The sequence below is a fragment of the Aulonocara stuartgranti genome (assembly GCF_965226115.1).
Source record: "Aulonocara stuartgranti genome assembly, chromosome: 7".
Lineage (NCBI taxonomy): Eukaryota > Metazoa > Chordata > Actinopteri > Cichliformes > Cichlidae > Aulonocara > Aulonocara stuartgranti.
This window is the reverse complement of record NC_138945.1, coordinates 7,501-115,372: the sequence shown is the minus strand read 5'-3', so window position 1 is coordinate 115,372 and position 107,872 is coordinate 7,501. Positions and strand designations below refer to the sequence as shown.

At 41.8% G+C, this 107,872-nt stretch overlaps 2 protein-coding genes and 1 long non-coding RNA gene across 9 annotated transcripts; all 3 read right to left on the bottom strand.

Moving 5' to 3' along the window:
* Nucleotides 1-205: 205 nt before the first annotated feature.
* On the bottom strand, nucleotides 206-71,056 carry lamb4 (laminin, beta 4). 7 transcript variants are annotated; one of them, XM_082541921.1, is made up of 35 exons: nucleotides 70,980-71,056; nucleotides 69,149-69,226; nucleotides 67,615-67,805; nucleotides 66,767-66,902; nucleotides 66,421-66,494; nucleotides 66,089-66,277; nucleotides 65,799-65,862; nucleotides 63,983-64,197; nucleotides 63,285-63,405; nucleotides 59,500-59,688; nucleotides 58,262-58,417; nucleotides 58,018-58,121; nucleotides 56,566-56,645; nucleotides 56,062-56,266; nucleotides 46,270-46,407; nucleotides 41,709-41,900; nucleotides 41,494-41,606; nucleotides 28,297-28,408; nucleotides 27,904-28,084; nucleotides 27,670-27,813; nucleotides 27,345-27,576; nucleotides 26,713-26,870; nucleotides 26,335-26,559; nucleotides 17,564-17,781; nucleotides 17,227-17,323; nucleotides 16,135-16,498; nucleotides 12,369-12,520; nucleotides 11,787-12,013; nucleotides 10,794-10,991; nucleotides 10,221-10,365; nucleotides 7,810-8,017; nucleotides 5,278-5,413; nucleotides 5,023-5,190; nucleotides 4,726-4,879; nucleotides 206-944 (listed from the first exon to the last, which is right to left on the bottom strand). In XM_082541921.1, the coding sequence occupies exons 2-35, from the start codon at nucleotides 69,168-69,170 to the stop codon at nucleotides 811-813; spliced, it is 5,442 nt and encodes a 1,813-aa protein (XP_082398047.1). In that variant the 5' UTR covers nucleotides 69,171-69,226; nucleotides 70,980-71,056; the 3' UTR covers nucleotides 206-810. The 7 variants fall into 7 exon arrangements, with proteins under 7 accessions (XP_082398047.1, XP_082398049.1, XP_082398048.1 ...); XM_082541923.1 differs by having other exon boundaries at nucleotides 11,787-11,986; XM_082541922.1 differs by having other exon boundaries at nucleotides 41,709-41,897.
* LOC309711547 lies at nucleotides 47,969-49,212 on the bottom strand. Its single transcript, XR_014278006.1, has 2 exons — nucleotides 48,993-49,212; nucleotides 47,969-48,383 (listed from the first exon to the last, which is right to left on the bottom strand). It is a non-coding gene; the product is annotated as an uncharacterized lncRNA (long non-coding RNA).
* Nucleotides 71,057-77,704: 6,648 nt separating the features above from the next.
* LOC309710176 (uncharacterized protein) lies at nucleotides 77,705-84,168 on the bottom strand. Its single transcript, XM_082539428.1, has 6 exons — nucleotides 81,586-84,168; nucleotides 80,685-80,800; nucleotides 80,285-80,387; nucleotides 79,437-79,516; nucleotides 78,051-78,139; nucleotides 77,705-77,888 (listed from the first exon to the last, which is right to left on the bottom strand). The coding sequence occupies exons 2-6, from the start codon at nucleotides 80,774-80,776 to the stop codon at nucleotides 77,779-77,781; spliced, it is 474 nt and encodes a 157-aa protein (XP_082395554.1). The 5' UTR covers nucleotides 80,777-80,800; nucleotides 81,586-84,168; the 3' UTR covers nucleotides 77,705-77,778.
* Nucleotides 84,169-107,872: the final 23,704 nt, after the last annotated feature.

Here is a 107,872-nt window from a genome sequence, read left to right as displayed (position 1 = left end):
ACCCTACAGGTTAGAGATGCAGTGTGAGAGGTCCCACCAGTAGAAACAAACCCAGTCTAACAGGAGACACCAGGCAAACCTTTTAGCCCATTATGTAAGTTTTCTTGGTCAATCACACAAAATTCATTTTACTCATTACTGTAGTTAAGTCATTGAGTGCAATTCGAGCAAAGGGAATAAATGACTCACACTACTGAGGACCATCTTTCATGTCAATCGCCTTTTTTCTCAGAATGGTTGAGAAATGTGTTACAGTTATTATCAGAAAGGAACAGCAGGAGGAGTTCAGTGCTCTAAAAAGTTGATCTTACATAGGTGACTACATCAACGAGTAACTGTAGGAGAGGAAAGGTAATGGATTGTTCTCAACTTCCCCAGAGATAATGGAGAGAGACTCCTGCATCACTCAGGCATTTGTGTCTGTCAGATTTACTGATTTAAACCAAATCCAAACATAAATATAACAAGTCTTAATATTTGTTTTGTCCATAAAGTTTTAATTGGACATTTCTGTCATATAAGGCATGAAGCTATTTGATTAAGAGTTTATTACAAAATAATTGAAAAATGTTCATCTGTGTAGTTTCCTGTCGTCATATTTCTAAAGGCATGTCTTCAGTTGTATTGTAACATACTGTATTTAAAAACAACTCAAAACCTCATCAGAAAAACTTTAAAAAGTTTGAAAACTTGAAACAAAGGGAAAAAAAAGGTAAAAAACAGTGAATAAGATTCTGATTAAATTCAGCTACAGCTGATTCTGGGCAGCACTGCTGTTTGCAGTACTCACTGGTATTTATCACAGTATATTTATCCAGTACACTCAGTGTATACTTGAGTGGAGATCTCCTGTCGAATTGACTCAGCCATCTCCAGCAGGTCGGACACTTCAGCAGCTTTCTGGTTTCTTCTGTGAAGCAGCTGCTGGATCTTCTGCTCCATGTCTGCAGAAACACAAAGAAACTCATTTGAATTCATATCTATCTATCTATCTATCTATCTATCTATCTATCTATCTATCTATCTATCTATCTATCTGTGTATGTATCAGGGTGTGGCAACCCTGGGCACGCATGGTGATTTTTCGTTTTTATGGGCCGATGATTTTTTTTTCTTTTTTTTGTAACGGTATAAACAATGAAAGGTGGTGGCCGATGTGTAAAAATAACTCTAAATGTTTGGTGGTGGCTATCGTGGAGCTGCCACAGAGGCCAGCAGGTGGATGAGGGAAAGGTGAGACAGGAGGAGGAGGAGAGACCCGAGGCGGCCGCCGGTCCGAGTGTCAGGTGAACTGAACTTCAGAAGTTATGACCTGCAGTCTATCTGGGTCAGATATAAACCAAGTTTAGGTGGAGTTTATTTTTGTTGTGCTGACTTTTTACAGTCAGTTGCAATAACTCGTACTGCGTACTAGCTAGCATGACGGAGTTTCTATACAGCTGGGTGGGTGCTGTGATGTTACTGATAGTGAACTTTATTTTGTTCAAAAGGTTAGTTAGTAGAGTTGCCAACCGTCCCGTAAAAAGGCGGTCCCGTATTCAGAGAAAATATTACGCGTTTGTATTAAGGTGAAATGGAACAGTTTGTCCCGGACTTCAGCTAGAATGGAAAAAGAGACAAAGCTGGAGTTATTCTTCTTCTCTCATTCTCTCCTCTCCCTCTCCTGTTGCTACTTCAATCATGAAACTGATTAATGATCAGCTGATCAGCTTTTTTCTCTCGTTTGTTTATCTCCCACTTTGCGCCAGAAAGAGGACACCAGTGGATGTCGCGCTAAACATCAGCAGCACGTTTGAGCTTGATCAGCTGTTGTTAGAATGTATTTAATAATATCAGCTTGAGGTTCCAGGTGCAGACACAGACGAAGAGACAGTGCCTTTATTTGGGCTGATTAACGTGGCAAACAACAGAAAGCACTGAGACAAAACTAAACTAGAAGCTGAACTGGGAAAACTAAGAACTGACACTTAACTCAGACAGCAGGGAAGGCTAAGACAGGGTGACAATGATGCACATGACGGAGGCAACTGTGAACAGGTCTCTGTGCTGGAACAACAAGGAACTATGAAACATATATACGTAAGTAACATGGACATGACCAGCACAGAGTCCTGAAACCTGGCGTAACATGGGGGAAGTTGAACAGACGACGCGGCGATGAACAAAGCAAGACTGAGGACTTAAATACACACATGAGGTGATCAGGAGAAGTGGAGACACATGAGAACACAGCTGACTAGAAGGAAACATAATGACAATACAGGGGAGAGTAACACTAACTACAATGAACAAAGAACACCATACTCTTTCAAAATAAAACAGGAAACACAGAGACATAGACATGGAGATAGAACATGAATTTAACCTAACCAGAGACATGAAACATGACAGGTAGACACACGGACCAGGGAGAGATGACAAAAGGGACTAAGAAACCAAGGACTAAACTGCAAACTAGAAAACAACTAGATGCGTTAAACTACACATGTGGATACAAAAATATGCATTAGAACTTAAACCCTGGGCCTCATGGCCTAGTACCATGACACAGCTGATGTTTGCTGGAGCCACAGCTGTAAAGCTGCTGGTCATGATGCCGTTTTGATTATGTGGTGAGAGGGAAACATGAAGATGAAACCAGGAGATGTCCTTACTGAACCATCAGAGCTGTGATGGAGAAACAGGTTTACCTTTTAGGTGACATGAATGAGTTGAAGTTATGAACTGTTTCTGAGAGACAAATAACACCAGGATGCTTTTCTAAGCAGCTGACAGCTGGTAACTGTGCAGGGGCGGGTCTAGTAAAGTGTTGCCAGGGGGCAGGTAGGGCATTAACAGTCTCTCACAGAACAGACTGTGAGAGACTGTTCCAGGGAAAGTAATACAAAAAACACGAGACTAGACAAGGACATAAGAGCTAAGCAGGGAAGATAAGAGAGAGAGGAGAGGAGAAAAGTGCGACCGCCTTCGCCAAGAGCCAAACGAGAAACCATAGTCTTTTGCATGTTTCTTTAACACCGTTGTGTCTGCACTGTCTTGTGCCTGTATCCTTCTGTCTGGTGTTGCACTGTCTTTGTTTTTTTTTTCAATTTTTTACATTTAAATAATATCACTCAGTCTTCCTATTTTCATCTTCATATTATTAACCGCCTTCGTCCCTCACTCACTCCAAACAGTACCGCCATATTTGTCAATGCTCTTGTCACATCTCTTTTAGATTACTGTAATTCTCTTCTCTGTGGTCTACCTCATAAATCCCTCCATGAATTGCACTTAGTTCAAAATTACAGCTGCTCGTATTGTATCCAGAAATAGATGCACTGAACATATAACAGCTGTTTTTAAACAGCTCCATTGGTTTCCAGTTCACCTCTGTGCCAATTTCAAGATCCTGCTTCATACTTTCAAAGTGCTTCATAACCTCGCTCCTCCATATTTATCTGATCTTGTCCTTCAATAGGGCTTTGGAGCAATCTCTTTGCATCCAGACGCAACCTATCTCTATACCGTCCTTTTTCTCTTGAGCTGTTTTTAAAGCATGGTTGGTAGCAATCGTCCTTCCAACACAGTTTGTTTTGATACGTGCCCTTCAAATGTGGCGCCGTGCACCCACAATACATTGTGCCGTTACATCAGTTCCAAAGCCCTATACTCACCCCCTCGTACACTCGGCTCTTTTTCAGCTTCCCTTCTGTCTGTTCCACCTTGCCCGCCTGATGGGACTCAGAGCCTTTGGTAGACTATGGATGTACTTCCACCAGATCTCCAGACCACAAACTGTTTCTTCACTTTTAAATTGTATTTTAAAACCATCTATTCAGAACTGCATTCCCTTCATTATGACTCTGTCTTAGTGCATTTTTACCATTCTTAGCTTTTATACTTTCATGCTTGTTTTTTTTCTCATTTAACTTGTGTTTTTATTTAGTTTTACTATATTTTAATATGTTGTATTGTTGTTACTGTTATTGTACTATTGTAAGGTGACCTAGAGGGCCTTAAAGGCACCTAGAAATAAAATGTATCATTATTATTATTAGCATTACTCTTAATAATTTTTGCACATTGCACCTTATGTAGTCCTGCGCTTATTGTCTGTTATATGTAGCACCATATGGAGGAATTCGTTTCACTGTGTACTGTACCACAGCACAAAGTTGGAATGACAATAAAGCCACTTGATTTAGTTTGAGATTTAGTGGGTGTTAACCATCGGGTGCTTAGTTTATGTAAAATTGTAGTTTGTTGTTTTGGTTAAATTAGCTTAAATTATGTGTGTGTTGTATATGAGTAGACTTGTATACAGTTAAACATGTATGGATTATATAATATCGAAGTCTGAATACTGATTTGTAAATACTGGAATTTGAAATGAGGGGGTAGGTACAGAAAAGGTGCAAACTTTATCCTACTCATTTTCTAGCATACACATTGTGTAGACATAGAGATAATCACGAAACTTGATGTTAAGGTTTTTCTTTTTTCTTGTTATTTCAGTTATATTTACGAAATAAACATTATTGTATTTATGCATCTATATATAGAAGTGGGAGTGGAGATACATGACCGGAAACATACAATAGTTAAACACAGAAGCAAAGCTGTGATGGGGACAGGGATTTTACTTTGTCCAGTGACGACAGAAATGACATTTCAGTGCCTCAGAGTTTATCTGAAGGTCACACCTATCACGCCTCAAACACACCAGCAGGTCAGCGCTCTGACCTTGTATCTGCTGGAGTTTGTCCTCCACTTGTCTCTTCATGTCCTCAGCTTCCATCATGATGTTCTTCAGTCGACCAGCAGCTTGACCCTTGACCTCCTGATTCTGTTGATTTTGCTTTAAAACCTCAAACTGCTTAGTGACATCACTGAGCTCCTGTTGGGCAGAAACAGTGTTCTGATTTTCATCTGAGACTTGAAACTAAAAACAGAGACTCAAAGTTGTGTGCAAAGTTTTACATAGATTTTTCTTATCTTAAAGCCTCAAACACATATAAATGTGTCTGTTGGTGTTTTTACCGTCTCTGCATCAGTGGTCATGTTTAAAGCACTCTCTGCCACCTCTCTGGCTTCTCTCGCTGTCTCTCTGTTCTCTTCAGTTTTGTCCTTCATAGCTTCAATCTCTTTCTGCAGGTCTTTGGTCTGAATCATGAGCCTTGCCTCGATGTTGTCCAGTGTGTCTTCAGCCTGAAACAGAAAACAAACACGAGCACATCAGCATCAGGCTGAACAAACGTCTCAGAGGTCATATGTGAAATATTTTGGATGTTTTACATCTTGGATCCTGTCTTTGGTCTCATCTTTGTTTCTGCTCGCTCTCTCTAAGAGGTTGTTAGCTTTGGCCTGAGCTTTGTCTGCTTCATAAATATCCTGAATGATCTTCTTCACATCAGTGTTCTCCATCTGCTCCCTAAATACAATAAACAAAGACGATTAAGGTTCAGAACACGAAGAGGACAAATATGTGTTCCACCTATAAATCACTAATCAGAAGGACAGGAAGTAAAAACATCAGAGAGCAGTGACACTCAGACTCAGAAAGCTGATTCTGCTCCTGCTGCCGAACATCCGAAGGACCAGTTCAGCACTGAAAGCATCTCACTATGCCTGAGAAAAACATCTAAAACATATGAAGAAAAATAATGTTTCATGCAGTCACAGATCAGCTGTGGATGTGTCCAAAACTCCTCAGTGTTCGTCTGAAAGACTAAAAATGAAAAATGGCCTCTGATACTGTCTGAGGTCATCTTCACAGTCACGGTATTATATTGTTCATGACATCATGAAGCTCCTGTTGGACAGCGTTGTAGTGAGAAGTTGTGTCCTTACCTTTTCCATTTTGAAATGTTATAGAGTCTTTCATTGATGACAAAAATGGGGGAAACACAAATGAGACAGAGCAAATGATCTAAAATCAAAAGAGTAAACATGGACGTATCTGTGGTAAAGTCTTAACTAGGGATGGGTACCAGTATCCGGTGCCATTATGGCACTGACATAAACGGTAGTAACCAGGCCGAAAAGCAGCGCACATTTCGGTGCTTGGTTTCGGTGCTTTTTTTTTTCTTGAGATGTCATACACTTTGGATTCTAGCCAATCATTTTACCTTTCCGAGGATAGTAGGCGGGTCCAGGTGCTTACAGTCTTTTATTGCAGAGCTACAGATTAAAAATGCCCAAGGCGAAGCAGTCAAAAGTCTGGCTGTACTTCACAGCAAAAGATGCAAACTCAACAGTCTGCAACAAGTGCTTTAAGGTGATACTGTGATACTGTGCAAAGGAGGTAACACCTCAAATCTGATGAAACACCTGGCGACGTATAGCATTTTTTTAAAAGCTGAGAAATGCACCGTATTTGATAGCTTGCTGTGAGACCTCACACCGAGCACAACTACTGTGGGTGGGTTGCCTGTTATTGGACCCGGAGTTAGCAACATCCCCCAAGCACCTGAAGAGGAGAGTCCTGCCCCCTAGCCCTGCCAGTGTAGCAGAAATGATGAGGATGATGATGGCAGCAGCAGCCGTTCTTCTCTGCGTGAGGAGCTTAATGTTGTTCGTGTGTAATTTACGTTGAGTAGGCTAACCACGTTATTACATTAATGCACGTAAGGTGAACTAGCAAACACCGTCGTAGTTACATGCGGCTGTCTTCTTGTTTGATAGAGTGATACCATATATGCCCTATAGCTGCAAAAAAGGCTAACCTGGTAATCATTTTGCAGAACAAAAGAGACTGCTAAAAATAATAACATAAGAGATTTTTGGACAAAGTTTGTGTTCTCCATTCTTTAAGCACTGGTTCGAGCACCGTTTAAGCACCGGCACCGTTTCAAAAGTACTGGTTTGGCACCGGTATCGGATAAAACCTAAACGATACCCATCCATGGGGGTGGAAAAAAAACAAAAAAAAACAAAAAAAACAAAAAACAAAAAAACATGGGGATGACTCCCTGCTGGAGCCTCTGCTGGATGTCAGCGGGACTGCAGCTGATGGTGGTTTTAGGGCAGGGGTGGGCAACTCCAGGCCTCAAGGGCTGGTGTCCTGGAGGTTTTAGATAGCACCCGGGGTCAGCACACCTGAATCACATGATTAGTTTATTACCAGGCCTCTGGAGAACTTCAAGACATGTTGAGGAGGTTGTTAGCTCTTAGAAACATATAATCATATATGCTGAGAGGTATATAATCGATTGCATAATGATATAATGCCTGATCCTCAGTAGTCTGCAAAGACTCTATGTGCGTTCCAGAATGCTCTGGCATACCACACGTCCTAAGGTCATGATAGAGGTCTTACCTTCTCTTTCTGATATATAGTATAGGAGGACACCTACTTTATCTGTTTGAGTATAAGAGCCCTTTGTTTAGGCGGACCGCATGCCTGGTTGATATGTTATATGTTAATGAGACTATGCATTTTCATGTAACCACAATAAAGAGCAGACTACAGAGGGGCTGACATATAGTGACTGGCGTTTGAGCGGCAGGAACAGCGCTCGTCCCGGTCACCTCCCTCATGCACGAGATCACACAAATAGCTCTGGTGTCTGGTGTGTTGTTTTTGCCATTGTAGTGGATTGTCTCGGTTGTTGCAGCAATAGGTTTGTGCCTAGTTAAAGCTATCAGAGGTCATTTAGCCATTTAAATCAGCTGACATTTCTAAAACCTGCAGGACACTGGCCATTGAGGCCTGGAGCACCCCCACCTCTGTTTTAGGCTAAAGGTTGCATTTCATTTCTAGTTTCTAGTTTAAAGTTTTTGGTTTGAATTAAGCTTTTATGTCATTTTTATGCTCTCAGCACTGACTTGAGTTCCAAAGCTTCCTGCTGCAGGTCCATGGCTGCCTTGGCTTGCTTGTCCAGGTTCTTTAAGTCCTCCAGGAATCTGGTGGCATTTTTCAGCAAATTATTGACGTTGCTGATCATGGACTGGATGTTAGCAGGTGACTGTGGGAGCTCGATTCTCAAAACTGCTTGTGCCATTTTCTCAGTGTCCTTTGGAGGAACCATGTCATCTGTCAGGGAGGAAATGTGAAGAGCAATGAAAAGGTTTCCTGCAGAGAAACATTACATACTCACATACAGCAGCATCACAACAGCACCAACGTTCTCTGTAAAGCCACGCTCTCTCTCTCTGACTTCAAAGGATCCATCCTGTACTTTGCTACCATCTGGTGGGTACTGCCTCAAAGTGGACATGAAACACTACATGTATAAAGCCTAATTTACACCATTCACAGAGAGTTGGGGAATGGCTGCAATCACAGCATTGTAAGATGGCGACAGATGTACCCTTAGGCCCCTCCTCAATTCAGAGATGGTCTTTCCCTTTTCACGTAAATGTCGGGCCTCCTTGACTCCGCCCTCAAACCAGCGTTCCTCCCTGTCCAGGATGTGTACATCTTCATCCTTGAAAGAGTGTCCACTGGCCTGTAGGTGTAAATAGACTGCAGAGTCCTGGCCTGACGAGGTAGCTCTTCTGTGTTTTGCCATCCGCTTCGCCAAAGGTTGTTTGGTTTCCCCGATGTATAAATCCTGGCAATCCTCCTGGCACTTAACAGCGTACACTATGTTACTCTGTTTGTGTCGGGGGACCCGATCTTTGGGGTGGACCAATTTTTAAAAGCCAAAGAGACGCAGTGTTTAGAAAAAATGCGTCTCAGCTGCTCCGATACTCCTGTCACCTACGGGATCACTACTACAGGTTTTCACTTAGACAGCAGTTGTCCTTCTCTCCTGGATCGGCTGGAGCTTTGTTTAGGTGCCTTCCCAGGTTTGACAAAAGTCCAGCTGGGATAACCACATTTACTCAGGGCCTTCTTCATGTGATGTTCGTCTGCTTCCCTGGCCACTGTGTCAGTGGGGATGGTGTTAGCTCTGTGCTGTAGCGTCCTAATGACACCCAGTTTGTGCTCCAGTGGATGATGAGAGTCAAGCCTTAAATGGCCTGTATTTGTATAGCGCTTTACTAGTTCCTAAGGACTCCAAAGCGCTTTACATATCCAGTCATCCACCCATTCACACACACATTCACACACTGGTGATGGCAGCTACATTGTAGCCACAGCCACCCTGGGGCGCACCGACAGAGGCGAGGCTGCCGGACACTGGCGCCACCGGGCCCTCTGACCAGACTAAATACTTATCCATATGTGTAGGTTTACGGTGCACGTCAGCTTTTAGATGTCCCCCATTACTGATGGAAATCTCACAGTCTAAGAAGGCTAACCTGCAATTATTTCATATCCTCCCTGGTGAATTTGATGTGTCGGTCCACCGAGTTATTGTAATCCGTAAAATGTGGTATGTCCTGAGATTTGATTTTCACCCAGGTGTCATCCACAAATCTGAACCAACGGCTTGATGGTGTTCCAGGGTAGGATAGCAAAGCCCTCTTTGCCACTTCTTCCATGTACAAATTGGCCACAATGGGTGAAACTGGGGAGCCCATGGCACACCCGTGATTGCGGTGCCGTGCAGAGGAGGTGGGCGCACCTGCACGGCATCCGCAATCACGAATTGAATATTGTACTGGGTCCTGTGGTTGGCGTTGTTGTTGTGATAATGTTGAGCGGGCAGCAGTAGAGCTGCAGCTCTGTGAGTATTGTGGACAGCATCCGTCAAAGCATTAATAAAAAGTATTAAAATGCCACTGGGTCTGCCGTGTATGTTTACACATATAGTTAGGGCTGGATCAGGTGAATCTACCCATGACCCTCTTAATGAACAACCCCCACTACAGTTTAAATACATGGGATGATCCATCAATTAATTTTAGACCTGGTGAAGCCTCTTGGATGAAATATGTTCACAAACTTAAAGATGTCCAGTTGTTTTCTTTCCAAACTCCTTAGGCTTCCGTGACCTGACTGAGGACCTACACTGAGACTCATCATTTAGTTCTATTTGTCTGCTATTTATATTTTATTCTGGGACAGTTGGTGTGCAGCACCCACAATTTTGTTGTACAAGTACAACAACAATAAAGGGTTATTCTATTCTATTCTGGCTGTACAGGACCTCCACATCTGTCCTTTTATATGGCTTATAAATGATCTGAATTACTGTCTCTTAAATCTGTTGATTTGATGATGATCTATGTCTCACTGAGGAAAGTGAGATGATCTGATGATCATTGCAGGCTGAGAAAGAACACACTGTACATGATTGCTCTACAACTTTAAACAATAAGTTAATGAATGTGGAGTGAGCACTGACCCATCAGGTAGTCTTTGACTTGCTGAATAAGCTCTCTGATTTTGTTTTTCTCTCTCTCACACGAGTTTGTATTGTTGTTGATCTGGTCCTGCAGATCTCTGGCCCAGTTTTTGGCATCCCAAGTCATCTCATTGGCATTATTGATCTGACAAAAGAAATCACCTTTTAAAAGATTTAGTTTGTGGAGAGGGATGTGAAATATTACACTATGGTAATTGGTCTACACGTAAGTTTATAATGCTACAACACTAGCATCTGCAAAATTAAAAACATCTTTGTGAGGAAGAAAAGAAAGTGTGATTTGAGTCATCAAATTGAAAAAAACATTTCTGTTTGTTCATCCAAAAAAGTAAAACAGGAAGAGCTCTACTGTTCTGTCGATCACACACAAATATCAAAGAAATGTAGATGCAAAACTCACTGGTCTCGTCAAATGACACCACAACACACCACCAACACACTTCCAAACCAACGTGGTGCTTGGTAAGAGGCCTGCAGGTTTAACCTGTGTTTAACCCTCACCCACTCCCATAGAGAGTAGAGCATTCACCAGTGTTTCCAGTATAGACCTGCCTTGTTCTTGGTGTCCTGCAGTCTGGAAGGCAAATTCATGAGCTGGTCTTTCAGCTTCTCTGCAGTCTTAGAAGCATCCTCACTGACATGAACAGCTCCTTTACAGTTTGGACTTCCGCACTTCCTCTTCCCCAGATCACGCCCACAAAGAGCTCCAGTACACCCTGAACAGTCCTCCAAACCTGGATCGCCACAGACCTTTATCGCATCACAACAAATTGCTTAAACAGTATTCACATTTACCCAGCGGTCATTGTTGATTTGATTATATGGAATCAATGATTTTCACAGCAGCATTGAGACAACAGGACAATCAGCTATTCATTTAATCCTGCAGCTACTCATGTGATATATTAGTCATATGACCTTACAGTTCAATGTTTACATTGTAGGGTTTTTGGTTTGTTTGTTTGTTGACAAACTGCATCTGGTTGTTCTAGATTGGTCATTTTCCAACAAAGAACAATTTCCATGTTTACATCATCTTATCTTGACTTAATGAAAGGTAGGTTTGGTGTTGGTGATGTCTTGCCTAACATCATTGGGTCAAACGAAATTCATAGGTTTGTTCTTTGTAGGAAATGTGCCAGTGGTTTTCAGGTGTACCTGTGTGACCTAACGGTACTGGCTAAAACAGGTGTGGTTTGCTCAAAGCAAGGAGACGCTCGACATTTTGTCTAAGTGTTCGGGTTTTCTAATGGAGAGTGCTGTAAACTAAACATGTCTGCTGAGTTTGGCATCAACTCTGATCTGCTGAACTGTGATTGTGATTTAAGCACCTTGAGACAACAGCTTTAAGGGTTGGTGCTATGTAAATAAACCTGAATTGAATTGTGTTTAAATCATTGGCTAAAAAATTATTGATCACCATACCCTCCAGTTTTATAGGAGCTGAGTTGCTCCCAGTCAGTGACCTCACCACAGGTTCAAACTCAAACCTCTTTGGTAAAGATAAAGATATCTTTATCTCTATCTTTTGGTAAAGATAGTCACCTTCTGTTTGAGCTGAACCACACTCAGCTCTGTGACCTTCTTCTTCAGCAGTGCAAGGTCTCCTGTATTGCACATGCTCAGTTTGTGTTTGACTTCCTGTCTGGTGTCCATGGAGTCCTCTACAGCTTTGCTGACATTTCCCACCCTCTCATCCTCCAACATGAAGAATCTGTAAAGCGTCTGGATCTCATCCAACAGCTCTACAACAGGTTCAGATGAGACACGTGCTAAGCAGAGAAAGTGAAATCATGAAACATGAAGTCTGCTCTGTGATGAAAACAAAGGTTTATGTTTAAAAAGATGAATTCATTGCCTGACAAATAGATCTGCTCTGTTTTTAACTGAACCATGAAAGCAGTTTCTGAGAATATTTATGTTTCTTCACTTTCTGTTAGAGATAAGTGAACATTTTTAGGTATTTAGCTTCACATTAAGACCGTGCATGTCCTGATCTTTAATTTAAATGTGGAGTCTTCAAAAACTCAGAAAAGGATCTTGTGTAGTTTATCTGAAGATGTTTAAAATCCTCTGATGTGATGTGATATGATTTTAAAAACAAAACATATAAAAAAAGGAATGTACCTTTCTGTTGGTCATTTACGTTATCAGTTGGCACACTGGTGAGTTTCTTCTTAAGGTTCATGATTTCTAGATGAATGTCGTCAATTTCAGTGTTGAAGAGGGGAGACATGTCAATCAGGATCACATTTGTGTCGATGGCATCTTTCACCTTCCTGTGAGATGAATACACTCTGATTATTTAGCATAAGCTAAATCTTCCTGAGTGCTCTTTGATTGTACAGTATTGTGAAAAAGTCTTGAGTCAACCTCATTTCTTAATATTTTGCTAAGTTAAAGGCAAATATGTGACTATTTATTGAAACATGCAGCCATAAATTGAAATAGATAAAAACAGACTGCACAATTCTAACAAACTTGAACGTCAGTATTTGGCAGAGGTGTGGACTCGAGTCAGACTCGAGTCATTAATTTTATGACTTTAGACTTGACTTGAAAAAATGTTCTAAGACTTGTGACTTGACTTGGACTTTTACACCAATGACCTGGGACTTGAATTGGACTTGAACTGGTTTACTTGAGAAGACTTGATATTTCACCCCAAATATAAAATTTAACATGCATATTATATAGAGATTGAAAATGTGACGTCATTCAGGGGTAAAACCGCAAAGGATTCTGGGAACTCGTGGCAAGCGGTACTAGCACATGCAGGCTTTCAATTGAAATCAGTCACACAGCGATAAAAAGAAACACAAAAATGGCAAGAAGCTGTTGTATTATTAACTGCAATAGCCGGTCGCATGACAGCCACGGGAAGCCGACGGGTAAAGAGATCGGTTGTTATCGGATTATGTCGTTGAAGAGAAATTGTTCGAGCCATGTTTCCAAAGTAACAAAGAGGCGACGGATGGCCTGGATTGCAGCCATTCAAAGACCAAATTTAACATCCCAGAACCCTCCAGCTCACAGGTTAGTCTGCTCCAAGCATTTCCACAAAGGTCAGTCTGCTGTTGTAGTTAATGCGTCATTTTTCTTAACATAATTGGTGATATAGGTTACAAGCAAGTCTGGCGCTGAACAAAAATTGTTGCGCTATGCTCCTTTATTTATTGTGCATAAATAGTGAATTGTCCTGACACAATATTGTGTTTCGCTTCTGTTATTATGGTACATTGACAAAAACATATACTTTTATTCACAGGATAAAACAGTTGTTTTGTATCACTAATTGCCCAGTGCGATTACAACATACAATATTATTGTCACTACTACATTTCTGTAATGAACCAGAAATTATTTCCACTACTAATTAATTACCGTTGAGCTCAAAGGTTATATTAATAAACGGTTAACGAATGTGTATTTATGAAGACGATTTGTGAGACTGGTAAAATTATGATACGTACGATGGTCCTTCGTTCGGTGCATTTCAAGGTCCTGTACCCATCCGTCGGTAAACTGTACCTGGGCTTGTTGCATGACCTGAAGTTACTAAACTTCATGAGTGTGTGCACTCACTCCAAGAACCGTATGATTATAAATATGCATATAAATATGCTACGATGAGATAGCTGACTTCATCTAACTAGCAAATGTTGTCCAGGCTACGTTGGTGATACAGTTCTTTTTAATGTGTATGATATTTTTGTCATGCGATTTTAAAGCCGGTCCTACAAGCGCATCCAAGAATAACATGCAGCTTATCTCAGAACTGTCGGTGAAAATTATTCTTGGAGCTAAGTTTAATTGAGCTGCATTTTAAAGAGGTGCAATTTCACAATTTGTGTATATTTTCTAAGTTCACTATTTTGTCATGTGTTGAGAAAAACACAGATTTAAAAATTACATGGTCTAATATTTACATTTAGCATATAATGGCAACATGCTTTTTTCGGGTTTTTTTAAAGACTCGAAAGGACTTGAAATTCAAAATTTCAGACTTGTGACTTTACTCGGACTTTTACACCAGTGACTTGAGACTCGACTCTGACTTGCCTGACATTACTTGAGACTTGATTTGAGACTTGAGGATAAAGACTTGAGACTTACTTGAGACTTGCAAAACAATGACTTGATCCAACCTCTGGTATTTGGTATGATCACCTTCATTCTTCAGCACAGATTGAGCTCTCTGAGGTAGCTTTCTGTAATTTGTTTTAGTCCACAGAAAGAGTTCTCCACGCTTCTTGAAGGACATCCAAAGTGCTTCTTTGGATGATGATCCCACACTGCTTAACCCTGTGTGGCCCTGGGACCATAAATGGTCCCTTTAGGTTTTCAGTTACAAGCCATTTGCACTGTGTTGAATGGAATATAGCCAAATTCTCTAAAAAAAAGTTTGGCATAATTTCATTTCAAAATTCAAGTCTGACTTCCTTAAATTAGCTTCAGTGGCTAAGCTAACAATACACATCCTCTTAGAGCCCTGGGGACCATTTTTGGTCCCCATTGACTTCCATTATAAACGCTATTTTTCACTGCAGAATTATTACCGTTAATGTCTTGGTGATTACTCATGTCTCCGTCTCGTTTTGGTCTATGAGCCTTAGAGTTGTAATTTTTTTATTTGTCCACCGGGTGGCGCCCTTGCTCCACATTTGATCCCTGCTGGAAAACAGCGGGCTGCTTGGATAGACCTGCGGGAAACGAAGCCTCATTTCCGGCGTGCAGCAGCGGCTTCGCCCGCTGATCGGGCGGGACCATTTTTCGGTCCCTAGGACCGTTAGAGGGTGCTTTTTTTTTTTTAGTCAACAGGAAATGACGTATTTGTTGTCACGTGGTATCGGACGTGTGGGCTGGAAAAAGCAGTCCCCGGTGATCGTGCCCCGGTGATCGTCGCGACTTACCCCGGCAACATGCACTTATTTCGGCCTAGAGGAGGAGCATTTGCCGCCTGGAGACCATTTTCTGGTCCTGAAAAAAAAAAAAAAGGCGATCGAAATGACTGTTCGTGCCAATCTTTAGTCCATCTAAAGGCCTAATTATAATAACAAAGAAATATTACTTCAAATGTTTTTTTTGGAAAATATTTAGTTTTTTGTTTTTTGGGGCTAAAAAACGGCGCTCATGTAATAAAACTGGGATTTAAAGGGTTAAAACAACGAAAATATAATTAAAACTTTATATGAATATTTCAGGGAGAAGTAGTTTTAAAAGACTGACCAATTTAAAGTGGAAAAAAATATGAATATATAATCTTTTTATTGCACTTTTGGGGCGGGACCATTTATGGTCCCCAGGGCTCGGAAGGGGTGCATTTTTAAAGGGCCACACAAGAGTTAAATATTGTTGATGTGCAGGCTATGGGGAAGCAACTCCATGTCTAACAGTATTCTGTTATGTGTTTTGGTATTACATGGTTTTGTATGGTGGATCAAAGCTGATGGTACTTTTCTGCATTCATCAGTTTTATCAAAGATCTTAATTCTGACCACCTCCTTTAAATTTGTCAGTCCGTCAGATTTTAGTTTAATAAATTTTTTGGCATTTCTTAAGGACATGATGTTTTAGACACTGTTCATCTGAAATGTTCAAATTTTTTAGGCCTGGCACTTCAGATACATATCAAATTTCCTTCCTCTGAATCTGGTAAGTTACAAGAACTGGACTGAAAATGAGTAAAAAAGCAGCCTATGTCCAAAGAAAAACTTTGAAAGACCTTCAGAAACTATGCTCAAAAACACTTTACAAAATTACGGGAAAGTCTGGCTCCTTGGAAGAAAAATATAAAGAAATGAGGGATGACTCAAGAGTTTTCCAGTATACTGTATATTTTTACATTTAGCATTAGTGGAGTTCCTTTTAAGTTCATCCTCTCATGCCTTACCTAACCTTCAAAGACATTTTCTCCAGTTTCTCCACGCTTGGTGGGGAGATTACTCTCAGGTTGGCCAGGCTGTCCAGCATAGAGTGCATGTTAATCATCTCCTGCAGGTGCTGGTTATCTGTGGGCTGTACATTGTTATGAGGGATAAGGGTCCTCATTTTCTGGGCAGCTCGCTGGACATCAGTGACAATTTGAGTCCAGAGTGCGTTGCAGGGATGGCACGGTTCACAGGCTGGGAATAATGTATTGAAGCCGGGCGTGCACTCATCACAGAATATACCGCTTACACCCGCCCGACAGATGCACTTGCCAGTCTCAGGGTCACATGATGGTTGTTTGGTTCCCTCCAGATTGCAGTCACAAGCTGAAAACAAGATAAAACATGGTATCTTCGCATGAAAACAAGGGGGATTTAGAAAAGGTTAAAGTGGACCTGCGCTGCTGCTACTTAGAATACACTTTCCCCCAATAAACTGTAAACTCAATAAATCAGTGTGTCTATGCCTTAAAAGTAGAATGGGAGGCGGAGCCTTCAGTTTTCAGGCCCCTCTTCTGTGGAACCAGCTTCCAGTTTGGATTCAGGAGACAGACACTATCTCTACTTTTAAGATTAGGCTTCAAACTTTCCTTTGTTCTAAAGCATATAGATAGGGTTGGATCAGTTGTCTAGGCTGCTGGGGGATTCTCAGGATGCACCAATGTATTTACACACCTGTCTGCATTTAATTATTAGTTAATATTAATGTCTGGTTCTCTTCCACACCCTGTCTTTGACCTGCGTTCTTCCTGGAACAGTGCAAAGTTTCCAAATAAGACAGAAGTGGTAGATGTGGATGTTGTGCTTTGAGTGCAGCTCTTTCAGTGACCATATAAGAATATCCCCATCCTGCGACATCAAGCAGATCAAAGAGTATAAAAAGTGTGATAAAATGAGTCTTCAGAACAGTCTGCACCCTTTTTTTGGTTTTTGGTTCACTGCCCTCAATATTTGAAACTTTGGAACGATTTATATGAATAAACACCACTGGAGACATATGTCAGAAAAGAAAAGAAGAATTGTCCACTTAAAGGAAACATTGAAATATTACTCACAGATACACTGCAGGTCTGGATTCCTAAAATGATTTTCTCTGCATTCATCACAGTGCCTTCCTCCAAACTCAGGATGGCATGGACAATGTCCAGTTACCTGAATATGTCACAGCACATTCATTCAAAGTTTAACCATCAGCATCTACTGCAGGTGATTATTTATAATTTTGTTTTTTATTTGAAATAAAAACAACCTTGAAATGGACACACAAACACACAAGGCTGTTTTTCTGAGGTGAGAGGAGTAGCAGAGTGACAGTCTCACACCCTAAATGATAAATGAAAACTGAACCCTGTGGTCACACGCCGACACTGTCTGTGGCTGTGGAGCTCTTGCCTTGTCACAGATGTTGGAGATAGATTTGATGAGGTCACAGCTGCAGGGCTGACATCCCGAGGCTATGTTCAGATTCCAGTATCTGTCCTCACATTCATCACAGAGTTTACCTATCACACCTGTCCTACAGGGACACTGTCCTGTCCTGGGATCACAGAAACAGGGTCTCCCCAGAGGACACCGAGTCTCCTGAGTCCCCCGTCGATCACAGGAGCATTCTGGAAAATACTTTTATTTTAGTGTTTGTCAGACCATTGTGAAATATAGAAAAGAAATACAGGGTATACAGTATAGATGGAGCAATAAAGAAGAAAATTTATGCAAGAAGATTATTGATGATGGAAGCATTCATCCCTCTTTCAAAACTGCAGTTTAACTTTAAAATGGTTATAGTAAGAATCAGGTTTTAAACAGGATCTTTAGATACTTTGCTACTAGCAGCCTGTCATAAAAATACATAACACATTCCTTAGCATTTTCACAGCTTTAATTGAAAAAAACAACACATTTTGACAGCATGAAATAGTACTTTTGCACCAGCAAGTTTATTCTCGCAGACCTGTTAGCTGAAAAGTTTGCACATTTTGGCATTGTGAGCAGCGTGCCTTTGTAAAAAAAAAAAACTGAGGACAATGGAAAAGTGAAGGCCTAAAGAAGAAGTGTGAGGCCTAAAACGATATCTACAGCAGATAAACAGTACCTGATATCATGAAGTCATGTCCTTAAGAAAAAGGGGAAAAATGCTTTGCCTATCGATCACACTTATCGGTTCTGCTTGCACTTGGACAATCAGCTAATTTCAGTTTGTGTGCAGGAGAAGGAAAATAGTGGCACAGCCTACAGCATGAATATGGATATTTTATGGTAAAGTGGAGACTGCTCCAGAACAGAAACAGCTGCATTATTCTGCTAACACAACTTCAGCTCTTTGCAAGCACCTTCACAGATGGCATGCTAATGCTAAGCTAGCCAAGAAACCAGAGTGATGCTAAAGCTGAGTAAATGCAGACCTCAGCCCAGCAGCCAGAGCCTGAACAACAAGTAAAAAACTTGCTGCAATCAGGCTGCAGCCTCTACCTGTTCATGCTTCTACAGTGGGATCACCATGACGACTGCTTTGAAGTCTCTTTGTGCTGGTCTCCATATTTCAATTCAATTCAATTTTATTTATATAGCGCCAATTCACAACAACAGTCGCCTCAAGGCGTTTACATTGTAAGGTAGACCCTAAAACAATACAATAATCCCTGCAGCAAAAAGTCTAATGTGGCTGAAGCAATCTTATTATGACCAAGGAGAGAAAGCAGGTAGACTTTTGGCATGGAGAATTAAGAAAATGCAGAGTGAAGGAGCAATTAATAGTATAAAGACCTCTTCAGGGTATGTAACAGTAGATCCATTGGAAATTAATGACAGCTTTAGAGAATTGTATGAAAATTTGTATAAATCAGAATGTGCTTATGCCTCAGAAGAACAGGACGTATTCTTAGATCAAAATCAGTTCCAGACACTAATGGAAAACACAAAGCAGGAGTTAGACGGACGTCTATTGAAGAGATATCACAGGCTATCAAAGCATTAACAGTGGTAAGGCACCTGGGCCAGATGGCTTTCTGGTCGAATTTTGTAAAAATTTCCAAGAAAAATGAAGAAGCGTAAATGAAACTCTCCCACCTACTCTGGAACAGGTAATGATTACTTTGCTACTGAAACCTGGTAAGCCCCTGCAGAGAGTTCATCATTTAGACTAATGGTGGTTGACACTAAAATACTTTGTAAAGTTTTAGCAAGACGATTAGACTCCTGTATCGCACATTTAGTTCATGATGATCAAAATGGCTTTGTACTAAAACGTCAAGGGTTTCACAACATAAGAAGGATTTTGATTATAATTCATGAGAAATTTGATGCTAAAGATACAGCATTATTATCACTTGATGCTCGTCAGGCCTTTGACAGAATACAGGAGTCATATTTATTTAATGTTCTTCCAAAATATAGATTTGGAAACACTTTTCTCAAATGGGTTAAACGTTTGTATACAAATCCCAAAGCTAATGTTTTAACAGATAACAAGTTTCTAACCCTATCACATTGGAGCGTTCCACACGCCAGGGGTGCCCGTTATCTCCAATGCTATTTTTCTTAGCTGGCGATGATGTTAGAATGAGAACTGACATATTTGTTTTCCAGTTAGGAGATCAAGAGCATAGATTGGCCCTTTATGCTGATGACCTGATAGATTTTTTTGACTAGGCTCTCCATTAGTATACCAAAATTAATGCAACTAATGGAGTTATTTCTGGCTATAATGATTCAAAATCCTCCATCCTATTTCTGAACAAGGATGAAAGGCTAAATCCTATTATACAAACCTCGCTTATTAATGCAAAAAGGATTTGTGTATCTTGGAGTTAAAATCACCCCAGACATTGACACCATTGTAGCAACAAACTATGACCCTTGATTAGTGAAGTGGAGGAATCTCTAAATAAATGAATGACAATGGCCATATCAGTGAATGGCCATAGAAACATTATAAAAATGAACATATTACCAAAATGTTTATATCTGTTCCAGTCACTTCCTCTGCCTTTTCCAAAAGAATTCTTTGATAAGTTAAACAGTATCTTTGATATATTTATTTGGAATAACAAAAAACCTAAATTAAGACTTCACTTGTTGTAGTTAGTGATATAGATATATTACAATATATATTAGCAATAGTATAGATATGTAAGTATATTACAGAAATGGGTCTATTATGGTATGTTATAATGTACACGGTATGAAGTATGTTGTGAATATTCTATAACTATAAGTATGTACAGGCTGTAGTGAGTACAAGCTATGTACAGGATATGAACAGGATATAAATATGAAAAACTATACAGAATATGAAATAAATAACTTTACAGAATCTGAGATATACAGCTATACAGAAATGGGAACTATGCAAGTTGTAAACAGTTGTAGGATTAAAGATTATTGAATGTACAGAATGATTATTTACACAGAGCTATACAGTAGTGCAGTTAAGATAAGTGAGGGTGTAGATAGTTTCTACAGAGGCTATATAAAGTGCTAGTGGTTGTGAGTGGTGGTTCAGTCCATGTTATTATTGTGTTTGAGGGTACAGTTGTCCATTGTGGGTGTGTGTATGTTCAGTCCATGAGTTTAACGTGGGTCAGATGTCAGGAGGCAGAGTTCAGGAGTCTGACAGCTGTGGGGAAGAAGCTGTTCCGGTACCTGGTGGTCTTAGTCCGGAGGCTCCTGTGGCGCCTCCCAGAGGGCAGGAGGGTGAAGAGTCCATGTGATGGGTGACTGGGGTCTTTGATGATTTTCCTAGCCCTTTTCAGACACCGCTTCCTGTAGATGTCTTTTATGGCAGGAAGTGGTGCTCCGGCGATGCGCTGGGCAGTTTTCACGACCCTCTGCAGTGTCTTGTAAACTGTACGTATGTATAAGATGTTCTCACCTACCTGTGAGTCCAGCGTTTGGGTCCTCCTTTCTTCACCCACACTGCAACCACTGACAGAATGACACGACCCCGCCTTGTGGACCCAGCGGACTCTGAACTTTTCGAGCGGCAGGAGGCAGCGCTCCTTCACTGGACGGAGGAGATTAGGGGAAAACAGCGGCTCTTCGTGGAGAGAGAGCACGTCTTTGCAGGGACTCGTCTGGCTCTGGGCAGGCCTCGGGGACGCCGTGTTCTTCCGCCTGCTGCCTCTCCTGCATCGAAGCATTCACCGCGGAGAGTGGGTGTCACTGGCCAAGCTTCAGCTGCTCACTCCCTCACTGCTCTGCTCCTCGAGGGAGGCAGCCGACGGGCAAGTCGGCTGCTTCACTCACCAGACTCTCCGCCTCGCCACGGCACAGCGGCTCCGTCTCCCACCTCCGCTCAATGGAGGCTCCCGTGCCAGAGGCTCAGCTGTTTACCCTGCCCGCTTCCTCTTCCCGGAGAAAGCGGCGCAAACGCCACCATAAAATGGACTATTTTGAGGAACTCCCGGTGGTGAGTTCCAGTGACTGTTTTCCACACTCGTCATCCGTTTCCTCACTTAAAACAAATAATAGACTTATCTCTGATTCATGGTGAGTTTCCCTCCTGGATGAGGATGTGGATTGGGAAGTTGTTTTCTGCTCTGCTCCCTCTGAGCTGGTATTTATTTAAGACAATAACAGCACTTCAACACCCCCAAAGACTGTTCAGTTAAAGACTGTGAATAGTGGTGGCAGAAGGGCCAGAATAATATTGGATAAATCTGTTGTCACGATTCCTGGGTACGCAAACCCTAGGTCTGCTTATTCTAAGACTGTTTTATCTAAGCCGGCTTCTTCACCTACCTGTCAGCCTGTTCCGGTTTCATCAGCCCAGGCCACTCTTAAAAATATTCATGCACCTAAACCTGCCAGTATCACTCACCCTGTCATTATTTCCACCTCTATCAGTTAGCCAACACCCACACCTGTGCCAGGGCCCAGGCTGAGGGCAGCTGTGACCCAGTCCGCTCCTGCACCTGTTCATGTTCCTCGGGTGGGTGTGACTGATGTCCAACCACCTCCCGTGCCTGTCCCAGCGCCCAGGCTGAGGGCAGCTAGAACCCAGTCTGACCTCCCTAGAGGCTCGGAAGAGCTAGCCTCTCCACCTGTCAGTCTACCACTTCATCCACCTCCTGATCCAGCCTTTCACGCACTAGCACTATCCCTGGTCAGGCTAGCTGATCTGTTTCCGGCTCAAGCACCAGATTTACTAGCCCAGGTTTCTGCACCCGCTGGCCCTGCCTGCCTCCAGCCAGAGGCTCCCACGCTATTGCCTGCAACTGCTCCTCCGCCGGCTCCCACGGTGTCGTCTGCAGCTGCTGCTCCGCCGCAGCCTCCTCATACACGTTGGATTTGGCATCAGCGACCACCTTCCAGGCCGCTGACTGGACCTTGTCACCGGTGTGGCCGGCCTCTGGACCTGCTCAACTGCCGCCACTGCCTTCCATGTGGCCGGCCTCCGGACCTGCTCAGCTGCCACTACTGCCTTCCACGTGTCCGGCCTCCTGACCTACTCAGCTGCCGCCACTGCCTTCCACGTGGCCGGCCTCCAGACCTGCTCAGCTGCCACCACTGCCTTCCACGTGGCCGGCCTCCAGACCTGCTCAGCTGCCACCACTGCCTTCCATGTGGCCGGCCTCCAGACCTGCTCAGCTGCCACCACTGCCTTCCATGTGGCCGGCCTCCAGACCTGCTCAGCTGCCACTACTGCCTTCCACGTGGCCGGCCTCCAGACCTGCTCAGCTGCCACCACTGCCTTCCATGTGGCCGGCCTCCAGACCTGCTCAGCTGCCACCACTGCCTTCCACGTGGCCGGCCTCCGGACCTACTCAGCTGCCACTACTGCCTTCCGCGTGGCCGGCCTCCGGACCTGCTCAGCTGCCACCAATGCCTTCCACGTGGCCGGCCTCCGGACCTGCTCAGCTGCCACCAATGCCTTCCACGTGGTCGGCCTCCGGACCTGCTCATTCGCCTCAGCTGCTGGCCACACAGCCGCCCAGCAGAACTGTTTTGGCTCAGCTGTTGGCCACGTGGCCGCTCACCAAAACTGTGCCTGTTTGGACTCTGTCTGTAGTCCCAGCCTGCTTCAAAATGGCCACCATCATTCTGTGCCCAAATCCTCCACCATCTCATCACTGAACAACTGGCAACCGGTAGCCCTGACCCACATCACTGAATTGAATTGAAATGTAAATCCTTCACCATAGGGAGAGGGCAACCAGTTATCTTTTGGGTCGAGTCAGGGTTACACTCTCAATGGTAGTGCTATAGAAGGACACCATCAGTTTCTGTGTGATATTATTCTTCCTGAGAATTCTCAGGAAGTACAGTTCTGTTTTGGACCTTCTTCAGTAGCTCAGAGGTATTTATACTCCAGGACAAGTTCTCCTCCATGTGGACTCCCAAAAAACGAAAGTCCGTCACCGTCTCCACACAGTCTCCCTTTATAGTTAGGGGTGAAAACTCTGTCTTTTTCTTTCTAAAGTCAATTATAAGTTCTTTGGTTTTTGAAGTACTGAGAACAAGATTGTTGATTTTGCACCAAGACACCAGTTGCATCATCATCATGAGCAAATGTTTCGAGAGGCTGTTCAGGGACTTCATCTGCTCTGCACTATCCAACTGACTGGACCCTCTACAATTCAGATACTGCCACAACAGGTCCATTGATGATGCCATAGCCCTCACACTACATACTGCCCTGTCACACCTGGAGAAGAGAGACACGTATGTGAGAATGCTGTTTGTAGATTACAGCTCAGCATTCAATACCATCGTTCCCTCGAAGCTGGACAGGAAACAGCAGGATCTAGGATTGAACAGCTCCCTCTGCTGCTGTATCCTTCACTTCCTGTCTGAGACGCCAAGTGGTCAGATTGGCAGCTTCACCTCATCCCCCATCATAATGAACTCAGGTGCTCCACAGGGGTGTGTACTGAGCCCTCTCCTGTACTCACTCTACATCTATGACTGCACGGCCACTAGCAACTCCAGCATCATTGTGAAGTTTGCGGATGACACTACAGTGGTGGGTCTTATCACCAAAGGTGCGCTAACCAGTGCCCTGACCCACTGGTGTCGAGACAACCATTTCACCCTCAACGTCGCAAAGACAAAGGAGTTGATAGTGGACTTCCAGAGGTGCAGAGAAGCACACACCCCCACCACCATCAACTGTGGCGAGAGTGAGCAGCTTCCGCTTCCAAGGTGTACACCTGGCAGAGGATCTCACATGGTCAGTACAAAACAGTGAAGAAGGTCCAGCAGCGTCTCTTCTTTCTCAGGAGACTGAAAAGATTCGGCACGAGCCCCCGCATCCTCAGGACCATCTACTGCTGTGCCATTGAGAGCATCCTCACTGGATGCATCACCACCTGGTACGGCAACAGCACCGCTTACAACTGCAAAGCTCTTCAGAGAGCTGTACCAGTACATGTGATGTGACAATAAAAGTGATTTAATTTTGATTTGATTAATTATTTTATCTGAGCTGAGCACTAAATCAGATAAAAAGTCTGAGAAATCAGGTAGACGATAGATGATAACGAACAAGACTGGCCTTTTTACATCTGATGTGGACAAGGATAAGCATCAGGCTTTCAAATGAATTAAAAGTCTGTCTTGGTCTTTCATTAATTAATAGGCTGGTGTGAAAAATTGCTGCCACACCTCCCCCTCGGCCTGTGCTTCGAGATTTCTGGTAGTTAGAATGACTCGGGGGTGTTGATTCATTTAAACTAACATAATCATCCTGCTGCAACCAGGTTTCTGTAAGGCAGAGTAAATCGATTTGTTGATCAATTATTAAGTCATGTACTAACAGAGACTTGGAGGAGAGAGACCTAATATTTAATAATCCACATTTCACTGTTTTACTCTTTGGTTCAGATGTGGATACTGTATTGTTCTTTCTTTGTGATTGTTTATGTTTAAGTTGTTTGTTGCTGGTTTTTAGTTTGTTTTTTGTCTGTTTGGGAGCTGACACAGTCTCTATGGAGATGGGTTTTTGGGGGGGTAGCAGGAGGAGAGAAGCTGCAGAGAGGCGTGTAAGACTGCAACTCTGCTTCCTGGTCCCAACTCTGGATAGTCATATTTTGGGGGGTTTAATAAATTTGTCCATAATTCTAGAAATGAGAGCTGCTCCATCTAAAGTGGGATGGATGCCGTCTCTCCTAACAAGACCAGGTTTCCTCCAGAAGGTTTGCCAATTATCTATGAAGCCCACATCGTTTCTGGGACACCACTCAGACAGCCAGCAATTTAAGGAGAACATGCGGCTAAACATGTCACTCCTGGTCTGATTGGGGAGGGGACCAGAGAAACTTAGATCCAACATATTATTTTTCCAATAGTATATATTTTTTTTTAATACCATTTGTATGTTTATAGTGGTGCAGAACTGGGCTTTTATTTTCCCAAATGTCTGCACTGAGTAGGAGATTGTACATGTGTATAGAAAAAAAAAGGATTCTACTCTATTCTATTAGGGTAGAGATCTGTTTTAGTGTGTGGGGCTGTGGCCTCAGGTTCATATTATTAAATGGTGATTATGAAGCAGTGCATTTCAGATATTTTTACAGAGTAACATGAAAGTAACGTAACAAGTAGACCAACGAATGTCTTTCTTCTGGGTGTAATTAAGTAACATACTGCAATACTTTGAAGAAAATTGCTCTGTGTAATATGTGTAATAATTACTTTGTTGAGTGACGACACCAACACTGATCACAACAGAGGGAAGCACCTCCAACATGCACAAACATGTGACCCGCAGCATGCAGTGAATGTGCATGAGTGTAATTTCTTTGATATGCTGATTATTGATGGTGGTGACTCTCAAAGTGGAGCCAGTGAGAACTGATAAGGGAAGGAATTGAATTGATAAGTGATATCAATAATAGAACTGAAACTGCTAAATTCTTATCAATTCGAATCCCTAGTCAAGATTGAATTTAAAGTTTTCAATTCACTCAGCCTTACAGACACTCAAGAACCAGCGCTCCTTTACACTGAAAGTTAAGGTAGCTCAGGCACCTGATCAAGACATGTTTAAGTTGCCTCTCAGTGGAGGTTTAGTGGGTTGGGTGTCCAGCTGGGTGAAGACTGTGGGTTCCACCAAAAAAGGGACACATTAGAGGACACAGGAATACTTGGTGCCCCGATGAGGTTTTGCATACATGTAAGCGGATGAAAGGATGATAGATGAAGTTTCTATGTTTTGTTGTCACCTTTGCAGTCCTGGGTTAAGGCGTTGCCATGGTAGCCAGGTTTGCAGTGTTGGCAGTGCAGGCCAATTGTGTTGTGAAGGCAGTGTAGACACTCTCCTGTTGTGCTGTTACATGAGTTGGGATCATCAGGGTCGATGTTGTTGTTGCAGGGACACTCTTTACAGACTGCACCTGGCAATGTCAGATCACCATAGAAACCAGGGCTGCAGCTGTCACAGCTTACACCTAAAAGGGAAATGGAGAGTGATATATTTTATGTGTCTTTCCAAAAATCTGCTGATAAACACTGACTCTTAGCATCGCTGCTGTCTGTCTGTCTGGTTGCCTCTTTTATGTAAAGAAGGTAAAAGTAAGTAATGCAAACATACTGGCTCTTACCTGTGTGCCCCTCCTGGCACTTACAGATGAGCCTGAGGGACTGTGGGTCATGCTGACAGGAAGTGGCGAAGAATCGTCCACTGCTCAGAACATCTGGACACAAACATGGCTGACAGGCCTGTCTGGAGATTGGGTCACCATAGTAACCCTCAACACACCTGCATCAAAATAGGTTTATCATGATTACCTGAACAGGTACCGACCCTCAGCAGTAAGTACTGGCACACTTATTTCCTGAGTAAATCTAATTTATATAAATTTACTCAGAGACGTAGCAAAGACATTTTCAGAGGGAAATTTTCAGCTGAAAAAAACCCAGCTGAGTTACAGCAAACAAAGGTTCCTTTTTTGAAATTGCATCTACTTGCAGATAAAAGCTGCATAGCTGAAAACTGAAAACCCAGCCCTTTGTCTAATTCTCTCTGTTCTTCATCATTATGGAGTATAGTATGTACTACATCTCTGAGTCGAGGAGAGGGCCTAAGGGTACATCTGTCACCATCTTACAATGCTGTGATTGCAGCCATTCCCGAACTCTCTGTGAATGGTACTCATGGCCATTGATCATGATAATTTTGCATATTAATGATTAAGGACCTGACCTCACAGTCCATTGTTTGTCAGTGACTAACCTTTCACAGCTGGGTCCAGTAGTGTGCTCCCTGCAGTTCAGACAGTCTCCGGTAAATCCATCACACACCTCTGATAGCCCATTACATTCACACGATCGACATGAAGGGAATCCCCAGAATCCCATCTGACAGCGTTTGCAGCGCTGACCCGTAATCTCTGAACGGCATGCACACTGACCACTGACCTGATCGCACAGCTCTGACACAGAGCCATGGGGGTCACAATTACATCCTACAAAAAGGTGAGAATTCATTGTGAATCAACTGTCAGACGCTCAGAGAGAAAACGAAAGGCAGTGTTTCCCCTCTGGTTTGGGTTTCTTACGTTTGCAGCCTTCAGGTCCAAAGCCAAACGTCATTGGGGCACAGGCATCGCAGCAACGACCAATCACATTGGCCTTACAGTCACAAAACCCACCCAGTTTACTGCAGGATGGTCCAGTAGAGCCAATAACATTACACCTGCAAACTGACCACAGGTAAAACGCAGATATAAACATATGAAACACTCATCTTTTCCATTGTCTCAGTCCTGGATCATCTCAGTCCAACTACTTACGGACAGCTCCATTGTGGATTTGTGCTGAAAGGCTCACGATGAGTCCCTCGCAGACTTCAGGTAGCGACTCCTGAGGGCCAGGCTTGACAGCCAATCCAGTACAGTGAAACTGGTGAAAAGTGTCGAGGTCGCTCTGGGAGCAGAAATTTTGGACTGACCCAATTCTATTAAAAAGACTAATCTGAAAAAAGGGGGGCATGATTAAACATGTAGAAATCACCTCATGTAGACACATCCCATCATTTAATTTTGAAGAGAAAAATTGAAAATTGAAACCATGCAATCTTCCCAAATTTATTTATCTCCTCAGCTATGATTGGACAGTTACTGTTAGTAGGAGGATTTCAGGGAATATGTCAATCACTTTATCTGAATAGATGAAGACCTCCTTACCGAGTCAATTAGGATGTGTGAACTATCAGATCTGGGCTGTTTATAAAAGGTGATATCCACAAAATATTGACCTCCAGCATTTAGACAGAGCAAAGAGTCCAGAATACCTCGTCTGGAAAAACAAAAAGAAAAAACAAACAAAAACTGCTGCTACTGAGACACAATCTCTGACACAAGTACACTATTAAGGCTTCAGAGAACCTTGGAGCTCACATAAGTACAAATGTGTAAGAATGTCTCTGTACGTGGAACCAGGAGTACAAAGGCACAACATTTGGCTCATGTGCGTTAGCTGTAGCTGCTGGCTGTCTGCTGTCGTTTTATAGATGTTCTGTTGAGAGTCCTCTCTCAGTACATCCTGGTATGGTTCACAAGCTGCACTAGGACTGACAACAAAGTGCTGCAAAGTTTATTAAATCATCACACACATGCAGCTACGCCCTGTCACTGATATGCACACAGAGCCTGCTGCCTCAGCCACAAACTTGATGTCACCCACAGGCCACCTGATCATGGCCTCTATTAACAACTCACACAGACACTGTACAATATCCTGTATGTCTGTGAAGGTTCTCAGTCATCCAGGTCATCGTAGTCAAAGGAGCTTGCAAAGAAAGGCATCTGGACTTCTTTAAGTTACTTGAAGACGGATGAGAGGTGAAACGTCTTCAAGTAACTTAAAGAAGTCCAGACGCCTTTCTTTGCAATATCCTGTACAATTTGCTAGTTTCAAAGAACCTGCTTAATTTCACATCTGAATAGTGTTGTGGCAGATTTCTTTTCTCATGTATTAATCACATATTTAATCATATCACATTATTTATAGTAATATCACTGTCACGGTCCTGGGTCCCCTGACCCAGCGTTTTTAGTTCCTTGTGATGTTTGTAATATTGTACTTGTGTGAGTTATTCTATGGTTTCTAGTTTCGATCCCTTGCCCTTCATGTTTCTCTGTGTCCCCTCCCTCTGTTCTGTGTAGTCTGTGTCGGCATGTTTGAGTTCCCCTCTGTCCCTCGGTTCTTAGAGTCCTCTGCCTTATGGTTTATGTCTCTGTTTCTTAGTTGCTGTCACGATCCTGGGTCTTAGGACCCAGTGTTTTGAGTTTTAGTTCATTTTGATGTTTATAGTATGTTTAGCTCATTAGGCCTCCTATGTTGATTTGCTTATTAGTTCCCCCTTGTGTTTCAACCCATGTTAAGTCTCCCCTGCCCTTCATGTCTCTCTGTGCCCCCTCTGTTCTGTTTATGGTGTGTCTTTGCATGTTTGAGTTTCTTGTTTTCTGTCACCCTGCATTGTGCATTATGTTCTCATGGTTGGTCTTTTGTTACTCCCTCTAGTCTAGTCTCTTGTGTTCAAAGCTGAGTATTTCCCTCTGTGTATTTTGGTTCTTAGACCTCTGCCTTATGGTTTGTCTCTGTTTCTTAGTTGCTGTCTCCACTGTGTCTAGTTCGTGTCTCTGTGTGATACTTCCTGTTTTACTTTGAAGGTCCATGCCTCATGTGAGTGTTTCTAGTTTTGCGTCTCTGTCTCGTCCAGTCCTGATTTCTCCCAGCTGTGCCCTCCTTCTGTGTCTCATTCCCTCGTTATCCCTCTGTGTATTTAAGCCCTGTGTTTCTCTTTGTCAGTGTCGTAGTCTCCCTCATAGCTGTGTGATTTTTCCCCGTGCTTTAGTCTCCCCAGTTTAAGTTCAGTACTGTTTTTTGTGTTTCACTTTATGCCAGCATTAAAGCTGTGTTTTTGAGTTTACGTTTCGTCTCCGTGAGTTTGCGTTTGGGTCCTTCTCCTGCCTGCCACACAGCCGAATCATGACAGTTGCTTTCTCCACTGTGCCAAGCTTGCGTCTCTGTATGATACTTCCTGTTTTACTTTGATGGTCCGTGTGTCACGATCCCGGGTCTTATGACCCAGTGTTTTGAGTTCTAGTTCTTTTGATGTTTATAGCGTATGTTTAAGCTTATTAGGTTTCCTATGTTCGTTTGCTTATTAGCTCCCCCTTGTGTTTTCAACCCCTGTGAAGTCTCCCTTGCCCTTCGTGTGTTTCATGTCTGTTGTCTTATGTTGTCATGTGTGCCTCTCATTATGTTTCCTGTTTTATTGTGAAGAGGTCTGGTGTTTCTGGGTTCATCATGTTCAGTTTTACTCTTCCACTGTGACGTCGTTATGTTCATGTGTCAGCTGTTTCCCCATGTGTTGCCACTTTCCTCATTATCCTCCTGTGTCTATTTAGTCCGTGTGCTTTCAGTCATTCTTTGTCATGTCGTCTGCTCATCCATGTCTCATCTCCAGGTATCTCTGTCAGTTCACTATGCTTAAGGTTTTTCATGTTTAGTTTTAGTTCACCCAGTTTAGGTTAGTGTTTAGTGTTCACCTATGCCCTCTTGTTTGTACCCTCGTTGCTAGCCTCAATAAACGGCTTGTTTTTGTTAATCCACGCCACGTTTTTGGTCTGCGTTTGAGTCCTCTTTTGCAACACTTACAGTCTGCCCTAGCCAGACTGTGACAGGACGACCTGACCGTACAATGGACTCAGCAGACCGCGAGCTCTATGAGCGTCGGGAGGCAGCCTTCGCCCAACTGGAGGAAGAGCTCCGTTGGAAGCCGTGGCGTGCCCCCGACTACGAGCGCATTTTCCACGGGACTCGGCTAGCTCTCGGAGGTCCCAAGAGCTGCCGAAAGTCCCCGCCTGTTGCGTTGCCTGCATCCAAGCCTCGCCCGCTTCAGGTGGGAGTCCTCCGTGTGGCTTCAGGCGCTCACACTCCAGCCTCGGTGTCACTGTTCTGTGCACCAGAGGCTCAGTCGCTCGCTCCGCCAGCTTCCTCGGTTCAAAGGAAGCGGCGCACCCGCCGCCATAAACTGGAGATTGCTGAGCAACTCACGGTGGTGAGTGACAATGACTCTTATTCTCACGTCCCGTCTGACATTAACAGTAATAAGCTCACCTCTGATCCGTGGGGAACTTCCCTTATGGATGATGACATGGACTGGGAACAGTTATTTTGCTTTGCTCCCTCTGAGCAGGGAGAGATTACAGACAATACCCGCTCACCTAAGTCTGCACATGCAGTTAAAGGAAAAACTGTGAACACTTCTACCAGGTCTAACACACTCAGTTCAGATCCCGTCTGTTCAGGTTTTGTCAGGTCTGGTTCAGTCATCCCCGAGTCAGCTCACTCTAGAACTGTTAACCCAAGGACTTCGAAGCCTGTTAATACTAAGATTGTGAGACGTGGTGGGAAGGATGGCGGATTCATTTTTGCTAGGTCTATTTTTGTCGACCCAATACATGTTGACCCTGAGCCTGCCGATTCTGAGACTGTTTTTTCTGAGCCTGCTCCTTTTCCTGCTCATGTTCCTCCTCCCGGGGCAGCTCGGGCCCAGCTTACCTCTGCACCCGTACCCTGGGGGAGGCTGAGGCCCAGTTGGTCCCTGCACTGGTTTCCAGGCCGGCTGAGGCTCTGTCCATTTCTGCACCCGTACCAGCTCCTCGGGTGGGAAGGGCAGTTGCCCGGCCGTTGCCGGTGCCTGTCCCGGCTTCCGGGGTGAGGGGGGCTGTGAACCAGTCCACCCCTGCACCCATGCCGGTCCCCAGGGTGAGGTCAGCCAGGATACAGCCCGTCTCCGCACCCGTACCTACTCCTCGGGTGGGAGTGGCTAGTGTCCGGCAGGTGCCTGCACCCGTTCCTGTTTCTACTGAAGGCTCTGTCTGGTGCCAGCCCTTAAGGGGGGGGGGGGGGGGGTACTGTCACGGTCCTGGGTCCCTTGACCCAGCATTTTTAGTTCCTTGTGATGTTTGTAATATTGTACTTGTGTGAGTTATTCTATGGTTTCTAGTTTCGATCCCTTGCCCTTCATGTTTCTCTGTGTCCCCTCTGTTCTGTGTAAGTCTGTGTCGGCATGTTTGAGTTCCCCTCTGTCCCTCGGTTCTTAGAGTCCTCTGCCTTATGGTTTATGTCTCTGTTTCTTAGTTGCTTTCTCCACTGTGCCAAGCTTGCGTCTCTGTATGATACTTCCTGTTTTACTTTGATGGTCCGTGTCTTATGTGAATGTGTCCTGCTTTGCTCGTCTCGTCCAGCCTGATTACTCCCAGCTGTGCTCTCCTACTGTGTCTCATTCCCTCGTTATCCCTCTGTGTATTTAAGCCCTGTGTTTCTCTTTGTCAGTGTCGTAAATTCCCTCATGCTGTGTGTGATGCTCTCCGTGTTTCCTGGTATACTTTATGATTAGCTTTCCCAGTTTAGTTTTGTATTGCCTGTGTTCTATTTTTCCAGCAATTAAAGCTGTGCTTTTGAGTTCAAGTTCTGTCCCCGTGAGTTTGCGTTTGGGTCCTCTCCTGCCTGCCACACAGCCGAAACATGACAATCACTTTCTCACTTTACTATAGTAAGAGCACTCCTGTCCATAGTTTACATGCATGTGGAACGTAAACACAGTGAGGCCGTTAAACAGATAGTGGGAGTCCTGCCTATCAGGGATGTAAATCCTTAGGTGACGCCAAAGCAGAAAACAAGGTCATAATTCTCTCTGAGGGAGGAGGTATTGCTCCACGTGAGAGGGGCCAACATGTAAGAGTTTGTGAATGTTCTTTGTCTGTGTCTCTGTATATATGATGTAAGGGCGGTGGCCACAATTCAGAGATGGTCCTGGTGTTTCACTGGGATGCTCTCTCCATATTGCAATGTGTTTATTAAACCCACTTCAAATCAAGCTCACTGGGTGTTTTGCAGGTAATTGTTAAATTTTCCATAACAATTTGCCGTTGTCAGGCAGGATTCCTCCGGTGAGTTTCGCTGAACTATGGGCACACAGTGACTGGCCATCAGCAGCAGGACCAGACGGCATCCCAGGTCGTATCCTAAGAGACTGCGCATACCAGCTAGCTCCTGTGTTCACTGAGATATTCAACATCTCTTTATCTCAGTCGGTGATCCCCACATGCTTCAAAGAGTCCATCATTGTTCCTGTCCCGAAGAAACCCCACCCTGCTTCTCTCAATGACTATCGCCCTGTAGCCCTCACCTCAGTAGTGATGAAGTGCTTTGAACGCCTGGTCAGAGACTTCATCATTTCTTCACTACCAGACACACTGGACCCACTACAGTTCGCTTACCGTCCAAATCGTTCCACAGACGATGCCATCTCTCATCTCCTCCACACATCACTCACTCACTTGGACACTAGAAGGGGGAATTATGTTAAAATGCTCTTCATAGACTACAGCTCTGCATTTAACACCATAATTCCCTCCACACTCACCACCAAGCTGGAGCATCTGGGACTCAGCTCATCTATGTGTCAGTGGATCTCCAACTTCCTAACTGGCAGACCACAGGCAGTAAGGATGGGCGGACATGTCTCAGCCTCCACCACTCTCAGCACTGGAGCCCCCCAGGGGTGTGTTCTGAGCCCCCTGCTGTACTCTCTGTACACATATGACTGCGTGGCCACTACCAGCTCCACCACCATCATCAAGTTTGCTGACGACACCGTCGTGGTGGGCCTGATCTCTGATAACAACGAGACGGCCTACCTGAAGGAGATTAGGAATCTGGAGAACTGGTGCCAGAGGAACAACCTCCTTCTAAACATCAGTAAGACAAAGGAGCTGATAGTGGACTTCAGCACTAAGCAGGAGAGGAACTACCAGACCCCCGTCATCAACGAGTGCCCAGTGGAGAGAGTGGACAGCTTCAAATACCTCGGAGTTCACATCACGCAGGACCTGTCATGGTCCTGTCACATCAACTCCATGGTGAAAAAGGCCCGTCAGCGTCTCTACCACCTCAGACGCTTGAGAGACTTCCAACTGCCCTCCAAGGTGCTCAGGAACTTTTACTCGTGCACCATAGAGAGCATCCTGACGGGAAACATCTTAACCTGGTTCGGGAACAGCACCATGCAGGACAGACGAGCTCTACAGAGGGTTGTGCGATCAGCTGAGCGCACCATCCGCTCCGAGCTCCCTGACCTGCACTCAATCTACAGCAGGCGGTGCTGGACCAAGGCCAGGAAGATGGTGAAGGACCTCAGCCATCCCAACAACAGACTGTTCTCTCTGTTGAGGTCAGGAAAGCGATTCCGCTCCCTGAAGACCAACACAGAGAGACTGAGGAAGAGCTTCTTCCCGCAGGCGATACGGTCTCTCAATCACACCACCACACAGTACTGACCCACACATACAGTTCTTACACACACTGGACATTCTGGACTTTGTTTCCACTTCATCACTTAAATCACGCTGCTGTCATTGTGTATATGCTGCTGTTATTGTGTATATATTTATTTATATTTCTTCATACATACTTATATAGTTCTATACTGTGTATTTTGTTGTACAGTTATTTTATTTTCAACTTTAATTTATATATTTTATCTTATTCTTTCCCAGTTAAATTTACCCTTCATTCTAATTTGTGTTGTACAGTTATTTCATTTTTAACATTAATTTATATTTTATTCCTTCCTAGTTAAATTTACCCTTTTTAATTTTTCATATTTATTTCCTATCTTATTCATAGCCTTTTCCTTTTTTGTTTTCTTTAGGTCATGAGCAGTTGTCCAAGCATTTCACTACATATCGTACTGTGTATGACTGTGTACGTGACAAATAAAATTTGAATTTGAATTTCCTGAGGTAAAATTGCCTTAGTCCCACCATTCCTTTGTTTTCAAAAAAAGAAGGAACCACAAGATGTGCTTCAGCGACTCACACATGCAGGAATTTTTTAATGAACCAAGAGACGGACTGCAAATGATTTAGCTGCTTTGATTTGGGCAGGGTTCTTAACCAGACAGATGGGAAAAGCCTTGGTTACTTATTACTGCAACAAGTAGATTCAGGGTCCTAGAAACTCAACAAATTTGGGTATCCTAGTGTGAGAAATTGCACCTTGTTGTGGTAGTAAGTGCAGGATCTTAGAAGCTCAATAATTTGAGCATTCTAGTGTATGGCAGTTTAGCACTTTTGCACCAGTGAAAAAAGGCAGAAAGGCCTTGTTCGTACAAAGGAAGCTGGGCTCAGAAAAATGGCTACTGGAGCAGTGGGAGGCATTCCTCCACGTTGTCTGGTTGAAAACTCCAAGTGTGTGGAAGATGGTTGTGTGATGGAAAGTGTGATATTATTCTGTTATCATATGTTACCTTATATATGTAATCAAAGTAGTTGAAGTATGATACTGCTGTAGATCATATTATACCCTTTAACATAGAGTGTGTGATCAGTATGTAGTTTTAGTTTGCATTTTACTTCTGACTTAAAAGAGTGTGAAAATCATTAGATCTATTGGATTGACCTGTATTACTCGACACTGTTGAATGTGTTACACTGTTTCTTGACATTTCATACTGCTGAATCATGAAGAGAATGTTGTGTGCAGAGGACCTTGTGCAGATAATAGAAGAAACAGACCACATTCCAGACCCCCACCTTACAGAGAGCAGAGAAATAAGGAAGCCGAGGTCATAACTTAGGCGCCGTAAGAGAGAAAGAATGTGAATGTTTAGGCTTTTACGACTAGGTGGGGGCCACTAGAGGGTATAAAAAGCTGAGTAACCCGTCACCATTTTGAGACTTGCTGTGACCCTCTGCAGGCAGGTCTCCCCATCATGATGGTTTTAATGCTCTTAAGTGTTGAATTGTATGGAAATAAATGATTGTTGATTGAGCATTTATACACCGAGTACTGTCCTTCCTTCAGCCCAAAGATTCAAAGAATTGGGAGATTTCAACAAAAGATATGTTGACAGGGATAAGAGTTTTTTATTGTTTGTAGTTTTTTGTTGTTGCTGTTGTTGGGTTTTCTGTTTATTTGTTTTAGATGGACCACTGGGAGGGAAACCTCAGAAATACGACGCCTGATTTCAGGACTGTTGTGGGAAGGACTCTGTCCTTAGTTTATGGTGTTTAACACTTTTGCATCGGAAGGAAAAGGCCAGACGGTGAACGCGCTTGTCCACAAAGCTGAGCCCAGCAGTACGGCCAGTGAGGCTGTAGGAGGCATCCCTTCAGGTGGTCTGGACAAATCCAGGTTTTGATTGTATGATTTTTTTTCTTTCAGAAATATGGGAAAGAATACATGGAGTATGAAGTGTGTAGAAACTGAGGAATGCAGTGAAGAGAAGTGTGTGTGTGTGAGGAGTGCTGTGGGTGTGTGTATAAAAGAGATGTGTTAAAATGTGGACAGAAGAATAAGAGAGGGAACGTGTTAATGAGCAGTGATGAAAATGATATTAAATAAATGTTTTAGTGTGTTAGTACAGGTTGCTACGGAACTGGATCAGCGCCCTCCACAAGCACAGCGGCCGGAGTAAAATGATAGATCAATGTAATTGGAACCGCATACAGCCCATGTTTTGGCTGAATATTTCACAGCTTCACTTTATGCACATCTTAACCTGAAGAACATGCTTCGAAGACAATCAATTTCTCCCTGAAGACGAAATGCAGTTCGAGAGCAACGGCATCGACTTCAAGAGTCAACAAGGTGAAGAGACAGCAACACTGCCCTAAACCTTAAACCTTAAAGGGTTCAGCAGCATGTACACATGCCATAGTGGATGGAAGCATGCGCTCCTGATCACAAGCTGAGAGGTTCACCAGCGACATCACTGTGTGTGAATGGACTTGAGAAGACTGTCTGAGTTTCACATTTGCCATACTGGGAGTTGAAATGGCAAAGGAAGAGACTGAAAAGAGTGAAAGACAAAAGGCAAAGCCGAAGAACGGCCCACTGGCCTCTGACACACCACAACCATGAACTGCTGCAGATGCAGGAGAAAGACAGAAGCTGTGAGAAGTGGGAGCATGGAGGAAAAATGAAGGCCGTTGTTGTTAATGTGAGAGCACATGAAAATTGTGTTGGGAAACTGTGGCCGACTGTCTTGTGGAGGTTGAGAAAGAGTCCGTAGGATTGCAACAAAGGTAAAAATAAAATGCACACAAACGCACACAGAGAAATGTGAAGGAAAAGCAGCTTTAAGGACAAAGCCCTGCTGAATCTGCAGCTCCACTGCACACACATGCATTGAACCTGCCTACTAACACACACACACACACGCAATGAAGATCAGCTTGTTATCTCTCATCAGTGTTAAAATAGTGTAAATTTAACAGACACTTGTTATCAAATGCTGAGTGTATCCACTGCTGACAATTAATCAGAATCAGAATCAGAATACTTTATTGATCCCTGGGGGAAATTATTTATTATTTAACTCTCTAGGGTTGCAGGACAACAGTTTACCTTTTGTGAAGGGAAAAAAGATTCTGGTTTGACCAACCAGTGATCAGACAATAAATTTAGTTGTTGATACAGTAAATTGTGAGATGTTTTCTGCTTGATTGGTGCAGCACAATTAATTTACTGTATGAAGGAAATTCTCTTTTGTGATAATATTTTTTGTTACTAGATCAGGGAAAGATGACTGGATTATAAAACAAGTGAATAAGATGTAGCAGAGGGTTGAGTTTCCTGTTTCTGATGTGTGGGTGAAACTTGCACCCAGATACACATCACTGAATACATAAAACAAACTTGTTTTGTGAAATACATGATGACATGTTACACGTTTACTTTTGGAGGGGGAGAAAAGGAGAAAAGCTAAATGAAATGATTGGGTCTGTGAAAGTGACAAATGAGTGACCTGGGGAAGAAATTCACATTCCAGTGATAAAACATTGATATGAAGTGTTTAGGAAGCGTTTAATGGTGAACATTAGTGTTGTGTGAACTGTGCAGCTGCTAATAAAAAAGAGGGAGATTTCTCTGTGTATTTAGCAGGTGGATCTATGTTTGTTGGCCCCAGACTTTCCAGGATTGTGTGATATTCTGGAGCACTTGTGGGCAACCAGTAAATATGATGTGGGGAAAATGAACAAAGGCAGTGACTCTTAAGTCTGATTTTAGACCATGTAAGCATCAGTTATAAATTAAAGTAAAGCCAGGAGCAGTGACTGCATGGCAGGTTCTAATCCCTACAGCATGTTGTTTCACCTGAAGGCAAAATGTTTCCTGTGATTTTTCTGGCAGATTTTGGGGTTTTGTTTTAGTACCAGACTGATTCTGCCAGTTAGGTTTGGGTTGTTTTCTTTTTCTTTTTGCACGTACAAACTGGGCCCAATATGGGTTTTATTTTTGTAACAGTGCACTTAGGAAAAAACCTGCCAGGTATCACCCCTCTGGGTGTGATATTTTGTGTGTTGATGATTTAATAATCAGCTCTCTTTAAGCAGGCAGCAAGATTGGAAGTAAAAGTGCTATAAAATACTTTACTGAGAGCAAATACAAAGTGAGATTCTCCAGATTACAATGGCTTAGGAGAAATACACCTACCTAGGACCATATTAGATGGCAAGTCCTGTGTTTAAAAGGATTGTAGCGATTCAATTCATTTCAAAAGCAAAAAGAATTGTTTTTATTTTTGGAATGACGTAATATTGCTGCCAATGGATACTTAAATTCGTGCGCAGTTTTCCACTATCAGCAATGATTTGTACGAATGTATATGACTGGATGAATGCATGTGATTGAGATGAATGCATATGACTGGACTGTGGCTGGACTGATGATGTCACTTAGTCACTTCTAATGCCTAATCCACCCCAAACAGTGAAAAAAGGGTGGATGTATGTGGGGGTTTTTTTTGTTTTCTTGTTTTTGCAGGAGCAGGAGGATGGCAGAGACCAGAGGAGGGGGAGACCTGTGGGTTCACATTAATATGTGTGGAACCTGCAGACTTAATCCTTTACATAGCACTTTTCTGTGTTACTGATTTTTGTGTGAAGGAAACTGTGGTTTTACTGGCTGCTTGTTGGTTATGGTACCACATTGTAGTGTTGGGAAATGTTAAATGTTACAGTGGGAAAATGTATATTCAGTGTGAAACACATACTGTGTTAAGATCAGTATCACTCCTTTCGCAGAAAAGGAGGGTTGACCACATGATTTACAGCAGCACCTCTGGAATCTGTTAATCTAGGCCCGACCTGCGAGGACACACCACCGGCTAATGTTTTTTTTCCTCTCTAAGGGTTTTGGCATCACACAGGCAGACATAAGTGAAATGAAGCAGGTTTTGCAGTTATTACAGAACATCTTAGTGTGGGGCTCATTATCATATCTTTATTCATTTTAAGGTGTTGAGCCCACAGTGTTTAAAACAAGTGAGTGACATTACTTAAGAAAGGTCACTGGCTACAGTAGCTTTGAATAAACACATTTGGCAAATTATGGCAACAGTAGTGTTTTTAATGATTTGGGGAAATAAACTGCGCAAGGCACACTTGTGTCTGTGGTGTGGGATGCCTTATTACTCTTATAACCTACAGTTGTTTGCAAGTGTGAAGTTTGTATTTACTTACTGATTTTGGTTTCTGGGTAATCGTGGTGTGGATGCAGGCTCCAGGCAGAGCCAAGAATTAGACCTACTTAACATGACATTAATACAAATTTTATTCTCTAACACAGGGTTTAAAGGGCTGGAGCAAAATTACTCAGGAGGAGAAGCCCTGATGTTGTCTGAGAAATGATCTAACTACCCTTTTGTGTTGTTATTCTCCTAGTTCTGATGAGTTGACTCATGGGAGAGACCATGTGTCAAAAGGAGGGAATCCAGGTTTAACATGAAACAATGTTCTCTATGTTTTCTGAGTTTTTTCATGATAATTTTTCCATGGCTTTTTGTGGGATTAACAGTTCATTTATAGGTATGAAACCTCTACATGGGGCACAGACATGTTCAGATAAGGGTAGGGCTGTGCGATATGACCAAAATCTCATATCCTGATATAAGACATCTATCGTCCCAATAACGATATAAATCACAATAATTTAATATTTTCTGTATATTCTATGAATCTCGGGCAGCTTGACTTGCGTGAAGTGTTTCCAGGTGGGCGTCATGTACCTGGAGTCGAGTGTTTTAACCGATGCATGAAACGATACATTTTTAGACACAAGTTGTAATTGCCGCCGTTTTCTTTGTGAGTATTTATTACCCATCGTGCTGCGGGGAAAAGCCTGTTGTAACGTTGAGTCTTTTAGCACCTGACGGCTCTTTTTGGCTTCTCATCCGTAAATACTCTGCATACTCTTTCACGTGATTGAGTTTATTTTGAAAAGTCTCAACAGGATCTTGAACTTTATTGTGAAAGGTTAATGTGGAAACTAAACCAGGGGACACGCAATGGTTTTGCCGTTGTTGTTGCTAATGACAACGCATAAAAGCAGGCGCTTGTCCGTCCGTAGTGTAGTTATATTAAATATAAGAGAAAGAGAAAACTTTAAGAAATTAATATAGCCACTACAGCCACCATGAAAACGATGAAAAAATATTGAAGTAAACAGTTTATTTTGTGACACCACGAAACAAACAATAGCGTAAAATGAAACGATAGACGTTTTTATATCGTCATTCGATATATATTGTTATATCGAACAGCCCTAGATAAGGGTTGAACTTCATTGAACTAAAAGGAAAATGTGGTTTGATGATGGTTGACATGTTTTCCAAATGGTTAGAAATTTTTCCTCCTAGTAAGGAGATACAGGTGCAGTAGCCAGAGTATTGCTGGAAGAAATCATCCCAAGGGTGGAATCTCCAGACTGAGATTGAGACTGGGTGCTGATCAGAAGTCTTCAGAGACCCAGCGAGAAGCAGGGATCATTCATAGCACAGCTGACAGCCCAGGCAGTGGTTGAGATCAAAGGTCGTGCGGTTTGGGGCCCTACTAGTCATCATGAGAAGATTCCAGAACGACAGAAATAACCATAAAGGTTAAAGATCTCTGCATTAGACACTGAGGAAGACAACAGGGTGTCAGATGATCTCTGCCCTTTTAACCTACAGCTGCATTGGAACGAGAGAGTGAAGGGTGAAAAGAGCACCCTCCTCCAACAAGGGTGTGCCAAGCTCCAACTCAGCGACTGCAGAGCAGACCCTGTACCACCCAAGAGCGATCAGCGAATGAATGCAGATGACAACTGATTAAAGAATCAGGCTGTCATGCCTGAAGTAGTTGTAGTTGTGTTTTTGAGTTAAGGTGGTCGTTGGTGTATAGTAATCTTACTAGTAAGGATATGATTTAATCACATATTTAATCATATCACATCAGAAATCTGCCACAACACTATTCAGATGTGAAATTATAACAATAGTCATGTGACATTCATGGATAGATGCCCTGTTTTTTTATTCTCACCTGGAGTTTCCAGGTAGAATCACAGTTTTACTTCCTGTTGGATTGCTGCTGCAGCCACCATCGCCTGGTGACACTTTGCCGATACTGACTATAGCCATCCAATCAGATGCAGACTAGAGAAAATAATAAATTGACATGAGTTATAGAAAGACAATTCCGCCAATTTTATTAAACATGTACATTTAAATGAAGTTTACCATTCAAAATCGCCTCACCTCCGGTTCATAGGAAATCGCCAGCTGGTAATCAGTCGAAGAATGGAGGTTGTCCACAGTAAATCTAAGCCCCACCCCCTCAAACACTCTGACCAATCCTAGGCCAGTCCAGGTTACTGGCTGGTGAGATGCACTTTGACGGGGAATGATTTGCAGGGTGTAACCAGGGACCAGAGGTATGCTGGTTTGCTGCTGGATGGAAATAAACAACAGATGCACTGAGGAAAGAGGACGATCTGATTAGCTGAAACATATGAGTTGAGCTGTTTCCAAATTCAGGGGCTGCATCCTTTGGAGACCACATTTGTGGGATGACTATATCACAGCACACCAAAGGCTGCTCCAAATGCGGCCCACTAATGCGTCTTCCTTTTCCCCGGATTTGAAGAGAGTCCGGTGTATCCTTTGTGTCCCAGAGAAGCCCAGACCTCTCTCCCCAGCTATCTCTTCCAGCTTATCCGGGGGAACAGCAAGGCATTCCCAAGTCAGCCAAGAGATACAATTTCTCCAGCGTGTCCTGGGTCTGCCCCTGAGCTTCCTCCTGATGGAACATCACCCAGGAGGCGCCCAGGAGGCATTCTTGTCAGATGCTTGAACCATCTAGACTGGCTCCTGTCGATGTGGAAGAGCAGCATCCCTACTCTGAGCCCCTGCCAGATGGCTGAACCTCTCTAAGGGAGAGGCCAGCCACCCTTCGGAAGATGCCCACTTGTTCATCACTTGTGAACAAGACCACAGGATAGTTAAACTCCTCCACTTGGGGTAGTAACTCATCCCTGACCTGGAGTGGGCACCCCAACCCTTCCGGCTGAGGACCATGGCCTCAGACTTGGAGGTGCTGATTTTCATTACCACCACTTCACACTCAGCTGTGAATCATTCCAGTGTGAGCTGGAGACGATCACCTGATGAAGCCAATAGAACCACCACATCCGCGAAAAGCAGAGATGAGATTTTTAGACCATCAGGTGAAAGCCTTCTGCCCCTTGGCTAAACCCAGAAACTTTGTCCATAAAAATTTTGAACAGAATCTGTGATAAAGGGCAGCCCTAGCGGAGTCCATCACCCACTGGGAATGAGTCCCACTAATTACCGTCTATGCAAACCAAGCTCTTCCAATGGTTGTATAAGGATTGAATGGCCTGTAGTAATGGGCCAAACACCCCATACTCCTGAAGAACACCCCACGGGAAACTCAAAGGGACACGGTCGAATGCCCACAGCCAAAACACTGGCTGGGCAAACTCCCATGCACCCTCATGTATCCTTGAGAGGATAAAGAGCTGGTCCAGTTTTCCACGACTAGGACGAAAACCGCATTGTTCCTCCTTTATCTGGTTTTTATCATGTTATCATAGCATGGCTCAAGCACGTTCATCATAGTTTAACCCCCTTGTTTTGCACAACGGAATATGGCCTGCCGTCTGCAGCTAAACACCCCAATAGCTTTTGTAATAGCTTTAGCCCGATCGGACTGGGCAGCAAAGGGCTGCTTAAATACAGAAAACTCTTCTGCTCTTCCACCTGGACCGCTAGCGCTGGCCATAACTATCGCTTGACAGACGCACCATACACATAACTTTTTTCCTTCTTTTTCGAATCTTCGGATTACGTGGGTGTCAAACCGTGGAGTGGGATCGGTTCGGATTACGGATCAACCGTGATCCGTTGCACCACTAGTACATATCAGCTGCCTCCGAAGTCCCACAGGCGAACCAAGGACTCCTTCAATAGGACTCCTTCTTCAGCCGGGTGGCTCCCTTCACCTCTGGTGTCTAAGGATGGGTATCGAAACCCGGTTCTTGTTGAGAACCAGTTCCCACTGTTTCAATTCCTTGGAATTGTTTGGCATTTTTGCAAATGATTCCCTTATCGATTCCAGTCGCCCCGAATGACGTCACCACGTTGCAGAGTGTCATTTACCTGGCGGGTAACATGGCGCCTAAGCGGCTCAAACACTCAAAAGTTTGGTTATACTTTAGGAGAACGGATGACAACAGGGCAACTTGCAATACTTGTAAAGTAGATACTTCATTTAAGGGAGTAAACACTACGAATATGCAAAAGCATTTGCTCACAAAACACGCAATAACCTCAAATGAATGTCGTGTTTTTAATTCTGCTCCGGACTCGTGAATCTCAACCCAGCAGCAGAGGTAACGTTTGCACGTCCTCTCCCGTTAATGCGGCAGGTAAATAATCAACTAACAGTGCATATTATGTTAGCACGATGTGCCTTATTACAAAACCTGCCATTACTGTGCATTTAGGTGACCAAGATGAGAGAGACAGAGTCTGGCTCAGATGCTGGCAGTTCTTGCTGCAGTCTACCGGTAGCGTCTCCTTTCAGGCCAGGATAGACAAATGTCACAGAGCAGTGACTCAGTTTGTGGTCAAAGGCTTGCAGCTGTTTGCCACAGCAGATGATTTTCAGTAAGTGTATGTGTTTAATTGTAGGCAGGGACATTACTGGATATTCTTGTGTAATTGCTACAGAATAATTTGTGTTATGCTTTGTTATTGCTACAGAAGAATATTTATTTTATTATTTTATAATTACATTTTTTTTCCTGGGGACCCTGTGACACCCATTGAAGAGCCATAGGCTGTGGATCTCTTAAGATCTCACTTTTGGGTTTGTAAGGCCATGTTACTCTTACTTAGAGAAGATATAAAACAAAGTTCTAAGCTAATCAACCTTAGTGTTCTCCTTTTTAAAAAATAAGAATCAATAAGAGAATCGATAAAGAATCGAATCGTTAAACAGACTCGAAAATGGAATCGGAAACATGAAAATCTTATCAATACCCATCCCTACTGGTGTCCACCATTTGGTTTAGGTGTTACCACCATGACAGGCACCAACCGCAGCGCAGTGCAGCAGCTTTGGCGGTGGAGGTGCTGAACATGGTCCATTTGGACTCAGTGCCCCCAGATTCTCTTGGAAAACTGTTGAAGCTCTGCCAGAGGTGTGTGTTTAAGATCTTGCGGACTGGGGGCCTCTGCCAGGCATTCCCAGCACACCCTCACTATACCTTTAGCTGCGCCATGTCTGTCCAATGTCCTCCCCAGCCACCTGATCTGATGGTGATCAGTTAACAGCTCAGCCCCTCTCTTTACCCGAGGGTCCAGAACATATGGCCGCAGGTCTGGTGATACGATTACAAAATCGATCATCGACCTATGGCCTGTATTTATATAGCGCTTTACTAGTCCCTAAGGACCCCAAAGCGCTTTACATATCCAGTCATCCACCCATTCACACACTGGTGATGGCAAGCTACATTGTAGCCACAGCCACCCTGGGGCGCACTGACAGAGGCGAGGCTGCCGGACACTGGCGCCACCGGGCTCTCTGACCACCACCAGTAGGCAACGGGTCAAGTGTCTTGCCCAAGGACACAACGACCGAGACTGTCCAAGCCGGGGCTCGAACCGGCAACCTTCCGATTACAAGGCGAACGCCCAACTCTTGAGCCACGATCAGCCTAGAACTTTCTGCACTTTGTGCACTTATGGACGATCTTATGTTTTAACATGGTGTTTGAATCCAGGATTCATTGTGAGTCTAAGGTACAAGCAATTTTTTGGAAAAAAAAAACATGGCAAACAGTTGTAGCAAAGCAGTCCAGAAATAAAAAAGTGAGTACTGGGTTTTTATCTCACCCAAATATCCAGTGGAACAAATGTTAGCATACCAAAGAATCTTAGAACATCAAACTTAGCTAACCTTCATCTAAGTTACATGACGTTAGTGATATTGCTACTTAATCGGGTCATGCAAACTTTGGTTAGTTATAACCTGAACCTTTGTTATAAAGCCCAACATTTATGCCGATCTTATGGACTGGACTGGTTCCTATATAGCGCTTTTCTATTCTTCTGAGCACTCAAAGCGCTTTACACAACTTGTGCATTCACATATTTTCTTAGTGCTTTCTAATTAACATTCACACTCCAATGGATGCATCGGAGAGCAATTTAGGGTTAGTATCTTGCCCAAGATATTTGGCATGCGGACTAGGGGAAGCCAGGAATCAAACCACCAACCTTCCGATTAGTAGATGACCTGCTCTACCGCCTGAGCTTATGTCCTGTTTCTTAGGTTTTTTTTCTCTCTGATTAAAATGAAAGTACGTCCCATGATTCTAATAAGAAAATTGTGCTTTCATCCTGCAAGTTACCAAATGCTTGATGAGACCTATTATATTTGTACTGTCAAAATGAAATGAGACTAGTCTCATGCTCTACTCTAGCAAACTAGCTAAACTTAGATTCATTGTTGGTTAAGGGGACTCAGTACCCAGATTCACATGTAGATGAAAAAACAACATACAGATTTTCTGTATTTCTGTTGAACATGCTGACCACCACAGCAGTAGCTGCGACTGTCATGGTTGCCAGGCAACAGGAACCCCATGTTGTAGGCTAGACCGTCCAAGTTCACAGCCTTGCACTTCTGGCCTTCGCTGCCTTTGAAGAATGCAGCCCCTGAATTTGGACACAACCTATAGTCTCCAAATAATCAAAGCATTAAAGTGTAACAGAAAATGGATCTCACCAATCTCTTTCTCATTTTCTGTTGCTGGGCAAGTTGGCGAGCCCGCCGAACTAAAATAACTCGTCCATTTTGGAACTTGGTGTCAAAACCTTGCTCTTTGAAGTACTGCTCACACTGAGGTAACACTCGTGGGTTCAGCTGAAAACACACACGCAGATACTGTTTATATAGTGCAAGTGGACAGCATTCACAGTGCTTCACTTGTTCCACATTTTGTCATATTAGTATGGGCAGAAATCTGTGCCATCAGAAACTGAATTTGAATGAGTTCAATTTGAATTTGAATTGCTCAGATTGAATCTGAATTGTAACTTGAATAAATGCTTTTGAAAACTGAATTTGAATTAGTCTAATTTGAAATTGAATTTATGGTTTGAAAATGAATTGATTTGCTTTGAAACTGCATTTTATCCTTTAAAAATTCAGCTCTCGAATAATTTCAGTTTCACTTCTCACCATTCAGTTTCAGTTCTACAATTCAATTTCAGTTCCAAAATTCAGTTTTTTGGAACTTACATCCGGTTCCAGTTCAAGCGCAGATCAATAGAACTACGTTTTACTAGCGGACCGAAAGTGTTACTGACGGGAATCTACAGCGTCTTGAGCTGAATTAAGACTTCAGAAGTCATTCGTCATGTCGAATGACCAGCGGATAAACTCTCAGGTTGGTAATAAATGTATTACATGTATAAGAACAAGCGTCATGTTAACAAATGATAGCCGTAAGGTAACTTTTATGCTTATTGTAGCTGCTAGCTAAAAACGCTAATTTATCGTAGTTTGCCCTGGATTCAGCTTTGAAAAACAAATATGATCGACTGTTTCTAGTAGAATTCCAAAGTTGTCATCTTGGACCCTCTCAGAGTACCCCCTCTGTATGCTTGCAGAGACCCCTACAGTAGGGAAACATGCAAAACAGTGTCCAAACCTTTGTATTTTAGCTTTATTTATGTCTTACACGGCATCCCAACTCTTTAGCTAACTTAATAACTTTAGCTAACGTGAATAGTTAGTCTAATTCATTAGTGCAGCATTACTGGATCATCTCTGTTTGAAGTGATATAATATGATATACAACTATCACTGTGTTTAACTACCATAATAATTCTTAGGGTACTGAGTGCATGCTTAATTAGATTTTTTTTTAAAGCATACTGCTCCATTACTATGTTTGACAGGCTGAAGTTGTCGGGTCACCTCCTAAATCGACCATCTTTTACAGGTGTTTTGTGCCAGAAATGGAGTGTCCACTGAAGACTGAAGATACTGAATCTCTATGCCTTGCCATTGATCCCTCTTGTGCCTTCATCTAGACAAGAGACAAACTTCACCACTCTCATATGCTCTGTACCTACATCACCTTCCCTGACAGTCGTAGCTTGGCTCATCTGAGGGTGAAATTATAAGAATGTGTTATTTTGCAAAGTGCTCTCTAGGGTTCCTAAATAAAATATGGCATTGAGGTCATTTCTTTTGAATTAATCCCTCCTTCTGAAATATAAGAACCTCTCCTGGTTTTAATGGCACTTTGGATTTCCTTACTTTTTGTTCCACTCCCAACCCCAAATAGATGCTGACAAGCTGCCACAGTAACATGGAAGAGGGAAAGACGTTGGAAAGGACTACTACAAATAAACCTAATGCCTAACAATGAAAAGTGTAAAATAATAATATTAATAAAGATAAAAGATAAAGTAACAAGTTTTTAGTTTCTTGTTTATTCCAAATGATCATCCAGATGTCTGTGACATGTGATGACAAACACCATAATGGAAGGCCTTAGTCATCACATGCTTAAACTCATATTTTTGCATATGCTGAACAGGCAGTCAGACATGCTGTAACTGTGGGGTAGAAAACAGCATGAACACCATACAGCAGGGGTCTCAAACTCCAGTCCTCGAGGGCATGGAAAAGTTGCATGACACTGGCCCTTGGGGACTGAAGTTTGAGACCCCTGTCATATGGAATATGACAGGTGTGGTTGAACTGCATGAAGACTCTGAAGCTTCTCTTCTCTTCTGGCAGGACAGGAATGTGGCCTTGTCCTGTGAGCCACTATAAGGATGTACTTAGAGTAGAACTGGACTGTCACCGGCCTCAGGCTCTTCACCCTTTTCAAAGACAAAGCAGTCATTTAGATAAAATATTAGATATTGTTTACCTGTAAATGCACAAAGTAAATTTAGAAATGTTATTATTGTCAAGAGTGAACAAGCACTGATAGTGTAATCTACAACTGTGGCCAAACGTTTAGAGAATGAGAAGTGGTGTTTGCTTATTTACAAAGTTTGCTTGTTTCAGTGATAGTTGTATATCATATTATATCACTTCAAACAGAGGTGATCCAGTAATGCTGCACTAATGAATTAGACTAACTATTCACGTTAGCTAAAGTTATTAAGTTAGCTAAAGAGTTGGGATGCCGTGTAAGACATAAATAAAGCTAAAATACAAAGGTTTGGACACTGTTTTGCATGCTTCTCTACTGTAGGGGTCTCTGCAAGCATACAGAGGGGGTACTCTGAGAGGGTCCAAGATGACAACTTTGGAATTCTACTAGAAACAGTCGATCATATTTGTTTTTCAAAGCTGAATCCAGGGCAAACTACGCTAAATTACCGTTTTTAGCTAGCAGCTACAATAAGCATAAAAGTTACCGTACGGCTATCATTTGTTAACATGACGCTTGTTCTTATACATGTAATACATTTATTACCAACCTGAGAGTTTATCCGCTGGTCATTCGACATGACGAATGACTTCTGAAGTCTTAATTCAGCTCAAGACGCTGTAGATTCCCGTCAGTAACACTTTCGGTCCGCCAGTAAAACGTAGTTCTATTAATCGGCGCTTGAACCGGAACCGGATGTAAGTTCCAAAAAACTGAATTTTGGAACTGAAATTGAATTGTAGAACTGAAACTGAATGGTGAGAAGTGAATCTGAAATTATTCGAGAGCTGAATTTTTAAAGGATAAAATGCAGTTTCAAAGCAAATCAATTTCAAATTAGACTAATTCAAATTCAGTTTTCAAAAGCATTTATTCAAGTTACAATTCAGATTCAATCTGAGCAATTCAAATTCAAATTGAACTCATTCAAATTCAGTTTCTGATGGCACAGATTTCTGCCCATATATTAGAGCCTTATTCCAAAATGGATTAAAATCATTTTTCACCTCAAATTTTTACACAGAATACCCTATAATGACAAAGTAAAATGAGTTTCCCTTAAAGTCTTGCAAATTTATTAAAAATTAAAATACAAACAAATAACATGTAGCTATAAGGAGGAATTGTTTGTAGACCTTTGAGCCTGGACTGTATTGAGGCACGGATCTGGAACAGAAACATTTCTAAAGATCCCAAATGAGCACAGCGGCCTGCATTATTCATAAATAGACGTTTAGAACCACTATTACTCTTCCTAAACCTGGCTGCTCAGCAAACGGTTAGGGAGCTGAAGGAATGGGCTAGAAGTCCTTACTTATAGAGGTCACCAAGAACCTAATGCTCAATCTAACAGAGCTCCATGGTTGCTTTGTGGAGAGACGAGAACCTTCCAGAAAGACAGCCATTTTTGCAGCACTCCACCAATCAGACCTGTATGGTAGCGTGGCCAGATGGAAGAGATTCCTCAGTAAAAGGATCAAGAGTTTGCTAAACAGCATACCAAGGACTCTCAGACCATGAGTAACAAAATTCTTTGGTCTGAGGAAATGAAGATTGAGCTTTTTGGCCTGACTGCCAAGCATCGCGTCTAGAAGAAACCAGCCACGGCGCATTATATGCTCAACACCATTGCTACAGGGAATCACGGTGATATAGAATCATGCTATGGGGATGACTTTCAGAAGGAGGAACTGGGAGACTAGTAATTGTTGAAGGAAAGATAAATGCTGCAATGTATAGTGATATCCTTGAAATCCTAACCTGCTCCAGAACACTCTGGACCTCAGACTGGGACAAAGGTTTATCTTCCAACAGTGCAACAACTCTAAGCACACAGCTAAGATAAGAAAGGTGCTGTCCAGACAGAGCTCAGACTTGCTTTTAGTTCTGGTTCATTTCCTTTTTTCTTGTTTTAGGTTCCATTGCACACTTTAGTGTCTATTTCCGTGTTTCTGATTGAGTTCATTTCTATGAAGAGTTTTCCCAGCAATAAATCTGTGCTCTGAGTTTAACTTTCCATTTCTGAGTCCTGCATTTGGGTCCCTTATCCTGCCTGCTCCACAGCACTGTCTTCTGAATCCAACCTGGAAGTTGGTTCCACAGAAGAGGGGCTTGAAAACTGAAGGCTCTGTGTAAGAGCCAAAGTCAATGTTTATGTTTTTCCTTTTTGTTTTGGTGGCACAGGTGTATAGCTTTACCTGCGTCTCAGGTGATGGTATGTGGGTGTGGTCACAGTCTATTTACCTGATGTCGGTGTTCGCAGCAGGTGTGTTGGGTGAGTGGTTTGTGGGCAAACTTTTCTGTTGACCGTCATTTTTTGGCACACCAGTTAATCCATGCGCTAGTTGGAAATTGATTGAAAGCGCAAATGTTTGTTCTTGTTTTGTTCTTAAAATAAATGCGCAAAGTACTAGTATGACTCACTATGGATTATTGGAGGCGCGTCACAGGGACACAACCAACTCAGCCGGCTGCAGCTTTATTTACGGATGAAAGTCGCAACACTCTGCCTCTCATTCCACTTTTAAATAGTCTAGGAAAGAAGAATGGGACAAACTGCAGAAAAACAGGTGTGCCAAGCTTGTAGCATTGTACTCAACAGGACTTGAAGGTGCCATTGCAGCCAAACATGCTTAAACAAAGAATTGAGGAAAGGTTATGAATATTTATGTACATGATATAATTTTTTTTAATTTTTAATAAATTTGCAATAATTTCGAGTAAACCTTTTTTACTTTGCTACTATGGGGTATTGTGCGTAGAATTATGAGTTGAAAAAAATGAATGCAATGAATTTTAGACTGAGGCTGTATCATTACACAATGTAGAACGAACAAAATGCTGTGAATACTTTGCTGAATGCACTGTAAAAAGACAATTTTACCTATAAACACATATTAATACTGAACTATAGCTGTGTAGGTTCTAAGTCATTCAGGTCATGGTAGCCTAAGGAGCTTGGAATGAAAGCAACTGGACTTCTTTAATTCAATTAAAATTCAGACCGCGGTCAAGTGAGCCATCATTTCTGTGCTTCTACACCAGCCTTTACGGCAGCGCTTTTTATCCTTCATTCCCGATCACAAACATAGACTTGTGCACACATACACACGTGTGCACACATTGCATTGGGACAGTATGGTTGCATCATGCATTTCTTCACCAGGGCTGATGTGTTAGTTGTCCAGTATAGGTCCTCGGAAATGTGGTCACCTTTTATGGATAGGGGAGGGGGATGAGTTTTTTTTCTTGCAGAAGTCCATGACCATTTACTTGGTTTTCCTGGTGTTTATGGTTAGGTTATTGTAGTCACACCATTCTGTCAGACATTGGATCTCATCTCTGTAGGCGGTGTCGTCATCATCGGTGATGAGCCCCATCAGAGTGGAGTCATCTGCAAATTTGATGATGATGTTGCAGGGATGTGTGAGGGTGCAGTCACTGGTATAGATGGTGTATAGGAGTGGACACAACACACATCCTTGTGGTGAGCCAGTGCTGGGTGGATGATCTCTGGTTGCCCACCTTGACTCTTTGTGATTGGTCTGTGAGAACGTTTTTGAACCACGCACATGTAGCAAGGGGGAAGTCTAAGTTTACCAGCTTGACTATAAGAATGTCTGGGATGATGCTATTAAAGGCTGAGCTGAAATCAATGATGAGCATCCTTACTGAAGTCCCAGCATTCTCCAGGTTATGCAGAGCAGAGTGGAGGGCAGTGGAAATTGCTTTCTCAGTGGACCTGTTTGCCTTATAGCAGGGGTCGGCAACCTTTCAGATGATGAGTGCCATCTAAAATGTCCTCAGAAGTCAGTGTGCTGTATGATTGCATTAGCAATAAATTTAACAATGCTCTATATTGACAGTTACACACTATATAGAACAACTTAATAGAATTATACAGTATTTGTTCGCAGATGTTGGCAGCTATCAGCGAATAGTTATCAGCTATTTTGAAACAAAAAAAGATACAGAGTTCTTGTTATGGATAAAAAGTAACAGCAAATGAACTGTACAAAAGAAAATATAAATGCTATTTATGGTCTCCTCACAACAATGATAAGAGAAATAAACTGGGCCAATATGCCATGTTTGTTAATACAGGGATAAACATGTTAATGTGATCTCTGGTCTTCCAATCAGCGACACAGGTCTATGAGTGTCCACCATTCAGATGGCTACCTCACGACACTTTTTGTGTGAGAGAAAATCTGCTCACACAGATATGTAGAGCCAAATACTGTCAATAAGGCCTCTGCAATGTTCTGAATGTCATGGTCCAGGTGAGTACGGGGTTTTTCCACTCCGCTGGGCTCCACCTTCAGGCAGAGACTCCAATCAGCTTCCACACCTGGTTCCAATCAAGTCACCAGCATATAAGACCAGCATTCACAACAGACCTCTGCCAGATCTTCTGCTAACTCATGTTAGTGCTAGGCCGCCAAGCCCTTGTGAGAACCCTTAACTACTGCTTTTCTCCTCACCGTGTTTTCTTTGTCATAGGACCCACCTGGCAGTCGCGCTTCCCAACCTAGATTACTCACATCTCCGCCTGGACGCTGGTTCTGTCATCTGGTTGCTTCCTTTCCATCATCGGACTACACCTGCCTGCCTCCCTGCCAAGCCCCTCACTCCAAGCATATTCTGGATCCTCTCTGGACACCCCCTCCTCGCATGACACTTTAAACCTGCAACGCGTAAGCCCTAACCACCATAGTCTAATCCTTCAGCTGTGATTCACTAGACTGCCACTGACAACTTGTCTCCTCTCATTATAGTGACTGCGTACCTCCATCCAAGCCGCTGCCCCTTTTTCCCATTCCCCGGATCCATCCGTGAAATCTAGCACCTAGTCATAGCACTCCGAGTTTCATGTTCACAGTTTGGCCTCACAGTTCTCAGTTCATAGCTTCCACAGTTCATACCATTCATAGTTTCCTGCTTTTTAAGTTCACTAGGCACAGCAAATAAAGCACTGTGTTCACGCCCGTTTTTCTTCCCTCTGTGTCTGCATTTGAGTCCACACCCACAGCCTGGCCCGCTCGGCCGTAACACTGAAGACAGTAAAACTTGACTGGGAGTGATGTCCAGCAGGTGAAAAAGCTCCATGAACATGCACAGCTATGGATTTCCGCTGCGTTCGTAGTTCTGCAAACTTTGACCCTCACAGAGTCGAGCTCCTGAAGCATTCGAAGTGTTGGAATGTAGAAATTTCAACATCGCTTGAAAAAACTGCCAGCTAGCAACATCCCTCTCACTGGTAGGCGAAGTTATTTTTAGCCAATTACACGTTGAACCTGGTAGTTGGGGTTGTTAGCCAAGTTACCGTCATTAAGAAGCGACACAACTAATGTGTCTATGCTAGTTAATTTGCAATGTGTACCACTGGCCCGGCCATTTATTTTTTAATGCACCTTCTCAGATTAATTCACTGCATGTCGTGCCCAGGGCTGGACTGGGACAAATAAAAATCAGCCTGGGCATTTTGACTACAGACCAGCCCCCCAGGTATTGCAGGGAAAATCATAAAGCCTTTTAATGAAAATAAACACTGTTGTGACAGTGATGTACACCGTCTTGTTGGTATGATTTCTATACATTTTACATCAGATAAAAACTTAAAGCGAGGCATTTTTAATGAGAATAAGAAAGAAAAGTATGTGTCCCCTTTCCCTGTTAATGCCCTGCCTGGCCTCCTGGCAAAACTTTGCTAGACATGCCCCTGCACAGTTACCAGGTGTCAGGTGCTTAGAAAAGTATCCTGGTGTTATTTCTCTGTCAGAAACAGTTCATAACTTCAACTGAGCTATTTTTACACATTGGCCAGCACCTGGCCAATACACCACCTTTCATTGTTTATACCGTTACAAAAACTAAAACAAACAAAAAAACATTGGCCCATAAAAACAAAATTCACTATTGGCCCACCGGGCAAATGCCTGATATGCCCGATGGCCAGTCCAGCTATGGTTGTGCCATCAGTTAACCCTTAGCTTGCCAGCTGTGGCACGCGTGCCCAGGGTTGCCGACCCTGGTTGGGGTCCAAACTAGGTGTGATGCAGTCCTTTATGTGCTTTAAGACCAGCTTCTTGAAGAACTTTGCGACCACTGGAGCACTGATGGTGGTGGACTCGGAACTATTGTTGCTGATTTCAGGCAATGAGGGGCAGTGGCATGTGACAGGGAGAGGTCCAATAGTCTGGTGAAAACAGGAGCCAGCTGGTCGGCACAGGCTTTGAAGATACTCCCAGGTATTCCATCTCGGCCAGCAGCTTTTCTCTGGTACTGCTCTGCAAACCTAGTTTTCTTGAAGAGTAAATGTGTGAGGGCTGTGCTCAGAGAAGGCTGTGGCAGAGCGGTGTGCATGGTAGGTGTGTCTACAGTTCTCTCAAAGCAGCTAAAGAAGTGGTTAAGTTCCTCTGCTAATGAGATGTCCATGTTATCCGTATTTGTCCCATTGCCTTTGTAGTTGGTGATGTGTTTCAGGCCCTCCCATACCTTCTTGGAGTTGTTGTCTGAGAGGTGATCCGATAGTTTATTTGAATAGTCCGGTTTTGCTGCTCTGATGCCTTTTTTAAGGTCTGCTCTTTCTCTGATATACATATCGTGCTCCCCAGATTTGTATGCAGAGTTGTGTGCTTTTAACAATTCCTGAACTTTACTCGTCATCCAGGTTTCACAGTTGGGGCTGACCTGGACCTACTTTTCCGTGGTGACAGTGTCCATGCAGTGCATAACTCACCACTGCAGATGTGTGGGTCTATAGGTCGCCATGTTCGAAGACATGCCACTCTGTGAGGGCAAAAGAGTCCTGCAGCTGAGCCAGAGCTTCCTTAGAAAAGGTGTTAATGTTTCTGATGGTGGGCTTTGTCCTTTTCCTGAGTGGTGTGTATGCCGCGACAACGAGCAGGGAGAGGTGGTCGGGCATACTCAGGTGGGGGAGGGGAACAGATCTGTAGGCTTGCTTAATATTTGAGTAAACATGGCCCAAGGTGTTATTCCCTCTCATGTGGCATTTCACATGTTGTACAAATTTAGGCAGCACAGTTTTTAAGCATGCTTTGTTAAAGTCCCCTGCGATGATGTGTACTTCCTCTGGATATGTCCGTAGCTGTTCGGAGATCGTGTCGTTCAGGTAGGCAAGGGCTGTGCTAGCATTAGCGTCTGGTGGTATGTAGACTGCTGTTATTAGCACCGCAGGCAGTTCTCTGGGATGTTGTTGATCCACTGATAATCGCTGGTAACGGGGTTCTGGCTGTCATAACTGATGTTGTATAATTCCCAATGACTTAAGGTGAATTTGGCTACACAATAAGGGAAACAAAAGAAAAAGAAAAGGAAACAAAAAGAAAAAGAAGATCACCTAATTGGGGGCCCTTAAACAACTGCGACTATGTGCACCGCCATGTTGTACTAAAATCTACAAGATATTAAAAATTTATTTAAAATCATCTGCAATAGTTGACATAGAATTGTCAGTTGAATACTCCTTTTAGTTACCTTCTTTACATGTCTCGCAACTTTTCTCACAAAATGCTGCATCTATCTATCTATCTTAAAGAACTCCATTCACTTTCTTTCCAAGCTCTGTGTCAGGTGGCTTGTCATCTGTTACACACCCGAGAAGAAGATGATGGATCAGCAGAAGAAGAAGGCGATGGAGGAGGAATTGTAGAAGACCTTCCTCCTAGCAGTGGGAAAGTGAGTTCAGCCTCATAGAGGAAATAATTCAGTGCAGGCAAGAAGTACCCAGGTGCAGGGTCAGAGCATCGCCGACCAATCATGTTGGGTAAACAGCGACACTGTCCATCCTCTGGAGAACACCTGACGGGACAGGAAATCCCCCCAAAAGACAGGAAGTGACACACTGGAGGCTCTATGGTGTCAGTTATTAAGAGTCTAATTACTGCTTTTATGATGAATTTCCAGCTCACAACAGCGTGCCATACCTATAAGGTAATAAACTGTTTTTTCTGATTATTTTACTGGTATTCAGTTGGTGCTTCCTGTTAATTTTTCTTCTTTCTCAAACTAACCTGTGATTCAGATCAAACTGACTGTTGATCTTTATTCAATACTTTTTATAATGTTTCACACAAAATAAAGACAGAAAGAAAACATACGTGCTGCCGTGAGCTCCGCCAATATCACAGTTACAAGGTGAGCATCTGAACACAGAGTTTCCCAAACCCCAGAAATCTGGCTGAACACAAACACATTAAAAGACATTAAAATCAGACTTTTCTTTCACTCAGACTGGCTAAAATGTTGTGATATTTGCTTTAGAATCACTGTGTCCAGGCAATCATTTCAAACTAAGGACAAAATATAGTTTACTTAAACACTGTTTTATGCTTTAAAACTCATTCATCATTTATTTTGAAAATTCAGACAATGCTTGCAGAGTTTGAATGAGTTTTTATGTGCCTTCAAATCATACAGTTTTTGTTCTTCTTCTTCTTGCTGCTTCAGGAATGAGCACAGCATTATATTTATTAGATAGTTTTAATGTGATTCAGATATTTTGATTTTCCATTGTTATCACTACCTACATCCGTGTTACCACATCCGGGATGGAAAATGCTCTCACTACATGACAGTAACTGATGTTATTAGTACTTCAGTATCTTCTTAGATGAAATTTGAGATTTTATTACTTGTGTTGTGGAACTGATGAGGAAACTAAATACTGGGTTTAATATTGTATTCAAAAAAATTTGTGCAGTCTTTAACTGCCAGCGCTCTTAAGCCTGTTGATGCTGTGTATCACAGTTCTCTTTTTTATGACTAGGGGCAGTTTCAACAGCAACCACTCTATTTTCTATGACTGCCATCTCCAAGTCCCAGAAAATCCCATGGGGTCCACGAACTATAGAAATGTTTTCAGTGGGAGACACATTTCGTCATCATCATGTGACTTCTCAGTCTCAGCTGATTGCAGGTTTCCAACCTTATGAGCAGTTCATCTGCACAATGATTAAAACTAAAACCACTGAAGGAACAATGGGCTGTGAGCTCAGTTTTGTAAATGGCCTCCTTGACTCCATGCTCAAACCAGCATTCCTCCCTGTCCACGATACATCCTCACCATTGAAAGAGTGTCCACTGGCCTGTAGGTGTAAATAGACTGCAGCGTCCTGGCCTAACCAGGTAGTTCCTCTGTGTTGTGGCATCTGCTTAGCCAGAGGTTGTTTGGTTGTAAAAATCAGCACTTAACAGTGTACAGGGGTAGGCAACGCCAGGCCTCAAGTGACAATGTCCTTCAGGTTTTAGATCTCATCCTGGTCAACACACCTGAATCAAATGATTAGTTCATTACCAGGCCTCTGGAGAACTTCAAGACATGCTGAAGAAGTCATTTAGCCATTTAAATCAGCTGTGTTGGATCCATGGCACATCTAAAGCAGGCAGGACACAGGCACTTGAATCCTGGCATTACCTATCTGTGTACATTATATTCCTTAGGTTGGGATTATTATTTGTTTGAATTATTTCCCAGCTCTATTATCAATTAAATTTAATGAGGATGAAAGGAAGCTAAAGAGTAAATTACTTATTTTACAGATGTGGCCTACCAGACACCGATCACACAGCGGTCCACTTGCCATTGGGTCACATTCACAAGTTCCTGTTAGCTGATCACATGACCCAACACTCCCCAAAGGATGACACCTGCACGCTGAAACACACACACACACACAGTCAGCCTGAAAGTTTCTGTCATGCTCATACCTTCAGCTCGTTGAAATCATCATATACACACAAGCAGGAGCTCCTTTGTTGAGAATGACAACAGGACAAATAAAGTTGTTTGGTCACCCTGACAACCCGTGGGGTCATCCTGCCTCAGGCTGAAGAAGCCATGTTTGCAGCGATCACAACGTTGACCCTCCACATTTTCTTTGCATACGCACTGACCGCTCAGAGCGTCACACTGACCGCCGCCACGTGAACCAGCTGGATCGCAGTTACATGCTGAAACACATCACCATTACATGGTATGACATCATCATCCCAAAGCTGTTACGTCATTTCACTCAATGCAGATTTATTTCTAAAGGACCAGATCAAAACAACATTATAAATTAAAGACCATACAATAATCATCATCTTGTTATGAGACAGCTTCCCTGAGAAACAAGGGGCTGATCTGTGTTGGGTAATCACCCTCCTCCTGAGGCTACAGTCATATCAACATAAACAGTGCTCTCGTTATTGTGCCATCAACTACAGATAGACAGTCTGCTACTACTGTGATTGAAATTGGCAATTACACACATTCTGTTTGCGACAAAAGTTATGCATGATACCATAGCTGTGATAAACTGAAAAAAACACTACACCCAAATCTACTGCCATCTTGATCAGAAATGTAGTGCTATACTGGAGCCAGGAGTGGACTTATCGGTCCACTGGGACACCGGCCTAAGCGTCATTATGGGCTGTGGTGAGGAGCCCATTTGATGAGAAAACAGCTTATGGACCAAGTCAAATTCATGGACCAAGCACGACTCCATCAGCCACAAACTTGCTGAGATTTAATTACCAGAACAACTGTCTGTGAAGGTTCTCAGTCATCCAGGTCATTGTAGTCTAAGGATCTTGGAAAGAAAAGCGTCTGGACTTCTTTAAGTTGCTTGAAGATGTTTCACCTCTCATCTGAGAAGCTTCTTCAGTTCTAAGGTCAAATGGTTGAACTCTGGGATTCTCCACCTAGAATTGAAGAAGCTTCTCGGATGAGAGGTGAAATGTCTTCAAGCAACTTAACGAATATCTGAATACCTGTACCATAAACATATTTTACTATCAGCTTTCACTGAGTTAATGGAGACTGTTACTGCACCATGTTGGTAAAAGTCATAAAGCACTGGGTTTGACATTCAGACATTACTGTTAACATAGAAAATATCCCATAAAGAGCTGCATTCTGACAAACATCCAGCCGCACCACTTCAGCAATGAAAGAAAATAATAGAAACAGAAAAAGGTGAGACTCATTTCTACAGGAACAGTGAGAGCATGAATATTCAAAAAGTAAAATAACAATAAAAGCTTACGTATGCAGGCTTGTGGGTCATCCTTCGCTCTCTGCGGATCCTGATACAAAAAAGGTTGACACTGTTCACACTGAGGCCCCATCCTGTTGTTGCCGCAGTCATCACACACACCGCCGCTCACACCTCCAGTCGCTTCGTAACGAGCTGCATCAAAGTGACACGAGTCCGAGTGACTGTGGCAATTACATGCTAAGAAAGACAGAAAACAGCATTTTAAAGTATAAAAGTTATGGAAAAAAATAATCATGTCAACAAACAAGATACAGAGGTGTTTAAGATTATCAAACAAATTTAAGTATAAAACAAAGATAACAAAACGGAACACAAAACGCAGTTTCTAAATGAAGTGGTTTATTATTACGGGGGGGGGGGGGGGGGGGGGGGGCGCAATTCCAAACCATCATGGCCCTGTGTGATTAAGTGATTGCCCCCTGAACCTAATAACTGGTTGGACCACCCTTAGCAGCAACAACTGCAATCAAGCATTTGTATTAACTGGCAATGACACTTTTACAGCCGTGGAGGAACTTTGGCCCACTCATCCTTGCAGAATTGTTGTAATTCAGCCACACTGGAGGTTTTTGCAGTATGAACTGCCTTTTTAAGGTGATGCCACATCATCTCAATTGGATTAAGGTCAGGACTTTAACTAGGCCACTCCAAAGTGTTTTTTAAGCCATTCAGAGGTGGACTTGCTGCTGGGTTTTGATTATTGTCCTGCTACAGAAACCAAGTGCGCTTCAGCTTGAAGTCATGAACAGATGGCCTGCTATTCTCCTTCAGGATGTCTTGGTAGATGGCAAATTTCATGGTTACACTTACCACAGCAAGTTTTCCAGGTGCTGAGAAGGCAAAACAGCCCCAAACCATCACACTATCACCACCATATTTTAATGAAGCTATAATGTTGCTTTTCTAAAATGCTGTTAGTTTTATGCCAGATGTAATGGGGTGCACACCTTTCAAAAAGTTTAACTTTTGTCTTGTCAGTCCCCAGAGTATTTTCCCTAAAATTCTTGGGGATCATCAAGATGTTTTCTGGCCAAACTGATACAATCCTTTATTGTTCCTTTTGCCCAGCCACCTCTTTGCTGTAAGAACAGGAAGTGCTGTTTAACATTCACATTTTAACCTTGTAGACAATAATGGTCAGAGGTTTATAATTTTAAACTCCAAAAATTCTGCCAGAAAATGAGATTGGAGTGTAAAATTTTACTGAATTTTATTCCTCCTATTCCTATTTTTAATTTGTATTAATTTATGTTGATAAATAATGTCAAAGGTCTAGCTGGTTTATTTCTAATGGGAGAGAAAAGGCAGAAAGCTAATTTCACTCAGAGATGGAGACAGATAAGAAAGAAGGAGAGAAAGGAGAGAGGTTAGAATTAAAGGAAGGATCCTCATTTAAAGCTCACATGGAAGTAGGGCTGCCACGGTTAGTCGACTAGTCACGACTACGTCGACTATCAAAATCGTCAACGACTGATTTAATAGTTGACGCGTCGTTTGAAGCTTTGTAAGATCCCAAAAGACGCAGGAATAAGTAGCAGGATTTAAGAGTGTAATAACGGACTGAAACAGAAGATGGCAGCACTGCATGTACAAGGATGCCAGCTGCCGTTAAACCCCGAAGAAGAAAAAGTAGCTCTGACCCAGAATTCATAGCGCAGCCCAGCTCAGTTTCCAACAATGGCGGCAGCTAGTTAGTTTTAATGTTACTCTTATTATTCTTTCTGGGTCACAAAATAAACGTTTAACATATTTTCAGGCGAGAATGTAGCTGTGTAAACCTCAAATATCTGCTCAGTTTATCAGGACACCGCATATTTTCAAAAGCGCTCTGACGTTTTTGGAGACGTCTGTTACCCACTAGCTCGATAGCTAGCCGGGGGCGAGGCTCACTAGAGCCCGTGAGAACACCGGCAAATCATTTTCAAACCCACCGCCGTCTTTCGCTACTCAGGTTAAACACGATATATGAGTCACTTAGATAACTTAAAAATGTTGTTGTTTGGCTTTTTTTTTTAGTGTTTTATTTGTTCCTGAGTAAATCGGTTTGTCTGAGATTAAAGTTATAGTTTTTACACAGCTGAATAAACATCAAGCAGACAGCTGATTATCAGAAGTGTGAGATGCTCCAGAATTTACTCTGGTGTCCTGTTATATTTTAGACAGCAAGGAGTTTATTAAACTTCACCGAAACAATCTGCAAATTTCATTAAAATTTAATAAACTATCATCTTGTCTTTATTTTTAGTTAGCACAGACCTTAAACACTTACAGCTGTAAGCTAATGATAGTTATATAAGAGCAGATGCTGCTGGTGCAATAAGCTGTATGTTTTACGTCCAATGGGTGATGATCTGATTAGTCGACTAATCGCAAAAATAATCATTTGTGGCAGCCCTACATGGAAGTCCTCATGTCTCTGAATCTGTACGTGACACATGATGTTTGTTCATAAAGTTGCTGCTAAACAAACTGAGGCAGGCTGTGTTATTTAAAGGCTGCAGGTTAGTGCAGGATGAACAGGAGAGTTTACTGCACTGTGATGGGTTCAAAGTAAAGAACAGTGTGACTGCTGCACAGTGGCTGTGGGATCATGGTCACAGTTAGCTTCCATCAATTGCAGCAGAGACTCACTGACTGAATTCATACCAACTCTATAGTGTAATATAAATACAGCATAAACAGGGTACTGTCAGGGTAGAGGATGGACTCAGCCAGGACAGGTCAGGAAACATCTGCTCACATCTGGTTGAATTCAGCTGTGTAAGAAAATGGACTGAAGCTCTCAGCAGAAATGGTTGTGATTGTTTTCCCCACACTGAGACATTACAGCTGATTTTATGTTCCCTACCTGCTGAATCCGCGCTGACCTCTTCCCTGCTTATTTCCTGTTTAAAGTCCCCCTCTACAATCGAGGCAACAGGAAACAGAGCTATTTTATTTTACTTCTTTTTCGCTGCTCATGTTCTACTTTTCTGATTCAAGGTGAACACATTTATTAGAATTAAAATGATTTGAATAAAAATTTAGACTGAAATAATGTATTATAATTTACTAATATTATTTTATTATAACATTAATAAAAAAAAATAGGTGGTAGAAAGTCTAAATCATGCTTAAATTGTGCAAGGTTGTTCTATGACCACACACAGAACCATTTATTGTTACTGAAAAGTGCTGATATTCAATTTTAAAATGGGACAAAAAACCATCAAATGCATCACCTGAGCTTCTAGTTTTGTGTCTTTCATCTATTTTAATTTAACCTTTGTCTGGATCTAAAATAGATCAGAACAAAATAAATAATTCAGTCATTAAAGTGGACATATACTTTTGACTTTTAACCAGACAGCAAAATTTCATTTCACATCAAAGGAATGTGTTTAAGAATGATTGAAAATCCCTAATAATCATATGCTATCCACAAATGTAAGCAATTCTACTTACTACTTACTCTAGTTGTAATTTGATATCATGTGAGGTATTCTGATATCTAAAATGAATCTGTAATACAGATGTAGCTTCTACAGAAGGAAGTTGACCTTCTGCTGCCTCAGCAAAAGTTCTTTGAAAGGGAAAACTGATTTCTTATTTTTTTATACGTTCAGGCTTTGCAAATATGCAAACATTTTGCAAACATCAGTTTGACAACTGAATCACAATGACATTTGTGTATTAGCCAAAAACCTAAAAATATTTTTGATAATGTTTCCAACAATCTCTTTTTTTTTAAATAAAACATTAAAAAGTGATACATTTATGTCAATTTGAGTTACCTCGGCAGATGTCTGCTGCACCCTCTCCTCCAGGCTTCCAGGGGGAGTCGTTGTGAAAATCCTGACATCTCTCACAGTTTTCTCCAGCTGTATTGTGCTTACAAACACATTGTCTGTGAACCTGAAATCAGAAAATATCTTTACCTGCTGAGCTCAACTGCAGTTTCAGGTGTAGTGTGATGTCGAGGGGAAAATGATGCATACACACATTTGATTAAAAATGTGCAGAGGTTATATTAGGACTCCATCTATTTTCCCCTGCTGGCCAGAACACCAGTTTTACCCAAAGACCACTGATTTGTGGATAGCAGAGGTCACACATGCATGATGACTTTTTCTAATTCTTAAGCCACAGCTGCCCAAATACATATAATCTTTTCTCTCAATTTTTGCCTTCATCTTTAATTTCTTTTTACTGACTTTCAAGTTCTTGATTCGCCTTTCAAAGCTGTTTGTTAAAAACAAAAAACCCAGCACGTTAACATTGATTAAATCACAATACAATACAATTTTATTTATATAGCACATTTAAAACCAAAGTGCTTCACAATAATGCAATAAGTCATTGTTATAAAATATTAACAAAGTACAAAAACAAGTACTAGTACTAATCCTAACAGATGGGAAGCACTAATCACTTTAAATAATCAAGTTAATCACTGAAGGACGAATAATTTCAGACCGGCTCTACTCCATACCATGCCAGGCTGGGTGAAAACGTCCCTGTGGACTCCAGCCATGGGCACACACTGGCTGGCGTGTCCGTTACAGAAACAGCTTCCTTGAACCACCATGTTGTAAACAGAATAGTAATATTTGTCCTGAGGGTTCCTGCGTTTTCGACTCAGCAGTGTGTCACCAAGTGTGAAAAGACGTGTGAAGTTCACCCGAATGTTTGTCACGGTGGTCAGATCTGAGGATGATGATCAGAACAATATTCAGTTTTACACGTTTCCCCTATTCCCATTAAAATGTTCCATTTGACAGACACATTAAAAGTGTCAGGGCTGCTGAGCGCCATTTGTTAGGGTCTATCTTCAGTCTGTCGCTGGGAAGTTTTTCCCAATGATGAATATGCAGAGAACATAATTGGAGATACATTTTCTGAATTTCAGGAGGGGGACTACGCCTCTAAACACGCCCCTTCCAGCTCTTATCTATATATAACCATTTATATATATATATATATTTATATATATATATATACATTTCTACAAGCTCTTTTGTCTCGTTTTCGTGCACCACTCTCCCTCTCCTTTTTCAAGTCTTTCACTTCTTCACTTCACATTAGTACATGAGGGATCTGCCAGGCCTAGGAGACGCCTCCAGTTCAACTCCAAACTGCAGTTCAATTCATGTTTAAGCCATTCACTATTATCTATTCAAAAAAAGCTGTTAAACCTCAAATAACGACGTGGGCCCAGCTAGTGAATGATACATTTATTGGAGGCTCATTAGACATCTATTGTACCTCTTGTTAAAGAGCGTAAACCCCTGAGGCAAAAAAATGGGTGAAAGACTAAAACCTGCAGTTCCTCTAATGTTCGCAGCACATTGGTCCCCTTAGGCTATGTTCACACTGCAGGTCTTAATGCTTAATTCCGATTTTTTGATCAAATCAGATTTTTTTGGTCTGCTCGTTCACACTACAAATAAAATGTGACAGCAAACACGCTCTAGTGTGAACCCTCAAAGCGGCCCGCATGCGCAAAGAGATGTCACACACAACGCGCTCCGTTTAGACCCAGAGAAAGCAATATTGTTTGACTGATGGACCTTAATATAAAGACTTGTTTCAGACCTTATGTTTCCCAATTTTGCTTTAAGTTATAAAGTTATTTTGTTATTTACATATGGCCTAGTAATTATCCTTATTGCTGTTTTAGAGAGGAGCGGTGCTTTAAAGGATAGCTGCAGATTTCTGTCAGAATCTGCAGATTATACAGTACAAATAAAATGTTCACGTTTCTCCAACGTTGTCTTCCCAACAGTTTTACTAACATCTACACTTGCTGGCCAGGAAGTGTTCACGATGTCTTCTCGTGCACTTCTCCGGTGCTAATAATTGGCATCTGTCCTGTGTCAGTGATGTAAAAGACGGATTTAATGCGACATGATCATTCAAACTGCAGTCGCTTTCTAAAACATCATATATGTATCAGATTCAGCACCACATACGAAAGTGACCCAGATCGGATCTGTTCACACTGTCATACCATGATCGGATATGGGTCGCATAGGGTCAAAAAGGTCAGATTTGATGCACTTTCGCCTGCAGTGTGAATGTAGCCTTAGACTCCCATGTTAAAACGTTATAAAAGAAATAAGCCTGACCCCCCCCGCAGTTTGCCCCAGGGCAACTATGGTTTGCCTCCACCAGTGTGTGAATGTGAGAGTGAATGTATAGTGGAATTGTAAAGCACTTTGAGTGTCTAGAAAAGCGCTATATAAATGCAATCCATTATTATTATTATTACATATAAACACAGTGACAGCTATTTAGGAAAACCTCACCGTGGATGTTCGGTGCATGAAGGTTTTCTGTTTTAAAGACAGGATCAAGAGCTTTCAGGACCACCTAGAGGACAAATATAAGAAATACAAACATATTTACTTACACAGAACCAGTATAAAAAAGCATCATTAATGCTTTGCTGTTATATTACTTCATCATTTTATCATTCCTGTGAATTAGTTTCAGTTTTGTCTCAATGAATTCTTATGACAAAGTCCAGAATGACTGAAGCCCAGGGGAGCTATAGAAAAAAGCTCATGTTCACACTGGCTGTAGTTACAATTGTTACCTCTCCAACTAAGGATGGTTCTGATCCAGAGTATCTGCTGTCACAGACAACATCATCGATGCTCCTGGTGGGCGCAGTCGACACTGAAGGGAAATGAAGAGAACAGTCTTCTGCAAAGTAACGGACAACTGTCCAACTTCGCCCAAAATCCCTTGATCGTTCCACCAACATGGCTGCTGGCCGAAAACTCTGCACAGAGCAGATTAGCATTATTTTAATGTTTGATTAGGCAAATGTTAAAGGTGTAGGCTCTTTTCTATTCATACGACTTTTTGACTAACATTAAGTTAATTCCCTAAAAACATTAAATTCAGTACGCTTTAGAGGTATACCTTGAACCTGAGGACCAGGTGACTGAACTGGAACATAGTCTCCAGATTTAACTGGATGCTGACATTATGAACTCCTGCACAGAAGGCAAACACAGAGCAGACTTACAGTGTTGCAGATTATTTGTGATAGCATATTTTAACTGTAACGTTCCACAAACAGTAAGTCGTGTTTCTTTGTCACACACAGAGCAGTAGGGGTAGAGTTGCACAGCTAAGTGCTTTCTCTTACCCAAACACATTCTGCCACCTAAACAAAATGTTTTTTGTAACTAATATATTGATTTCACATAGTTTTCCTTCTCCCTCTGATTGGACAGTTTGTTGTTGCAGAAATACTCAAACTTACCAGTCTCCGACTGCCACCACTTCAGCTTTCTCTCGAGGTCAAAATTTGTGATGACATTCTCAATACGATGGCTGTTTGGGCTGTTGTAGCGATGATATGGTAGCCGAGAGTCACATGTGAAACATTTCTGCCCCTCCTATGAATAAACATAAACCAGCCTGATCAATGATTACCTCTGGGTTTATAATACTACAAGTAAACTACATGAAATATCATTACTTTAGTAGTAATGATATTTCATGTAGTTTATTGTAGTTAATTTCATTTATTAAGTATTTCAATCACCATAAAGGAGGTAATGCTTATTTCTTCATTATACCAACGCCTACAAATCATGGAACAGGCTATTAGCCCAGGCAAAAATAGCATCTTCCATGATATAACAAATTTATTTTGTTATTGATCAATGTAGAAGACAGAGTCATGCTTTAAGCTGTGCTTGAAGAGCCTGAACATACAATTTAAAACTGGATCATTGCCAAGTTGTCTGTTATTTTTACTTGTTCATCCTTTGAGCCTTTTCATGCTCGGGTGATTCACCAGTCAGAAGAACTTTGAATGCTGGAGAAATAATGCAAAGATTGACGATACATCAGAAGGAAAAGAAAATAAAGAGAAAAGCATACACGACGGGAGAGGTGGAAATGATCCTCAGGGTGAAGAGAACAGCGTCAGATAATAAAGACACAGATCTGAACATGCTTCAGTATGAAGACCAGCCAGAAACATCAATCAAAGAGAAAATGAGTTCAGCTGTAGTTTATTCACACACAGGCTGACATATCTTGCTTCACTTAACACACACACACACACACACACACTTTGTGTGTATGAATTTTCTATTTGACCTCCAGATATCCGATGATGCAGTAATTTTGTGGTCCATCCAGACCACAAGTGGATGACGCTGAGAGCTGAGCAGCACGACCCACCAACAGGTCACCCAGCTGGGGGTTACAGGAGCTGATGGGGCATGGGTCCTGGAAGTCCTTGTAGTCCTGAAGGTGAACTGCTGGAAGGAAAGCTGCAGAGAGACAAACTGACCAAAGACATTTGAGGTATTGGACATTTCTTCCAGACTCGGGAAAGTAGGTCTTTTAACAGACATAAAAATAAAATAGTTGTCTGCAGTTTAAATATTTCAGCATATCGTTAAATCGATCCTTTTTTCCAAAGCGTCACAGTGAAGTGTTTTTTTTTCTAAATTATAGCTTTCTAGAAGGAGAAAGGTGTTCACATTTTTGTTTTTACAAGAGTTATGATGAGAACTAAAAATAAGTTTATATTTAATAGATTGGGAAGAAAAACACGTGACAACAAGAGGAAAACCTTCAACAAGTGATTGCATGTCTGCAAATCTTCAGCTAAAATACCTTGAACAGCACACCTGATCAACCTGACAACTGCTCCCTGCCCTGGCCATAACAACTTGGACTTTTCCTCAAAGAGGAGGTGCACCTGCAGGTGTTGGACATCACATCTCACAACATGAGAACTGCAATGTCACTTTCTTTACAGGAAGTTTTATTCATTGTTAGATTAAACATTGAATTCTAATGTTTTGTTATCCAGGTCATGGTAAAGAGTTTGAAAAGAAAGTGATTGGAATTGTCATGGTTTGCGTGAGTGCTGGGTTTTTTTCACAATCCTGGCATTTCCACCTCTGGGCAGAGCTGCCGCATCACTGCTGAAAGGCTGCACCTAAGCCGGCAGCCCAGATTGTCTGCTAGCCCTCATTAGTCGCGGTTATAGTTATTCCTAAATTTGACTTTCTTCTCACAGAAAATCTCCGGATGTTGCTGAGACTCACTGCCATAGCCTGCCTTGGTTCAATCGCTTCAACTCGCAGTTTCTCCAACTATGCTCACCTGCCTTGCTCCCCACCCAGCACTCTGACTTTAACAGATCACTCATTGGATTACCTTTGCACCTCACCCTGACCACCTACCCTTCTATGCTTCACCTGCGCCTGTGAAAAGACTTTGCAATTCACAACTTACACCTTGGATCAGCATCTGAAACCCATTCTAACACCTGTTTCCCTCATTTCAGTGAGTGAGAATACCACCACACCCTTTCCCTCTGTCCCACACCCCAGGGGTCCTGCACTGGAAGTGTCCAACTGTTTGCCATCTATAATCCAGTTTTGAGATCCTTCCCAGGCCCTCTTTTGGGATCACTCCTACTAGGGTTTAAATACCCAGGGCTCTCCACCATTTCATTTTATAACTGGAGACGCTTCTTGGATGCGAGGTGAACTGTCTTCAGGAAACTTAAAGAAGTCCAGGTGCTTTGTTTCCAAGCTCTAGTGATTTTAATGGTCCTTCCTTCACTGAGTGAAAGTTCAGAAAACATATGGCAGTGATTAGAAACTGAACTTACCGATGAAAAAGTGAAAGATCATGTTGTGCTGAGGCTGGTCAGGTAGATTCCACAGATCTCTAGCAAATTCTTCTTACTCTGAGCACAAAAACATGTAAACATCTTCATCACATTTATTGCTAAATTACTCATTTCGTGATTGCTAATCTAAGGTCAGTTTTATCTGCATAAACAATAAAATGTATATTTAACAAAACCAAACACATTTAAGGGAAACAAACAAAAATCACACCAATAATTTTTCATGTTCTTATCAATAAACAGTTCAATTCTGTTTTATTGATAGAGCAGTTCACAACAATAATCACTTCTGAATTGACTCTTATCCAGCCTCTTAACATTTCATTTGCTGTTGGCTGCTCTGTTAACTGAGTCTCTATCTTTACACTGTGGAGTCCCCTGGAAAAGTTGAAACAGATATTGTATTTTAATTGTGTTATGAGACAAACAATTCTAGTAAGCACATGACAAATATGTCATCATTAATGTCACCATATATGACAAAATAAAGAAAAAGTGATTTGTAAATAAGATAGTAATCTCATGTACTATAACTAGAAAATGGTTATGAAAAATCTGCTAACCTTCGATTAAATACTAGTTCTTTCTTTTTTTTCAAACTGAATAAAAGAAAGTGGGGTATTGGTTGAATATAATATGCCTCCTCCCATTTAAATAAAAGAGCCTGACAGAGCAGTATGTTTTCACAGAGCAATCAAATGCAACCCCCTGAGGGGACTGATGCACTTTCACAGGAATGAAAGGAAAATGAAGTTTTGCTGAACATTTCAACACCTTCCATGCGTTTAAGCCAGTTTTATTGCACAAGTTCTTTATGGAGAGGCAAGTTATCATTTTGTGTTGTTTCTAAGTTAGCTTTATTGTCCCCTGCAGGGAAAGTGCTATGGGAAACAGAAGTGGATAGGTATGTTGGATCAGTATGTTCACAACATAGTAAATATAAACAGATTTCCAACTTGTTTTTCGAAACAGTTGGAACACTGTAAAGGTTAAAAAGGTAGGTAAAAAATTAATAACAAAAACAATTTTCCCAGGAAAAGGCATAATCCAGATGGGAGCTAGTGTTTCTCATCATTCAAACTTCTCCGTGATTTACATGTAAAACACTGACTTAATCGTGTTAGTGATGTGCAAAAACAAAGCTTTCTCTGGACTCCTTAGAATGCCTAACACGAAAAATACAAATACTCTAAATATTCATGCTCACAAATTTTGCACAAGTTAAATAGGATTTGCAAATTACATTTCAAGATGTGCGTGTGTGTGTGTGTGTGTGTAATGGAATGAAGTACTGAATATTTATCATGCTCCTGGGAATATTGTTTATAGGTATGAACTTAAAGTGATAAATATCTTGATGTGATCTGTCACACATCCTTACAGCCACAATCGATTAGAATGGTCTGACAGGACCTTGAACATATTTAAAAAGTACAATTGTCGAATGACAAAAACTGTCAAAAACTTGGTGGTAACATTTATATGTACACTGAAAATACCCACCAACCTTTAATTTCTACTTTAGAATAGTGAAACGATAAAACAAATTCATAGGTTCACAATTTAACACACCAACTATTAATTACCAATTATATCTACAACCCCAAATACATTTCAGTGCAGAGCAATTAACGCTTCACAAAATACTGTTTGCAGGCTTACAGTTCTATGAAATGCGAATTATTCCAGTTAAATTGAACAAATCAGCTGATCATATGAGGTACAAAGCTGCCTGACTTTTCTAACAGCAGGTCCAGTTTTGACTTAAAAGATAGTTGATAGACTTAATTAGAGTAAATATGGAACATACCTACTTCTGCCTCCATCGCAAAAGAAAGAACACATCTGGGCAAGTAACAGCACACCTGAGACATATGCAGCCTCAGGCTGTACTTATCAGTGTGAGAGATAAAAAAAAAAGGCAAAGAGAGAAAGTGAGAAAGTCGGTGTGTGTAAGAGAGAATATTGCACAGGCATAACTCCCATAGGAGAGGGATTGGGAGGGTTTTTTATCTTCGCATTTGTCATGTTGTACCAGAACAGAGCAGGTAAAATAAAATCAAATTCAAATTTTATTTGTCAGTTACACAATCATACACAGCAAGACATGCAGTGAAGTGCTTATTAGTGTGCAATTCCAGACCAGTATAAATACAACTAGAGAGGGAAAATTTCAGAAGAAATTTTAAATGTGCCTATGCTGCTGCCAATGAGTGTAGTTTACCATTCATACGACTACAGGGAGCAAAGAGGCACAGAAAAGAAGACCAGACACCAGCGAGGGAGGATAAGAAGGACAGACGCAACAACATTGCCATCCCCTATGTAGCTGGTGTATCAGAAAAACTCAGGAGAGTTTTCTCCAAGCATGACATCCCGGTGCATTTCAGACCCAGCAACACACTCAGACAAAAACTGGTTCACCCGAAAGATAAAACGCCAAAACACAGACTTAACAACGTGGTGTATGCTGTACAGTGCAGCGAGGAATGCCCAGACCTCTACATTGGAGAGACCAAACAGCCACTTCACAAGCGCATGGCACAACACAGAAGAGCCACCTCCACAGGACAAGACTCAGCAGTCCATCTGCATCTTAAGGATAAAGGACACTCTTTCGAGGATGCCAATGTTCACATTTTGGACAGAGAGGACAGATGGTTTGAAAGAGGAGTGAAAGAAGCATCTATGTCCACTGTGAGCGACCATCTTTGAACAGAGGCGGCGGTTTACAACACCAACTCTCTGCCATCTATAATCCAGTTTTGAGATCCCTCCCAGACGCCTTAACGCCCACTCACATCCTGGGCCATCTGACCTCAGGAATTCGCATGATAAGGTGGGGCCAGGTTTCACAATGAACCCACCCGAAACTCTGGCTGATTGGGTCCCACACCCAGTTTCACACCTTGGCTCAGGCGATTAGAGGATCATCAGGGGGTCCTTTTGTCCCTCTGTGGGGGGTCACTCCCACTAGGTTTATATAGGGCTTTGGAGTTGACGTCACACCGCAATGCATTGTGGGAGCGCAGCGCCAATCTACGAATTAAAACAAACACACTGTGTTGGAACCACGACTACAAGAAAGATGCTTAAAAGCAGCTCAAAAGAGAATGAACTGTATAGAGACCGATTGCGTCCAGAGGCGAAGCAGCTGTACTTGCAGAAAATAGCGTGCATTGGAAATGTGGACCCGTATGAAATACGGCCGTGGAGTAGAAACCCCGAACACCTAGCGCTATTTTGTACCTTGTCTGTGGAGTCAGCGCGTACAAGTCGTCATTCAAACAAAGGTAAGTCAGCTCGAGTACTGCGAGTGAAATGCGTTTGATTTCCCTGCAAACATTCACATTAGTGCAGCATAAATTCATTCATGAGGGGAAATTACAGTGAGAACATGTGGAGGCTGTTAGAGGGATAACAGTGAGTTCAGTGCATTGATGTGACATTGTCCTGAAGGATTTAGTTATTCTTTATGGTTAAAGAAATTGCACTAATTTATTCATATTTATTATAAATAATCCTAATTACACATCTTGCTTACATGTTTGTATCCTGTGTCACTAAAAATACATTTTATTTTAGTTTTATACATTGATTAATGACCTGCAGAATCTCCTTATCATATTAAGTGATTCATAATTGTCACTTTATGCTTTCTCCATCTCTACAGTGATGACATCCTTGCATTACATACTTTAGGTTCATTTTCTGCAGGCAGGTTTCTGACAGAACAGGCAGATTTACACTATAACATGCAGCGTTCTATAGATGGACACATAAAGAAATGAAAAATTACATGTGCTAACTTTCTAGACACTTTGTTACATTTATGATAAAGTAGATTAAACACATTTGTGTCGGCCTTGGCTCATAGTTCTTGTCTTTAAATGAACTTTGTCTGTGTGTGTTTCAGGTGCTGCACTCTAAGACTGAATGAACCAGCATTGCAGCCATGGGTCACTGTGAGCATCACAGGGAAGGTTGAAGTCGCCCACTGCACCTGTATGGCCGGAGTCGCAGAGACCTGCAGCCACGTCACTGCTCTTCTGTTTAAAGTAGAAGCAACAGTGTTGATCCGTGGCAAAAGGACTGTTACAGATGAACCTGCATACTGGGTTTTGCTGGGTAATGTGACCAAGATACAGCCAGAGCTGCCCAAAAAAAGGCTCTTGATCAAAACATAAACAGACCATCTGTAGTGACAGGTAAAAGGAGCCGTCCTCAAAAAAGAAAACCCCCACCTGCTACTGTGGAGTCTAGATGTATGCTTGTAGTGCACTGCCGTGTAAATAATTTGCATTAACTGAATATGTACTGACTGAGTCCCACTGTTCAAAAGTTGAATAAAGAAACAAACTAAATTTTGCCTCTTTTTTTATTTTATTAAAACCACTTTATAGAACATCACATCAGTAACAGTGTAAAATAATTAAACTATTAAACTATCTTGTTCAGAGAGGGAGGAGGAACGTCCCCCGAAATATTTTTTAAATGGTGCACTGTCTTAATGAGTTTATGAATGATGTGAACCTTTGCTGAGAAGTCAGGATCATCTGACTGTATTTTCTTCTGTGGAGGTGCGGCCCGGTCCGTGTGTGAATAAAGATCAGCAGGTGAATTTATTAAAGTGTGAGTTCAGGTGAAATCAGAGAGGTGTGTGTTAAAGAGTGTGTAACTGCCCACTGTGACGTCACATCCACAGTGTGTCATCAGTGTTTGTGGTCACAGTGTTTCTGTTTTCATATTCAGGTTCTCGTTTAAAGTCTCTGTCGTTCACACGTTACTGTTAAATGTTTGAATCTGAGTGTGTGCCTGTGTAACAGCGCCCTCTAGTGGACGAGCTGGCCTCCTGCACTATGAGCTCTCCAGACAGGAATGAGCTTTGAGCAGCTCTATGTAACCCTGGTAAACATAGCTGTCAATAAATAAAGCCTGCTAGTAAAAACAGTCATAAGAAATAGATTACAGGTGATAAATAATCAATAAATAGATCATAATGGTTAAAAAACTAATTAAAAAACATCAACAATGATGCAATTCATGATATAGTGTTTCATTTGTGTTTAAAAACATGTGAAAGGTTAAACTTGCTGCTTCACTGTTTTCGTGTTAATTCAGGTAAAATGGGTAAAATATGTGTTCAGACTCTTATTACAACTATAATAAGAACATAACTGAACGGGACTTGGTGAGTAGTGTTAGTGAGATGAAGCTTCGTGATGAACTGAAGCTTCTATCCAACTGGTCGATTTATGGTTTGAAGCATTGTGATGATTCATTTGCTCTACTGCGCCATCAAGTGGACGATTCTAGTGAAACAGGCTCTGTGATTATAATGATGTGATGTGTAAACCTCTAAACTGAATATATACATTCTTTTCATGGTTATTTATCCCGAATATTTTCTCAGTGTGTCTGATACAAAAGAGAAAGTGGAAACTTTTGATATGATTGTGTAACTGTTAGGGCTCGGTATCGTCACTGATTTCTAGAATCGATTCCACGATTGGATTCTGATCATGCATCACTACATATCCATATTTTTATATCTATAAAAAGAAAGCTGACACTTGCCAGACTTTATCTAAGGTGTAAACATCACAGCAGAGGCCTTTGTGTCAAAGTAGCTGAGGATAAAACAGAGAAACATGAAGGTGATTTTCCTGCCCTGGATTTTATAAAAATATTCTGCAGTACATCAAAAACGAAATAAAACCATGAATCAACATCTGAACATTACCTGATGCTGCTGAAGTGAAACAAGGTTACAGAGGTTGGATTAGAGACACAGCAAAAGTTTCTAATTTTTAAAAAGTTTAAATATGTTCAGTATTTAACAGCAGAAATTAGGCTTTCTTTTTGGAAGTAAGTGAAAGGAAACAAACAGCGTCCGACAGGCTGTAAACAGTGGTAGACTTGTGTGTAACAAGCAAGCGAATAATGCAGAAAACAGATTTTTAGACGGGATACAGAGAGAGAGAGTGTTATGATCCAAGCAGCCAGGAACACAGGCACAAATGTAATCTTCAAAAAAATGGGTTTTATTATACGCCCAAAAAGGACAACATGATTACAAAAATTCAAAATAACAAAAAATAAAGTTTTTAGGAACCAAGTGGGCCCATAAAAGAGGTTAACTTAACAGAATGCTACTCAAAAGTCACTTAACAAAAACATAACTCAACAAACTGACCTGCCCAAATGAGAAACAGCTCCAGTTATATAGCAAATGAATAAACCATTATATACACCAAAGGTGAAAACTAAAGAGATAACAGCTAACCATCATTCAAGAAGAACCCCATTCCCCCTGCATGATCACAATAGATGGTCTAGTCCACTTTATTGGCTTCTGCATTTAAACCAGCTCCACCCTCAGCCTCCTCTTTCAGCCAAACCAGGAAGGACTGGAGCGGAGGTCAGGTAACTCCGAAAGAGCAGAAATATAATCAATATAACATACCAAGCAATGCAAAGCAAAGTCTATGCCACCATTTGGGCTATAGCTTAGTGCTGTCATGCATTACAGGTAAACTCAAAATATCAAATTAGTTAACTTATGATCACAGAAGCTTTAGAGCATAACGTAAACATAAGACAAAAGACCAAATGAATATTACCAAGCATCTCAGTTGTGTGGTTGCATGCATCCATCACAGAGAGAGAGAGAGAGCGAGAGAGCTGTGCATGAAGTGTGATTTTTACCGCGCTCGAAGCGAAACAGCAAAAGTCAGAGTGAATCCATGACGATGTTTATGTGAAGCGTAGTTTGGATCTTCTTTTGCTGCTGCTTCATGTTGTGTTGGGCTCTTGAATAAAACTCCTGCTCAAGTGATAACGTGGAGCAACAACAATCTTTAATGCAGTTTTTCTCGTGGCTGTTCACGTGCCAACCCATTTCCTGTTTGTGGGTAAGTACTGCCGCCTAGTGGCGCATGCATGTACATCCATATAGATTACACCACAGTTCAGTCAATATTGTTTGGACAGAGATAAAAGCTGCAGCTTCAGAATCAGTGCAAAAAGGGCGTAAACACAAAACGCGGACCGGCCGACCGATCAGAATCAGCGAGCTGTCGGCTTTCAGCCACGACCGTGTCCGTGCTGTCGGGTGAGAAAGCCACATCTCACTGATCCTGATCCGTGATCCATAAACGCTTTGTGTTTATGTCTTTGTGCACTGTAAAATGTAATTCTAGATGTTTGTTATTTCAACATATTGTTCTATATCAGTTTGACGATAGATGACTGAAGTTGTTGTTATAACATAGAATTACAAGTTAAAATTGCCTTTTATATCGAAAAATTTTAGAAAAAGTAGTACTAGAACAACTTAACTATTTCCTGGATAAAAATGCTGTTATGGACACTTTCCAGTCTGGTTTTCATAAATTGCATTCCACTGAAACGGCCTTACTTAGAGTATCCAGTGATATGTTGATGGCAGCAGACTCTGGAGAGCACACTGTGCTGGTCCTGCTGGATCTCAGCTCTGCTTTTGACACTGTAGATCACAGCATCATGATAAACAGACTCGAGAACTTGTTTGGGATTACTGGTGTTGTTTTAAAATGGTTTATATCATATCTGTCTGAGAGATCTTTTACTGTTTGCATGAATCATGTCACGTCAGAATCAACAGTTTTGCCGTGTGGGGTACCTCAGGGATCTGTCCTGGGTCCAATTCTCTTTTTACTTTATGTATCTCCCCTAGGCCAAATTATTAAGCGCTATAAATATATCTCCTATCATCTCTATGCTGACGACATCCAACTATACTGTTCCTTCAAAATGTCTGAGTTTTATAAATTGTCTAATTTAAGTAATTGCCTGACAGAAATCAACAAATGGTTATATGACAATTTTCTCCAACTAAACTCTGATAAAACAGAAACTCTAATTATTGCTCCAGACCACATGGTCCCAGAAATCAGACAGCATATCAGCTTCTTAGACCCTTCTGTAAAATCAAGCCTTAGAAACCTCGGTGTCATATTTGACATGTCGCTCGAGCAGCAGTCTAAGCAGCTGGTCTGAAACTGTTTTTATCATTTACGGAATATTTCTAAACTCAGACTAATGATATCAAAGCTTGAACTTGAGATGATTATTCATGCTTTTATTTCTTCTCGTTTAGACTATTGTAACGGCCTTTTTACTTGTTTAACAAATCGTCTTCAGACTGTGCAGAACGCTGCAGCACGTCTCTTAACAGGCACCAAGAGAAGATCGCATATCACTCCAGTCTTGGCCTCCCTGGGCTTTAAGGTCATTAGATCAGAGACTGCTGGTGGTACCACGCACTCATTTTAAAACTCGTGGTGATCGGGCCTTTCAGACGGCGGCACCACGGTTGTGGGATTCTCTCCCACTGTCTCTTCGCTGCACGGACTCCATTGATTCTTTTAAGAAACAGCTGAAGACATTTTTATTTAGAAAAGCATGGATGAATTTCTTCTTATGCTGTTTTTATAGTTTTATTGTTTTACATTGTTTTATTTACTGTTATATTGTTTTTATATTCCCATTTTCTGTGTTGTAAAGCACTTTGTGATCTTTATCTGTGAAAAGTTTACTTACTTACTTTAACCTTTGTACTGTTTTCTTCAGTTAATTTTGGAGTTACTACAAAGAGTGAAGATATAAGATGATCTGTCTGCTGTCACTGGGTGGTGCTGAGATCTGAATCTGAGGACGGCTCCTGAATCATCACAAACTGAAATATAAAGTTTATCTCAAATCTGAAATAGAGCTGATCCTTCTCCGTCCTCACACACTCGGGATCTGAAGTTGTTCAGTCCTACAGTTCTGCCGACAGTTGTTTATTTTTTATTTGTTTTAAAGGCCTTACTAACACATTTTCTAATATCATGTTTACCTTTGAGTTGGTGATGCTTTATAAATGGACATCTGCAAAGATGAGATGATGGAGCAGGTTTCAGTCGAGGTTCAGTCTGCTGCTGCATCCTGGTCACAACATACAGAGGTGTTATCAGCTCAGTATTGAACAAGAAATATTAATGCTTCAAATTATTTGTCCTAAAGGATGCAAGCTGTACAGAGTACTGCACATGTGACTTTGTGAACATAATTCATTAAAAATAATTTGGACAGTTTAACCTGAATATTTGTAACAAACTCAGTAAAAAAAAAAAAAAATAATAATCAGGGGAAAATGTAACATTTTAACTTAAGCTGCCAAGCGGAAGTAGTTGGTTTCAGTACATAAGTATCGGGCTTTGCTATTTAATCCGTAGCTATTGACTAATGAGGGGTTACTGAAGTGCCAGGTTTTTAAAAGTTGGCGTTAATGTCGTTCCACATGTGGAAAGCGACAGAAAACATGCAGCTGTTTGCTTCTGCGCAGAACTGATTATTAAATATGTGCAGAGTCCAGCCTGTTGCTCTTACAGTATAATACTCATAATAAAAGCACAGTAACCGTGGTTAGTCACTGAGCAGCCCGGTGCGTTTCTCTTGATTTCTTTAGTCAGGGTAAATTCATTCACCTGCACAGGTTAGCTAAACGAACTTTACAAAACAAGTTTCCCCGACAGCCGAGTGCTCACCTAACACACAAATCCTGATTTACAAGTAAAAAATATTTATGACCACAATTTGAGCCCATATACTCTCTCTACCAGAGGCGGAGCCAGACATTTGAAACACCCGGGGCTTAGCCCTATTCATGTGGGATGTATTTTTTTTTTTTTTGGGGGGGGGGGGGGGGGGGGTTAGAAATGACTGAAAGATTAATTGGCTGAGTTTTGAGTTTTGTTCAAAAAAGAATGACTTCATATAGGGGAAAATATATATCACATGTGCAGGACACCTTAAACTAGTTTTTTAATTAAGCAGCGAGGCAGAACAAAGTCAGGCTGTATCAAGACACGAGGACTAAACCCCGATTCAACCAGACCCAGAACTGATCCGGAATTAAAACAGGACTACAACAGTTCAAAATCAGGACTATATAGGATTTAACAAAGACAGAACCAGAATCAGAACTAGATGATAGCAGCACTAAAAATCATCATAGACCTGCACTACACTTGTTTTTTTAATTCTACCAAAGTCCACTATTTAGATTGAGAAAAGTTTATAATTATTCAGCCTTGTTGTGCAAACAAGCTGCAGAACTTAATAAATATATAATTTGAAAAATAACAAACCTAAAAAGAAACACTAGGTACGAGATACATGAGGACCTGTGATACGGTGATACTCTTGGTAAACAACCATTTGACTAACATGTGAGTCTCACCTGCTCTTGTTCATCTCTGTCCTCATTCTGCATCTCCCTCTCTCTCTCTCCCTCTCTGTTCCTCTCTCTCCCTCTTTGTGCTGACAATCATCAAATATACAGTTGAAATTATTATTGATTATTTAAGACCTTGAATGTGAGGAGCAGGATTTTGGATTCATGTTCCAGTTGATGCATCAGAGTCAATCTGGGATCCAGTGTGGAGCACATGGACACTTTTAAGGCTTAAAGAACAAACCGATGATTCGATTAGATACTCGGCTCCATCTCTGGAGTCACGGCCACCAAAGCTTTGTTTCTGCTAACACTGTAAACATATACAAATGCACATTAATAGTTGTTACTGCAGAAAGAGAAAAAGAAGCGTCAAAGACAGGAAGGAGATCTGCTCCACTGCGGAGAGAGCTGCACAACTTTGTTCCTGCAGAATTGTCACACAGTCAAACTGATAATTCTTCATTTTCCATTGATAGTTAAACAGACTGGTTCTTATAGCTCTGAACGTGCTTCACAGCACAGCAGCAGCAATTGTGTGTTTCAGGAAGAAACAACGTTACAATAGAGCAGACTCTCCTGACACTGACAGACAACACTGCGTCTTTACATCAGTGCTGACCACGTCCTTCCAGTTTCATCTACATGAAGCATATATAAATAAAACAGCGCTGACTTCATGTCTTGTTCTAGGACCGGGACACCGACCTATTCTTGATGCTGATATTGAATAAGTGGTTGACTGGTGTGTGTGTGTACCTCTAAAGATGTCTCTATAGATGACAAATACATGACTGTATACATGAAACTGACAGCAAGACGTGGGAAGGACACGGAGGCAGAGTGAGAGTTACCCTCTGAGCACTGATGAAGAGTCTGTGGATTATACTGCCAGCCAGGCCCTGGCCTGCTCCTGTCACTACCACCTCTGGTTCCTCCAGCAGGGAGCTCACAAACCTAGAGACAACACACAATGTGGGAAATGTTACAATATTCCCACAAAACAAAACACTTAAATAAGAACATGTAAAACCTGAAGACGCCAAAACTATAAAATAAGACCACCAACATGAGCGAGAAAGAAACGTGTGAACTGACTGTGATCCTTCAGACGCCGTCTTTGTGAAACGTTAACAGATTCATCGTGACAACAAGTTACTGACTAACTATCTGTAGTGACGGTGAAGACGGTTACATGTCACCAACAGCACAAACAAAGCTGTCAGTGAGCGCAGCTCAAACTCTGCGACTCACTTCTTCAGTTCATCAGCAGCCTCTCCGCTGTCGTCCTCAGGAACGGAGAACTTGGCCTTGAGCGAGCGAGCTTGAGTGATGACTGTCTCCATGCTCAGCAGCTGGTTAATGAAATCCTGCACACAGGATAAGAACAACTGTCTGCTCAATCCTGACAGCATGAGACCCCAAGACTACGTGGCAACGTTATAGGCTGAGTCTCGGGGTGTAAAAGGCGTGTTTGGAGTCACAGTGGATACATGGCATACTTAAATGTACTTTGAGAAAGCCAAGAATACTTTTACACAACAAGACTGTCCAATCAAGCAAAACTAACATGGTGGGGTTTAGCTGTGCAGCTGTACAGTATGGGCTGTATGGATACTGAGTGCTAGTGAGAAGAACATTTTTATATGTGAAGAAGTGATGATTGTTCTCAGACTTTAGGACAGTATTAAAGCAGGTGTTTAATGCACCTAACGTGTGATCAAACTCAATAATAACAATCTCAGTCTCTGTTTTCGATCACTGATAAACACATCCGATATCAGCAGAGTATAAAAGCTTTGAGCCCAGGTGGGAACAGCCGAAGGAATTACCTAGGTTTAGAAAATAGTTAGCCATCACTGAGGAAGCACTGGAGTTTGTTACTCCAGCTCCCACTACAATCCCACTGCACCACACCCCTGTTTTCATGGTTCAACCATCAATGGCCATAATAATTATCAGCCAAATTCTCAGCCATGGTGCACACTGTCCAGTCTACGTACACCTCATGTACAGCACATACTCAACTACAACACAAACACAGTTAACAATCAATCAATAATTTATTTAAAAACAAAACTTTTTTGGGTGAATCTAATGATACTTTCTTTTAAACTGAATTATTTGTGGAAAGTCCGGTCGAGTTTTCACTGACCTCTAACTTCTTGTAGTCCTGGTTGGGGGACTGCAGGAGCTTGCTCGCTTGAACTGTAGCTTGCTGAATGGTTTTTTGCACTGATGGAATATCTTCAGCAAACTCTGAAAGAGAAGAAATGACAGTGTTTCCAGAGTGACAGAAAGCTGTGATTAAAAGAAAGACCTGCCACGTTTGTAACCTCAATTACTGTTAACATGAGAAAAAGCCTAAAATCGAGTAAACCTGCAAACTATTATCTTACTAATACAGATCCTTTTGAAATAAACAAAACCTTCACAACATTTTATAATAATCTTTACAGAGATTAAAACATATCCACAAAGTCTTGATGGATTATTATTGGAGTTAATTAATCCAGCTATTTCAGAGGATCACAGAACACATCTGCAAATAGAAACTAAGCCTTTTGTCCAGGAATATACCCACATGTGCTTTGGCACAAGGAAAAACTCCCTTTAAACAGGAAGAAGCCTTCAGCAGAGCCAGGCTCAGGGAGGGGCGGGGCCATCTGCAATAACCGAGTACAATAACCTCAGTTTGATCTGAATTAAGAAGCAGAAAGTTAGCGGCCATCCAGGTCTTTGTGTCTTTAAGACATTCCTGCAGTTTAACTCTTTGGTGTGTGTTATCTGGCTTCATGGACAGATAGAGCTGGGTGTCATCTGCATAGCAGTGTAAATGTATGCTATGTCTTCCAATGATGCTGCCTAAGGGAAGCATGTATAATGTAAACAGAATTGGTCCTAGCACTGAACCCTGTGGAACTCCATAACTAACCTCAGTGTGTGAAGAGGACTCTCCATTTACATGCACAAACTGGAGTCTATCAGATAGATATGATACAAACCTTCACACATTCACGTGTTATCAGCACGGAGCGTCTCTGTCAACCTCTGGAAGTAAAGCTTTTAGTAAGTGTCATAAGATCAAAATACATTTTTTAAAGAAGTGAAACGAGGACATTATTGTTGTGTCCAAGCTATGTTTTGTATTTTGTAGTTCAGACTTAATCAGAATTAATTTGCATACAACCTGGATATGCACCAAAGCATTTCTGACATGCTGAAACATTCTGGGATATTATAGAATAAATGAAAACTAGCTTTCTGGTTTAATTAGAGAAAAGGTCTGAGTATCACAGCAGGACGTTAGCTGATTGAGGTTTCTCCAAAGTACTAGAAAACTCTCCTCAGTGATGTCCTTACTAGTGTCTCTCATTGGCTGTCTCTAGACTCAGAACTGGTCTTAGCAGTATACCGTCAACTTAGAGACGATCCAGAAACTAAGACCTGTTATAATTATACGTGAACTCTCATTAGCTAAATTAATGGTTGCACTGCAGGTGTCAGGGAACAACAGCAACACGACTGAAAGATCTTTAGCTTCTTCTAGAAACCAAATCAAATTATGCCCTGCTCCAGATGTGACAGTCTGAAGACGAAATCTAGACTTTTCTGTATCCTGGAATAATTATCAATTTATTGTGTGTAGAATAAAATAAAGAGTGGGTTTTATCTGATTTCTGATCATTACTGGAGAAAACTTGACTGAAAGAAATTCATGTTGGGGAAACTTTCCAGGCTCCTTTCACAGTGAGGGTTGGGTAGCTAGTTAGAGTAAACAAACTAAATCACATTTACCTGCATTTTAACTCCAGGGTCATGTTCTACCCATCATGCCTACGCATCCCTGAAAATATCACGTGTCCATCTCTGATACTTATAAGAGCTCAAAACTGGCCCAAACCCTGATGGAGTCCAAGGGCCTGCAGTGCAGAACACATCTTGAGCCCAAATCTTGGGGGGCTCAGGATTTGGGCTTTTTCTGCAGCTCATGGGCTGCATTCACTGAACCGACCACAAACTCATCTGTGCACCAAAGTACACAGTGAGACGTCCTTTACCCTCACATCACTGGACACTTCCAGGTTCTGGGTTTCAGTCACTCTATACCAGTGGTGCCCAAATCTTTTTGCATCACAGCTGTGATACAGAACGGCTGTGTGGGCGGAGCCTGTTTCGTTTCAGTGCCGAAAAAAAGGGGTTGTATTTTGATGTAATGACTGTGTCGATGCAATCAGTCATTACATCACTCAGCTCAGGACTGAGCTGTCTAGACGCCAGCGTGTATCATACAGTGCATCCACTTGCAGCCCTCCTCGTTTCCCAGCCGTCGCGCCCCCGTCTGCACATCCCCACACAGTCCTCACGTTTCTGGCAGGAGCCTGTCTGCAGAGAAGTCATTCCTTTGTCACTATCAGTGGCTTCATCCACCTGCAGAGGAAAGCAGCTACCATGCACCTTATCATTAAGCACTCGATAGGCAACTTTACAGGGGCAGAGCACAGACGCAGTTTTAGCAGAGACACTGTTGAGCACGACGGTTTAGAAGTGTGTGTCTGAAAAAGCCCTCTGACTTGTCTTTGTGCTCTGGATATTTGGCGTCTTAGCTTGTTAAGCTTTAAACTGTCACAAACTTGCACTTTAAGACAGACACGCTGCGGCCTCTCCTCATCACCCACCGCTGCGCAGGTATGCTTCATCTTATCTTCTTTGGTTTGGAAAGGGTTAGGGTAGGGGAAGATAAAGTTGGGAGACCGGTCCCCGAAGGGGGGTAGGGTTAGGGTTAGGGGGGGGGGGGGGGGGGGGGGTTAGGGGAAATTGAAACTCCTCCCTGCACGAGGAGGGCAGGAGTTGGTGCACGCTCCGCACCATGACCCTTCCCGAGACCCGTTACGTTGTCGCCACCCCATCTACCGTATCCGGCAGTCCCCAGGTCCGAATTCAGGTAAGTACCGTCCTTTTCTTTTTTAGGTTCAGGTAAGTACCAAATTATATTTAATTTTGCCGAATTTGTGTTTTATTTGTCCTGTTCTTTAGGTTTTTAACTGTTTTTTAATAAAATTGGTCTTTGCTCAATGAATTTAGTCTCTGTGTCAGGGTTAGGTTAGGGGAAATTGAAACTCCTCCCTGCACGAGGAGGGCAGGAGTTGGTGCACGCTCCGCACCATGACCCTTCCCGAGACCCGTTACGTTGTCGCCACCCCATCTACCGTATCCGGCAGTCCCCAGGTCCGAATTGAGGTAAGTACCGTCCTTTTCTTTTTTAGGTTCAGGTAAGTACCAAATTATATTTAATTTTTCCGAATTTGTGTTTTATTTGTCCTGTTCTTTAGGTTTTTTAACTGTTTTTTAATAAAATTTGTCTGTGCTCAATGAATTTAGTCTCTGTGTCGTTTTTGTTTCCAATTTTTAGGCTTTTAAACTGTTTTTATCCATAAATTATCCAATTTTTAGGTTGTAGATTTATGATAGTCAATTTTTTAGGTTTTGAATCTTTTAGGCCAGTAAATCAATATGTAAATGAAAAAACATCAAAAGAAATCCCCCCCAAAAATAACAAACTAAAATAACAAACTAAAACAACAAACAAAACCACTTTTTAGTGCTGACGCATGGCTGTAGCTACGTTTCGGCTGGATTGTGCCTTCTTCAGGCTGTGCACATGCGTCGCTGGCCAAATCAAAATGAAGAGACTCTTCTCTGCCCCTCCTTTTATATGTGCTGTGGCTCCTCCCTCCAGCAGCCGCTGAAAGTACCGGATGTACGTGACTTTGCTTTTTTTCTTTTTTTTGTGTTTTTCTCTTTTTCTTTTTCTGGTTTTTCCTTTTTCTTTTTTCTTGCTGCTTACTTTTACTTAATCCTTTGCTTCCCTTCTTTCCTTCTCTCCTTTCCTACCTTTTCTTTGCCTTCTTCCTTTTGTCTCCTAATCCCTGCATCCCTTCCTTTTGCCTTAAAGTCCCTCCTTACTCTTCTCCCCTCCATTGACTTTCCTTTGACAGTCCCTGTTTTCTGGCCTCTATTTGTATTTACTTTGGCTTTATTTCTTTGTCTTTGTGGCCCATCTATAATTTTCCCTCTCTTGGGTTTCTATTTTCCCTCTCTTGGGGTATCATCATCCGCAACTGGGGATGGAATTGGGGTACCTGCACAAAGGGGTCAGCATTGGGGTTGGGGTTAAGGTCAGGGCTTAGGCTGGGGATGGGACTAGAGATAGGGCATTAGTCATGTGGCTAGGGTTAAGGTTAGGATAAGAATGTGGGATGGGGATAGATCAGGCCGAATTGGCATTGGGATTGGGAATCAAATTTGGGGTCCAAATTAGGGGTCAGAGGAATTCAATTAGGCACCCTGAGCGAGATGCAAAATAGAGGTGAGGGGTAACCAGATAAGGAATGGAAATGGCTTCGGCAACGGGCCCCAGTCAATCTGGGAAACCCAGCGGGTCCATGGTAGGACCTGGCGGGTAAGGTTAGGGGAAATTGAAACTCCTCCCTGCACGAGGAGGGCAGGAGTTGGTGCACGCTCCGCACCATGACCCTTCCCGAGACCCGTTACGTTGTCGCCACCCCATCTACCGTATCCGGCAGTCCCCAGGTCCGAATTGAGGTAAGTACCGTCCTTTTCTTTTTTAGGTTCAGGTAAGTACCAAATTATATTTAATTTTTCCGAATTTGTGTTTTATTTGTCCTGTTCTTTAGGTTTTTTAACTGTTTTTTAATAAAATTTGTCTGTGCTCAATGAATTTAGTCTCTGTGTCGTTTTTGTTTCCAATTTTTAGGCTTTTAAACTGTTTTTATCCATAAATTATCCAATTTTTAGGTTGTAGATTTATGATAGTCAATTTTTTAGGTTTTGAATCTTTTAGGCCAGTAAATCAATATGTAAATGAAAAAACATCAAAAGAAATCCCCCCCAAAAATAACAAACTAAAATAACAAACTAAAACAACAAACAAAACCACTTTTTAGTGCTGACGCATGGCTGTAGCTACGTTTCGGCTGGATTGTGCCTTCTTCAGGCTGTGCACATGCGTCGCTGGCCAAATCAAAATGAAGAGACTCTTCTCTGCCCCTCCTTTTATATGTGCTGTGGCTCCTCCCTCCAGCAGCCGCTGAAAGTACCGGATGTACGTGACTTTGCTTTTTTTCTTTTTTTTGTGTTTTTCTCTTTTTCTTTTTCTGGTTTTTCCTTTTTCTTTTTTCTTGCTGCTTACTTTTACTTAATCCTTTGCTTCCCTTCTTTCCTTCTCTCCTTTCCTACCTTTTCTTTGCCTTCTTCCTTTTGTCTCCTAATCCCTGCATCCCTTCCTTTTGCCTTAAAGTCCCTCCTTACTCTTCTCCCCTCCATTGACTTTCCTTTGACAGTCCCTGTTTTCTGGCCTCTATTTGTATTTACTTTGGCTTTATTTCTTTGTCTTTGTGGCCCATCTATAATTTTCCCTCTCTTGGGTTTCTATTTTCCCTCTCTTGGGGTATCATCATCCGCAACTGGGGATGGAATTGGGGTACCTGCACAAAGGGGTCAGCATTGGGGTTGGGGTTAGGGTTAGGGTAGGGTTAGGGTTAGGTGTTAGAAAAGAAACAGGGTTAGGATTGAAGAAAAGAACCTGTCCCTCCCGAAGGAGGAACAGGGCGTGCACGGGCCATCAACCCCGATGGTCCGCAGCCTCACATCCCTCTACCTCCATAATTGTTTTTAAATTTGAAAGGTAAGTATTTTCTTTTTTACAGGTTCAAGGTAAGTATTTTCTTTTTTTGCAGGTCCTGATTCACCGTGTCCGTTACTTGGTTTGGTGTTAATAAAGAATTTTTAATCCCAATTTGTTTTCTGTGTGGTCTTTTAATTTAGTTTTAACGTGTCTCTGATTTGAGCTTTTAAGGAAAACCAATAAAACATAAATTAAAACATGAAATAAAATCCCCCAAAAATAACAAACTAAAACAACAAACTAACGTAAAATAGAAAAAATTAAATGAGTATGCCCTTGTCGCGACGTTTCGAAGGTGTTGCTTCTTCCTCAGGCGAGGGCATACTGAAGAGCTCTGTGTTTGAGCCTCCTATTTATACTCCCCCTCTGATCCCGCCTCCTTGGCTTTCTGTGGCTTTCTTATAGTATGTTTTTCAGCTCATTGCTTTTTTCCAATTCTGCCAGACTTTTTGGCTCTCATTTTTCCCTTTTTCTTTCTTTCTTCTTTTCCAGTCTTCTCCTCTTTCCCCTTTGACTTTTCCTTTTTCATCATCCTTTTCTTCCCTTTTCTTGACCTCTGCCCTTTACCCTTCCTTTTGGCCTACATCTGTCCTCTTTCTCTTCCGAATTTTGGGTTCCTACTAATGCCGACTTGGCTTTTACTACAAACTCTCAACCCTGCTTGGGGAGGACTCAACCCGACTTGGGGAGTAAATTTAGAAAGGCGATGTGACTTTGGGTTAGGCTTTAGGTTTCAGCTGGGATTAGGATTACTTGGGCTTCAGATCCAGTACTGGGGTGAGGTTTAAGATTCAATTTCCAAAAATGAAGTAGAAATGGGATTATTCAAAATTGTAAAGATTTTAGGGCCAGATTAGATCAGGGGGTATATAAAATAGGGCCAAAATCCAAATTTAGGGTGGGTAATTTAAGATAAACAAATTGGTTAGGGTTAGGATAAATGACTGGGGTAGGGCATAGATGCTGGATTGAGCGTTAACTAGGAGTGAGACCCAAAGACCAACCGGAGCGAGGCACTGGCTGGTTAGGATTGAAGAAAAGAACCTGTCCCTCCCGAAGGAGGAACAGGGCGTGCACGGGCCATCAACCCCGATGGTCCGCAGCCTCACATCCCTCTACCTCCATAATTGTTTTTAAATTTGAAAGGTAAGTATTTTCTTTTTTACAGGTTCAAGGTAAGTATTTTCTTTTTTTGCAGGTCCTGATTCACCGTGTCCGTTACTTGGTTTGGTGTTAATAAAGAATTTTTAATCCCAATTTGTTTTCTGTGTGGTCTTTTAATTTAGTTTTAACGTGTCTCTGATTTGAGCTTTTAAGGAAAACCAATAAAACATAAATTAAAACATGAAATAAAATCCCCCAAAAATAACAAACTAAAACAACAAACTAACGTAAAATAGAAAAAATTAAATGAGTATGCCCTTGTCGCGACGTTTCGAAGGTGTTGCTTCTTCCTCAGGCGAGGGCATACTGAAGAGCTCTGTGTTTGAGCCTCCTATTTATACTCCCCCTCTGATCCCGCCTCCTTGGCTTTCTGTGGCTTTCTTATAGTATGTTTTTCAGCTCATTGCTTTTTTCCAATTCTGCCAGACTTTTTGGCTCTCATTTTTCCCTTTTTCTTTCTTTCTTCTTTTCCAGTCTTCTCCTCTTTCCCCTTTGACTTTTCCTTTTTCATCATCCTTTTCTTCCCTTTTCTTGACCTCTGCCCTTTACCCTTCCTTTTGGCCTACATCTGTCCTCTTTCTCTTCCGAATTTTGGGTTCCTACTAATGCCGACTTGGCTTTTACTACAAACTCTCAACCCTGCTTGGGGAGGACTCAACCCGACTTGGGGAGTAAATTTAGAAAGGCGATGTGACTTTGGGTTAGGCTTTAGGTTTCAGCTGGGATTAGGATTACTTGGGCTTCAGATCCAGTACTGGGGTGAGGTTTAAGATTCAATTTCCAAAAATGAAGTAGAAATGGGATTATTCAAAATTGTAAAGATTTTAGGGCCAGATTAGATCAGGGGGTATATAAAATAGGGCCAAAATCCAAATTTAGGGTGGGTAATTTAAGATAAACAAATTGGTTAGGGTTAGGATAAATGACTGGGGTAGGGCATAGATGCTGGATTGAGCGTTAACTAGGAGTGAGACCCAAAGACCAACCGGAGCGAGGCACTGGCTGGTTAGGATTGAAGAAAAGAACCTGTCCCTCCCGAAGGAGGAACAGGGCGTGCACGGGCCATCAACCCCGATGGTCCGCAGCCTCACATCCCTCTACCTCCATAATTGTTTTTAAATTTGAAAGGTAAGTATTTTCTTTTTTACAGGTTCAAGGTAAGTATTTTCTTTTTTTGCAGGTCCTGATTCACCGTGTCCGTTACTTGGTTTGGTGTTAATAAAGAATTTTTAATCCCAATTTGTTTTCTGTGTGGTCTTTTAATTTAGTTTTAACGTGTCTCTGATTTGAGCTTTTAAGGAAAACCAATAAAACATAAATTAAAACATGAAATAAAATCCCCCAAAAATAACAAACTAAAACAACAAACTAACGTAAAATAGAAAAAATTAAATGAGTATGCCCTTGTCGCGACGTTTCGAAGGTGTTGCTTCTTCCTCAGGCGAGGGCATACTGAAGAGCTCTGTGTTTGAGCCTCCTATTTATACTCCCCCTCTGATCCCGCCTCCTTGGCTTTCTGTGGCTTTCTTATAGTATGTTTTTCAGCTCATTGCTTTTTTCCAATTCTGCCAGACTTTTTGGCTCTCATTTTTCCCTTTTTCTTTCTTTCTTCTTTTCCAGTCTTCTCCTCTTTCCCCTTTGACTTTTCCTTTTTCATCATCCTTTTCTTCCCTTTTCTTGACCTCTGCCCTTTACCCTTCCTTTTGGCCTACATCTGTCCTCTTTCTCTTCCGAATTTTGGGTTCCTACTAATGCCGACTTGGCTTTTACTACAAACTCTCAACCCTGCTTGGGGAGGACTCAACCCGACTTGGGGAGTAAATTTAGAAAGGCGATGTGACTTTGGGTTAGGCTTTAGGTTTCAGCTGGGATTAGGATTACTTGGGCTTCAGATCCAGTACTGGGGTGAGGTTTAAGATTCAATTTCCAAAAATGAAGTAGAAATGGGATTATTCAAAATTGTAAAGATTTTAGGGCCAGATTAGATCAGGGGGTATATAAAATAGGGCCAAAATCCAAATTTAGGGTGGGTAATTTAAGATAAACAAATTGGTTAGGGTTAGGATAAATGACTGGGGTAGGGCATAGATGCTGGATTGAGCGTTAACTAGGAGTGAGACCCAAAGACCAACCGGAGCGAGGCACTGGCTGGTTAGGATTGAAGAAAAGAACCTGTCCCTCCCGAAGGAGGAACAGGGCGTGCACGGGCCATCAACCCCGATGGTCCGCAGCCTCACATCCCTCTACCTCCATAATTGTTTTTAAATTTGAAAGGTAAGTATTTTCTTTTTTACAGGTTCAAGGTAAGTATTTTCTTTTTTTGCAGGTCCTGATTCACCGTGTCCGTTACTTGGTTTGGTGTTAATAAAGAATTTTTAATCCCAATTTGTTTTCTGTGTGGTCTTTTAATTTAGTTTTAACGTGTCTCTGATTTGAGCTTTTAAGGAAAACCAATAAAACATAAATTAAAACATGAAATAAAATCCCCCAAAAATAACAAACTAAAACAACAAACTAACGTAAAATAGAAAAAATTAAATGAGTATGCCCTTGTCGCGACGTTTCGAAGGTGTTGCTTCTTCCTCAGGCGAGGGCATACTGAAGAGCTCTGTGTTTGAGCCTCCTATTTATACTCCCCCTCTGATCCCGCCTCCTTGGCTTTCTGTGGCTTTCTTATAGTATGTTTTTCAGCTCATTGCTTTTTTCCAATTCTGCCAGACTTTTTGGCTCTCATTTTTCCCTTTTTCTTTCTTTCTTCTTTTCCAGTCTTCTCCTCTTTCCCCTTTGACTTTTCCTTTTTCATCATCCTTTTCTTCCCTTTTCTTGACCTCTGCCCTTTACCCTTCCTTTTGGCCTACATCTGTCCTCTTTCTCTTCCGAATTTTGGGTTCCTACTAATGCCGACTTGGCTTTTACTACAAACTCTCAACCCTGCTTGGGGAGGACTCAACCCGACTTGGGGAGTAAATTTAGAAAGGCGATGTGACTTTGGGTTAGGCTTTAGGTTTCAGCTGGGATTAGGATTACTTGGGCTTCAGATCCAGTACTGGGGTGAGGTTTAAGATTCAATTTCCAAAAATGAAGTAGAAATGGGATTATTCAAAATTGTAAAGATTTTAGGGCCAGATTAGATCAGGGGGTATATAAAATAGGGCCAAAATCCAAATTTAGGGTGGGTAATTTAAGATAAACAAATTGGTTAGGGTTAGGATAAATGACTGGGGTAGGGCATAGATGCTGGATTGAGCGTTAACTAGGAGTGAGACCCAAAGACCAACCGGAGCGAGGCACTGGCTGGTTAGGATTGAAGAAAAGAACCTGTCCCTCCCGAAGGAGGAACAGGGCGTGCACGGGCCATCAACCCCGATGGTCCGCAGCCTCACATCCCTCTACCTCCATAATTGTTTTTAAATTTGAAAGGTAAGTATTTTCTTTTTTACAGGTTCAAGGTAAGTATTTTCTTTTTTTGCAGGTCCTGATTCACCGTGTCCGTTACTTGGTTTGGTGTTAATAAAGAATTTTTAATCCCAATTTGTTTTCTGTGTGGTCTTTTAATTTAGTTTTAACGTGTCTCTGATTTGAGCTTTTAAGGAAAACCAATAAAACATAAATTAAAACATGAAATAAAATCCCCCAAAAATAACAAACTAAAACAACAAACTAACGTAAAATAGAAAAAATTAAATGAGTATGCCCTTGTCGCGACGTTTCGAAGGTGTTGCTTCTTCCTCAGGCGAGGGCATACTGAAGAGCTCTGTGTTTGAGCCTCCTATTTATACTCCCCCTCTGATCCCGCCTCCTTGGCTTTCTGTGGCTTTCTTATAGTATGTTTTTCAGCTCATTGCTTTTTTCCAATTCTGCCAGACTTTTTGGCTCTCATTTTTCCCTTTTTCTTTCTTTCTTCTTTTCCAGTCTTCTCCTCTTTCCCCTTTGACTTTTCCTTTTTCATCATCCTTTTCTTCCCTTTTCTTGACCTCTGCCCTTTACCCTTCCTTTTGGCCTACATCTGTCCTCTTTCTCTTCCGAATTTTGGGTTCCTACTAATGCCGACTTGGCTTTTACTACAAACTCTCAACCCTGCTTGGGGAGGACTCAACCCGACTTGGGGAGTAAATTTAGAAAGGCGATGTGACTTTGGGTTAGGCTTTAGGTTTCAGCTGGGATTAGGATTACTTGGGCTTCAGATCCAGTACTGGGGTGAGGTTTAAGATTCAATTTCCAAAAATGAAGTAGAAATGGGATTATTCAAAATTGTAAAGATTTTAGGGCCAGATTAGATCAGGGGGTATATAAAATAGGGCCAAAATCCAAATTTAGGGTGGGTAATTTAAGATAAACAAATTGGTTAGGGTTAGGATAAATGACTGGGGTAGGGCATAGATGCTGGATTGAGCGTTAACTAGGAGTGAGACCCAAAGACCAACCGGAGCGAGGCACTGGCTGGTTAGGATTGAAGAAAAGAACCTGTCCCTCCCGAAGGAGGAACAGGGCGTGCACGGGCCATCAACCCCGATGGTCCGCAGCCTCACATCCCTCTACCTCCATAATTGTTTTTAAATTTGAAAGGTAAGTATTTTCTTTTTTACAGGTTCAAGGTAAGTATTTTCTTTTTTTGCAGGTCCTGATTCACCGTGTCCGTTACTTGGTTTGGTGTTAATAAAGAATTTTTAATCCCAATTTGTTTTCTGTGTGGTCTTTTAATTTAGTTTTAACGTGTCTCTGATTTGAGCTTTTAAGGAAAACCAATAAAACATAAATTAAAACATGAAATAAAATCCCCCAAAAATAACAAACTAAAACAACAAACTAACGTAAAATAGAAAAAATTAAATGAGTATGCCCTTGTCGCGACGTTTCGAAGGTGTTGCTTCTTCCTCAGGCGAGGGCATACTGAAGAGCTCTGTGTTTGAGCCTCCTATTTATACTCCCCCTCTGATCCCGCCTCCTTGGCTTTCTGTGGCTTTCTTATAGTATGTTTTTCAGCTCATTGCTTTTTTCCAATTCTGCCAGACTTTTTGGCTCTCATTTTTCCCTTTTTCTTTCTTTCTTCTTTTCCAGTCTTCTCCTCTTTCCCCTTTGACTTTTCCTTTTTCATCATCCTTTTCTTCCCTTTTCTTGACCTCTGCCCTTTACCCTTCCTTTTGGCCTACATCTGTCCTCTTTCTCTTCCGAATTTTGGGTTCCTACTAATGCCGACTTGGCTTTTACTACAAACTCTCAACCCTGCTTGGGGAGGACTCAACCCGACTTGGGGAGTAAATTTAGAAAGGCGATGTGACTTTGGGTTAGGCTTTAGGTTTCAGCTGGGATTAGGATTACTTGGGCTTCAGATCCAGTACTGGGGTGAGGTTTAAGATTCAATTTCCAAAAATGAAGTAGAAATGGGATTATTCAAAATTGTAAAGATTTTAGGGCCAGATTAGATCAGGGGGTATATAAAATAGGGCCAAAATCCAAATTTAGGGTGGGTAATTTAAGATAAACAAATTGGTTAGGGTTAGGATAAATGACTGGGGTAGGGCATAGATGCTGGATTGAGCGTTAACTAGGAGTGAGACCCAAAGACCAACCGGAGCGAGGCACTGGCTGGTTAGGATTGAAGAAAAGAACCTGTCCCTCCCGAAGGAGGAACAGGGCGTGCACGGGCCATCAACCCCGATGGTCCGCAGCCTCACATCCCTCTACCTCCATAATTGTTTTTAAATTTGAAAGGTAAGTATTTTCTTTTTTACAGGTTCAAGGTAAGTATTTTCTTTTTTTGCAGGTCCTGATTCACCGTGTCCGTTACTTGGTTTGGTGTTAATAAAGAATTTTTAATCCCAATTTGTTTTCTGTGTGGTCTTTTAATTTAGTTTTAACGTGTCTCTGATTTGAGCTTTTAAGGAAAACCAATAAAACATAAATTAAAACATGAAATAAAATCCCCCAAAAATAACAAACTAAAACAACAAACTAACGTAAAATAGAAAAAATTAAATGAGTATGCCCTTGTCGCGACGTTTCGAAGGTGTTGCTTCTTCCTCAGGCGAGGGCATACTGAAGAGCTCTGTGTTTGAGCCTCCTATTTATACTCCCCCTCTGATCCCGCCTCCTTGGCTTTCTGTGGCTTTCTTATAGTATGTTTTTCAGCTCATTGCTTTTTTCCAATTCTGCCAGACTTTTTGGCTCTCATTTTTCCCTTTTTCTTTCTTTCTTCTTTTCCAGTCTTCTCCTCTTTCCCCTTTGACTTTTCCTTTTTCATCATCCTTTTCTTCCCTTTTCTTGACCTCTGCCCTTTACCCTTCCTTTTGGCCTACATCTGTCCTCTTTCTCTTCCGAATTTTGGGTTCCTACTAATGCCGACTTGGCTTTTACTACAAACTCTCAACCCTGCTTGGGGAGGACTCAACCCGACTTGGGGAGTAAATTTAGAAAGGCGATGTGACTTTGGGTTAGGCTTTAGGTTTCAGCTGGGATTAGGATTACTTGGGCTTCAGATCCAGTACTGGGGTGAGGTTTAAGATTCAATTTCCAAAAATGAAGTAGAAATGGGATTATTCAAAATTGTAAAGATTTTAGGGCCAGATTAGATCAGGGGGTATATAAAATAGGGCCAAAATCCAAATTTAGGGTGGGTAATTTAAGATAAACAAATTGGTTAGGGTTAGGATAAATGACTGGGGTAGGGCATAGATGCTGGATTGAGCGTTAACTAGGAGTGAGACCCAAAGACCAACCGGAGCGAGGCACTGGCTGGTTAGGATTGAAGAAAAGAACCTGTCCCTCCCGAAGGAGGAACAGGGCGTGCACGGGCCATCAACCCCGATGGTCCGCAGCCTCACATCCCTCTACCTCCATAATTGTTTTTAAATTTGAAAGGTAAGTATTTTCTTTTTTACAGGTTCAAGGTAAGTATTTTCTTTTTTTGCAGGTCCTGATTCACCGTGTCCGTTACTTGGTTTGGTGTTAATAAAGAATTTTTAATCCCAATTTGTTTTCTGTGTGGTCTTTTAATTTAGTTTTAACGTGTCTCTGATTTGAGCTTTTAAGGAAAACCAATAAAACATAAATTAAAACATGAAATAAAATCCCCCAAAAATAACAAACTAAAACAACAAACTAACGTAAAATAGAAAAAATTAAATGAGTATGCCCTTGTCGCGACGTTTCGAAGGTGTTGCTTCTTCCTCAGGCGAGGGCATACTGAAGAGCTCTGTGTTTGAGCCTCCTATTTATACTCCCCCTCTGATCCCGCCTCCTTGGCTTTCTGTGGCTTTCTTATAGTATGTTTTTCAGCTCATTGCTTTTTTCCAATTCTGCCAGACTTTTTGGCTCTCATTTTTCCCTTTTTCTTTCTTTCTTCTTTTCCAGTCTTCTCCTCTTTCCCCTTTGACTTTTCCTTTTTCATCATCCTTTTCTTCCCTTTTCTTGACCTCTGCCCTTTACCCTTCCTTTTGGCCTACATCTGTCCTCTTTCTCTTCCGAATTTTGGGTTCCTACTAATGCCGACTTGGCTTTTACTACAAACTCTCAACCCTGCTTGGGGAGGACTCAACCCGACTTGGGGAGTAAATTTAGAAAGGCGATGTGACTTTGGGTTAGGCTTTAGGTTTCAGCTGGGATTAGGATTACTTGGGCTTCAGATCCAGTACTGGGGTGAGGTTTAAGATTCAATTTCCAAAAATGAAGTAGAAATGGGATTATTCAAAATTGTAAAGATTTTAGGGCCAGATTAGATCAGGGGGTATATAAAATAGGGCCAAAATCCAAATTTAGGGTGGGTAATTTAAGATAAACAAATTGGTTAGGGTTAGGATAAATGACTGGGGTAGGGCATAGATGCTGGATTGAGCGTTAACTAGGAGTGAGACCCAAAGACCAACCGGAGCGAGGCACTGGCTGGTTAGGATTGAAGAAAAGAACCTGTCCCTCCCGAAGGAGGAACAGGGCGTGCACGGGCCATCAACCCCGATGGTCCGCAGCCTCACATCCCTCTACCTCCATAATTGTTTTTAAATTTGAAAGGTAAGTATTTTCTTTTTTACAGGTTCAAGGTAAGTATTTTCTTTTTTTGCAGGTCCTGATTCACCGTGTCCGTTACTTGGTTTGGTGTTAATAAAGAATTTTTAATCCCAATTTGTTTTCTGTGTGGTCTTTTAATTTAGTTTTAACGTGTCTCTGATTTGAGCTTTTAAGGAAAACCAATAAAACATAAATTAAAACATGAAATAAAATCCCCCAAAAATAACAAACTAAAACAACAAACTAACGTAAAATAGAAAAAATTAAATGAGTATGCCCTTGTCGCGACGTTTCGAAGGTGTTGCTTCTTCCTCAGGCGAGGGCATACTGAAGAGCTCTGTGTTTGAGCCTCCTATTTATACTCCCCCTCTGATCCCGCCTCCTTGGCTTTCTGTGGCTTTCTTATAGTATGTTTTTCAGCTCATTGCTTTTTTCCAATTCTGCCAGACTTTTTGGCTCTCATTTTTCCCTTTTTCTTTCTTTCTTCTTTTCCAGTCTTCTCCTCTTTCCCCTTTGACTTTTCCTTTTTCATCATCCTTTTCTTCCCTTTTCTTGACCTCTGCCCTTTACCCTTCCTTTTGGCCTACATCTGTCCTCTTTCTCTTCCGAATTTTGGGTTCCTACTAATGCCGACTTGGCTTTTACTACAAACTCTCAACCCTGCTTGGGGAGGACTCAACCCGACTTGGGGAGTAAATTTAGAAAGGCGATGTGACTTTGGGTTAGGCTTTAGGTTTCAGCTGGGATTAGGATTACTTGGGCTTCAGATCCAGTACTGGGGTGAGGTTTAAGATTCAATTTCCAAAAATGAAGTAGAAATGGGATTATTCAAAATTGTAAAGATTTTAGGGCCAGATTAGATCAGGGGGTATATAAAATAGGGCCAAAATCCAAATTTAGGGTGGGTAATTTAAGATAAACAAATTGGTTAGGGTTAGGATAAATGACTGGGGTAGGGCATAGATGCTGGATTGAGCGTTAACTAGGAGTGAGACCCAAAGACCAACCGGAGCGAGGCACTGGCTGGTTAGGATTGAAGAAAAGAACCTGTCCCTCCCGAAGGAGGAACAGGGCGTGCACGGGCCATCAACCCCGATGGTCCGCAGCCTCACATCCCTCTACCTCCATAATTGTTTTTAAATTTGAAAGGTAAGTATTTTCTTTTTTACAGGTTCAAGGTAAGTATTTTCTTTTTTTGCAGGTCCTGATTCACCGTGTCCGTTACTTGGTTTGGTGTTAATAAAGAATTTTTAATCCCAATTTGTTTTCTGTGTGGTCTTTTAATTTAGTTTTAACGTGTCTCTGATTTGAGCTTTTAAGGAAAACCAATAAAACATAAATTAAAACATGAAATAAAATCCCCCAAAAATAACAAACTAAAACAACAAACTAACGTAAAATAGAAAAAATTAAATGAGTATGCCCTTGTCGCGACGTTTCGAAGGTGTTGCTTCTTCCTCAGGCGAGGGCATACTGAAGAGCTCTGTGTTTGAGCCTCCTATTTATACTCCCCCTCTGATCCCGCCTCCTTGGCTTTCTGTGGCTTTCTTATAGTATGTTTTTCAGCTCATTGCTTTTTTCCAATTCTGCCAGACTTTTTGGCTCTCATTTTTCCCTTTTTCTTTCTTTCTTCTTTTCCAGTCTTCTCCTCTTTCCCCTTTGACTTTTCCTTTTTCATCATCCTTTTCTTCCCTTTTCTTGACCTCTGCCCTTTACCCTTCCTTTTGGCCTACATCTGTCCTCTTTCTCTTCCGAATTTTGGGTTCCTACTAATGCCGACTTGGCTTTTACTACAAACTCTCAACCCTGCTTGGGGAGGACTCAACCCGACTTGGGGAGTAAATTTAGAAAGGCGATGTGACTTTGGGTTAGGCTTTAGGTTTCAGCTGGGATTAGGATTACTTGGGCTTCAGATCCAGTACTGGGGTGAGGTTTAAGATTCAATTTCCAAAAATGAAGTAGAAATGGGATTATTCAAAATTGTAAAGATTTTAGGGCCAGATTAGATCAGGGGGTATATAAAATAGGGCCAAAATCCAAATTTAGGGTGGGTAATTTAAGATAAACAAATTGGTTAGGGTTAGGATAAATGACTGGGGTAGGGCATAGATGCTGGATTGAGCGTTAACTAGGAGTGAGACCCAAAGACCAACCGGAGCGAGGCACTGGCTGGTTAGGATTGAAGAAAAGAACCTGTCCCTCCCGAAGGAGGAACAGGGCGTGCACGGGCCATCAACCCCGATGGTCCGCAGCCTCACATCCCTCTACCTCCATAATTGTTTTTAAATTTGAAAGGTAAGTATTTTCTTTTTTACAGGTTCAAGGTAAGTATTTTCTTTTTTTGCAGGTCCTGATTCACCGTGTCCGTTACTTGGTTTGGTGTTAATAAAGAATTTTTAATCCCAATTTGTTTTCTGTGTGGTCTTTTAATTTAGTTTTAACGTGTCTCTGATTTGAGCTTTTAAGGAAAACCAATAAAACATAAATTAAAACATGAAATAAAATCCCCCAAAAATAACAAACTAAAACAACAAACTAACGTAAAATAGAAAAAATTAAATGAGTATGCCCTTGTCGCGACGTTTCGAAGGTGTTGCTTCTTCCTCAGGCGAGGGCATACTGAAGAGCTCTGTGTTTGAGCCTCCTATTTATACTCCCCCTCTGATCCCGCCTCCTTGGCTTTCTGTGGCTTTCTTATAGTATGTTTTTCAGCTCATTGCTTTTTTCCAATTCTGCCAGACTTTTTGGCTCTCATTTTTCCCTTTTTCTTTCTTTCTTCTTTTCCAGTCTTCTCCTCTTTCCCCTTTGACTTTTCCTTTTTCATCATCCTTTTCTTCCCTTTTCTTGACCTCTGCCCTTTACCCTTCCTTTTGGCCTACATCTGTCCTCTTTCTCTTCCGAATTTTGGGTTCCTACTAATGCCGACTTGGCTTTTACTACAAACTCTCAACCCTGCTTGGGGAGGACTCAACCCGACTTGGGGAGTAAATTTAGAAAGGCGATGTGACTTTGGGTTAGGCTTTAGGTTTCAGCTGGGATTAGGATTACTTGGGCTTCAGATCCAGTACTGGGGTGAGGTTTAAGATTCAATTTCCAAAAATGAAGTAGAAATGGGATTATTCAAAATTGTAAAGATTTTAGGGCCAGATTAGATCAGGGGGTATATAAAATAGGGCCAAAATCCAAATTTAGGGTGGGTAATTTAAGATAAACAAATTGGTTAGGGTTAGGATAAATGACTGGGGTAGGGCATAGATGCTGGATTGAGCGTTAACTAGGAGTGAGACCCAAAGACCAACCGGAGCGAGGCACTGGCTGGTTAGGATTGAAGAAAAGAACCTGTCCCTCCCGAAGGAGGAACAGGGCGTGCACGGGCCATCAACCCCGATGGTCCGCAGCCTCACATCCCTCTACCTCCATAATTGTTTTTAAATTTGAAAGGTAAGTATTTTCTTTTTTACAGGTTCAAGGTAAGTATTTTCTTTTTTTGCAGGTCCTGATTCACCGTGTCCGTTACTTGGTTTGGTGTTAATAAAGAATTTTTAATCCCAATTTGTTTTCTGTGTGGTCTTTTAATTTAGTTTTAACGTGTCTCTGATTTGAGCTTTTAAGGAAAACCAATAAAACATAAATTAAAACATGAAATAAAATCCCCCAAAAATAACAAACTAAAACAACAAACTAACGTAAAATAGAAAAAATTAAATGAGTATGCCCTTGTCGCGACGTTTCGAAGGTGTTGCTTCTTCCTCAGGCGAGGGCATACTGAAGAGCTCTGTGTTTGAGCCTCCTATTTATACTCCCCCTCTGATCCCGCCTCCTTGGCTTTCTGTGGCTTTCTTATAGTATGTTTTTCAGCTCATTGCTTTTTTCCAATTCTGCCAGACTTTTTGGCTCTCATTTTTCCCTTTTTCTTTCTTTCTTCTTTTCCAGTCTTCTCCTCTTTCCCCTTTGACTTTTCCTTTTTCATCATCCTTTTCTTCCCTTTTCTTGACCTCTGCCCTTTACCCTTCCTTTTGGCCTACATCTGTCCTCTTTCTCTTCCGAATTTTGGGTTCCTACTAATGCCGACTTGGCTTTTACTACAAACTCTCAACCCTGCTTGGGGAGGACTCAACCCGACTTGGGGAGTAAATTTAGAAAGGCGATGTGACTTTGGGTTAGGCTTTAGGTTTCAGCTGGGATTAGGATTACTTGGGCTTCAGATCCAGTACTGGGGTGAGGTTTAAGATTCAATTTCCAAAAATGAAGTAGAAATGGGATTATTCAAAATTGTAAAGATTTTAGGGCCAGATTAGATCAGGGGGTATATAAAATAGGGCCAAAATCCAAATTTAGGGTGGGTAATTTAAGATAAACAAATTGGTTAGGGTTAGGATAAATGACTGGGGTAGGGCATAGATGCTGGATTGAGCGTTAACTAGGAGTGAGACCCAAAGACCAACCGGAGCGAGGCACTGGCTGGTTAGGATTGAAGAAAAGAACCTGTCCCTCCCGAAGGAGGAACAGGGCGTGCACGGGCCATCAACCCCGATGGTCCGCAGCCTCACATCCCTCTACCTCCATAATTGTTTTTAAATTTGAAAGGTAAGTATTTTCTTTTTTACAGGTTCAAGGTAAGTATTTTCTTTTTTTGCAGGTCCTGATTCACCGTGTCCGTTACTTGGTTTGGTGTTAATAAAGAATTTTTAATCCCAATTTGTTTTCTGTGTGGTCTTTTAATTTAGTTTTAACGTGTCTCTGATTTGAGCTTTTAAGGAAAACCAATAAAACATAAATTAAAACATGAAATAAAATCCCCCAAAAATAACAAACTAAAACAACAAACTAACGTAAAATAGAAAAAATTAAATGAGTATGCCCTTGTCGCGACGTTTCGAAGGTGTTGCTTCTTCCTCAGGCGAGGGCATACTGAAGAGCTCTGTGTTTGAGCCTCCTATTTATACTCCCCCTCTGATCCCGCCTCCTTGGCTTTCTGTGGCTTTCTTATAGTATGTTTTTCAGCTCATTGCTTTTTTCCAATTCTGCCAGACTTTTTGGCTCTCATTTTTCCCTTTTTCTTTCTTTCTTCTTTTCCAGTCTTCTCCTCTTTCCCCTTTGACTTTTCCTTTTTCATCATCCTTTTCTTCCCTTTTCTTGACCTCTGCCCTTTACCCTTCCTTTTGGCCTACATCTGTCCTCTTTCTCTTCCGAATTTTGGGTTCCTACTAATGCCGACTTGGCTTTTACTACAAACTCTCAACCCTGCTTGGGGAGGACTCAACCCGACTTGGGGAGTAAATTTAGAAAGGCGATGTGACTTTGGGTTAGGCTTTAGGTTTCAGCTGGGATTAGGATTACTTGGGCTTCAGATCCAGTACTGGGGTGAGGTTTAAGATTCAATTTCCAAAAATGAAGTAGAAATGGGATTATTCAAAATTGTAAAGATTTTAGGGCCAGATTAGATCAGGGGGTATATAAAATAGGGCCAAAATCCAAATTTAGGGTGGGTAATTTAAGATAAACAAATTGGTTAGGGTTAGGATAAATGACTGGGGTAGGGCATAGATGCTGGATTGAGCGTTAACTAGGAGTGAGACCCAAAGACCAACCGGAGCGAGGCACTGGCTGGTTAGGATTGAAGAAAAGAACCTGTCCCTCCCGAAGGAGGAACAGGGCGTGCACGGGCCATCAACCCCGATGGTCCGCAGCCTCACATCCCTCTACCTCCATAATTGTTTTTAAATTTGAAAGGTAAGTATTTTCTTTTTTACAGGTTCAAGGTAAGTATTTTCTTTTTTTGCAGGTCCTGATTCACCGTGTCCGTTACTTGGTTTGGTGTTAATAAAGAATTTTTAATCCCAATTTGTTTTCTGTGTGGTCTTTTAATTTAGTTTTAACGTGTCTCTGATTTGAGCTTTTAAGGAAAACCAATAAAACATAAATTAAAACATGAAATAAAATCCCCCAAAAATAACAAACTAAAACAACAAACTAACGTAAAATAGAAAAAATTAAATGAGTATGCCCTTGTCGCGACGTTTCGAAGGTGTTGCTTCTTCCTCAGGCGAGGGCATACTGAAGAGCTCTGTGTTTGAGCCTCCTATTTATACTCCCCCTCTGATCCCGCCTCCTTGGCTTTCTGTGGCTTTCTTATAGTATGTTTTTCAGCTCATTGCTTTTTTCCAATTCTGCCAGACTTTTTGGCTCTCATTTTTCCCTTTTTCTTTCTTTCTTCTTTTCCAGTCTTCTCCTCTTTCCCCTTTGACTTTTCCTTTTTCATCATCCTTTTCTTCCCTTTTCTTGACCTCTGCCCTTTACCCTTCCTTTTGGCCTACATCTGTCCTCTTTCTCTTCCGAATTTTGGGTTCCTACTAATGCCGACTTGGCTTTTACTACAAACTCTCAACCCTGCTTGGGGAGGACTCAACCCGACTTGGGGAGTAAATTTAGAAAGGCGATGTGACTTTGGGTTAGGCTTTAGGTTTCAGCTGGGATTAGGATTACTTGGGCTTCAGATCCAGTACTGGGGTGAGGTTTAAGATTCAATTTCCAAAAATGAAGTAGAAATGGGATTATTCAAAATTGTAAAGATTTTAGGGCCAGATTAGATCAGGGGGTATATAAAATAGGGCCAAAATCCAAATTTAGGGTGGGTAATTTAAGATAAACAAATTGGTTAGGGTTAGGATAAATGACTGGGGTAGGGCATAGATGCTGGATTGAGCGTTAACTAGGAGTGAGACCCAAAGACCAACCGGAGCGAGGCACTGGCTGGTTAGGATTGAAGAAAAGAACCTGTCCCTCCCGAAGGAGGAACAGGGCGTGCACGGGCCATCAACCCCGATGGTCCGCAGCCTCACATCCCTCTACCTCCATAATTGTTTTTAAATTTGAAAGGTAAGTATTTTCTTTTTTACAGGTTCAAGGTAAGTATTTTCTTTTTTTGCAGGTCCTGATTCACCGTGTCCGTTACTTGGTTTGGTGTTAATAAAGAATTTTTAATCCCAATTTGTTTTCTGTGTGGTCTTTTAATTTAGTTTTAACGTGTCTCTGATTTGAGCTTTTAAGGAAAACCAATAAAACATAAATTAAAACATGAAATAAAATCCCCCAAAAATAACAAACTAAAACAACAAACTAACGTAAAATAGAAAAAATTAAATGAGTATGCCCTTGTCGCGACGTTTCGAAGGTGTTGCTTCTTCCTCAGGCGAGGGCATACTGAAGAGCTCTGTGTTTGAGCCTCCTATTTATACTCCCCCTCTGATCCCGCCTCCTTGGCTTTCTGTGGCTTTCTTATAGTATGTTTTTCAGCTCATTGCTTTTTTCCAATTCTGCCAGACTTTTTGGCTCTCATTTTTCCCTTTTTCTTTCTTTCTTCTTTTCCAGTCTTCTCCTCTTTCCCCTTTGACTTTTCCTTTTTCATCATCCTTTTCTTCCCTTTTCTTGACCTCTGCCCTTTACCCTTCCTTTTGGCCTACATCTGTCCTCTTTCTCTTCCGAATTTTGGGTTCCTACTAATGCCGACTTGGCTTTTACTACAAACTCTCAACCCTGCTTGGGGAGGACTCAACCCGACTTGGGGAGTAAATTTAGAAAGGCGATGTGACTTTGGGTTAGGCTTTAGGTTTCAGCTGGGATTAGGATTACTTGGGCTTCAGATCCAGTACTGGGGTGAGGTTTAAGATTCAATTTCCAAAAATGAAGTAGAAATGGGATTATTCAAAATTGTAAAGATTTTAGGGCCAGATTAGATCAGGGGGTATATAAAATAGGGCCAAAATCCAAATTTAGGGTGGGTAATTTAAGATAAACAAATTGGTTAGGGTTAGGATAAATGACTGGGGTAGGGCATAGATGCTGGATTGAGCGTTAACTAGGAGTGAGACCCAAAGACCAACCGGAGCGAGGCACTGGCTGGTTAGGATTGAAGAAAAGAACCTGTCCCTCCCGAAGGAGGAACAGGGCGTGCACGGGCCATCAACCCCGATGGTCCGCAGCCTCACATCCCTCTACCTCCATAATTGTTTTTAAATTTGAAAGGTAAGTATTTTCTTTTTTACAGGTTCAAGGTAAGTATTTTCTTTTTTTGCAGGTCCTGATTCACCGTGTCCGTTACTTGGTTTGGTGTTAATAAAGAATTTTTAATCCCAATTTGTTTTCTGTGTGGTCTTTTAATTTAGTTTTAACGTGTCTCTGATTTGAGCTTTTAAGGAAAACCAATAAAACATAAATTAAAACATGAAATAAAATCCCCCAAAAATAACAAACTAAAACAACAAACTAACGTAAAATAGAAAAAATTAAATGAGTATGCCCTTGTCGCGACGTTTCGAAGGTGTTGCTTCTTCCTCAGGCGAGGGCATACTGAAGAGCTCTGTGTTTGAGCCTCCTATTTATACTCCCCCTCTGATCCCGCCTCCTTGGCTTTCTGTGGCTTTCTTATAGTATGTTTTTCAGCTCATTGCTTTTTTCCAATTCTGCCAGACTTTTTGGCTCTCATTTTTCCCTTTTTCTTTCTTTCTTCTTTTCCAGTCTTCTCCTCTTTCCCCTTTGACTTTTCCTTTTTCATCATCCTTTTCTTCCCTTTTCTTGACCTCTGCCCTTTACCCTTCCTTTTGGCCTACATCTGTCCTCTTTCTCTTCCGAATTTTGGGTTCCTACTAATGCCGACTTGGCTTTTACTACAAACTCTCAACCCTGCTTGGGGAGGACTCAACCCGACTTGGGGAGTAAATTTAGAAAGGCGATGTGACTTTGGGTTAGGCTTTAGGTTTCAGCTGGGATTAGGATTACTTGGGCTTCAGATCCAGTACTGGGGTGAGGTTTAAGATTCAATTTCCAAAAATGAAGTAGAAATGGGATTATTCAAAATTGTAAAGATTTTAGGGCCAGATTAGATCAGGGGGTATATAAAATAGGGCCAAAATCCAAATTTAGGGTGGGTAATTTAAGATAAACAAATTGGTTAGGGTTAGGATAAATGACTGGGGTAGGGCATAGATGCTGGATTGAGCGTTAACTAGGAGTGAGACCCAAAGACCAACCGGAGCGAGGCACTGGCTGGTTAGGATTGAAGAAAAGAACCTGTCCCTCCCGAAGGAGGAACAGGGCGTGCACGGGCCATCAACCCCGATGGTCCGCAGCCTCACATCCCTCTACCTCCATAATTGTTTTTAAATTTGAAAGGTAAGTATTTTCTTTTTTACAGGTTCAAGGTAAGTATTTTCTTTTTTTGCAGGTCCTGATTCACCGTGTCCGTTACTTGGTTTGGTGTTAATAAAGAATTTTTAATCCCAATTTGTTTTCTGTGTGGTCTTTTAATTTAGTTTTAACGTGTCTCTGATTTGAGCTTTTAAGGAAAACCAATAAAACATAAATTAAAACATGAAATAAAATCCCCCAAAAATAACAAACTAAAACAACAAACTAACGTAAAATAGAAAAAATTAAATGAGTATGCCCTTGTCGCGACGTTTCGAAGGTGTTGCTTCTTCCTCAGGCGAGGGCATACTGAAGAGCTCTGTGTTTGAGCCTCCTATTTATACTCCCCCTCTGATCCCGCCTCCTTGGCTTTCTGTGGCTTTCTTATAGTATGTTTTTCAGCTCATTGCTTTTTTCCAATTCTGCCAGACTTTTTGGCTCTCATTTTTCCCTTTTTCTTTCTTTCTTCTTTTCCAGTCTTCTCCTCTTTCCCCTTTGACTTTTCCTTTTTCATCATCCTTTTCTTCCCTTTTCTTGACCTCTGCCCTTTACCCTTCCTTTTGGCCTACATCTGTCCTCTTTCTCTTCCGAATTTTGGGTTCCTACTAATGCCGACTTGGCTTTTACTACAAACTCTCAACCCTGCTTGGGGAGGACTCAACCCGACTTGGGGAGTAAATTTAGAAAGGCGATGTGACTTTGGGTTAGGCTTTAGGTTTCAGCTGGGATTAGGATTACTTGGGCTTCAGATCCAGTACTGGGGTGAGGTTTAAGATTCAATTTCCAAAAATGAAGTAGAAATGGGATTATTCAAAATTGTAAAGATTTTAGGGCCAGATTAGATCAGGGGGTATATAAAATAGGGCCAAAATCCAAATTTAGGGTGGGTAATTTAAGATAAACAAATTGGTTAGGGTTAGGATAAATGACTGGGGTAGGGCATAGATGCTGGATTGAGCGTTAACTAGGAGTGAGACCCAAAGACCAACCGGAGCGAGGCACTGGCTGGTTAGGATTGAAGAAAAGAACCTGTCCCTCCCGAAGGAGGAACAGGGCGTGCACGGGCCATCAACCCCGATGGTCCGCAGCCTCACATCCCTCTACCTCCATAATTGTTTTTAAATTTGAAAGGTAAGTATTTTCTTTTTTACAGGTTCAAGGTAAGTATTTTCTTTTTTTGCAGGTCCTGATTCACCGTGTCCGTTACTTGGTTTGGTGTTAATAAAGAATTTTTAATCCCAATTTGTTTTCTGTGTGGTCTTTTAATTTAGTTTTAACGTGTCTCTGATTTGAGCTTTTAAGGAAAACCAATAAAACATAAATTAAAACATGAAATAAAATCCCCCAAAAATAACAAACTAAAACAACAAACTAACGTAAAATAGAAAAAATTAAATGAGTATGCCCTTGTCGCGACGTTTCGAAGGTGTTGCTTCTTCCTCAGGCGAGGGCATACTGAAGAGCTCTGTGTTTGAGCCTCCTATTTATACTCCCCCTCTGATCCCGCCTCCTTGGCTTTCTGTGGCTTTCTTATAGTATGTTTTTCAGCTCATTGCTTTTTTCCAATTCTGCCAGACTTTTTGGCTCTCATTTTTCCCTTTTTCTTTCTTTCTTCTTTTCCAGTCTTCTCCTCTTTCCCCTTTGACTTTTCCTTTTTCATCATCCTTTTCTTCCCTTTTCTTGACCTCTGCCCTTTACCCTTCCTTTTGGCCTACATCTGTCCTCTTTCTCTTCCGAATTTTGGGTTCCTACTAATGCCGACTTGGCTTTTACTACAAACTCTCAACCCTGCTTGGGGAGGACTCAACCCGACTTGGGGAGTAAATTTAGAAAGGCGATGTGACTTTGGGTTAGGCTTTAGGTTTCAGCTGGGATTAGGATTACTTGGGCTTCAGATCCAGTACTGGGGTGAGGTTTAAGATTCAATTTCCAAAAATGAAGTAGAAATGGGATTATTCAAAATTGTAAAGATTTTAGGGCCAGATTAGATCAGGGGGTATATAAAATAGGGCCAAAATCCAAATTTAGGGTGGGTAATTTAAGATAAACAAATTGGTTAGGGTTAGGATAAATGACTGGGGTAGGGCATAGATGCTGGATTGAGCGTTAACTAGGAGTGAGACCCAAAGACCAACCGGAGCGAGGCACTGGCTGGTTAGGATTGAAGAAAAGAACCTGTCCCTCCCGAAGGAGGAACAGGGCGTGCACGGGCAGGGTTAGGGTTAGGGTTAGGGTTAGGGTTAGGGTTAGGGGTTAGGGTTAGGGTTAGGGTTAGGGGTTAGGGTTAGGGGGGTTAGGGGGTTAGGGGTTAGGGTAGGGGGGTTAGGGTAGGGGAATTGATTCCTCCTACGAGAGTAGAAGGAAGGTGCACGGGCCATCCCAC

Coding starts and splice junctions, on each gene's coding strand:
- lamb4 (XM_082541921.1), bottom strand. CDS start 69,170: ATGATCTTTCACTTTTTCATCG. Junction 67,806..69,148: donor GATCTTTCACTTTTTCATCG/GTAAGTTCAGTT, acceptor GTCTTTGGTCAG/TTTGTCTCTCTGCAGCTTTC. Junction 12,014..12,368: donor CGTAAATGACCAACAGAAAG/GTACATTCCTTT, acceptor TTCTCTGCTTAG/CACGTGTCTCATCTGAACCT.
- LOC309710176 (XM_082539428.1), bottom strand. CDS start 80,776: ATGGAGACAGTCATCACTCAAGCTCGCTCGCTCAAGGCCAAGTTCTCC. Junction 80,388..80,684: donor GCTGCTGATGAACTGAAGAA/GTGAGTCGCAGA, acceptor TGTTGTCTCTAG/GTTTGTGAGCTCCCTGCTGG. Junction 78,140..79,436: donor ACAGAGATGAACAAGAGCAG/GTGAGACTCACA, acceptor TGTTGTGACCAG/GATGCAGCAGCAGACTGAAC.